Genomic DNA, 111,629 nt, shown 5'->3' on the forward strand with positions numbered 1-111,629 from the left:
TGTCCAATCTGGTCCGTTTTTCAAAACTATGCTTAATAGTAGTTCATACACCATCAAAGTTTGCCTTCATCCAATTTTAAGAGGCAAGGTTTTTAACCCATCGTTGACCCAGACGGTCGAACCGTTCGAAACGTTACGTGGTCAACTTTTTGGGTCCGATTCTCATAAAACCCGAGATTTGTTAAAAAACCATTGATAAGTCAGTGAACCGAACGATCCGGATGGTTGAACCATCAAACCGGTGACCCAATAAGCGGGAAACGGTTCAACTGTCAACCTATACTTTTTAGTCCATTTTTTAGGTTTAAAAATTTGAAAACTTCCCCAAAAGTCCCAACTCTAGCCCCCTTCTCTTTAATTTTTACATTTTTTCAGTTTTTCTCACATTTTTTTGCATTTTCTTTTGTATTTTTGGATATATATTTTTCATAAACATTAGGAATTTTATAAGATTTAAGATTTTTCGGACATTTATTTAGCTATTCATAATTTTATATCATTTTCTAATTATTTATACAGGTTATATATATATATATATATATATATATATATATGCATATATGTGTATATTATATATAATTTTTTACTATTTTAATTATGACGTCACTAGACAGAACCGTTCAATTCGCTCGGTCGAACCGGTGACCTGTGACCTGTTGGGAAAACTGGGCCGACCTTTCAATGAGAATGTTGATTCAGTCCTGGGAGAATGTCAACAGAATTAGTTGGAGTCATAGCAATCTATGAGAACAAACCTTGCATAGAAGAATTGATCAAAGAAACGAGATAGGATTAGTTGACGCTTTAACTGTTTAGTACGCTGTGGAACCAATGATAAGAATCCACACCAGTCTTAAAATATACGGGGCCACAATCATTCAACCTCTCAGTCTGGGCCCAATGTATTTTGTCACTAGTGTAGAATCTTATCATTGGTTCCATAGTCAGCTAATGTGTTCAGCTAATCCGAATTCCAAAAAACCACCCATTAAGGATCAATCATAAAACCTTCCATTATCACTTTATACCGTGCGTTTCATATCTATCAAGGCCCTGTTCGTTTTTCAGGAACTTACTTACCCAGATAAATTCACTTACCTGGGTAAGTGTTTCTTGAAAAATATTTATCCAGGTAAGTGCAATTTTGTCCTATCCAAGTATTGGAAACTTTCCCCCCAGGTGAGAAAGTTATTTGTCCACCTGATACCCAAGGCAAATAAATTTTCTAGACCCCATATAAATCTGAAAAAAGAACATAGATATTTTGGTTAATGAGAACCAAAATCTCATTTTCTCAAACCGAAACAAGAATGGCCCTCAAATGGTAAGTGGTAACAACACATTTATCAGAAGTAGATAGGGAATCCTTGGCCATAGATTTGTCCATTTGGACCCAAGAAATAAACCAGTCCGTGAGATGGCAAGGACGGCCATCAACATTTAGACCAAGAGCAGCAGACCAAATATGCTTAATGACAAGACAATGAAAAAGAAAATGAACAAGTGATTTTTCTTCATGATGGAAAATACTACATTGAGCATCAAAAATGCTTAAATTTCCAGAATGATAGTCATGCTAGTAGACACTTCTCCAAAGTACGGGTGTAAATGGATCGATTTCGAATCGAATCAAACAATATCCGAATTCGACCAATTATAAAATCTGATATCTGAAATTGATTCAATATCTGACGGATATTGAAAATTAATATTTAAATATGAATTTGATTAAATATTCAAATATTTGATTTGATTTGAATTCCACTAATTAATTAAATTATTTATATAATTTAATTATTATATATAAATTACATAAAACATTTAAATATTTTATATATTATATAAAATAATTAAATAATTGGTCAAATTCTGATATTTATCAAATCAAATAAGGACATATCTGAATTCGAATCCAATTAGCTATTCAATTTGAATAGAATATCTGAATTCGACCGATTAAATATTCGAATTATCCGAATTCGATTTAATTACGTCAAATCTCGAATTTAAAATCAGATTTTTGAATACCGTTAACACCCCTACTCCAAAGTTCAAAATAGCTCGAGTTCATTGTGGATTGGATGTCGTTAATAACTTTATTGTTGAGGGAAGAGTGAGCATACCGTGAGATGTGGATTTTCACACTACTACATTACTTTGTGAATATTGATGAGGAGGAATTGAGGTACATTGAATTGCATCCGCAATGTCCATAGGAAAATGATTATTCAGTAAGTCCACATTCTAGGCCTTAGAATGCTGATCAATCAAGAAGACAACCTTTAACCCTTAGGCTCCATTTGGAAGGAGTATAAATACAAATATGTAGAGTGAAAAACCTTGTGTTTTATATTATTTTATATCTATTTGTATTTATACTACTTCCAAACTGAGTTTTAATGTTACTCTTGGATCGCGTAAAGCATTAAGGCACCATCCTTCTATCAATGGATCTAAAAGGATATCCATATTCCATTCTGTTCCAATATTCCATTTAAGTCCTTGCAACATATATTTACAAACTCCAGATTTATCACCCCATGATGATAAAGTCCAGAAAGATTGAACAAATTTCGTAAGTTTAGTAGCAAGTATCTGGGTCCACGATGTCAAAAACCACTAAACCAATTTCATTAACAATTAAGCACCTTGAAGTCTGTGAAACCCAAGCCACCATCTTTTTTACGTTGAAGACAAGAGCTCCATCTCTTTAAATAAATTAAATTCGCCTTATCAAGGCAACCCCACCAAAAGTCCCTATATAGGGCATTCAAAGTATTTGCGAACTATTCAGAGATATGATATGAAAATAAAGTATAGGAAGGAATAGTCTCAACTCATCTCAATGAGCACACCATAGCTTTCTTGAGAAAGTAATTGATGATGCACAATTCGGTCGGTCTTAGTTGTCAACGATCTTGTCTTTGAACTGAGTGGCAGGGGACCTGAAACGTAGGGGGTGAAGAAGCTCCGGGGAGAACCCGGCGTAAGGGCTCTGAAGCTCAAGTTAGAATCTTTCAAACGCAAGATAAGCCAGATAGCGCAAAGTTAGCATACCTCGTTCTTGGGGGTAGGGAGCCTTTTATAACCACCTCGCGCACTCACTTCCAGGCTTCTATCAGATCGGGTATGATTATCTCTGAGCTCCTGCCAGTTTGGATGTCATCCCCTCTGGCCGGACAGAACCGCCACTGCTCCTTTTTTCGGAGCCGTCTCTGCAGCTGGTGACGACGGTGGCAGGTGGCAGTGGCAGGAGGCCGTTTGAAGTGCGGCTGTCAGGCGTCAGATCCCAAATCAGTCAGGTGCGCCGCCCTTGGATACGGACGTCCTCGGTGTCAGGTACGTTTGGTCAGTCTAGTGTTTTGGAAGCGAAGTGCTGGAGTGGCGAGCGAGATGAGTCTTGAGTTCGGTTTGGGGAGTGTTCCGAGCTGCCATGGGCTAGCTCGGGTCACGGCCTTGTGAGGCTTAGGACCCGAGATAGTTCGGGCTCCTTGCAAGGAGATCGGGTTCTTAGTAGGGAGCTCGGGTTCTTAGTAGGGAGCTCGGGTTCTTGGTAGGGAGTTTGGACTCCTAGTAGGGAGCTCGGGTTCTTAGCAGGGAACTCGGGCTCCTAGTAGGGAATCCGGTCTGGTAGAGTTCGGGCTCAGTAGTGAGCTTGGACTGTTGGTTACTTTCAGTGCTCGTTTTGGGTGCTCTACTGCCCCGAGCTGCTTGCTTTTGCCACGTGTCGGGTGATTGCGAGGTCAGGCCAAATTTCCCTTCATCAATTGCCCCCCACTCCCTGCGACAAGGGTCCTGTCTTGGCGCGGGGAGTTCGTAAGGTAGCAGGAGGATTTTGGTCCGTACTGAGGGCGCTCGCTTTAATTTGATTTTCAAAAAAGGCGCGCGTTTGGGAGACGTGACGGTAGCCGTTCGGGAGTCGTGCTGCAGATGCTTTTATTGCGAGGAGACGTGCGCTGACACCCTATCAGTTTCGAGAAGATGCGTGCTGACGCCCCGTCATCTTTGACAGGACGTGCGCGATGCCTCGTCAGTTTCGGAAAGACGTGCACTGGTCGGCTTCGGAAGACGTGCGGTCAGCACGGCTGTGGGCCGTTGGATTGGCTTCGATCTGCACTGTCACTTTCTGGCCGTTGTGGATATAAATTGCGGGGGGGGGCCCAGTCCTTGCCACTGTACCTCTTGAGCTCGCACCTAAGTTTCAGTCCGCGTCCAGGCTCTTCAACTCGCGTCCCAGGTTCCTTTTGCTTGTTCGAGCTTTAGTGGTCTACTTCAGTCTTCTTCTCGGGTGAGTGCTCTTCTTGGAATCTTGTTCCATTCCCTAATGTCTAGTTTGGAGGGTTCAGAAAGTTCAAGCTGGTCTGATGCAGGTTCTACGAACCAATTTGCGTCCCCCGGTAGTTCAAGTGAGCCCGATGTAGGTCCTGAGGAAGAGGTTGAACCTACAGGCCGAGGTGCCTCGGGTAAGTCGGTGTCCACCTCCCATCGTGGTCGGGCTTTTGATCAGTTCGGCCCTTCGACTATGACGCCTGAGGGACTTCGATCCCTCATAAACTACTACAACTTGCCTGGGGAGTACGCCTACTTCATCCCTACGGGTAGCTTCCCTTGGGAACACGGTCCTGATGAGATCGTGATTTTCCGGGAGCAGCTCGCTGCGGGGCTGCGACTGCCTTTCCATCCTCTTCTCGTCGAGGTTCTAAACCACTTCGGTGTGATGGTCGGCCAGCTTCACCCGAACTCCATTAGGAATTTAGTGGGGACGATCTCCTTATTCTGTGACAAGAACTTTCCTTTGGATTTGGAGATTTTTTCCTCTATTTTAATGCTGAAAAAGCAAGCGGGTCCCCTTCTTGGGCGTAGGTGGGCATACTACCTGTCTCCTCGCCCAGGCTTCAAGCTCTTACACGAACTCCCTAATAAGGTCCCAGCGTGGAAGCGGGACTATTTCGGGGTGCGAAGTGCGCTGGGGTGGCCGTTTCAGACCGGCTGGGGGATGGCCGCTCCCGACTCCAGCGTCACACTCGATAAAGAGACGGCGAAGGACCTCCGGCAATGGGCGCAGCTTGAGCTAGAGTGTCAACGGTATCTGACGGAGGCCAAGCTTATTGCTGCTGGCCTGAATTCGGGTAGGTTCTTCCCCTAGCGATCCTGTCTTGCTCTTCTTTTACTTGTTTTACTGATGCCGAACTCCTTTTCGCAGGTACGATGGACTCTCGAGGGACCCGAGGTGGGCACTTGTTCCAGGGCATGAAGAGGAGAAAACAGGTGGCTAAGCGAGCTCGCGTCGAGCCACCCCAGGGTGCGGAGCCCGAGGTGCCGGACTACCCGGCGGAGGATCAGCCTATGGAGCCCGAGATGGTTCCTCCTATGCAGGAGCCGGCGGGGGCTCCTTGTGCCGAAACTACTCACACAGGGGCTCCCGCTTACTCCGAGTCTGCCCATACGCGAGCTGGGCCGTCGAGCTCGAAGGCCCCGGGGGACTTCAGGAGTGTGCTGTCGCCTATTCACGCTCTTCAAAGGAGTAAGGAGGCCATGTTTCCCGAGGAAGTCGCGGCATGGACCGAACTCCCTCTGCACCAAGTGGCCTGCCGTGCCGTTACCCATGCCATGGTGGTAAGTGATCTCCCTTCTTTAGAGTTCTTCGGCCTTTATTCTTCTATTCGTTCCTTTGATCCCTTGTTTCCCTTTGGTAGGTGAACTCTTCTATTCACACCTTGGCGAACCAGGTGGAGAGGTGCTCGAGGCAGGCGTGAGCTGCCGAGGAGGCTGCTCGCCTCGCGCGGTCTAGGCAGGCGAGGTCTCAGAGAGATGCTGAGGCCATGGGAGTGGTGGTGAAGCATATGGCGGAATTGAAGCTGGACCTACAACATTAGGTCGAGTATCTTCAGGAGGATATCAGGGAGAGGACTCAGATCTTCTCTCAAGGCATCGAAGACGCGAAGAAAAAAGTTGTCAGTGATTATATTGCTTCGCCGGATTTCGGTGATCTGATGGTGGATTCCTACAGGAGGGGTTTCAAGCTAAGCCAGTGGATGATTCGGAATACGTACCCCGAGCTCGATACTAGTGCCATATCCACTTCACGCATTACTCAAGAGATGGCTAATGCTGTGGATGCCGAATCGGACTCCGAGGGGGAGGCAGGTCCTTCGGGTGTTGTCGAAGTGGCTTCTGATAATGATGAAGTAGCCCCTGACTTTATCTGAAATGAAATGGCTTTTTTGTTTAAGTGCTGGTTGTCCTGTCTTCGAGATGCGTTTTTTGCCGAACTGACCATTTTGGTCCTTTAGTTCATTTTTTACCTCGGCTTCGGGGTACTTGCCTTGGTGGTTTATAGGTAGTATCTTCTTAAGTTGACGACGTTCCATGCTCGGGGTATTTGTTTTCCTTCTAGGGTTTCGAGCTCGTATCCCCCCCCCCGAGTGCTTTCTTTACGCTGTAGGGTTCTTCCCAATTTGGTCCAAGTTTTCCTATGCCGGGTTCGGGCACCATGACCTTACGGAGAACCAGGTCGCCGACGCGGAAGTTCCTCTTCTTTACTCTGGCGTTATAGTACCGAGCCACCTTTTGCTGGTAGGCCGCAGTTCGGATGTGCGCGAGGTCACTCACTTCGTCCAATAGGTCGAGGTTGGTGCGTAACTCGCACTCGTTTGTCTGTTCGTCGTATGCTTCTAGTCGCAGCGTAGGTACTTCGATTTCCGTCGGGATCACCGCCTCGGTGTCGTAGGTGAGGTTAAAGGGGGTCTCTCCTGTGGCGGTTTTTTCCGTGGTTCGATGAGACCATAGAGCACTTGGTAGTTCGTCTGCCCACAAACCTTTGGCTCGGTCTAATCGTGCTTTCAGTCCGCAGAGGATGACTCTGTTCATTACTTCTGTTTGGCCATTTGCCTGCGGGTGTGCGACCGACGTGAAGTTCTGACTAATTTCCATACTTTGGCACCATTCTTGGAACTTGATATCCTTGAACTGTTTGCCGTTGTCGGAGATCAGTACCCGAGGTAGCCCGAAGCGACATACAATGTTCTTCCAAAAGAAGTTCTGTATGTTTCGGGTTGTAACTATTGCCAAGGGTTCAGCTTCTATCCACTTTGTGAAGTAATCTACTGCCACCACTAGGAATTTTCTCCCGCCTGTCGCTGGTGGGAATGGCCCCAGGAGGTCGATGCCCCATTGGGCGAAGGGCCATGGACTGGTGAGGTATTTGAGGTCGGCAGGGGGCTGATGGTGGATATTGGCATGCTTCTGACACTTGTCGCATTTTCTTACAAACTCGATTGCCTCTGTCTTCATCGTTGGCCAGTAGTATCCAGGTCGAAGTGTTTTTTGGGCGAGGGCTCTGCCCCCCAGGTGTCCGCCGCACAAGCCTTCATGAGTGTCGTGGAGTACCAGCCCGGCTTCGGCTGGCTGCCTGGCGCTGCACCCTCTTGGCTGCGTTGCGGTCCGCGGGGATGGTTCCTTCTAACAGGAAGCTTGCGAGTGGGTCAATCCAGCTCGGCTCTGCTTTAGGGACGAGAGCGACCCCTTCTGCCCCACTGAGAATGCTGGGCCGAGGTAAGTCCTCTACGTACACGGTTCTCATGGCATTGTGGCTCGTGCTAGCTAGTCGGGACAGGGCGTCAGCCTCAGCGTTCTCTGACCTCGGGATTTGCTTGATGAAGTGTGACTGGAAGTTGAGCAGAGCCTCCTTTACCTTTGCCTAGTATGCAATCATTGCGAGCTCGTGCACTTCGTATTCGCCTATAACTTGGTTGACCACGAGCTGGGAATCATTGCAGATAACTATGTGCTTTGCTCCAACCTTGTGCGCTAGGTTTAGCCCGGCTATCAGTGCCTCGTACTCCGCCTCGTTGTTGGATGCCGCGAACTCAAAGCTTAGTGTGTATTCCAACTTTGTTCCGCTCGGGCCGTGTAGCACTATTCCAGCCCCGTTGCCTTGCTGTTCGAGGAGCCATCTACGTCAAGGATCCAGGGCTCCTCATCCCAGTTCGCGCTTGGTCTAACCAGGAGGGATGCTACACTGGCTGCTACTTCACGGGGTTCGGAATCGTTTGGCTTGGGAGCTCCGAGCTCGCCCGAACTGGGGATCTCGGGCTCGACCGGCTCAGGGGCTTCGAGGCTAAACGTGCATTCTGCGATAAAATCTGCCAAGGCTTGGGCATTAATGGCAGTTCTTGGCTTGTACTGGAGATTGTACTCGCTGAGTTCGATGGCCCACTTCGTCAGTCGACCAAAAACCTTGGGTTTGAGTAAAATTTGTCTCAGAGGTTTGTCAGTCAGGACGATGACGGTGTGAGCCTAGAAGTACGGGTGGAGTTTCCGTGCTGCTATCACCAGTGCATATGCTAGCTTTTCTATCTGCAGGTACCTTGTCTCTGCTCCCTGCAAGATTTTACTAACATAATATATGGGCCGTTGGACCCGGTCTGCTTCCTTTACTAGTACCGAACTGACCACCTCGTCGCTAGCCGAGAGGTACAGTTCTAAGACATCGCCTTCCTCGGGTCGAGCTAAGGTTGGCACACTGGCGAGGTAACCTTTTAGCTCGTCAAACGCGAGCTGGCAGTCTTGGGTCCACTCGAACCCTTTGCCTTTGATTGCTTTGAAGAAGGGTAGGCAGCGATCTGCTGACTTGGACATAAAGCGGCTTAGAGCGGCTATGCGGCCGTTTAGTCTCTGAACTTCTTTTACTTTTCGAGGTGGTCTCATATCTAGGATGGCTTTTATCTTGTCTGGGTTGGCCTCGATACCGCGCCGATTGACAACGTAGCCTAGGAATTTGCCCGAGGTGACGCCAAAGACACATTTGTTGGGGTTAAATTTCATGCTAAACTGACGCAAGATTTGGAAGACAGAATCCAAGTCTTTTATTAGTTCTTGTGAAAACCGTGTCTTGACGACCATGTCGTCTACATAACACTCTATCTTCGTGCCAATCAGGGGCCGGAACAGCCTATTTACATGTCATTGGAAGGTCGCCCCGACATTTTTTAATCCGAAGGGCATGACCTTGTAACAGTAGAGACCGAACTCGGTTATGAAGCTGGTTTTTTCCTCGTCAGACTGGTCCATCCGGATTTGGTTGTAGCCTGAGTAGGCATCCAGGAAGCTTAGCAATTCATGTCCCGAGGTCGCGTCCACTAGGCGGTCGATCCTGGGGAGGGGGAAGCAGTCTTTCGGGCAAGCTCGGTTCAGGCCGGTGTAGTCGACGCACATGCGCCACTTGCCGTTCGCCTTTTTCACCAGCACAGGGTTGGCCACCCAGCTCGGGTAATGGACTTCCCTTATGAAGTCTGCTGCGAGGAGCTTCTCGACTTCCTCGTTGACCGCCTTCCAGCGTTCTGGGGCTAAGTTCCGTTTTTTCTATCTAACGGGTCTAACTAAAGGGTTAGTGTTAAGTTTGTGAGTTATAAGGCCAGGGTCAATACCGGGCATATCGGCCGCGGACCATGCAAAAATATCTAAATTTCGAAGTAAAAAACTCACCAGTTCGGTCAGTAGGGGTTCTTTGACGGAAGAACCGATCTGGAGTGTGCGAGCTGGGTCCGTAGGCGAGGTTGGAATCACGACTGTTTCCTCTGTGGGCGAGCCTCGTTCCTCGCCTTGTTCCGCGGGCCACTCCAGATCGAGGTCGCCGGCTGCCTTGGTCTTTCCCTTTAGGGCAGCAACGTAACACTTGCAGGACTCGAGTTGGTCGCCCCGCACTACCCCCACACCGAAGTCCGTAGGGAACTTCATGGCCAAATAGTAGGTGGAGACCACCGCTAGTAGGATATGCGTGATTGGCCGCCCTATTATGGCATTGTATGGGGAGGGGGTCGCGACCACCAGGAAGTCGTGGTTGAGTCTGACCACACAAGGCCACATGGCGACTTCCACAGGTACCGTTATTTTTTCGAGGGGCCTGACTTCCTCTCCGCTGTAGCCCACCAGGGGAGTGTTTGCGGGCTTCAGTTCGCTCCTCCGCAGCTGTAGCTGATCAAACGCTGATTTGAAGAGGATGTCCGCCGAGCTGTCCGAATCAACGAGTACGCGTCTGACCTCGAAGTCGCTGATCCTTATTTTAATGACAAGCGCGTCATCGTGGAGGTAGCGAACTCCTCGCGCGTCATCTTTCGTGAAGAGGATTGGTTCTTCGGTCTTTGGCCTTTTTCGGAGGGTTCTACTCCTCGAGGACCGCTTCGCGAACTGAAGTCCGGGCTGCTGCCGAGGTACACCCTGCTACCACCGAACCTCCCACAATTACATGGATGGTTCCCCGAATTGGCCTCTCTACCGGAGGCTGTCGTTGCAACGGTTCGGCAGGCCTGTTGCTAGATTCGGGGGCGTCCTTTTCGTGCTCGCTCGGCCGATCTGCCTTATTATTATTGTTGTGCTGTACAAAGTTTCTCAAGTATCCGTGACGGATGAACCCCTCCATTTCGTCTCGGATATTATTGCACTACTCGGTTCTGTGACCATGGTCCCTATGGAAACTACAATACAAATTCCTGTTTCTTTCGTTCGGATTTCCCTTTAGGTGAGGTGGCCATTTCACGTACGGGGCGTCCTTGATCATCATTAAGATCTCGGTCCGCCTTGTGTTCAGTGGCGTGTAATCCGTCCGAACTGGTAGGGGAGCTCGGAACGACTGGTTCGGTTTTGGGTCTCGGGCCGGATTTTTCCAGTCGACTGAGTTAGAGGGCTCGCCATCCCTCTTTCTTTTCTCGTTTCCGCCCTCGGTTCGTTGGTTGATTTCTTCCTCCGTCCTCATGAACTTGTCCGCGAGCTTGAGAAATTCGACCATGGTCGCGGGCTGGTTAGCTACCATGTGCCATTTGAACTCTTTGTGCGTCACCCCTCTTTTTGCTGCCGCGAGCTGCACTTCGGGGTCTAACCGCGGTATCTGTAAGCATGCTTCATTCAATCATTTGATGTAGCCCCGTATGGGTTCTCCTTCCCTTTGGACTACCCCGAAGATGCTTTCCTCGGCTCTGGGGCACCGTTTGCTGGTGACAAAGTGTGCAATGAAGACCTGCACGAACTGAGCCCACCACTTTATCGACCCGGGGGCCAGGTTCCTGTACCAAGTGCGGGCTACCCCCCTGAGGGTGGTGGTGAAAGCCACGCACATGCATGATTCGCTGGCTCTGGCGATGTGCATTTGGGACTGGAAAGCGTCAACGTGGTCGTTGGGGTCGAAGGACCCGTCATACTTGTCCAGAGGTGGGAGATAGAAATCTCTGGGCAAGGGGACTACCAGGAGTTCTGACGCGAGGGGGGAAGGAACTGAGAGAATCGGGGCAACTCCTACCTCGTCCGAGCTCGTCTCGCCTTTGCCTCTGAGCTCTGACAGGACGCGGGCGGCGGTTCATCGACTTCGTCGGCGCCTTCGCTATTGAGTGGGCCTTGTACTGGCGCTGCTGGCCTCCGTGTTGCTGAGCTCGATGGGCCCGGAATGCGGGAAGTCCGCTGCTACCAGTGCGCCGAATCGGTTTTCCATGAGTGGGAACTCCGGTTTGGAACCCCGAGGTGCCGATCTCGTGGGCGAGGTTCCCAACCCGCCTGCGAGCTGCGAGGCGGGGATGACTTTTCTCTCTCTTCGGCCTGGGGACGAGGCCTGGCTGTTTGGGGGGTTCTGGGGCCTGGAGGCCTTTCCTTGGTGGGGGCGCCCATCCTGCGGAGCGGCCTTGACCGGCTTCAGAGAAGGGTGGCGAGGTGGAAGTAGTGGTTGGTTCGGTGGCAATTGGGGGAACTGCTGTTGATAGTGATACTGGGAGAGGTTGTGCAACACTTGGTGCTGGTGAAGCTGATGTTGCTGGAACTGTTGCATCTGGGCTTGCATTGCCCGCATGCACTGCATCAGGTCGTCCAACCGGTTTTGGCTAGCTGCCAGGGGGACGGCGGTTGGTTCAGCGAAGGTAGTCTCGATGGGGGGAGGAAAGGGGATGTTTGTGGCAGGAAGGTTTACAGGCGCCACTGCTTGTGGCGTATTCAGATTGGGAATTCCGTCCACCAAGAGGGGGATGGTGAACTGCCCAACGCACACCACGGGAACTTGAGGCTGTTCCCCGGTGGTGTTTGTCTCTGTGCCGCGTCCGGCGTTGCTGGAAGAGGCCATGAGTGTTGAGTTTTTCAAAGATGAAGAAAGGGGTATGAGAGTTTGGAGGGAGGCCTTTTGAAGAGTTCCCACAGACGGCACCAATTGATGATGCACAATCCCGCCGGTCTTAGCTGTCAACGATCTTGCCTCAGAACTGGGTTACAGGGGACCTGAAACGGAGGAGGTGAAGAAGCTCCGGGGAGAACCCGGCGTAAGGGCTCCGAAGCTCAAGTTAGAATCTTTCAAAGGCAAGATAAGCCAGATAGCACAAAGGTTAGCTTACCTCGTTCTTAGGGGGTAGGGAGCCTTTTATAACCACCTCGTGCACTCACTTCCAGGCTTCTGTCAGATCGGGCATGATTATCTCTGAGCTCCTGCCAGTTCGGATGTCATCCCCTCTGGCCGGACAGAACTCGTCACTGCACTTTTTGTCGGAGCCATCTCTGCGGCTGGTAACGACGGTGGCAGGTGACGGTAGCAGGAGGCCGTTTGAAGTGCGGCTGTCAGGCGTTAGATCCCAAATCAGTCAGGTGCGCCGCCCTTGGATACGGACGTCCTTAGTGTCAGGTACGTTTGGTCAGTCTGGTGCTTCGGAAGCGAAGTGCTGGAGTGGCGAGCGAGATGAGTTTTGAGTTCGTTTTTGGAGAGTGTTCCGAGCTGCCATGGGCCAGCTTGGGTCACAGCCTTGTGAGGCTTAGGACCCGAGATAGTTCGGGCTCCTTGCAGGGAGCTCGGGTTCTTAGTAGGGAGCTCGGGTTCTTAGTAGGGAGCTCGGACTCCCAGTAGGGAGCTCGGGTTCTTGGTAGGGAGTTCGGACTCCTAGTAGGGAGCTCGGGTTCTTAGCAGGGAGCTCGGGCTCCTAGTAGGGAATCCGGTCTGGTAGAGTTCGGGCTCAGTAGTGAGCTTGGACTGTTGGTTACTTTCGGTGCTCGTTTTGGGCGCTCTGCTGCCCCAAGCTGCTTGCTTTTGCCACGTGTCGGGTGATTGCAAGGTCGGGCCAAATTTCCCTTCATCAGTAATGTAGATTTCCAATCCTCTAATTTAGGCCCCCTTCACTTTTCGGTATGTAAATTATTTATCCAGGTATTACACATGTTCTTTTATTTTCCAGGTAATAAGACAATGACCATTTTAGTCATAAAAATCAATTATTAAAAGGAGAATTTTTGTCCCATCCAAGTGCTGGCAACTTTCCCCTAGGAAAATTATTTACCCACTTAGGAGATGAGTATCATTTACCTAGGAAAATAAATTTTCCTGATCCTCACATAAATTTGAGAAAAGAATATGGGTTTCTTGGTCAATGGAAACCAAAACCCCATTGACCAACTTCCCCTCCTCTCAAAATCCAAAAAACCAATGACCCCTTAGTGGTAAGCTTGTTAAGAATATCTCTCCAATTATCTTTGTTCAAAGGCACATCATCAAAGTAGGCACCAAATATTTGCCCCTACGAGTAGATTCTCAGATATCAATAAAAGAAGAGATGCCTTCATATTCGATGAACATTGGGGCTAACACATTAGTATATTTATGGAAATTAATTTGTTGTACCGACCAATCAAACAAGTGTTGCATGCAATTGTGAATATATGGCATTTCACTCATGGTATCTCTCCCACATATAATAATATCATCTTCAAACTTACAACCTCTAATATCACCATAAAAAATGCCCATGAATAAGGTTCAAAAAGAAAAAACATCCATGCAAAGGATAAGCAAGTAAGGTGATAATGGGTATCCTTTGTCGAAGACCCCATTGTGGTTGAATGGAAGGTTAAAGAAGCACCGAGTGCAAGTATGAACAAGCAATGCAATTATAAATCAATTCACAAGGGGATGGAGAGAAGACTCATTTGCAACACTAGAAGTATAAACCCCTATTCCATTCTATCACATGCCTTTGATAAATCAAGTTGGATGAGAAAATCACCCAACCCACCTTCTTTTCTTTCTCATTGAATAAATAAATTCAGAGGCTATCACTCTATTTTCAATTATGTTTCTCACAGGTGTAAATTGACGAACTGGAAGATGTAGAGATGGGCGGCTAATGCTTGGGCGATCCAAACTTGCACATAAAGAGAAAAGATCATCTGCCACACAAGATGGGATATGAGACACCTATCCCTCAAACAAAAACGGAAGAGAGAACTACTAAATCTAGATGGGGCCGAAAATTGGAGGTTGCTTGACCGTCCAAGATTTCTTGTTTTCACACAAATGCTACCATTATAAGATAGCAATATATATAGGTCTCAACCCAACATTCCCTTATTTTGAGGAGGGAACTTAACCAACTTGAACATTTTGGGGGAAGACCAAGTCAAGGCCTCTCCAGATTGAGACAAGTATCTCATATTAACCAAGGATCTAACCACTTGGTCTTTTAGTCTAAACTGGGTCAAATGGATAGAACCAGGATCCGGAAAAAAAATCCAGTAGTATTGGCATCTCTATGTATAAAACATTTTCAAATAAATTTTCTTTTTATAGAAAATAAATAAATAAATAATAATTTAAGAAAAGGAAGTGAATGATTGTGTGTGAAAGTGTTACATAGAGATAACCATGAAAAAACATCTTCCATCAACATGTGGCTTATCACATGGCCGTTATATATTCCAACATGTTGAGGATCAAACAAGGGCTTATGGCCACACTCTACCATCATCTCTCACTTGGCTAGTTAGGCCCGAGTTGAATAAGTGCCAACCAACCCCATTGCTTTGATGTGCCTTACATAATCTGTAATTGCAACAGGTTCAGTCAATGGGTTGTTAATCATTTTTTTTGTAGGCACATATTCTATCAGGATCTCATTCCGTTGGTAGACATCATACAAATACCGGTATTGGAGATTTATGTGTTTTTCTTTAAGACCGATCTCACCATTTTTAATTATCTTGATAGCAGCTTGGTTATCATTGAAGATCTTTACAACTCTTATTGGCACATCAGGAATTCGGAGTTCTTCCAAAAATCTCTTAATCCAAACTGCTTTACATGTCGCAGAGTTACAAGTTATAAACTCGGCTTCCATAGTGAGTTTAGCTACACGGTTTTGTTTCTTGCTTGTCCATGAGATAGCACCTCCTCCTAAGAGGAATAAGTACACAGTTGTGGATTTTCTATCATCTGGGTCACTTGCAAAATCAGCATCACAAAAACCTAGTAACTCTAAATCATTTGCATAATAGGTTAATTTTAAGTGTTTTGTTAACTACAAATACCTAAATATTCTTTTAACAGTTTTTCAATGTGTTTTACTTGGGTGACTTTGATATCTACTTACAAGACCTACAACATATGAGATATCTAGTCTTGTGCAAAGAATTTACATACATCAAGTTACCAATAGCTTGAGCATAGGATCTATACCACATTTTCTCCATTTCTTCATCATTAGTGAGAGTCATATGCTTATTTAATTTGGTTCCTTTATAAATTAGAGTTCCAACTGCATTACAATCTTTCATATTAAATTTCCTTAGGGTTTTCTCCAGGTAATGCTCTTGTGAAAGAGTTCAGGTTTTATTTTTTCTATCTCTTTCTATTTTAATTCCAAGCACATAGCTACCATCGCCCATGTCTTTCATTTCAAAGTTGGTTTTTAGCCAATCTTTAATTTCATTAATCATACACACATCATTTACAGCAATAAAAATATTGTCTAAATATAATGAAAGAACAACAAAGCTACTCCCACTATTCAAAGAGTAAACACAATGATCAAACAAATTAGGAATAAATCCAATTTTAGAGGTTGCTTCATCAAAAGTATGGTACCACATCCTAGAGGGCTGTTTTAAACCATACAATGATTTCTTTAATTTATACACTTATTTTCTTGTCCCTCTAGTTATTACAAAACCTTCAGGTTGAGTCATGTATATTTCTTCATTTAGCTTTCCATTAAGGAAAGCAGTTTTAACTTTTAACATCTAATTGGCATAACTCTAAGTCCAAAAAAGCAACTAAGGACATTAGGATTCTAATGGATGTAAACTTGGCAATTGGAGAATAAGTCTCCTTTTAATCAATTCCTTCTACTTGGGTGTATCCCTTTACTATTAATCTTGCCTTATATTTTTCTATAGACCCATCAGCATTGAGTTTTCTTTTCAATATCCATTTACACCCTATAGGCTTCCTATTTTTGGGTAAATCAATTAATTCTTAAACTTGGTTCTTATTTATTGAGTCTAACTCTTCTTCTATGGTTTCAAACCACTTTTCTTTATCAAGTGCTTCCATAGCATCTTCAAAATCAATTGGATCATCAAGAGATTCTTCACTCAAATAAGTATAATAATCTTTTAATCTTGATGAGGGGATTCTCTCTCTCTGAATTCTACCTAGGGTGTCATTAGTAGATGAGGCATGTCTTTCAATTACAGTATCAACTTCTATAATTTCTAGAAATACAACATTTCTGTTTTCTATTAATTCAACCGTTGCATTAGATTTGTGATTAACAAATCTATACCCTTTGCTATTTTCATTGTACCCTATAAATGTACACATTAGACTCTTTTTATCTAACTTCCTTCTTTGCTGACTTGGCTCTCTTACATACCGAACTAGCCCCCCAAATTTTGATATCAGTCAGATCTGGCTTTCTACTAGCCCACATTTCATGGGGTGTTAAGCTATTAACTTTAGTTAGAACCTTGTTTAGAATATATACTATAGTATCTAAGGCTTCTCCCCGAAAAAGTGTTCCTAGATTTGAGTGATATAACATTGATCTCACCATAGCCAACAAAGTCCTATTTTTCTGTTCAGTCACTTCATTCTATTGTGGCATGAAGGACATGGTAAGTTGGTGTATAATTCTATTTTGTGTACAAAATTCATTAAATAGGTTGGAGATATATTCTCTAGCTCAACCACTCCTAAGTGTTTTTATTTTTCTTCCTAATTGATTCTCTACAAGTGTTTTATATTCTTTAAATTTCTCTAATACTTCCGATTTTCTTTTAATCAAATATACAAAGCCAAATCTGGAAAAATCATTTATAAAAGTCACAAAGTAATCCATACCCCTACGTGTTTTTACATTCAAAGATCCACAGACATCAAAGTGTATTTGATGAAGGGAAATTTGGCCCGACCTCGCAATCACCCGACACGTGGCAAAAGCAAGCAACTCGGGGCAGCAGAGCGCCCAAAACGAGCACCAAAAGTAACGAAGTCCAAGCTTACTACCGAGCCCGAACTCCACCAGACCGGATTCTCTACTAGGAGCCCGAGCTCCCTACCGAGAACTCGAGCTCCCCACTGGGAGTCCGAGCTCCTTATTAAGAACCCGAGCTCCCTACTGAGAACCCGAGCTCCCTGCAAGGAGCCCGAACTATCTCGGGTCCTAAGCCTCACAAAGTCGTGACCCGAGCTAGCCCATGACAGCTCGGAACACTCCCCAAACCGAATTCAAGACACCTCGTCCGCCACTCCAGCACTTCGCTTCCGAAGCACCAGACTGACCAAATGTACCTGACACTGAGGACGGCCTCCTGCTACCGCCACCTACCAGCCGGCGTTACCAGCCGCAGAGATGGCTCCGACAAAAAGAGCAGTGACAGTTCTGTCCGGCCAGAGGGGATGACATCCGAACTGGCAGGAGCTCAGAGATAATCATGCCCGATCTGACAGAAGCCTGGAAGTGAGTGTGCGAGGTGGTTATAAAAGGCTCCCTACCCCCTAAGAACGAGGTAAGCTAACCTTTGCGCTATCTGGCTTATCTTGCCTTTGAAAGATTCAAACTTGAGCTTCGGAGCCCTTACGCCGGGTTCTCCCCGGAGCTTCTTCACCTCCACCGTTTTAGGTCCCCTGTAACCCAATTCTGAGGCAAGATCGTTGACAGCTAAGACCGGCCGGATTGTGCATCATCAATTAGCGCCGTCTATGGGAACGCTTCAAAAGGCCTCCCTCCAAACTCTCATACCCCTTTCTTCTTCTGTGAAAAACTCAACACTCATGGCCTCTTCCAGCAACGCCAGACGCGGCACAGAGACAAACACCACCGGGGAATAGCCTCAAGTTCCCGAGGTGTGCGCTGGGCAATTCACCATCCCCCTCTCGGTGGACGGAATTCCAAATCTGAATACGCCACAAGCAGTGGCGCCTGTAAACCTTCCTGCCACAAACATCCCCTTTCCTCCCCCCATCGAGACTACCTTCGCTGAACCAACCGACGTCCCCCTGGCAGCTAGCCAAAACCGGTTGGACGACCTGATGCAGTGCATGCGGGCAATGCAAGCACAGATGCAACAGTTCCAGCAACATCAGCTTCACCAGCACCAAGTGTTGCACAACCTCTCCCAGTATCACTATCAACAGCAGTTCCCCCAACTGCCACCGAACCAACCACTACTTCCACCTCGCCACCCTACTCCGAAGCCGGTCAAGGCCTCTCCGCAGGATGGGCACCCCCACCAAGGAAAGGCCTCCAGGCCCCAGAACCCCCCAAACAGCCAGGCCTCATCCCCAGGCCGAAGAGAGAGAAAAGTCATCCCCGCCTCACAGCTCGCAAGCGGGTCGGGAACCTCACCCGCGAGATCGGCACCTCGGGGCTCCAAACCGGAGTTCCCACTCATGGAAAACCGATTCGGCGCACTGGCAGCAGCGGACTACCCGCATTCCGGGCCCATCGAGCTCGGCAACACGGAGGCCAGCAGCGCCAGTACAAGGCCCACTCAACAGCGAAGGCGCCGGCGAAGTCGATGAACCGCCGCCCACGTCCTGTCAGAGCTTAGAGGCAAAGGCGAGACGAGCTCGGACGAGGTAGGAGTTGCCCCGATTCTCTCAGTTCCTTCCCCCCTCGCGTTAGAACTCCTAGCAGTCCCCTTGCCCAGAGATTTCAAGCTCTCACCTCTGGACAAGTATGACGGGTCCTTCGACCCCAACGACCACGTTGACGCTTTCCAGTCCCAAATGCACCTCGCCAGAGCCAGCGAATCATGTATGTGCGTGGCTTTCACCACCACCCTCAGGGGGGGAACCCGCACTTGGTACAGGAACCTGGCCCCCGGGTCAATAAAGTGCTGGGCTCAGTTCGTGCAGGTCTTCACTGCACACTTTGTCACCAGCAAACGGTGCCCCAGAGCAGAGGAAAGCATCTTCGGGGTAGTCCAAAGGGAAGGAGAACCCATACGAGGCTACATCAAACGATTCAATGAAGCATGCTTACAGATACCGCAGTTAGACCCCGCAGTGCAGCTCGCGGCAGCAAAAACTGGGGTGATGCACAAAGAGTTCAAATGGCACATGGTAGCTAACCAGCCCGCGGCCGTGGCCGAATTTCTCAAGCTCGCGGACAAGTTCATGAGGACGGAGGAAGAAATCAACCAACGAACCGAGGGTGGAAACGAGAAAAGAAAGAGGGATGGCGAGCCCTCTAACTCAATCGACCGAAAAAACTCGGCCCAGGACCCAAAACCGAACCAGTCGTTCCGAGCTCCCCTACCAGTTCGGACGGATTACACGCCACTGAACACAAGGAGAACCGAGATCTTAATGACGATCAAGGATGCCCCGTACGTGAAATGGCCACCTCGCCTAAAGGGAAATCCGAACGAAAGAAACAGCAATTTGTATTGTAGTTTCCATAGGGACCATGGTCACAGTACCGAGCAGTGCAATAATCTCCGAGACGAAAAAGAGGGGCTCATCCGTCGTGGATACTTGAGAAACTTCGTACAACACAACAATAATAACAATAAAGCAGATCGGCCGGGCGAGCACGAAAAGAATGCCCCCGAATCTAGCAGTAGGCCTGCCGAACCGTTGGAGCGACAGCCTCCGGTAGAGAGGCCAATTCGGGGAACCATCCATGTAATTGTGGGAGGTTCGGTGGTAGTAGGGTGTACCTCGGCAGCAGCCTGGACTTCAGTTCGCGAAGTGGCCCTCGAGGAGCAGAACCCACCGAAAAGGCCAAAGACCGAAGAACCAATCCTCTTCACGGAAGATGACGCGCGAGGAGTTCGCTACCCCCACGATGACGCGCTTGTCATTAAACTAAGGATCGATGACTTCGAGGTCAGACGCATGCTCGTGGTTTCGGGCAGCTCGGCGGACAACCTCTTCAAATCGGCGTTTGATCAGCTACAGCTGTCGAGGAGCGAACTGAAGCCCGCAAACACTCCCCTGGTGGGCTTCAGCAGAGAGGAAGTCAGGCCCCTAGGAAAAATAATGGTACCTGTGGAAGTCGGCACGTGGCCTTGTGCGGTCAGACTCCACCACGACTTCCTGGTGGTCGCGACCCCCTCCCCATACAATGCCATAATAGAGTGGCCAATCACGCATATCCTACGAGCGGTGGTCTCCACCTACTATTTGGCCATGAAGTTCCCTACGGACTTCGGTGTGGGGGTAGCGCGGGGCGACCAGCTCGAGTCCCGCAAGTGCTACGTTGCCGCCCTAAAGGGAAAGACCAAGGCAGCCGGCGACCTCGATCTGGAGCGGCCCGCGGAACAAGGCGTGGAACGAGCCTCGCCCACAGAGGAAACAATCGCGATTCCAACCTCGCCTATGGACCCAGCTTGCACACTCCAGATCGGTGCTTCTGTCCAAAAACCCCTACGGGCCGAACTGGTAAGTTTTTTACTTCGAAATTTAGATATTTTTTCATGGTCTGCGGCCGATATGACCGGTATTGACCCTGGCCTTATAACTCACAAACTTAACACTGACCCTTTAGTCAGACCCGTTAGACAGAAGAAACAGAACTTAGCCCCAGAACGCTGGAAGGCGGTCGACGAGGAAGTCGAGAAGCTCCTCGCAGCAGACTTCATAAGTGAAGTCCATTACCTGAGCTGGGTGGCGAACCCTGTCCTGGTGAAAAAGGCGAACAGCAAGTGGCGCATGTGCGTCGACTACACCGACCTGAACCAAGCTTGCCCGAAAGACTGCTTCCCCCACCCTAGGATCGACCGCCTAGTGCAGCTCGCGGCAGCAAAAAGAGGGGTGACGCACAAAGAGTTCAAATGGCACATGGTAGCTAACCAGCCCGCGACCATGGTCGAATTTCTCAAGCTCGCGGACAAGTTCATGAGGACGGAGGAAGAAATCAACCAACGAACCGAGGGCGGAAACGAGAAAAGAAAGAGGGATGGCGAGCCCTCTAACTCAGTCGACTGGAAAAACCCGGCCCGAGACCCAAAACCGAACCAGTCGTTCCGAGCTCCCCTACCAGTTCGGACGGATTACACGCCACTGAACACAAGGCGGACCGAGATCTTAATGACGATCAAGGACGCCCCGTACGTGAAATGGCCACCTCACCTAAAGGGAAATCCGAACGAAAGAAACAGGAATTTGTATTGTAGTTTCCATAGGGACCATGGTCACAGAACCGAGTAGTGCAATAATATCCGAGACGAAATGGAGGGGTTCATCCGTCACGGATACTTGAGAAACTTTGTACAGCACAACAATAATAATAAGGCAGATCGGCCGAGCGAGCACGAAAAGGACGCCCCCGAATCTAGCAACAGGCCTGCCGAACCGTTGCAGCGACAGCCTCCGGTAGAGAGGCCAATTCGGGGAACCATCCATGTAATTGTGGGAGGTTCGGTGGTAGCAGGGTGTACCTCGGCAGCAGCCCGGACTTCAGTTCGCGAAGCGGTCCTCGAGGAGTAGAACCCTCCGAAAAAGGCCAAAGACCGAAGAACCAATCCTCTTCATGAAAGATGACGCGCGAGGAGTTCGCTACCCCCACGATGACGCGCTTGTCATTAAACTAAGGATCAGCGACTTCGAGGTCAGACGCGTACTCGTTGATTCGGACAGCTCGGCGGACATCCTCTTCAAATCAGCGTTTGATCAGCTACAGCTGCGGAGGAGCGAACTGAAGCCCGCAAACACTCCCCTGGTGGGCTACAGCGGAGTGGAAGTCAGGCCCCTCGAAAAAATAACGGTACCTGTGGAAGTCGCCACGTGGCCTTGTGTGGTCAGACTCAACCACGACTTCCTGGTGGTCGCGACCCCCTCCCCATACAATGCCATAATAGGGCGGCCAATCACGCATATCCTACGAGCGGTGGTCTCCACCTACTATTTGGCCATGAAGTTCCCTACGGACTTCGGTGTGGGGGTAGTGCGGGGCGACCAACTCGAGTCCTGCAAGTGTTACGTTGCTGCCCTAAAGGGAAAGACCAAGGCAGCCGGCGACCTCGATCTGGAGCGGCCCGCGGAACAAGGCGAGGAACGAGGCTCGCCCACAGAGGAAATAGTCGTGATTCCAACCTCGCCTACGGACCCAGCTCGCACACTCCAGATCGGTTCTTCCGTCAAAGAACCCCTACGGACCGAACTGGTGAGTTTTTTACTTCGAAATTTAGATATTTTTGCATGGTCCGCGGCCGATATGCCCGGTATTGACCCTGGCCTTATAACTCACAAACTTAACACTGACCCTTTAGTCAGACCTGTTAGATAGAAGAAACGGAACTTAGCCCCAGAACGCTGGAAGGCGGTCAACGAGGAAGTCGAGAAGCTCCTCGCAGCAGACTTCATATGGGAAGTCCATTACCCGAGCTGGGTGGCCAACCCTGTGCTGGTGAAAAAGGCGAACGGCAAGTGGCGCATGTGCGTCGACTACACCGGCCTGAACCGAGCTTGCCCGAAAGACTGCTTCCCCCTCCCCAGGATCGACCGCCTAGTGGACGCGACCTCGGGACATGAATTGCTAAGCTTCCTGGATGCCTACTCAGGCTACAACCAAATCCGGATGGACCAGTCTGACGAGGAAAAAACCAGCTTCATAACCGAGTTCGGTCTCTACTGTTACAAGGTCATGCCCTTCGGATTAAAAAATGTCGGAGCGACCTTCCAAAGACATGTAAATAGGCTGTTCCGGCCCCTGATTGGCACGAAGATAGAGTGTTATGTAGACGACATGGTCGTCAAGACACGGTTTTCACAAGAACTAATAAAAGACTTGGATTCTGTCTTCCAAATCCTGCGTCAGTTTAGCATGAAATTGAACCCCAACAAATGTGTCTTTGGCGTCACCTCGGGCAAATTCCTAGGCTACGTTGTCAATCGGCGCGGTATCGAGGCCAACCCAGACAAGATAAAAGCCATCCTAGATATGAGACCACCTCGGAAGGTAAAAGAAGTCCAGAGGCTAAACGGCCGCATAGCCGCTCTAAGCCGCTTCATGTCCAAGTCAGCAGATCGCTGCCTACCCTTCTTCAAAGCAATCAAAGGCAAAGGGTTCGAGTGGACCCAAGACTGCCAGCTCGCGTTTGACGAGCTAAAAGGTTACCTCGCCAGTGTGCCGACCTTAGCTCGGCCCGAGGAAGGCGAAGTCTTAGAACTGTACCACTCGGCTAGCGACGAGGTGGTCAATTCGGTACTAGTAAAGGAAGCAGACCGGGTCCAACGGCTCATAAATTATGTTAGTAAAATCTTGCAGGGAGCAGAGACAAGGTACCCGCAGATAGAAAAGCTAGCGTATGCACTGGTGATAGCAGCATGGAAACTCCACCCGTACTTCCAGGCTCACACCGTCATCGTCTTGACCGACAAACCTCTGAGACAAGTTTTACTCAAACTCGAGGTTTCCAGCCGACTGACGAAGTGGGCCATCGAACTCAGCGAGTACGATCTCCAGTACAAGCCAAGAACTGCCATTAAGGCCCAAGCCTTGGCAGATTTTATCGCAGAATGCACGTTTTGCCTCGAAGCCCCTGAGTCGGTCGAGCTCGAGATCCCCAGTTCGGGCAAGCTCGGAGCTCCCAAGCCAAACGAGTCCGAACCCTGTGAAGTAGCAGCCAATGTAGCATCCCTCCTGGTTAGACCAAGCGCGAACTGGGTGGAGGAGCCCTGGATCCTTCACGTAGATGGCTCCTCGAACCAGCAAGGCAGCGGGGCTGGAATAGTGCTACGCGGCCCGAGCGGAACGAAGCTGGAATACGCACTACGCTTTGAGTTCGCAGCATCCAACAACGAGGCGGAGTACGAGGCACTGATATCCGGGCTAAACCTAGCGTACAAGGTTGGAGCAAAGCACATAGTTATCTGCAGTGATTCCCAGCTCGTGGTCAACCAAGTTACAGGCGAATACGAAGCGCGCGAGCTCACAATGATTGCATATTTGGCAAAGGTAAAGGAGGCTCTGCTCAACTTCCAGTCACACTTCATCAAGCAAATCCCAGGTCAGAGAACGCTGAGGCCGACGCCCTGTCCCGACTAGCTAGCACGAGCCACAACGCCAGGAGAACCGTGTACATAGAGGACTTACCTCGGCCCAGCATTCTCAGTGGGGCAGAAGGGGTCGCTCCCGTCACTAAAGCGGAGCCAAGCTGGATCGACCCACTCATGAGCTTCCTGCTAGACGGAACCCTCCCCGCGGACCGCAACGCAGCCAAAAGGGTGCAGCGCCAGGCAGCCAAATACGTCATGATAGACGAACGGTTGTACCGACGATCTACACGCTCCCCTACCTGCGATGCTTGCGCCCAGCCGAAGCCGGGTTGGTACTCCGCGATACTCATGAAGGCTTGTGCGGCGGACACCTGGGTAACGGCACGGCAGGCCACTTGGTGCCGAGGGAGCTCGGTCCACACCGTGACTTCCTCGGGAAACATGGCCTCCTTACTCCGTTGAAGAGCGTGAATAGGCGACAGCACACTCCTGTAGTCCCCCGGGGCCTCCGAGCACGACGGCCCAGCTCGCATATGGGCAGACTCGGAGTAAGCGTGAGCCCCTGTGTGAGTAGTTTCGGCATAAGGAGCCCCCGCCGGTTCCTGCATAGGAGGAACCATCTCGGGCTCCATAGGCTGATCCTCCGCCGGGTAGTCCGGTACCTCGGGCTCCGCACCCTGGGGTGGCTCAGCGCGAGCTCGCTTAGCCACCCGTTTTCTCCTCTTCATGCCCTGGAACAAGTGCCCACCTCGAGTCCCTCGAGAGTCCATCGTACTTGCGAAAAGGAGTTCGGCATCAGTAAAACAAGTAAAAAAAAGAGCAAGACAGGATCGCTAGGGGAAGAACCTACCCGAACTCAGGCCAGCAGCAATAAGCTTGGCCTCCATCAGATACCGTTGACACTCCAGCCCAAGCCGCGCCCATGGTCGGAGGCCCTTCGCCGTCTCTTTATCGAGTGTGACACCGGAGTCGGGAGCGGCCATCCCCCAGCCGGTCTGAAACGGCCACCCCAACGCACTTCGCACCCCGAAATAGTCCCGCTTCCACGCGGGAACTTTATTAGGGAGTCCGTGTAAGAGCTTGAATCCTGGGTGAGGAGACAGGTAGTATACCCACCTACGCCCAAGAAGGGGACCCGCTTGTTTTTTCCGCATTAAAATAGAGGAAAAAATCTCCAAATCCAAAGGAAAGTTCTCGTCACAGAATAAGGAGATCGTCCCCACTAAATTTCTAATGGAGTGCAGGTGAAGCTGGCCGACCGTCACACCGAAGTGGTTTAGAACCTCGATGAGAAGAGGATGAAAAGGCAGTCGCAGCCCCGCAGCGAGCTGCTCCCAGAAAATCACGATCTCGTCAGGACCGTGTTCCCAAGGGAAGCTGCCCGTAGGGATGAAGTAGGCGTGCTCCCCGGGCAAGTTGTAGTAGAATATGAGGGATTGAAGTCCCTCAGGCGTCATGGTCGAAGGGCCGAACTGATCTAAAGCCCGGCCACGATGAGAGGTGGACGCCGATCTACCCTAGGCACCTCGGCCTGTAGGTTCAACCTCTTCCTCATGACCTACATCGGGCTAACTTGAACTACCGGGGGACGCAAATTGGTTCCTAGAACCTGCATCAGACCCGCTTGAATTGTCTGAACCCTCCGAACTAGACATCGGGGAATAGAACGGGATTCCAAGAGCACTCACCCGGGAAGAAGACTGAAGTAGACCACGAAAGCTCGAACAAGCAAGGAACCTGGAACGCGAGCTGAAGAGCCTGGACGCGAACTGAAATTTAAGCGCGAGCTCAAGAGGTACAGTAGCAAGGACTGCCCCCCCCCCCCCCCCGCGCTATTTATATCCACAGCGGCCGGAAAGCGACGGCCCAGATCGAAGCCAATCCAACGGCCCACAACCGCGCTAAACCGCATGTCTTCCGAAGCCGACCAGCGCACGTCTTCCCGAAACTGACAAGGCGTCGCGCACGTCCTGTCAGAGGACGGGGCGTCAGCACGCATCTTCTCGAAACTGACAGGGTGTCAACGCACGTCTCCTCGCAAAAAAAGCATCTGCAGCACGACTCCCGAACGACTACCGTCACGTCTCCCAAACGCGCGCCTTTTTTGAAAATCAAATTAAAGCAAGCGCCCTCAGTACGGACCAAAATCCTCCTGCTACCTTACGAACTCCCCGCGCCAAGACAGGACCCGTCGTAGGGAGTGGGGGGCAATTGATAAAGGGAAATTTGGCCCGACCTCGCAATCACCCGACACGTGGCAAAAGCAAGCAACTCGGGGCAGCAGAGCGCCCAAAACGAGCACCGAAAGTAACGAAGTCCAAGCTTACTACCGAGCCCGAACTCCACCAGACCGGATTCTCTACTAGGAGCCCGAGCTCCCTACCGAGAACTCGAGCTCCCCACTGGGAGTCCGAGCTCCCTATTAAGAACCCGAGCTCCCTACTGAGAACCCGAGCTCCCTGCAAGGAGCCCGAACTATCTCGGGTCCTAAGCCTCACAAAGCCATGACCCGAGTTGGCCCATGACAGCTCGGAACACTCCCCAAACCGAACTCAAGACACCTCGCCCGCCACTCCAGCACTTCGCTTCCAAAGCACTAGACTGACCAAAAGTACCTGACACTGAGGACGTCCGTATCCAAGGGCGGCGCACCTGACTGATTTGGGATCTGATGCCTGACAGCCGCACTTCAAACGGCCTCCTACTACCGCCACCTGCCACCATCGTTACTAGCCGTAGAGACGGCTCCGACAAAAAGAGCAGTGACGGTTCTGTCCGGCCAGAGGAGATGACATCCGAACTGGCAGGAGCTCAGAGATAATCCTGCCCGATCTGACAGAAGCCTGGAAGTGAGTGCGCGAGGTGGTTATAAAAAGCTCCCTACCCACTAAGAACGAGGTATGCTAACCTTTGCGCTATCTGGCTTATCTTGCCTTTGAAAGATTCTAACTTGAGCTTCGGAGCCCTTACGCCGGGTTCTCCCCGGAGCTTCTTCACCTCCTCCGTTTCAGGTCCCCTGTAACCCAGTTCTGAGGCAAGATCGTTGACAGCTAAGACCGGCGGGATTGTGCATCATCAGTATTATTGCTAATAATTCCTCTTATTTCTTTCCTTTATTGAAAGGGAGTCTCATGTGCCATATTTCTTTCCTCTATTTTGAGAATTGATCCATTGGAGCTCATTCTCTTCATTTTATCCTTATTTATGTGGCAAAGTCTCATGTGTCATATGTACGCATTCTCATCCACATGATAAACACAATCAACATGACTGGAATGAACATTAACTTTATTAATAGTCAAACAATACAATCCATCAAACTTATCCCCAAACATTAACACTCTACCATACTTCCCAATGGTCACTTTTCCTATCCAAAAGTGTACATCAAAACCCTTCTCATCTAATAGAGTTATAGACAATAAATTTCTCCTAAAATTAGGTGCATACAATACACCAATAAAGATTAAATTCATGTTCTCATTTATGGGGTTCTTCACTTTCTGGTTCAAAGTACATCAATGTAGGTGTTGTTTCCTATAAAAAATCTATGTTCTCTTGTCTTCATTTCCTTCAATTCCAAGAGCATCTCTTTAATTTTGCAAATGTGTTTAGGGGAGCCAAAGTCTATGCACCAATCAGAAAAATCAAAATTAGTAAAGTAGGATTCAGAGACTACACAAACTAAGTCCTTTCCAGTTTTACCTTTTTCATTATTTGACTTATTCTTCTTGCATTCAGGGCAACTATGTTTTGTATAGCCTTGTTTTCCACAGTTAAAGCAATGTTTGCCTTTGGTTTTCTTGTACCCCTTTGAGAATTTGAACTTTTTATTGAAATTATACCATTATTATTTTTGAAATTTTTTCCCTTAGGCTTTTCAGCCATTTGAAAAAGTTCAGCTGGTTTTGGAGTAACCATGAAGGATGAAGGTTGGGATTTCTTCCTCTTCCTCTCAACCTCTAATCCTAGCAAAGTAAATAAGTTTTTTATACTAACTTCTCTTTTAGATAGGTTCAAAGTTGTTATTACACAATTCCAGGAAGATAGGAGGCTATTAAGAATGGTGGAAACATGAAATTTCTCAGGAATGGGATTTCTAGTGGGAGCCAACTCTTTGGAAATCACATTCATTTTACTAGCATGGTCTATTATAGAATCTTCCTCTCTCATTTCATAGCATAATATTTCTCAATTAACAGTTGAACATATGTTTCAGTTATTTTTCCATATGTTTCTTTAATGACTTCAAACATGTCTTTAGAACTAACATATTCATCAAAAACAACTTCTACATCAGGTTCTATAAAAGTTAACAACAAGTTCTAGCCCTCCTATTGTCCTTTTCCCATTTTTTATATTCATGAATTATGGTTAATGAATCATCATCAGTAGGTTTAGTAGGAACAAGTTTATCTAACATGCAAACAGCATTCTCTTCATCTAATATCCTTCTAATCCTATATATGTTTCCAAAGAGAATAATTAGTTTCATTCAGTTTCTCAGTTTTACTAAGCTCTTGGGACAAGGCAGTGGCAAATATGGTTCAGAATAGCAAGAGTATTGCAAAAACTAAATAAAACAAATGAAGATAGCAATTGGCTGTATTTAGAGATTGTTGTTCAAGTTCAAAGGTCAATAATAATAATAATAATAATAATAATAATAATAATAATAATAATAATAATAAATTCAGAGGCTATCATTCTATTGTCAATTATGTTTCTCACAGGTGTAAATGACCCTTGATCTGGACATGGTGGGGTGCTTTTTTGAAGACCAATAAATAAGGTTAGGCCCATAGTAAACACAATATCCTCCATGAGAGCATCAGTCATCTAAGCACCCGGCCCAATCTGAGTCACTATAATCATGAAGTTGAGTGGAGCTAGATTGTTGAACAAACTTATTCATGGGCTGGGCCGGGCTTTCGCTCTGCATTAACAAATTTTTCTAAGGCCCGAGCCTGAGCCCGGCCCGACCATCAGGCCTACAACTTGGGCTCGAGCTCAGACCTCATAAAAAGACAAAAGCCCGGGCCTGGGCCCGAGCCCGAAGTCTAGCTCATGCCACTGCTATTACTGAAGCGGCTGAATATATATATATATATATAGAGAGAGAGAGAGAGAGAGAGAGAAATTATAAAGAAAAAATAAAAAATGTATATATTAAATTATTAATATATATATTCTAACAAATATTATATACTTTATATAATATATAAAATACATATTATATATTTTATAAAATATCTAATGTTGAGTCAGACCAAGCCGGACTTTTTGACAAATCTCGAGCCTGGCCCAAAACACAATCGGGCTTGTTGTTTTGTGCCCGAGGTCAGGCATGCGGGCCTACATGTCCAAGACCAATCGAGGTGCAGGCCGGGCCGGGCCGTCAAGCTACCTGGCCCATGAATAGGTCCAATGGCTAACAGTGGACTTGGACATGTACTGAGCAACCTTGTTCATCGAGAAGGCAAAGTCTAGACAAGTCACCATTAGATATGGTAAGGCACCCACAGTGTTGCGGTATCGTGTAAGATCATTAAAGGCTTCAGAAGAGTCAACAGAGAGTTTGGTGTTAGCTGCCATAGGGGTGGTACAGGGCTTAGCATCTGCCATTTTGGTGCGATGAAGGAGGTCTAAAGCATATTTGGATTAAGATAAAATGATGCCAACAAAGGTGGGTCATGACTAAGTCCAAGAAAAAAGTGTAAGGGACCAAGATCCCATATGGAAAATTCAGAAGAGAGAACACCTATGGATTTGTCAATGTGAGTAGAATTGGACCTAGTGATGATAATATCATCAGCGTAAATAAGTATCAACGTGACGTCACGGGTTGTGTGATGAATGAATAGTGTGAACCATGCACGTAGAGCTTGTCATAAGCCATAGAGTGAATGGTGTAATTTGCATAGATGATTGGGAAAAGACAGATGCTGGAATCCAAGTAGTTGACACAAATAAGCCTCTTCAGATAAGTGACGATGGAGGAACGCATTGTTAAATTCTAATTGACAAGTGGGCCAAGAACTCGATATAACAATGGAAAGAACCAACTGAATGATAACCCTTTGCAACTAAATGCGCTTTATAGCATTCAATCGTGCCACCAGCACGACACTTAAACTTGAATACCCATCGACAACCCATAACATTTTTGTCAAGAGGCAGTGGTACAAGAGACCAATTATGATTTTGAACAAGAGAAGTAAACTTAGTGTTCATGGCATCACGCCATTTAGAATCACATATTGCCTGTGTAAAACATGTGGGCTTCACCTCAACTACGACAGAAGTTGATGCATATCTTGGATTGGGTCTGAACACACCAATTTGGATCTTGTCTGATGCTATGGGTAGATACAAGAGTTGAACCAGAAGTGAGAGGAGCAACTGGGCCTGATGTAGAGGGTGGCACACTGTCAGACACAATAGGAGCCGAAGTTTTGGGTTGTGTAGGAGATGAGCCCAAAGAAGTTTCATGAGAATGGCCCAGTGGATTTGGAGATGGTGTAGTCGTGCCAATGGACTGAGGTGCAGGCTAATGTGTGGTGTGAGCTAAAAATGAGTCTATAGTGTGTCATAGAAATATGACAGGTGGCAGGCCCAAGTTAGATAGTTCATCCTTATGCCGAATGGGCTGAAGAGGCCTAGCACTGTAAGAGAATGAATTCTCATCAAAGATCTCGTCACTAGAGATATAGAGGCAATTAGTAGGCTCACGCAAGCAACGATATCCCTTATGGCAAGAACTATAGCCAATAAATGTGCAGCAAAGAGTGTGATAATCAAACTTTTCTTTGTGCAAATTGGGATAGCAATCATACCCAAAGACTTTGAAGTGACTATAATCCGGGGGACGTCCAAACAGTATCTCAAAGGGAGACTTGTGGCAAAATTTAGGAACTGGAAGGCAATTAATTAAATAGGCTGAAGTAGCAAATGCTTCGTGCCATAAATGTCGAGGAATATGTGCATTATCAAGAAGCGTCAAGCCCGTATCGACAATATGTCAATGTTTATGCTCCGCAACCCCATTTTGAGCATGGGTATGAGGGCAACTGAAGCGATGTAACATACCATGTTCTTGTAAATATGATTTGAATTTACGGTATTCACCCATTCATCAGTGTTAAAAATCTTGATGGGCTGATTCAGCTGCTTTTCATTCATAGTACGAAATTGTATAAAAGTGGACAAAGCTTCAAATTTAGCAAAAAGAGGAAATATCCATGTAAAACGGCTAAATGCACCAATAAATTCAATATAATAAAGATGTCCATTGTTGGAGGGCATAGGAGAGGGGCCCCATAAATCAGAATAAATAACTTCTAATAGAGAAGACACACTAGATAACTAAGGAGGGTGAGGTAAACGATGAGACTTCCCATGGGCACATGAAGAGCAAAAAGTAGAACTAGACTTGGAGTTGACAGGTAAGTTGTGTTGTTGTAGAATTCGCATTTGCATGTGTCCAAGGCGCTTATGCCAGCCATCAACAATAGTATGCACCCCATCAAGGCCACAAGTTCCTTATTTGAATCATTAGTGAGAGAAAGAGAAAGCTGATAGAGGCCATCCTTAGTCAGCCCGGAAAGTAGTGGAGTCCCTCACAGTTTGTCCTTTACAATGAAACCAGAATCATTAAACTCAAAAATAACACCATTATCATGACAAAATTGATGAACTAACAACAAATTTTTAGTGATATTAGGTATATGAAGAACATTATTCAAATGTAACACATGGGAAGGAGTATGAAGGGAAGTGTGGCCAATATGTTCAATATCCAAACCTGTCCCATTACCCACAATTATTTGGTTTGTGCCATTGTACTCAGAACAAATAACAATATGATTAAAAGTAAACTTAAATGCATGCTTGTAGAAAATAAAAATTATTATTATTATTATTATTGTTGTTGTTGTTGTTGTTGTTGTTGTTGTTGTTGTTGTTGTTGTTTTTCGACAAAATTTTGTACATTTTCATTTTTGGTGTTTTATATATATCCCTTTTTAAATATTTAATATTCAATTATGACATCACGGGTTTCTTTGAAAAGTTGGATCATTGATCCACCATCTAGATAAGAAATTAACTTTGCTTTCAGACTAGTTTTAAATTAAGTAAAATTATAGTCAAAATAAGTTGTACATTTAAAATTAGACTACAGGTTGGTCCAAAAACTAATAGAACTCTAACAACCGACTCTACATTTAAAATTATAAAAACTCTTGCCATATCATCAAAGGCTTATGTGGTTATTGCTAACATGGGACTCTTAATCCATATTGGACACAACAAAAAGCTTATACCAAAATTACCCTTTAATGTTGGGTGATTGGAAATAAAAAAAAAGGGTTTTTAGTTTATCTCTCTCTCTCTCTCTCATTCTCACAGTCGTCTCTCTACTCAATGACTGTGTGATTTGAAAATAAATAAGAATGGTTTTTGGTTTTTGAATTTACGTTCTTTCTATCAATTTCTTTTATTCTCTCTCTACCTATTGGATCTTCCTCAATATCTTTCTCTCCTGCTCCCTCTCTCATTCTTTTTTTTTTTCTTATACACTTATATGGTATTAATCAGATCGTATAAAAGAACATGAGACCAACTTGGTATAATTCAAAAATCATTACACCAATTTGGTAAAAGTTCACAACAAACTCTTGGCTATAAATTCTTTCTATCAAGTTCTCTTAGTCTCTCTCTACCTATTGTTCTCCCTCAATATCTTTCTCTCCCGCTCCCACTCTCGTTCTTTTTTTTTATTTTTCTTCTACACTTATATGGTATTAGTTAGATCGATAAAAGAACATGAGACCAACTTGGTATAGTTCAAAAATCATTACACCAATTTGGTAAAAATTCACAAGAAACTCTTGGCTATAAATTCTTTCGATCAATTTCTCTTATTCTCTCTACCTATTTTTCTCCCTCAATCTCTTTCTCTCCCACTCCCTCTCTCGTTCTTTTTTTTTATTTTTCTTATACAAGTATATGGTATTAATCAGATTGTATAAAAGAACATGAGACCAACTTGGTATAATTCAAAAATCATTACACCAATTTGGTAAAAATTCAAAAGAAAAAATAATAAAAAAAGAACAAAAGAGGGAACAGGAAAAAGACTAAAGGAGAAAAAGAGAGAGAGAGAGAGAGAGAGAGAGAGAGAGAAAGAGAAAGAGAGAGAGAGGTTTCGATTTGGCTACAGACCAAAGCTAAGAGAGTGGGAGAGATAAAAGGAGCGGGAGATCAAGAGATGACTATGAGAGTGAGAGAAAAGGGAGGGAGATCAAGAGACAAAGGGAGTGGGAGAGAAACTGAAAACCTATTTTCAGTATAGGCTTTTTGTTGTGTCCAACATGGATTAAGAGTCCCATATTAGCAATAGCCACATAAGCATTCGATGACATGGCGAGGGTTTTTATAATTTGAAAAGTAGAACTGGTTGTCAAAGTTTTGTTGGTCTTTAGACCAACTTGCAACCTAATTTTAAATGTACAACTAGCTTTGACTATAATTTTCCCTTTAAATTGTATATTTCATTTATATTGTAGAAAATAAATTTTACGTATCACACTTAATTTTTGTTTGTTTATGATGTCATTTGACATAAGCCATTAACCCACCGCCCAAAAAGAAAAATATTTGATTTCTAGGTTGACATTACATTTTTATTACATTTCTATCAATGATAAAATTATTTCTTATGTAAAATACTTATTTTTGTTCAATATAATGAATGCATAGTATTAGAGATGTACCCAATATTTAATGTTTTATAAATATATGACATTAGATATGTGCCCAAATTTTTCTCTATCTTTTTTTTTTGTGATTCTTTCATATTCTATTTTAAAAAAAAATATTATTTGACTATGGCACCACCCTCGTATCGTATCTTTTAAAAAACGATATAGGATACGCATGAAAATTGGATGTTTCGTCTTTTTTCATGTGTATCGGACCCATATTGGGGCGTATCAGTAGCGTATCGATGAAAAAGATACATCCAAAAACTAAAAATAAAAAAAAATAAAGGGGGAAAGCAAGCTTCTTTCCCCAAAATAAGCACTATTTCACCCCCAAATGACTCTAAAACTCTAAACTTCATTTCTAGAGTGCTAGATTTGTAAAATTTTGCAAGAAACAAGTGTGAATCGTTATTTTTTTGTAAGATTTTTCAAATTTTGAAAAAATATGGCAAAAATAGGTAACTTGTTTCAATCTTTTATAATATCTTGTGATTTCTTTTTTATTTCTTGAATGTTTAAATTTATGTTGATCTACATTTCTTACATTCAAAATCACCAATTTTTTCTACTATTTATAGATTTATGGAAATTTCATGAAAATATTTGGGGAAAATATAAATTAACAAAAAATTTGAAAATGTAAGTTTTTTCTCTGCCTATATAGACTAAATATGTTTTAGATCTATGGATTTATCTATCATATCCATAGAGCAATTGAAATTTCGTCTTTAATTTTTTTTTACATTTTTAGAATTAAAATAAATAAATAATAACTAATTATGTTTTATCATTTGATCATAACAATTGAATATATTATAATTCTATGGATGATCTATCATATCCATAGACCAATTGAAATTTCTTCTTTAATAAATATTTTTTTTTATTTTTTAGAATTAAAAATTAATTAATTATATTTTATCATTTGATCACAATGACTGAATATATTATAATTCTATGGATGATCTATCATATCCACAATTGAAATTTCTTATTTAATAACTATTTTTTGAATATACTTAATATAAAAAATAATTTATAGTTGGGCTAGCCCAATGGGCCAGCCCAACCTGTTTTAAGTCAGGCTTGAAGCCTTGAACATAAATTTAGACCCATGGGTTTCTGCTTGTGCCTGACTTTTTTGGGCCAGGCTTGGGCTTTCTCAGAAAAACTAGCCAAAGCGTGAGCCCAAGTTTATAAGATATTATATAATAAAACATGTATTTTATATGATAAAAATATACATATAATATGTTCTTTTCTTTATTCCTCTTCTCTTATTTCAAGCCACGAAATCTTTCATTATTTTTGGATTTTGAGATATTTGATATAAATAAATCAGTTTTTTATTGAGCAGAACCTAGGCCCGATGGTCGAGCTGGGCTCAGCTCGGGCCTGAATGTCTTCCGTTAATATAGAGACAAAAGCCTGGCCCAGACCAGCCCTTGAACAGGTCTAATTGTACGTCATTGTATGATATGTATTATTTTCAGATGGGTACCTGCAAGTTTAAAAATATGAAGATGTTCAAAGATTAATGTTCTTTACGTAGAATGTAGATTTCAAAAATCATTATAAATTTTTGCCTATTGTCCATATGGATAATTCGATACTTTACCTGTTTCTTCCAAATCAGAGATATGGTTATTCACCAATAGAACATCTTCCAATGTTATGCGGTAGAAAATGATTCGATTTTTTGGTAATTTGTAGAAATAGAAATAATAAAGACAGAGTAGTTACTTTATTAATATAAATTTATAAATTTGAATAAGATATTATCTTAGAAATTAATGAATTTGATATATTTTTAAATACAAAATAAATAACAACTTTTTTGTTCTTTACATAAATAAAGTATTGTTTATGAAATATTTAAGAATTTAAGATTATGTTGGATTATTTTTTGTTAATATATAAAAATAAAAATAAAAAAAAATTAGTATTCAAATATAATAGTTGCATATGATTTATGTCTAGCATATTCTACAATTTCATGTGTAATATATTTTTATATTAATTATATATATATATATATATATATATTTGTAATTATTAAGTAACAATTTAGCATAAAGAAGTAACTGAGTAAGAACATGTTAATGGCTTTATACATGTGGTGATCTGTAAAAATATATACATTGTCTCAAACTCTTGATAAATGTCTATCCATAAAGCTTTAATGATAATACATTTATTCATATAAGCTATTAGAATATGCATTTATTATGTATTTATATCTTATTCATAGTTATTAGGTAAGGCCGTAAACGGTATACATTTGTCCGAATTAAAGCTTGGGTTGAATATGAATAATTTTCAATTTATTTTGTTCATTGAAATACAATATCGAATTTGATGCATTTATTATTATCATTTTTAATTTAATTTATTTATACTATTCAATATCCCATTGCAATTGGAATCGGAATTCAATTACAATCTGATATAAATACATACCCATATATCCAAAATATATCTGTGATACATACCCATTTCTGACGACATGCAATACAAATAGGTAAGAGTAAAACCTTACATAGTATAGGATTTTACAAGGTCAGATGCAAGAGTCGAGATTCTAAAATTCAGGGAGATTTCAAAATGACCCAAACAATTGGCAGAAAAAAAAGGAAAACAAGGTCCAAAGCTTTGTAGGCCAGGGACCATCCAACATAGCTAGTGATATCAACTGAAAAGGAAAAAGAAAAGGGAACAGGGGTGATTGTTGAATGCTGGCATACTTCCACAACTACCAACTTTTATCTTCGTAAATAGACAATCAGACAACTACATGGACGTACCCTCACTGATGCAGAGGGCATACGAGTGACAGTGCAGGGCGCAGCTGAAGCGGTTGTCATACTTGACACAGAAAGCAAAAGCATCCCTTCTCTCGTGACTCGGAATGAATTGGATAGCAGCTGCCTTTAAAAGATTTTACAAGCACGATCAAGCCACATCAAAGAAAGTACAAGGAGATGGATACAATGTCTCTGCATAGAGTCATTTTGTTTAACAGAGGAAGGGCAAACCAACCCAGATCAGAAGTCCTCCCTGTTGCCATTCATTTTCTTCGTAGAAGATAAAGAATAACGCAGGTTAGTTATTTCAGTACATGCCAAACAAGCCAAATTGAAAATTCCACATCTTGCAACTAATTTTACAGAACCAAGGAACTTCCGAAAGAGTTTTTCCTTGATTGCAATCAAATCTACAAAGTGTTATACATACAAATACATACATACAGTTTACAGAAATAATAAATACATATATTTACTAGCTTTACAGTATTATACTAGCTGCTCAAAGCAGGTGACCCAATCTTGTGTTGGCTTCAATATCCTCGTTCTAAGAACAATTGCTCAGGACCAGCTGTATTGTGCATTTCCTCTTCCCATTGTTAGGGAAGGACAAGGGATGTTTGTTACCTTGTTTTACTCATGGTTATGGCATTAACAGGAGACTTCAAAATGCTCTTTAAATGAACCACATGTCTCCAAAGCATGAAGCTCTGCACAACATAAAAAAAAAATTAAAAAAAAAAAAAACTAAAGATGCAACAATTATTAGTTGGTTATTGTATGTCATTGGTGGCTTAGCCCATCAACAGAAAGAAGACTATTCCGAGTGGGAAGTTTAATTCTCTATTACAGCATTTACTTGCAACCCACTCATATAGCTTGTTGTATTAGCATTAAAACGAGAACATCTTTAACAATCATTTCAACTTAGTGATCTAAAAATGGAGGGAAAACTGTACCAGAAAAAGGCCAGGTGACGGTTCAAACAGTCAACAGGCCGGTTGTGCCATCTTTGCTCTTAAGAGACAAGTTTTCTGTCATGTTTTAAGGCCATGTTTGGGAGGTGCTTATTCACAATAAGAGTTTATTTGGGCCATTAAGCACTTTTTGGTATTTGGGAAATAAGCCTGAAATAAGTGCTTATTTTAAAAATAAGGACTTATTTTTTAAGCCCAAATTTCCAACTTTTTTTAAGTGCTAATACAATAAGCACTTATTCAATTTTTTTCTTCCAAAATTATCCCTAATTGAATTTTAAAATACCACTTATAAAATTATCCCTAGTTGAACTTTATAAAAGTACTTTTATGAAAGCACTTTTATGAAAGCACTTTTATAAAAGTACTTTTACAAAAGCACTTTTATAAAAGTACTTTTACACGAGTACTTTTAAGAAAGTACTTTTATGAAAGCACTTTAATGAAAGCGCTTCTATGCAATTATTTTTATGAAAGCACTTTTACAAAAGCACTTTTTTGAAAGCACTTTCACAGTACTACTTTTACGAAAGCACTTTTATGAAAGCATTTTTACGAAAGCTCTTTTATGAAAGCACTTTTATGAAAGCACTTTTACCATAGTGCTTTTATAAAAGTACTTTCATAAAAGTGCTTTAATAAAAGTATTTTCATAAAAGTGCTTTAATAAAAGTACTTTCATAAAAGTGCTTTCACAAGGGTACTTTCTTAAAAGTGCTTTCGTAAAAATACTTTTATAGAAGTGCTTTTGTAAAAGTGCTTTCAGAAAAGTGTTTCTATAAAGTACTTCGATAAGTGTTTTTATAAAAGTAATTTAATAAAAATGCTTTCAAAGGGTATATTTTGAAAATCTGAGAAAATGAAGGACAAAATAGTCACAAATGCTCTAATCATTTTGCCTAACTGTAATCTTATAATCAAATCCAAGGCCTTCCCCTTCAGCAAAAACCAAAGGGATGAAATACTCTAATCTTTTTGCCCAAGTGTGTTGTAATAGATAGCAAACCTAGAAGCATGTGCAACTTCAATGTGAATGCTTGGATACCTTTTTCCCCCGGAGTCTAGACAACCACAGTAAACATCAAAACAATAAATAGATAAATGACAGACACTCAAATGCTTCAGGATGTACACATTATAAGAACAAATTTTACAATAAATTAGAGTAACGCACCTTCACCAGACAACTGTTCAAATCGAGCAACGATGTGCTTCCCGTAAGTGTACTTCTTCAGAGCATGAAGATGAACTTTTATACGGCTAAGCAATATTTCTCGTTGCTTATCAGTACAAATTTCAAGAACCTTTTGGACAACATAATTCGCAAATTGGTCCTTCATCATAACCTGCAGAGCACAAAAGTCAAAAAAGTTACAACTAACTCAGACGAATGAAGGTTTCAAATTTGCAAGATAGAGAAGTATTGCAAACTCTTGTATGAGTTCTATAATATCCAGATAATTATACATTAAGAGTATTAAATGTCAAAGTCAAGGGTTCACAATCAAGATCACGCACAACGCCAAAGTGTGGGCAGACCACAATAAAGGAAGTACAAGCAGATAATTGTTTGACCAAGCAAAAGCATCATTTTTTTAGTATGAATATCCTGTTACCGCTTCCACCAACACTTAAATCCTTTATATGGTTGCTGTCATTAAACAGTATTTTACAGAGGATCCATTCTTTTTCCTCTTGATAATTAAGAGGTTTTCTTGAAAAGAAAGGCATACTGCTAAAGAACAAGGACTGATTTACACAGAACACAACCTTAAACAATAGACACCCCATAAGATAGAATGTCATTTGTTCCAAAAGCCCGAGAAAGATAAGCCTTTGAAGTCCCCCAAAAATACTAAATTTTCTTCAGGTTCCCTACTATATGCCTTTCAAAATCTCGTAGTAGATCATTTAAAAAAGAAGTTTATATTTTGCAAGCCAATGTGTTTTGTATGGGGAGTTCACGGAATTTGCAATTCGTTTATTCAAGTTTAGACCAGCAGAATTATGTGGAAGTTCCTTGCCAGGTTGTTCAGCGAATCCAAACATGAATCCTTATCTGCCATTTCATTCTGTTCAGTGCCATATCATTGTCAAACTATGGACCCCTAAATTTCTCTATCATTACAAGACAAAAATAAAAATATTCTCAAATCTGTTGCTGATAAAAAAAAAAGAACTTCTAAATTTCCACCTTTATCATTCAGTCCCATCTGAGTTGAGGAGTACATTACCAATTTTAGACACAACAAAGCCAATTTTCCTTTCCCCAAGGTACATTCAACGTTTTAAAAGTACAAGGCGCAAAAAAGGCACAGAGGTCAATTTTGCCTGAGGCACAAGGCGAAGTGCATGCCTTTTTGAAGCAAGGAACAAAAATACAAAAAAAAAATGCTAAATATTCAAAAAAATGTCAGAAAATTCAAAAACAAAAAAGCCAAAAAAATTCAAAAAAATATTAAACATAATATTAATAAAAAATATAAACTTAAATTTAAAATAAATGTTTTAAAAAACCTATTATCTAAGATTAAAATACATAAACATAAAATGAAAGCATATTCAAATGAGAATTTAAAAATAAAATCAAACATATAAAACATTTTCAAGCATGTAAAACCTCTAATCTCTTTTATCACTCAATTGCATTACTTCAAGTAGCTAAAGTAATGTAAAACATATTACATTCCTGATTCTGAGAACCCCCTATTTGCTAATGTTGTTCATTCATTCATCCTAATAAAATATTTTCTTAAAAAGCAATTAAAATTATAAATTCGTTATTTTTTGTGAGAGAACTAAGAATTAAACACCTAGCATGGACTTGTTTGGTCTTGCCTCGAAGGGCATGGCACGGGGGTCCCCCAGGCCCAGCTGCTATGTTCAAAAAAAGCAAAAAAACATCAAATTTTCAAAAGGCGCACACCTGGGCTGAGGTGCAAGGCACATCAAGCGCACCAGGCGTGCACCTTTCGAAAGGGCCGCACCTAGGACCTAGGCGAGGCACATACCCTAAAATGTACCTCACCTGTGCGCCTAGGCACACCTTTTAAATCATTGGGTAAATTCAGGGGGGTTTCTAGGTTTATATCATGCCTTACCTAGTGTTTTAAAAGGCATACCTAGACACAAAAGCAAGGTACATTTTAAGGCACCTTGCTTGAACCCAGGCAACACCCCTTTTTTTATCAATCAGGCAACACCCCTTTCAAATGATGTACGCCTTTTATTATTTTTTTTGGTATCCTTTTTATACATTATGAAGTGTGTGTAACCTTTATAGTGGTCTATTAACTTCCAACTAACATTTTATTGGTGCATGTTCACTAATAAATTTTTTTGGTAAGTAAATAACAAGAATTTTATTAAAAGAAAAGAAGTTGTAAAAAGAGGATGATAAGACAGCACCCAGGAACAAAGAAAACCAAACAAAACAAAAGAGCCATCTATCAAACTAGATAACAGGCTCTGCATTACATATTTGATATCCCAGGACCTCTCCTAACCCACTCGCAAAATCCTCCTTTCTTAATTGACTGAATTCAGGAAGAACCAACACCCGTTCTACCACTGATATGCCCACAGCAGCAACCATCTTCTCCATGCTACAAGCCTTGTCTTCAAATGTCCTGTTTCTTTCCTTCCATATGTTCCAGCATATTGCAAATGGGATACAACTCCATAGCATCCTCACCTTCTTGCTCCCAGACAGCCTGGGCCATGTAGAAAATCTCGGCTGTTGAGGTTGGATGAAATCCAGACACGCTGAACATGGAAGTAAAAACATTCCACAGGAATCTTGGAAAATTGCATGAGATGAATAGGTGAAACATGTTCTCCTCCTGCTCATCACAAAGGCAGCACCTGGAAGCCATATTAAAACCTCTGGATTTCAAGTGATCGGCTGTCAAAATGATGTCCATTGCTATCAGCCAGGCCAGGGCCTCCACTCTTGGAGGGACTGGATTTCCCCAGATGCCCTTAATGTGATTTACATCTGAGATAGCCCTGCTTGCAGCCTCCAGTTTCTCTAAGAGAGAGATGCATTCTTCAACTTCTCTGTTCAATAAAGGCCTCCTGAATTTCGGACTCCAAATCAACTGCTCTCCCGTCCTATCATAACAGCCACTGATGGTATTTTCAGCCTCTGATAACCTATACAATCTTGGACATAATTCACACAGCCTTCCCACCCCACACCACTCATCCTCCCAGAACATGATTTTAGATCCATCCCCTACTACAAAGCTGGTTAGGTCTCTGAATTTCTTGTTAAAGGTCATGATCCCCTTTCAAACACCCACCCCAGTGGAAGCCCTCACCCTCTTTGATTCCCAACCAAATATCACAACTCCATATTTCCCCACCTCATAGTGCTTGTGCACTAATAATGGACCATTAACTTTTAAAAGCAACAAACACCCAAGTGTATCTCTGATCCCTAACCCAATGTTTTAAAAGCACAAGGGCCAATTTGCACCTGAGGCGCAAGGCGCAAGGCGAGGCACGAGCCTTTTTTAGAAAGGTACAAAATTACAAAGTAAAAGCTAAAAAATCAAAAAAAAAAGTCAGAAGATTCAAAAAACAAAATGCCGAAAAAAATTTATAAAAATGTAAAAAATTCAAAAAAATATATTAAACATAATGTTAATATAAAACATAAACTTAAATTTTAACATGAATGCTTAAAAAAACCTATTATCTAAAATTAAAATACATAAAATAACATGTCAAGCGTATTCAAATGAAAATTTAAAAATAAAAGCAAACATATAAAGCATTTTCAAGCATGTAAAACCCACAATCTCTTTTTCTCCTTAATTTCATTGCTTCAAGTAGCTAATGTGATGTAAAACATATTGCATTCTTGATTCTCTGAGTCACCTTTGTACCACACCCCTCGAGGCAAGCCCAAACAAGTCTATGTTAGGGTCTGAAATTCTTTTTTCTCATATATAAAATAATGATTGTATAACTTTCGTTGCCTCATGCACCTATTGAAAGGGGTTGCCTAGGACCTGGGCGAGGCGCATACCCCAAAATGCACCTCACCTATGCTCATAGGCACGCCTATATCACTACCCTAACCTTAAAATAGAGTTAACTGCAACCAAAAATCACACTAGCTACTTGAAATAACGTTTCAACCTCATAGGATTAGGAAAGCAAGATGCTTAACATCAAACTAGCTACTTGAAGTAATGTAACTAGGAGAAGAACATAGACATTGAGAGTTTCACATGCTTGAATTGTGAGTGCTTGAAGCACTTTGTTACAACCCACATCCGTTTACTTTCATTTTCACTCAAATTTGGTTTACATATTATGCTTATGTATTTTGAATTGAAATAATAAGCTTTAAAAAAAAATCTTTTGGAATTGATGTTCACATATTGTTTATGTATTAATGATTTCTATTTTAACTACTTTTCGAAGTTTTACACCTCGCTTCACCCACATGCATGCCTCGCCTTGCACCTTGAGCACTATAAGGTGCTTGTCCCTTTCTTTGGCCTCTAATTTTTACAATAAATACTGTACCTATGTCACCTGGATACCTTTACATGCCTAACATACCATCACCATATCAGAGATGATACTAGGATATTGCATTGAATTTGGCAAAGCCACAAGTCTTGAGAAAAACTTAGCTTCAAAAACTAGACATAAAATGCATGACATAAGCATATTATATGGAATACACATACACATACCCATGTCCAGAATTTTAAAAAATGGAATCACACCCATGTTTCCCATTATCTGGGCAAGTGGCATTAGATGACTTTACCTCCTTTTCAATTGAAGTTTATCCATCAGTCAGCCTTGTATGTGTGCTCTATGAATCCCTACATTTTTTTTTTATCAATAACACCAGCTTCATTAAATTAAAAGAAAAGAGGGAATATGGATACAAGAGGGGAGATAAAATATCTTAGCTCCCCAAAAACAGAAAACAAAGGGAGTACAAAGAGAAAAGATTAAAAACTAGCCCAAAATACAGACTCGCTATTCACTCCTTGCTTGGCCAACCCATCCGCAAATGAGTTGGCACTCCTCTTCACCCAGTTGTACTGAATCTCAATGTCCCTACCCATCCATAAGAACTGTTTTTTTTCATTGTTAAAGTTCCACAAACCACTGTCCTCTGTCTTCAACCAACTAACCACCACCTTCGGATCACCTTCCAGGATCAAATGGCTAATATTTAATTCCTTTGCTCTTCGAATTCCTTCAAGCATTGCAAGGATCTCAGCCCTAAGAGAGTCACCTTCTCCAATAGGGCCAGAGAATAAAGCAATAACAATCCCTTCCTCATTCCTGAAAACTCCTCCAATCCCACAAGGCCCTGGATTCCTTACACGGCTGCCATCAGAATTCAGCTTTATAAAGCCCGAGGGGGGAGGGGACCAAAACGGAGAAAGAGTACTCTTGCATCCAGCAATGGAAGCAATCTCTTTCCAGTTTCTTAGCAAGTCATCAACAGGAAAATCTGAAAACAACTCCAAAGATTTTAGCCAGTGGACAGCCCTTAAAAGGATTCGATCTAACAATTCTTCCAATGTTCTTTCCTTGTCGAAAAAAATACGTGAGTTTCTTTCTTCCCACAATGACCAGCATACCGTTGCCCTAATACACCTTCACATAGTCTTCCCTCGCTTCTTAAGCCAACTAAAAAAAAAAAGGAGAAAACAAACCTTGGACCGTCTCTGGAGGATACCAAGAACACCCAAAGCGGGAGAAAACCCACTCCCATACAGTTTTACCAACCTTACAAGAGACCATGAGGTGGTAGCCAGATTCCCCATCAGCTTTACAAAGAGCACATCTATTAGGAAATAGACAATAGTTGGGTCTCTTTCTCTGAAGTAAGTCAAAAGTGTTGATCCTTTCCAGGAAAATTTCCCAACAAAAAAAACAACCCGAGGAATAGACCTGCTCCAAATTTCCTTAACCAAAAAGGACAACCCAAAGGGAATAGGAGGTTGAGTTAAGGTTTCAAAGAATGAAACACAAGAAAAGGTACCAGAGCTAGAAGGGGTCCAAAATCTGGTGTCTTCCTTAGTAGGGTTTAGGAAGACAATCTCAAGGGAGGCAAACAAAGTTACCAAGCTATCCATGTTTGTATCCCTAATTGCCCTATGCAGGCCTAGGTTCCACCCAAAGCCAAAAGTGGAAGCTGAAGGGACCAAGAAAGAAGATATGGATTCATTTTTCAAGTCTGATAGAGCATACAAGGAAGGAAACTGGTCCTTCAGAGGAGAATCCCCGACCCGAAGTTGTTCCAAGAATTTTATTCGGTTACCGGAGTTTAGGCCATACCTGATCCAAGGGGAGAAAACTAGAAGCAGATTGTGAATGGATTTCCAAGGAGAAGCAACTGAGGCCCTTGCCAAGATTCCAGGATCCCAGCCATTGTCTTCCAGCCAATGTATGCTAGCCACAATCTTAGTCCACAATTTATCCCTTTCCAATGAAAACCTCCACAACCATTTCCCCAACAGAGCCATATTCCTTTTCTTGAAATTACCAATCCCAAGACCTCCTAGTTTTTTACACCTAGTGACCACCTCCCAACTCACCCTATGATCTCTCTTCTCCTCTCTAGGCTCCCAGAGAAAGTTCCTTATTAATTTTTCCAAAAGATTGGAAGCCTTTGAGGGGATCTTAAACATTGACAAATAGTAGACAGGAAGGTTAGCTAGGGCAAACCTAATGAGAGTGACTCTCCCACCTAAAGAAAGATAATTTCTCTTCCAGGCCGCCAGCCTCTTCTCAAACCTCTCCACTACCGGAGTCCAAAAGCTAACACTCCTAGGATTATCTCCTAAAGGGAGGCCCAAGTATGTCAAGGGTCTGTCCGAAATTACACAACCTAGCTCACCTGCAAATTCCATTAGGTCCCTTTCATTCACATTCACTCCCGCCACACAACTCTTATCAAAGTTCACCTCGAGGTTAGATATCTACTCAAAGAGTTGTATTGTCAACTTTAGATTCCATATCCAATTGAAGTTCCCTCCTTCACAGAATAGGATAGTATCATCTGCAAACTATAGAAGTGTTAAGGGAACCTCCTCCCTTCCTACTCCCCACCTTCTTATCAAATTCCTCGAGTCTGCTCTATGGATCAATCTCCCAAGCACATCAACAATCAAGGTGAAAAGAAAGGGGGAAAGAGGATCTCCTTGTCTTAGACCTCTCAACGCAAGAAACAAGTCAACCACAATGTTGTTCACCAGGATAGAATAATGACAAGTCCTAACACAGCCCCAAATCCACTTACACCACCTGTCTCCAAAACCAAAACTCCTCAACACTTCCATCAAGAAAAACCAATCAACCAAGTCATAAGCCTCCTCTAAATCCAATTTGCAAACCACTCCCTTCTTTGACTTCCTAAAGCTCTCCAAGCTCTCATTTAAAATGAGAATCTGATCGGTGATTTGTCTTCCCTCCACAAAAGCACCTTGGTTGGGTGCAATAATAGAGGGAAGCACCTTCTTTATCCTGAGAGACAGCACCTTTGCAATGATTTTGTACAATCTAGTCACCAGACTGATAGGTCTAAAATCTTTCGATTGTGATGCATCTTTCTTCTTTGGGACCAAAGCAATGAAAGTTGAGTTCAAGCACGGATTTATTACTCCCCTTCTGTGGAACTCCTCAAAAACTGATCTAAGATCATTCTCCAAAATATCTCAGCAGTCCTGGTAGAAGGCCATTGTGAAACCATCTAGATCCAGAGCTTTTGTCCTATCCATTGAGAATATTACTTCCTTTATCTCTTCCATATCAAAACTTTTTTCTAACCTCTCTCTCTTCTCTGCACATAGAGTCGGCCAATCCAATCCCTCCAACCACACTCTCTCATTCATAGGCCTTCTAAAAATAGATTTGAAGTGGTTTACTAGAGCCTCTGCAATTTCTGCCAGGTGGGACAACACTGCTCCATCAACTTCCAAATTAGAGATGAAATTCTTCTTTCTCCTCCCATTTGTCACTGAATGGAAAAACCATATGTTTCTGTCTCTCACCTTTAGCCACTTACACCTGGATTTTTGCCTCCAACTGATTTCCTCCTTAACCAAAATGTCCTCCATCTGCCTCCTCAAAACCCATCTCAACTTCCTTTCTTCCTCTCCAAAGGAACATCTCTCTTCCTTCAGGTCCAAATCCTCAATGTGCTCCACCAGAACTTGTTTTCTCTCTTCTAATCATCCAAACTCCAGCCTATTCCACTCCTTTAATTGTGATTTTAAGTATTGGAGTTTCTTGTGGAACCTCATTCCCTCCCAATCAACTACCGGATTAACTTGCTCCCACCACTCTCTGATCTTCTCAATGAAAACTAGATGAGTCAACCACATGTTTTCAAACCTGAAACAGGTAGGCCCAAATCCTCTTATTTCCTCCTTGACCAACACTATAGGCCAGTGGTCTAAAGTAAGTCTTGGGAGAGCCCTAGAAGTAATATTGCCCCAATGTTCCTCCCAATCTATTGAGAATAAAAATCTGTCCAACTTAGAGCAAATTGGCCTTGATTGAAGGTTGGACCAAGTGAAGTTATTATTTAGGAAAGGAAGTTCTTTAAGTTCAAAAGAGTCCACAAATTGGTTGAACTTCCTCATACTTGTTGTCACTCTTTGTCTGGGGTTGTTGGTTTCCTTTGTAAATCTCACTACATTAAAATCCCCTCCCACACACCAAGGTCCATCCTAGAGGCCTCTAATGTCACTCATTTCTTCCCATAATTTCTCCCTCTGCCTATAGTCATTGGGGTCATACACATTTGTTAGTACCCATTCATACCCATCGTCCACCTATCTGAACTTTAGGGAGACAGAATGATCTCCAATTAGCTCCTCCACACCTATGAGTAAATCTTCTTTCCACAAGGTCACAATCCCTCCTGAGGAACCCCACGAGGGAGCAGCCACCCACCTTATACACCTAGAACTCCACACACTCCTTGCCCATCTGCAATCAAAATACATTCTTTCAAACTCCTAAAGCATTACCACATCCGGATTAAACTTCTTAATTACCTCTTTAAATGCCGCTCTCTTCCTAATGCTGCCCAACCCCCTCACATTTCAACTCAGGATTCTCATTGAAAACTCTTAGCCTTAACCCTAACTCCTCCAAGAACTAGTTAGACCCTTTTCTTCTATCCCCTTTCACCTCAAACTTCTTGTCCCCCTCAATATCTCTTTTCAATCTCTCCACTTCACTCAGCTTTCTCTTCTTCATCTTGCTGCCCTCTTTTTTTTGCATGTAAGCTTTTAGATCATTCGGGTTCTCCAGCTTGCACCCCAACTTTTTCACAAACTCTGCAACTGACTCCTCCCCACTAGTTTCCTCTTTTTTTGAAGTTGCACTCTCCTCACTCCTAGGAAACTTCTCATTCCTTCTCACATTACCTCCAACAACAGCCCTTTCTGTCCCCTCCATGCTCCCTCTCTACATTTCCTTCCTCTCCACTTCACCCAAAAGGCTCTCTATGATTTCCCATATTTTTGTCTCTCTGCAAGTTTTCTCACCCACTCCCCCCCCCTTGTGGACGCATTGTGGCTTTCAGACCAAGGGCTTCCAACTCTTGGTTGGGAGGAGAATCTGGAAAAAGGGACACAAAGTGCTCATCAGTAGCCAAAACAGAATTGACAGAGTTGAAGGATTTACTTGAGGCAGAGATGCGAGGAGAGAGCATAGGCGAGGGAGTGGTAGTCACTTCCTTTTTTGAGAAATTAGAGCACTCTGTCTCCCCGAGTTGGGGGAAGAAAATCCTTGTCATTGTATCAACACAAAGACCCCTTTATGTACCCAAGTATGTACCTCTCTGTGAGGTACCCTTGTTCAGCTTTGAGATGACCCGAACTACCTCCTTTTCGGCCTCTTGTAAAGCGCTAGAACTAGGGAAGGGCTCAGCCAAATTTGGGTTAAGATCATTCACCCACTCCTCCCCCTCCTCCTTTCCCACCCCCACCGAATCCCCTATGAACAAACAATCCAGGCTGAAAGAATCCCTGTTTTGTTCTTCAGATAGAGCTTCGTCTGCCGCACTGCCTAAACGCCCACAGGCTTCCGCTCTTTCATCATAGTTAGAATCTGAGCCGCAGCTTATCCAACCTTGTTCAGCCTCTTCCTTCTCTTCTATTAAAAATAAAAAACCACCTAATGCCTTCCCCGCCCCACGTGAAGGCTCACCCACTGACCCGTCCGGCCTAGCCTTCCTTAAAGTCGGTTCAGACAATGACTTTGAGCTCATCCGAACCTTACCCCTTTTAGCCACGTTAGCATAGGACGGGCCACCATCTTTAAGCAACCCAACTTCAAAAAAATTTGAATTAGAAGCCTTAATAGGAAAGCTTCGAGATTTGGGGCACCCCTACGACTGTTCCCCTTCCTCTGTAGTCCGCCCACATGCACCAGGCTTTCCTGCCAGCCCCTGAAGGCCACGTGTACACCAACCTGCAAACTCGTCAGCTCCTTCAACCTCTGCTCGTCTTCCCAGAGCGACACTTCATCTTCTAAAGCTAACCAGACCTTGTACCAGGCATCTTTTGAGAGAACTTCGAAGGCGCGAGGCAAGTACTCCGGCTTGATCCCAACAACCTTAAGTTCCACTGCTCTCAAGTTTCTTAAGTTAACCTCCAACAGAACTCCACCCAACGCCCTGACAATTTTCCTTAGTATTTGATCCTTCCAAAGGTTGAAAGGAAGATCGAGAAGTTTGATCAAGAAGCTGCCGACACTAGATTCAACTTCGTTACAAACTGGAGCCCAGTTCTGGACTTGAATCAAACTTCCCCCTACAAGGAATGTATTGAAATTTAGTTTCTTATCGCCAGTATCTAGCAAAGCTTTCTTTTTAGCAAAAGGCAACAACACTTCATCTTCATCTAAGCGCAACCTCTTTGCATCTACTTCTAAAACCTTCGTCCAATCTTCCATCACCCTATTTGCCACTAGGACCATCCTCTTCTCCCAACTCCAATTCCCTTCTTCCAAAGCTACTCATCGGAGGACAGTCGAGCTAGACACCAAAACTTCAGGGTAATGCTTAAAGCAGGGCACCTGATTATAGAGGACGGAAGGATTACAATCCTTCAAGCCAGGGACTTCTTCCACTCTCCCTTCGACCTCCAGAAGAAAAGCCTGAAGATTAAAAGCAAAGGAAGCCCACCCTCTCCGCTTTTGGCCTTCCTGAATACACAACACTTGCCTTTTGTTATTACCAAAGAGTTCGGTAACCATTATAAACCACCCGTTTCCATTCCTCTTTAGCACAGTTTCGAACCTCTTATTCCCATAGGTCAACGAGTTTCTCCAACCTTCTTCCCGTAAAGAAATAACAGTTCCATCTACAAAACCTTTCAACCACACACACGCCTCCTCTGATAGGAGAATCGTCGCCCTGCACCCTTCTCAGATTTTCAAGTGAACCTTCCCCTTGTCCTTCCCTACCAGCTTGAACCTCCTCTCCTCTCCCATGGTATAAGTGAGATTAGAATACCAATGTCAACCCTGCAAAACTCGTTTCTGCCGAGTCTCCTTGTTCTCTCTATGAAGTCTCAAGATTGTTTTTTCCTTAAGGTGGGACATTTCCTTTTTTTTGACCAATAATCTGTTTTGACACATTAATAAAACCTGATCTAATGTTTCTATCAGGTTAGATAGAAGAGTTTGTCCTCATAAAGAAACCTCAGTAATTCTTGGGTAGAAAAGTTACTCGTACCAAGATATTTGGGGGCAGGGGTCTTTTTTCTTGGGATAATGCCAGATGCAAGGGGTACTTTGGACTGCTCAAGGAACAGGACACCATAGAAAATAAATGCAAGCGGCAATGTGGCAGTTGGAAAGGATATCTACTTTTATCATAATGGGATAAAAAAATTGGAAAATTCAGTTGCCAAGGGTAAGTACCATAAGAAGACAGGCAGAGGAAGGTGAAGGCTAAAAGAGAAGTCATTAATATTCAGGGTAAAATTATAGTGCCAAAAGGGTATGATACCGGAAGGGTTTTGACCAATCAAACCACCTCCCCCCTGGATTTTTATGATACAAACTACCAACTGATTGATTACCACTTTTATGATACCACTTGATTGGTTATAAGCTTTTTAGAAGTTGTGCCTTTACAGTATCACAGTTAATCCCTGATATTAATTGCAAATTGGTGTCTCATGAGAGGGATGTAATGGTGGATCAGCTTGCAGAAGAATGGATAAGGGTTGTTGCTACTTGCTAGGCAGTTTTCTTCCAAACATTGGAGTTTCTTGGATATTAGTGCAGTTTCCTTGATGGATTGATATTCAATTCATTGGATGATCCTAATCTATAGTTGTTTCTTTCAGGACTTGTAATTATCTATGTTCATAGTTGTCTGTTTTTTTTTTTTATCAATAACCACAGAATTCATTGAAATAGGAAAAGAGTTACAGGGAAGTGGAGATAAAGATACTTACTCCCCAAAAAAGAAGTACAACTGATTTAAACACTCAGACCCTTACAATTGAGCCCAAAACCCAGAATTTCTAAAAACTCCTTGCCTAGCCAATCCATCAGCAAAAGAGTTAGCATTTCTTTTAACCCAAGTACATAGGACTTCCATATCCTTAATCAGCCACTAGAATTTTCTTTTCTCATTGTTGTAGCTCCACATCTTGGAAGTGTCTTCTTTCAGCCAATCCACAACAATCGCAGAATCTCCTTCTATAAGCAGTTTCTTGACTTGAATTTCTTTGGCCCTTTGTACCCCTTCCAACACAGCTAACACCTCAGCCCTCAAGGAGTCTCCCACTCCAATTGGACATGAGAACATAGCTATTACATTACCTCTCTCATCCCTTAGGACCCCTCCCCAATACCCAAAGGCCATGGATTCCCCATGCTACTGCCATCAAAATTTAGTTTGATAAAACCAGGAGGTGGAGGGTCCCACATGAGATTCAAAGTCTTCTTCCTTGAAACTGAGCTAGCACTTCTTTCCACTTTCTTAGCATATCATTTGTTGAAAAATCTGTAAACTCCTTCATTGTCTTCAGCCAGTGTATTACTCTTATACGAATCAACTCCACCAAAGTTTCCAAGCCTCTCTCCTTTTCTGAGAAGATTCTTCCATTTCTTTCCTCCCATAGTGTCCAACAAATAGCAGCTCACGCATCTCCACATAATTATTGATGTTTTCGTTGAAAATTCAATACGTGAAGTGGAAAACAAGCTTTACAGACTATTTGGAGGTGTCCACCTACACCCAAATAAAGAAGCAAACCAATCCCAAATATTTTTTTGCCAAAACACAAGATATTAGTAAGTGGTACCCAGACTCACCAACAGCTTTGCATAAAACACACCAGTGTAGAGATAAACACCCATTGGGTCTTTTCCTTTGAAGTAGGTCACATGTGTTGATTCTTTCAAGGAAAACTTCCCAACCCTCGGAGGTATAGGTTTACACCACACTTCCTTGACATGGAATGACAAACCAAAAGAAATTTCTGGTTGTATCAGGACTTTAAAGAAGGATGCACAAGTGAAGGATCCAGAGGGAGACAAAGAAGATCCCCTCAAGAATGGACAAAAGAGATGAAACATTAACCAGTTCTGTGTCCCTGAGTGCTCTTCTCAAACCCAAGTTCCAAGCAAATCCAGAATTTGAGTTTGAGGAAACGAGGAAACTGGAAATTGGTTCATTTTTTAGGGTGGAGATTGCAAATAGAGTTGGAAATTGTTCTTTCAAAGAGGTCTCCCCAACCCAAACATGTTCCCAAAACTTTATGAGATTACCCGAGTGTAAATCATGTCTGATCCAAGGAGAGAAGAGAGGCAAAACATCTTGGATGGATTTCCATGGTGATGCTCTTGTAGCTATAGCCAAAATCCCAGAGTCCCAACCATTCTCTACAAGCCCGTGAAACAAATTATCTTCATCCACAGTTTTTCCCTCTCCATAGAAAACCTCCACAGCCATTTCCCTAGCAAAGACAAATTCCTCTTCCTAATATTCCCAATGCCTAGCCTTCCATCCAGCCTATTCCTACACACCATCTCCCATCTAACCCTATGATCCTTTTTTTCCTCCCCCGGTTCCCACAAGAAGTCCCTCATTAATTTTTCTAACTTACTAGCTACCCCTGCAGGTACCTTAAAGACTGAGAGATAATAGATGGGCAAATTAGCTAGGGTAGACCTCATCAAGGTAATTCTTCCCCCAAGAGATAGGTAGTTTTTCTTCCAAGAAGCAAGTCTCTTTTCAAACCTCTCCACTACATGAGTCCAAAAACTTCCTTTTTGAGGATTAACTCCAAGAGGAAGACCAAGGTAAATCAAAGGCCAATTCGATACTCCACAACCCAAAATATTTGCACACTCAAAGATCTCGCTTTCCCCCATATTCACACCTACAACACAACTTTTATCAAAGTTAACTTTCAGATTGGACATTTGCTCAAATAGTTGTACTATAAGTTTCACATTTCTAATACAATTCATGTCACCCCACCCCTCACAAAACAAAATCATATCATCTGCAAACTGCAAGTGTGTTAGTGGTATATTCTCCCTGCCAACTCTCCATCCCTTAATTAGCCCTCTAGAATCTGCCTTAGAGATTAAACTCCCTAATACTTCCGCAATCAAGGTGAACAAGAAAGGAGAAAGGGGGTCTCAATGTCTTATTCCCCTCAATGATGGAAAGAATCTACCACTGTTCCATTCACCAAAATAGAGTAGTGGCAAGACCTAATACACCCCAACACCCATCTGCACCATCTATCACCGAACCCAAAATTAGTCATCACCTCCAACAAAAAGGACCAGTCTACAAGGTCATAAGCTTTTTCCAAATCTAGCTTAAAAACTACCCCCTTCTTCTTAGATCTCTTGAAGTCCTCCACACTCTCATTTGCTATAAGAACTTGATCAGTGATTTGCCTGCCCCTCACAAAAGCTCCTTGATTATTTGAGATGATGGTATTGAGCACCTGTTTAATCCTAAGGGACAACACCTTCGCAATGATCTTATATAGACTGTTCACTAAGCTAATAGGTCTATAATCCCTTGGATGTGTTGCCTCTCTCTTCTTGGGAACCAAAACAATAAATGTGGAAGTAAATCCCGGGTCAATCACTCCTCTTCTGTGGAACTCTTCAAAGACTAGCATTAGCTCTTCCCTCAAGGCCTCCCAACAATCCTAGTAAAATGCCATTGTAAAGCCATCTGGGCCCGAAGTCTTTGATCTATCCATGGAGAATATTGCCTACTTGAACTCCTCCACCTCAAATTTTCTCTCCAACCACTCCCTATCTTCTGATCTCAACCTTGGCCATTCCATCCCCTCAATCCAAACCCTATCACTTAAGGGTTTTTTGTATATAGACTTAAAGTGGTTAGCAAACTCCCTAGCAATCTCCTCCTGATCAGATAAGGTTATCCCCTCTATTTCCAAGTTTGAAATAAAATTCTTCCTTCTCCCACTTGCCAAACAATGAAAAAATTGTGTATTCCTATCTCCCTCCTTCAACCATCTACACCTTGACTTTTGTTTCCAACTGGCTTCCTCCTTGAACAATTCATCCTCCAGTTGTTTCTGCAAATTCCACCTTTGTTCTTTGTCCTCCTATGTTAGCTCTCCCCTCCCCTCCTTCCCATCCAGCTCTTCCAATTGATCAATTACTGTTTGCTTTCTCTCTTCCAACCGCCCAAATTCTAAGTTGTTCCATTCCTTGATTTTACTCTTAAATAGTTGTAATTCCTTATGGAACTTCATTCCTTTCCATTCGACTACAGGGTCACTCTCTAACCACCACTCCTTGATTTTATTAATAAAACCCGGGTGAAGAAGCCACATATTCTCAAATCTGAAAGGTGTAGACCCTATGCTTCCCATCTCTTCCACACCAATCATGATGGGCCAATGGTCTGAAGTTACTCTTGGAAGTGCTCTAGAGGCCAAGCTACCCCAATGTTCCTCCCAATCCACCGAAAAAAGAAACCTATCCAACTTAGAGCAAATGGGATTCACTTGTAAGTTGGACCAAGTGTAACCACTGCGGGCTAATGGGATTTCTTTAAGTCCAAAGCTTTCCACAAATTGATTAAACTTCCCCATGCTCGAGGTCACCCTCTGTCTAGGATTATTTGTTTCTTCCGAAAACCTAATTACATTAAAAGCGCCTCCTAAACACCAAGGACACCCCACAATCACCTTACATCTTCCAATTCTTCCCAAAAATTCCTCCTCTCTCTATAATCATTAGGTCCATAGACATTTTGTTAACACCCATTCATAGCCATCCTCCACTAGCTTAAATTTCAAAGAAACTGAGAATTGGCCTATTAATTTCTCCATTGCTATACACACCTCACTCTTCCATAAAGTTATTATTCCCCCAACGGATCCCCATGAAGGTGCCATAACCCAACTAGCCCCCCTAGTTCTCCATATACTCCTAGCCCACCTAGCATCAAACTCTGCTCTCTTGGACTCATGAATCATAATTATATCTAGGTTAACCTTTTCTATTGCCTCTTTAATTACTTCCCTCTTCCTAGCACTACCCAGCCCTCTAACATTCCAACTGACAATTTTCATTTTACTGAGTTATTATTATCCCTTCAAACCCAAAGCCTCAATACTTTACCCCTTTCCTCCTATCCCCCTTGATACCAACATTCTTGTCTCCTCCAAAATCTCTCATCAATTTTTCAACCTCATTCAATTTTTTTCTTCCCCACCTTGCCCCCCTCCTTTATTTCTAGAAAAAATTTGAGATCATTTGGATCTTTTAATTGTCACCCCAGTTTCCGTACAAAATCTGCCACAGTATCCTCGCTATTCACCTTCATAACCTCTCGCCCTTCAGAGCCCCCATCCTCATTTATTTCTTCACCTCCTCCTACTCCGAAAATTAAATCTTCTGCCCTTTCCTTTTGTGTGTTATTTTCCCTAGGCTCATCCACCAACCTCCTAAAAATTTCCCAAAGTCTTGTATCTCTATCTCTACCTTCTTCTACCCCTTCACCTTGCCCCCCTCCTTTTTTTTCTAGAATAAATTTGAGATCATTTGGATCTTTTAGTTGGCACCCCAGTTTTCGTACAAAATCTGCCACAGTATCCTCGCTATTCACCTTCGTAACCTCTCGCCCTTCAGAGCCCCCATCCTCATTTATTTCTTCACCTCCTCCTACCCCGAAAATTAAATCTCCTACCCTCTCCTTTTGTGTGTTATTTTCCCCAGGCTCATCCACCAACCTCCTAAAAATTTCCCAAAGTCTTGTATCTCTAACTCTACCTTCCTCTACCCCTTCACCTTTACCCCTACCCTCACCACTTCTACTCCTCTCCTTTGTTTCCTCTACTCCACCACGAGCTTCATCCTCTACTCCAGCAGACAAGAGACAGTCACTAGTAACACAAAACGAATGAACACAAATACCTGACTTTTGCCGAAGTCGAGGAGGGTTACAGGGTCTGATAGTGGAATCCGGCACTCCCTGTATTGGTTTGTGAGTGTGTCCTAAACCCTCGAGATGGAACTGGGCTGGTAAATTTCCTCTCTGTTGTAAATCACAGGGACTACTCTCTATACCCAACTGTTTATTCCTTGCTGAAGCGTTCTTGTTTTGCCACTAGGAAGCCTCATTCCTTCCTTACATACATCCTGCCTAGCAAACTGATTCGGCAAAGGCGCTTCTGTCTTTGAGAGCAGATTTCCTTCCCCACGCATTTGTTTGCAATCTGCTAACTTGACCTCCTCTTCTCCAACGGTTAGGGGCTTCTCACCAAGGACTTCATTTCCAACTTCATCTGAAAAGAGGCGCCCTAGCTATAGTGTGTCTTCCACTTCTTCTAGATGCCAGATCTCTTCCCTTAAACTATCTAGACCGGCAGAGCCATCCGATTCATCTTCTTCAACAACCCCCTCCACACTACAAGCCACCTGATCAAAAAACGCTTCCTTCCCAACAATCGCACCAGCTTGAGCACTCCTTGGAGTTCGCCAGCCTGAGACGGAATGCTCCGCACCTTGCAAAACTTCCTTTGAGCGTGCAGACCACTGCAACTGGCATTTGGAGCCAATCTTCAACGTTTGATCGAAACCAGCCCTAACAGGCTTCGGTGGAGAAGAAGCTAGACCATTCTTTCGGTCTAGTGTCACACGAAACAAGCCCCTACCCACGTGATCACTTAAACAGTCACGTGGGCCAGCTAAAACCTTCAATAACGAACCGGGTCTAACCTGGTTTGGTTCGGAGTCACCCATGCGCCCCTTATAATTCACCGACCCACCCCTTCTTTTGGTCGTGTCAGAAAAGGAAAACCTGCCCACCTACTCACCACTTAATTTGAAATTTTTTGCAAGTTTTTCCTTAATAAGATTACTTGACGTTTGGTTTTCCTTAGCTAACTTTTCAGCTTCCCCATGGGGACTTCTCAGTGTGCCCCTATTATTCACCACCGAGTGTACGCCACGTGTGTACCAGCCCGCCATGTCAGCATCTTCAACCTTGGAACCTCTTCCCCAAAGAGATGCTTCCACTTCTGAAACTAGCCACACATGATACCAGCAACCTTCTGAAAACACTTCAACAGATCTGGGTATCATTTCTGCTTTCACTCCCGCAACATTGACCTCGGCAGCTACAAGATCTTGAAGGTTAAACTCCACCACAGTTCCTCCCAGCAACGTAACCAGTTTCTCCAAGTTTAGCTCACTCCACAAGTGAAATGGAAGGCCAAATAACTTAAGTGAAAGGCTTCCCGAGTGCTGTTCTATTTCATTACAGAACGGTTTCCACTTCTGGAACTGAAGCAAACCCAGTTCGGATTCAAAGGTAGTGAAGTCCCAATCTTCTTCACCAACATCGATTACAGCTTTACTGTCAGAGAATGGCTTCAAAGCTAAATTAGCCGAAGTGCCTAAGTTACAGGCCACTGTGTCCAGCAGTTTCCTCCAGTTCTTCACCTCTTTTGTAGCTGATATTACCATTCTCCTCTCCCAAATAGTTTACTCCGCCTCAAACAGGAATCTTTTAACCTCCATTGAACTGCCGAATATCTCTCCACCAGAGGATGACCTCTGTTTTGGAACTTCTAGCACTCGCTCATTTCTGTCCACTGTTATCTGAGTCTTGGGCTTATGCTCACTGGACACCTCCAAATTTGCATCCTGCACCTTTATCAGTGCATCAGCAGTATGTAACAAAAATTCCTGTAACTTATTAGCAACCTCCAACCAGCCCTGTCCCTCCTTCCCTTCCGGAAAGCACACCAACTGTCTCCTTTTATCAAAGAGTTCAGTGACACTAATGAACCAGCCTTTTCCATTCCTTCTAAGTTCTACTTCAAATCTCTTCCTATGGATTTCTATGGAGTTCCTCCAACCTTCCTTACAGAATAAGTAACTCCATCGACAAAACCTTTCAACAACAGAACTGCTGCATCATTTAGAATAACTGTCGCCCTTCTGTCTTCTCTAATTTTCAACTGGTTTATACCTCCAGCCCTTCCAAGATCAAATAAAAATCGCTTGGCCTCTACCTTCAACTCAGATTTCCACCTGTTCACCTTCTGAAACAATCCTACACTTCGGCCTCTCTCCATCATTACTCTTTCTACCCCCTTCAGAGTTCAACACATTCTAAACTCCAAAGTCCAACACATTCACCAATTATGTTCATAGTTGTCAAGGCAACACCCAGATGGCTGAGAGTCCATGCAAGGATGCCTACCCAAGCGCACACCTTGTTTTGGTACAAGGTGTTTTATAATATTTTTATATTTTATTTTGTAAGTATATATAACATTATAATAGACATTATTGCACTAATTCATATTTGTGGATTTAATAAGAAGTTTGTATTTAGCTAGTGAAGATCACCACTAATTATTGGTAAAGATGATTGCTGACTGCTATGAAACAATCAGCAAAAGGATTTTATTAATAACACAGATATTGAAATACAATAGATATTGGTTGCAGAAAGCATTAACCCAACCTGCAAATACTACAAAGCATTTACAGTTCTGCCCTGTACAAGGTAGATCTATTTGCCCCCTGTTTTGCTAGAGTGTCCGCCAACCCATGTGCAGTCCTTTTGATCCAGCCAAACTGAGTGTTGAACTTCCTTGCAATTATGTTAATTTCTCTGTATATAAATTTGAGCTTCCAAGGTGCTGATGTAATGTTTTTAGCCCAAGAAATGACCAGCAGTGAGTCTCCTTCTATTTCTAAGTCTGTTGTACCAATCTGCTCAGCCATCTTTAAGCCTCGAAGTAGAGCCAATGATTCTGCCTGTATTGAATCACCAATACCTATTGGTCCCGAGAAGAGTGCCACAACTTCACCTAGATGATTTCTAATAACACCTCCTATACCTGCCCTTCCCGAGTTTTGTTACAATAACTAATAAAACTTAGCCTACTTCACCTTGGCACCTTGACAACTGTCTATGTCTCTTTTGTACATTTGAGTCTCACAGGACTTTTATAAGGTCAGGGGAACAAGGGTATTATTTTTTCCCTAGCCCTTCCCTTTTGGTGTATACCCTGAATACCTTATCACTTTCTTTATTTTTTTAATATATAGTGTGTTATTGATCAAAAAACCAAGAATCATTAAATATGCTTAGAATATGAAACTTTACATTCTTGGGCTAAGCTATTGCAAGGACATGCTTTAAATGACTAACTCAAATACGGTTTTGAGGCTTTTTAATCAACTCACCAATAAATTATCGTTTCCCTCTGTCTGCCCAACAATCTCCTCAATCATTAATTGCCGCTCAGTAGTATCACCGTGTTCCAAACACTTCTCAATGACATTTGATGCAAATTTATGCTGACTCATTTGCAAAATTTGCCCTGACAACTTGCCAATAATTTGGCTCCTTTCATGGGGCTTTCCCCTCTCCAAAACATGCTGCAAAAAGTGAAAACACGTAAGAAATTATGTGGAGGAAAATGGAGAAATGGTAGGGGGGAAGAAAGACAACTAAAGAGTCAAGTATAATTCATTAGAAGAAGATAACCTGAAAAATATCGATATAAAATAACCATTAGATTAGAAACATTTATACTTTGTGAAAACAAAAGCAGATGTTTCTACCAGATAAGCAGTAATAAGAAATAAATATTAAAACAACTCTATCATTGTAATTTGATGAATTGGTAAAGGACTCGTTTACAAGCTATAATACCAAGATACCCGAACAAGGGTGCCATATCATGTTGGATACTTCAATTATCAGTGTAACTTCATATCTGATACCATATCCATGACTTTTCCATATCCGGGTAATAGTTTATAAGATCAAAATGGCAAGATCATATACACATATTACTAGTGTGCATATTTTCAGGGAAAATTGAGGGTCAGCGCAACATGTCAAAAGAGGAAATACAAAACAACATAAAAAAGTTAAGCTTAAAAGCACCACCAATAAACTGATGTCTCCACCTGCTCAAATAGTATAGTGATGCATACATCAAATATTAACTTTTATAGATACAGCTCGACAATCTCTAAGACAGGTTACAAGGAGTCAAGCTACAAATGGATTGTATTCATAATCAACAGTAAATCAAGGATTTAATAATAAAAAGGGGAGAATCTCGAGTATAGAATGATTCCATGAAAAGAAATCAGCACAAAGATAAGCACACCCTTTGGTTCCTTAACCACTAATTTTGTTACATAGATCCACTCACTGGGAACTCAACTTTCCTGCTCTTGCTAGAGTATCTGCCAATGTACATGCTCATCTGGGAACCAAACTGAACTAGCAATTCCAGCTATTCCCCAAAACTCTAGCCATCTTACCAAAAACCATACTGTCCATGGCACATCTTCCCCTCAATTTCAGAAAATTTTCTACTTGACAATTTTCTTCCACTTATATTTATGTCCAATTTGTTGATGCAGCATATTTTTAGCTCCTGACTTTTAGCCAGCAGCTACATTTTCAAAGAGTTTTCAAAACCAGCAAGTCATTGATAATTTAGAACGGTTTATCCATCAGTATTCATTTTTTACAGTAAAAAGAAAATTTTCATTGAAAAGGAAAAGATACATGTAGAAAAACCCACAACATAACCTCCTGAAGACACCACATCACCATGACCTAATAGAAAAGACCAAAAATCAAGTACTACTCCATATTATCAAACCTACTAGCCACCTGGTCCCAAGAAAAATCAACAGCCAATTTAGACTTGTCGTAATTCATGCCCAATCATCTAATAAGCCAACCCTCATCATCTAATATAGCCAAAACTTTTTCTGTGAATAATTATTGCCTTGTTCTGCAAATCCTCCTCACAAAACTAGGGAAAACTGCAAAAGTACACATTCAAACATTCCTTTCAAGTCTCAGTATAATCCATCTTTTCAAGGAAAAAAAAATTCAACTTTCTCCACATTATCCATCCTTCTGAAACATCTCACCCTGCTTCTGAAAGTATATTGAAGATGCAGGCTTAAGAATTTATTGGCCTTATTTGGTAATACTTTGTGCTTTGTACTTTCGATAGTATGAAAGTACAAAGCACCCCTAATTTAGGCACTGTTTGGATAGACTTCTTTTGTACTTTCAAAAATACCAAAGTATAAAGTACATAAAATACTTTGGCCCCGTTTGGCAGTACTGTGTGCTTTGTACTTTCAACAGCACCAAAGTACAAAGCACATGGTATACTTTGGGTTTCGTACTTTTACACCAAAAACATGTTTTTCAAAAGTAAAAGTAAATGGTCGTGTTTGGATACAACAAAATGTTTTATGTGTATGCATGCCACATGGCATCATATATGGATGTCATGTGGCATTTGAATGGAAGTCAATAATATGGGGATGTCACATGGTATCATATATGAATGCCACATGACATTTGAATATGGGTCATTGACATGTAGATGCCATGTGGTGGCATATATGGATGCCATGTGGCATCTAAATGTTGGATCAATGACAATGTGGATGCCACATGGCAGCATAAATGAATGTCATGTGGCACCTGAAAGTAAGTCAACAATATTGCATGCCACATGTCAATGAATACATTAATGTGCCTATGCTTCCATGTGGCATTCATATATGCTACCACATGGTGGAGTGTATAAGTATCACAAGTCTGGTCAAGCCACATGTCTTAGAAAGTATCAAGTATATCAGAGGCCAAAAAGCACGAAGTACCAAAAGTTGACTTTGTGCTTTTCATGGTTTTTGCACTTTTACTTCATGTTTATTAAAAGTAAAAAACACCCCAAGCAAACGTGTTCCAGTACTTTTGGTACTTTCATACTTTTAAAGTGAAAAATACTTTTAAAAGTACCACCAAACAGGGCCTTATTCTCTCTTACTCTTCTAATTCCAGAAAATTTATCCTAGAGTTCCTTACCTCCTAAAAAGAACACCCCTAATTTCTTCCCTACCTCTATTTCTTTATCTATCACTTCTTTAATATCCACATGTTTATTTACCTTAAACTTTTGATCAACTACTACACCAGCATCTTCAGCTTCCTCTCCACCATCCTTCCTAACCATAGTTTCATCAGCATCCAAACAATCCTTTATCAATACATCCAATTTATAGAAAACAAGTAAATTTCTGCAATTCGATATTCAGGTTCATATCACCTACTGGTTCAACTGGATACAGTTCTTCCACCCTCTCTGTGAGACTCTGACTAATGGTGATGGATAGAAATAACAACCTGCTCTTGGTTCATGCCACCTCCATCCTCAGACATGTTTCCCAGAACAAAACTATCCCCATCACCATTATTATGTCTAGAAGCCACTCTTAATGACACAAATATGGACTTTGTTTATCTTCTAAACACTATCAGACAAAAGAGAAGTCTCCTTCAATGCTTCCCTCTCATAAACCTTCTTAAACTTCTTATAAGTTCAAAAATCCATCGCCACTGCTCCTAAAACAAGAGAAAACTTTTGCAATATAATAAGATCAAAACAGCATGCAAGTAGCTGAATTATCGAAACAAAAACACAGCGTGTAGCTTGATATAATCCGATCCAACCTGATTACAACCATACTGGCATTGCCTAAAGACAACTGACAAAGTTAAACTACCAAACAGAATAAGTAGAAGTCCTTTGTCAAAGCTAGCTACTCATTAGCCATTAGCATCCAGGCAATAATCTGAAGGAATAGGTCTGAACTCCTGAAGGGTAGAAATTCAATGTGCCACCCTTACTGCAAAAAGATCGATTAAAATAACAGCCTTTTGGAATTGATTTCTGAAAATTCTTAAATTATTTCCATCTTATACACTCCACTGAAAAACTGTTCTACAGTAGAAAACCCACCGACCAACACCATGCAGGAGACTTGATTTTCCCCGAGTCCATGAAGTGCTTGGAACCATAGCAAAGATTAAACTTTAAAAAATCTGTAATACTTCATAAATATAATACTGCCACTTCAAAGTATTTTAATAGTTTACTTCCTTTGAACTTTGAATTGGTTAATAATTTCACCTTTAGTATCTTCTCTTTTCTATCAGTTATTTCATCAATTTTTTTTTTCATCAAAAACAATGAAAGATATTTTATTGATAGCAGTAAGATGAAGAAAAAAAGTATAACTTCCACATCCAGAAGAATCTTGAATAAGGGGGAAAAGTGCAAATACTAACACACTATAGCATCAAAACAGATATAACAAGGAAAACTACTCCCCTAGGCCAGCAGTCTCAAAACACAAATAATCCCTTCTCGGCTATCCGAAGGAACATTGCCTAATCTAGGGATGCATCTGAACAATTTATTCATTTGTATAAGAAAAACGAGAACAATGTATACCTTTGAAAGATAAACCTAAAAAATAGAACATTTTTTCAGCGTTGCCCAATCTGACACCCCCTACCATGTCCTTTCAATGCCACTATCCACATGCACATAACAAAAACACAAAGAAAAGGGAAAAAGAGGAAACATGTAAAACAAAACACTTCCAACATCAAGACTTCAGCACTCCTCTTTTTATGAATCAATGTTCTAAAATATATTATTGAACATATAGTATCTCATCAAATCCAAGTTATTATATGAGATTCACTCTAAGAGGAATAATATAATAGCTATAGCAGGAAAGCAACCAAGGCCAACCTGAGTAACATAGTTTCCATACTGATCTTGGGCAAGAGTGCAAACAGATTCCAGGATCTCATCCACTATACACTGAGTTTGCAGCTCATCCGTGCAATGCTCCAGGACTCTCTACTCCAAAAAACACCAAAAATATAAACAAATAAACAAAGCAGCTCCATAAGAATATGATGACAGAAATAGGAAATAGAGAATTCACAAAAAAAAGAAGTGCTTTATTACCTGTATAACACGGCATCCATATGGATGTGTAGACAGTGTTGCAACTTGACCACGAAAAGCTGAAATTATGAATCCAATTTTCTCTGTAGGGACACACTCAATGCATTTCTGTATTACATGATTCCCATTTTGATCACGTACACATCTCATAACATGTCCATCCAGCTCATGGACAAGCTTAGTTTTTTGATCCAGTTCAATAACCTCAAGTGCCTAAACCAACATACAGAATAGGATTAGAATCTTGGACTCGTGTTCTGAATAAGGAGCACGGAAGATAGAACTATTCATGTAGAATGACCTAGGCACCCAAAGATCACCTTTTTAAGCATTCCTAGAGATCACTTCAATAATTTAATTTCACACTTCCAACATGAATAAGGCATAATGATATATGTAAAACCCCTAATTATGATTAACAGAGCTTTCAATGGACTCCTAAAAGTACAAACAACATAGCCAGTGCCTTGTCTCAACAAGGAGTGGAAACAATACATCTGTTTTGGGGTCAGTTCTATGGGAAACATAACGTTAAAAAAAAAAAAAAAAAGTGGTGTAGATAGTGCATGCTATCCTACAAGAAAATACTTCTAACTGTACTACTGTAACTCATTTTATGTAACAAATTAATAAAAAGTGTTCATTGTCATTGATAAAAAAATGAACAGAGCTTTCCTCAAATACTAATCAAAAAGAAAAATAAGAGAGAGAAGAGAAGTTTCCTCAACATCTCTAAAACTATGACACCCAAACAACTGTCCATATTGCCAAATCATGTTGGATACAACTGCTCTAGTATACCACATTTTAATGTCAATATGGCATAGAATAATATCAAATGCTCTGTTGCAATTTTGGCATGAAGAGAGATCCAGATGCTTGCAACTAAGGGCCAAGGAAAACAATGTGAGAGCAAAGATCACATCTACCTTTTCTCCATGTGTAAAAGTGCTAATGCTTCAGTTTCACCAACTGTGAAGCACAAAAACTCCAATACATCCACATACAAACACTGCAATCAGAGGTTGGTTGGAGACTTTTGTACTCTTTTAAAACTTTCATTGAAACAAAATAAGGAAAGGGATGTAGATGTACATTAGAAGATGTACAAATAAGATAATCAAAACTGCAAAAAAGACCCTCCCAATCCTATTAATAGGCAAAGATGAATCACCATACAAGGAATCCCTGCCCACCCCAAATTTGGCTAAAGAATCCACCACACTATTAAGCTCTCTAGTAATCCACATATGAAGTAATTTCCTTGATGTCATTGAATAGGCAGTTGAATCTCCATGGACCATCCTCAAATGAGTCATCCAGCTGATGACAATCCATAGTCTCCTTCCACCACCACCAAAGAGAGATTAAAAACCACCACAGTCCTCAAACCCACCAACAAGGCATGGCTTTCAGCTTCTACAGTTTCTGTCTACCCAATCAGCTCACTGAAGGCCCAAACCAGATCATTAAATTTTAGAATTCTACCCCTAATACCAGCCTGGCCTCTGTAACTCATCAAGTTTCTACAGCTGCCATCAAACTGCAGAATATTCTCCACAAGAGGTCTGGGATATAGGCTGATTCTTTTAGAGAAATTCGTGCATGAAGAATTCAGAAACTACATCATGTTTCCCACTAAATCCCAATGAGTGGTACATCTAAACAGCTTATTAGCTCTCATCCAAGAATTATATAAAAATAGGATTCTCCCTTTTAGATCTTATAGGGGCCATGCTTTAGCATACATTCCTCCCAAATACACCACAGTAGAGCATGATTTTTTTTGGATACATTACAGCTTGAATAACTGCCATCCCATACAAAATATCTCTTTTACCCAATCTGCAACCCAGACATTGCTTAAGAAAATCTTAGAACTAGGAGCCCACTATCTCACAGTTGATGAGAAGGTGGTTGCAAGATGTTAAACCCCCAATCTTAACCCTAATACAATCGAATTTTTTTGGGTCAGGCTAGGTTCAGGTTGGCCTGGCTTCATTTTATTTTGCTAGATTGCTCTTTTTTTCTTCATCAGCAACAAAGAAAATTTTACTAAAACTAATTAAGAAAAAGGTTACAACAAGAAATTGTTAAATCTGAACACCCTTTACATCAAAAGAACGCCCACCATCCATTACAATTGAGCCCAATACAAGTGATTTCTATGCACTCTTTTCTTAGCTATCCATCAGCCAAACCATTAGCAGACCTTCTTCACCATATAACTTGAATGTTCATAGCTCTTGACAACATCTTGAACTGCCTGAGGCATTCCTGTATTGCCAAATCACCCCCTCCCTTTTCTTCATCCACCCGACTATTATTTTTGCACCCCAAAAACAGCAGCCATTAGGTCTGCCCTAATTAAATCACCTAGACCAATTGGCCGAAAACAATCCACATATGTTCCCTCCTCTCATCCCAAATCACTCCTCCAATTGCAAAAGGCCCTGGCTTTCCCAAACTACTTCCATCAAAGTATAGTTTCGTCCATCCTCCATCTGGGGGTGACAAACCCCAAGGACTCTTGGCTTCCTAGACGATGAGCCAGCAATTGAACCCCAATTTCTGAAGAAGTCTTCTACTGTAAAATCTGAAAAAAGTTTCATGGTCTTCACCTAGTGCGCTACCCTGTGTAACAGTCAATAATTGCCTCCTTGTTCTTCTCTTTCTCCTCAAAGATTCTTGAGTTCCCCTCCTCCCAAATTGTCCAAACTACCACTGTCCTGCCCTTGTCCAAATTACCATGGACTCTGTGCTTCCCAGATGATGAGCCATCAATTGAACCCCATTTTCTGTACAAGTCCTCTACTGTAAAATCTGAAAAAAGCTTCATGGTCTTTACATAGTGTGCTTACCCCTTCAGTAACAGTCTCTGCTTCCTTATTCTTCCCTTTCTCCACGAAGATTCTTGAGTTCCACTCCTCCCAAATTGTCCAAACTACCACTGCCCTTGTGCATCTCTACAATATTCTGCTTCTTCCCTCAGTGCTCCTTAGGAAAGATGGACTAAAGCGCCTATCCAAACTAACAAGAGGGATCCACCTGCAACCAAAAAAAGAGCAAAACCATTCCCAAATACAGCAAACACAAGGGTAGGAGATCATTTCTTTTGCAACAAGTTGCACATATTGATGCAACCATGGTAAACTTCCCAACAAAAATACTATATTTTAGGGGGATAGGGACACTCCAAACTTCTTTCACAAAAAAAGGAAGCTAGATTGTTCTTATTTCTTAGACTTAAAATTAGTCATCTAAGTTTCCCTGATTTTAGCATTGTCATTTGTACAAGGACAAAACTATGGTACTTCAGGAGTTATACACTCATATCAAACTATAAATTTTTTTCAACTCTTTTTTTATCTTTCTAGAAAATTTTTATCTTTAACTTACAATTGTTGATACATACATATAAATGCATTTGTTCATGGACACATAGTTATATACACATACACAGGCACTTTTTCCAATATATACATGCAAATTTATATAATATGTATTCATACAAACATGAAGACATGTCAGGTTGTTAGTTTCAACCCTAAACCAAATATAAACTCCACCCCACCCAAGGTTCAAAATATCGATACGCCCAATATGCCGGTAGGGGCGTATCGAGCGTTTCGATACTCGTTCTTTTACCCTTTTTTTTATTTTTTTTTCAAAACTGGTTCAGGGGAGCCGGTCTAGGACCCCTCCATCCCCTGAACCAGTCAGGCCCCCGATACATCCACTGTAGGGGCGTATTGAAAGGGTCCCAGAACGATACGTATCGGCCGATGCATAACGATACTTTGAACCTTGACCCCACCCCACCCAACCCAACCCAAGTTGCAACCATAAGGTCCCAACCAGATATTTACCATGATGTTAATGCATACGTAACGATACTTTGAACCTTGACCCCACCCAACCCAACCCAAGTTGCAACCATAAGGTCCCAACCAGATATTTACCATGATGTTAATGCAGCCAGTCTATGTATATGCAACCAATGTGTTAAAAGCGCAAGGCACAGGGGTCAATTTGCGCCTGAGGTGCAAGGCACAAGGCGAGGCGCACAACTTTTTAAGCAAGGCACAAAAATAAAAAATAAAATAAAAAATAAGCTAAAAAATAAAAAAAAATGCCAAAAATTTCAAAAAATCAAAAATTTATTAAGCATAATATTAACAAAAATATAAACTTTAATTTTTAAATAAATGTTTTAAAACACATATTATCTAATACTAAAATACATAAATATAACATGTAAAGCATATTCAAATGAGAATTTAAAAATAAAATCAAATACATAAAACATTTTCAAGCATATAAAACCCACTCTTTTTTTCTCAACTGCATTACTTCAAGTAGCTAATGGGATGTAAAACATATTACATTCCTGATTCTACGAGCCACCTTTGTGCCACACCCCTCGAGGCAAGCCCAAACAAGTCCACGTTAGGTCTTAAATTCTTAGTTCTTACACAACAAATAATGATTTTATAGTTTTAATTGCTTTTTAAGAAGACATTTTATTAGGATGAATGAATGAACAACATTACCAAATAGGGGGTTCTACTCCACTTTGATAGGAATTTAAGACCTAGCATGGACTTGTTTTGCTTGCCTCGAGGGATGTGGCACAGGGGTCCAGGGGCGAAGCCGGTAGCCGGTAGCCGCTAGACACAAAAAAAAAAGCAAAAAAGTGTCAAATTTCCAAAAGGCGCATACCTGGGCTGAGGCGCAAGGCGCACTAGGCGCACGCCAAGCTTGTGCCTTTTGAAAAGGCTGCGCCTAGGACCTGGGCGAGGCGCCTACCCTGAAATGTGCCCCACCTGTGCGCCTAGGCGCACCTAAGGCGTGCCTTTAAAATCACTGTATGCAACAGCCTCAAATACATCATATGGCAACAATTGAACAGATATTGCATTACTTGAAGGAACACTTGAAAGATAGATTCTTTATTCTAATCTTTTTTTTTTGAGACAAGGCTATTATGAAGTATTGTATTAATAAGAAAGCATATACAAATGCTGATTGGAATGATTCTTTTAATGACAAGCATTCTGCCTCCAATTATAGTTGCATTTGCTGATGGTAGTCTAGTATCATGGAAAAGTGAGTCAAAGTGGCAGATCAATTGTCCAAGACTCAAAGTTGAATATAGGGCAACGGCATTGGCATGGTGTCTATGAACTGTTGTGGCTAAGAAATCTCTTCAGATAGTCAAAAAATAATTTTAATTACCCAAGGAAGCTCTACTATTAAGGTTCAAAGAATCGATTTACCCAATACACACAAACTTGCATATTGGGTGAAACAAAGGCACACAGCTTTTTTTTTTTTTTGCAAAATCTTACAAGGGGTCAACCTTGGGCCTGACTACACCCTGAAAATAGTAAAAACCCAAAACCTTGAGTATTCAGTCTATCAAGGTGTTACACCCACCACACCCCGATATGTTGCAAAATTTTTATCCTTGCCACTATGACAATCAAGCAATAATAAAATTTCCACATAATCTAGCACACCAGGATAGGACCAAGCATATTGAGGTAAACAGCCATTTTATCTGAGAGAAAGTTATGACTAGAAAAGTATGCCTACCCTAAAGTTAAAAACACGTTATCTAATATGTTTACTAAAGGTGCATTAAATCTAAACTGCAAAATAGCTTGGACAAGCTGGGAATGATCAATATCCATGCAGCTTGAGAAGAAATTAGAGATGCAGCTTGGGTGAGCTCGAATTAAGCATTTATTAAAATTTGAAGGGAAAATCCTTCAGACTAGACACCTAACTTGCACCCCTAAAGGAAATGTTTAGTATTTTAACCTGTGGTTACAGTGTTACTTTTGTCTCTTGACTGTTTAATAAACAACATACAGAGCTCCAAAGATCCCAATTCTTTTAGTACATAAAAAAAGCACCAAAATACATTATTGCCCCAAAAAAGGAACTAAAATACATTAATGCTGCCAAACCAAAATAGCACACAAATTAGGAATTACCATCAGCATGCAATGCAAATTTATTAATCACAAAAATTAACATACTAAACGAAGTTAAAATACCTTCTGGATAACACGGCACCCATACATCTGAAGACTTAGAGCCAAAATATGACCACTAAGTTGATTTGCAAGCTCTTTCCTCTGGTCAGGGCTTCCATGCTCAAAAAACTGTGGTAAAAACAAGGAATCCAGAATTACAATCCAAATTGATCCTATATGCTTATTATTGTACAGATTGCACAATTTGAGAATGCGCATCAACATTTAGAAAACCAGAATGAAAAGGACAATAAAACCTTTTAGACATTGAGACCATTATGTACTCAAGAACCATTTCAATAAAAGAATGCTTCAGTGTTTAATATGAGCACTGTTTTCCCATAATTTCATTCCCTTTTTCGGGAAAAAAAAAAACTTAACATTTATTACTAAAAAAGAGGGCACTGGTAGGCATTAGGAGAGTGCAAAAGGCAAAGGATATAAGCTGATTTTTTTTGATAAATGAGTGATATTTTATTCAAAAAAAAAACAATATGATATTACAATACAGACTGCCCAAGGAGAGGCACAAGCTGGTACCTCTCCTAAACAACAACAATGTATTACATCAGACTAGGAAATGAAAGGTTACAGAGATGCCCAGGATAAATGTTCTCTTGATACTCCTTGCTTAGCTAATCCATCCGCAATGGTATTAGCTGTTCTACCCACCCACTGAGAATTAGCAGTCATGTTCCTTGAAAACCAATTAGCTTTCCTCAGAATGTCCCTGTAGCACCAAATAACTGAATCTGGATTTTTTAACCAACCCACAACAACTTTGGAGTCTCCTTCAATAAGCAGATTCTGAACTTCTAACTGGTCTGCAATCTGAATACCTTGTACCGCCGCTAGAAGCTCAGCTCTAATAAGTCTCCTATACCCACGAAGCCTGAGAATAAAGCTAAGACATTGCTGTCTTTATCTCTCAGCACCCCTCCTATCCCTGAGGGACCTGGATTGCCTTGGCTGCTACCAGGATATGAGCTGATTATAGAAGATGATTCAAAGCTGGTAGTGGAATGGCTGCAATAGGAAGAAGCTGGACGAACTACAATAGTGAAAAAGAAATTCAAGTGGGTGACATGAGATAATGGATGTTAGACTTAACTGGGTTAAAAGAACTGCTAATGCCTTTCAGAGAAAAAAAACTATCAGATAAGATGGAGGAAAGGTTCGTAGAAGCTGCAAGATGGAGGAAAGCGATGAAGATTAAGCAAAAGATTTCATTTTCGAAGAGATAAGGATCAGAGGCCAGCGGAGCTTGAAGATTAGGGAGGCAAAGAAAGCCACAATACTGCTGGAAAGTTTTCAAGTAATCGATGGATGCAGAAGTTTTCTTTGGGAGCAAGTTCTAAAGGTAAAGAAGTGATCTTTATGGAGTTTAACTTAGATGGAAGAAATAGATATGAGCTATGAGCTGGAATATAAAAAGAATGCAGAAGGATGCTACATAACTCTGCAGAAATTCTTTGGAGGAAGAAAGAAGCAGTTAGTTTGCTTCCCAGAAGGTGGAAGGGGTCGTGGATGGAAGGTAGTGGCAGAGTTACTGAGTGATTTTACACAATAGCTGAAAACGGAACAAATAGAGGTTGTAGCAAAGGAAAAGAAAGTGGTTAAACAAAAGAAAGAGGCAGAATCCATTGACAGGATGGATGACTGCAGAAAAAGGAAGAAGAATCTGTAAATTGGTAGCAACAGCAAGAAAGGAGATTGAGGGAAGAAATTTGTGGTGGAATCTTCAAGCCCACCAAAGGATTGGAGGGGTATTGCGCAGGTGATACTCAGAGAATTGAACCTGCCAAAGCCAATGGTGATTACATCTTATGAATCTTGTAAAGCTCTGATTGATCTGGGTGAAGTTGAAGTAGAGATTTCAGCTTAAAAGATTAACTCAAAGGCTGGTGCTGTCACAGTCTCAAAATGGTGTCCTCTCTCTGGAAGGAGGAAGTATTACAGTCAATAGCAATAACCTGTGATGCAAGATTAGATGGTGTCTTTGATTTTTTGATAATCACTCAGCTGCACTGAATCTAGGTGGAGTTAAACCCAGTAACATTCCAAGGAAGATAGAGGTTGTTTCAGATGGTTTAGCTCCCTGTTTGGCTTGCTAATTCCATTGAAGCTCAACTATGGAAGGAGGGACGAAGGGAGGAAGAAGAAGGGACAGAACAGGCCTGTTTACATGGGTTGCAAGGCAGAGCAGTTACTACAAAAGAGGCTAAGGCAACTGAGGAAACCAAGAAAAAAAGAGAAAAAAGAGAATAACTTTAAGACTTGGGGAAAGTCTGCAGGGCAGGGTGGTAATCATCACCCTGGTTGGTAATCACCTCCTCTTCTATCTCTAGCTTGGTCACAAAATTCTTTCTTCGTCTCTCATTGGCCAAGTCATGGAAAAATCTAGTGTTTCCATCGCCTTCCTTAATCCACTTGTGTCTAAGATTTTTGTCTCCAAATGTTTTCTTCCCTCAATAACACCTCGTCCAAATCCTTTTTTCAATTGTCTCCTTAACACTCTATCATCCTCGGTCAAACCATTTTGAGATTCCTTTACATTCAAGTTTTCTATTCAAGAGATTATGCTAATTTTTTGCTCCTTAATTCTACCAAAGTGATCACTATTCCACTCTTTTGTTTTGGATCTCAACCTCTTTAACTTCTTATGAAACTTGACCCCCTCACCCCACCACTCCTTCACTTTTTTCACAAAATCTGGATGGGTAAGCCACATATTTTCAAATCTAAAGGTTTGGGTCTAGTAGAAAAAGACTCGGTGCCTATCTAGATAGGACAACGATCAAAGATGACCCTAGGTAATACTCTAGCAACCAAGTTTACCCATCTATTTTCCCAAGCTAGGTTAAATAAAAAGCTGTCCAACTTTGAAGACAAAGGGGTTTCCTAAAAGTTGGACCAAGTATAACTGGTTTGTAGCAGAGTTATTTCCTTCAACTCACACTCTTCAATAAAACCATTAAATTTCCACATGCTTGTTGTGATTACCTGTTGGGGATTAGTGGTTTCTACAGAGAATCTAATGACGTTAAAATCCCCAGCTAGGCACCAAGGGCCGCCCTTTATTGCATATAATTCCTCCCACATTTCATTTCTCTCTCTATAGGAGTCAGGGCCATAAGCATTGGTTAGAACCCATACACACCGATCCTCTACATTCTTAACCTTGATGGAAATTGAGAATTTGCCTATCAATTCTTCCACTACTTCCACCACGTCCTCCCTCCACAGTGTTACAATCCCCCCCGAGGCTCCCCAAGAAGGAGACGAAGTCCAACCTACACCTCTAGACCTCCAGAAACTCCTAACCCATCTCCCATCTAATTCCATCAATTTGGATTCTTGTAACAGCACAATGTCGGGTTTTTCCCTTCAGAGTAGATCTTTGGTCACCCTTCTCTTTTTTGCACTCCCTAGACCTCTTACATTCGAGCTAATAATTTTCATCGAGACAAAAATAGCAAAACACCCATGAAGAAGCCTTTTTGTCCCCTTATTTTAGACCCTTCCTCCTATCCCCTCTACCACTAAATTCTAAATCTCCCTCAATGTCTGAGATTAGCCTTCCAACTTCAGATCTTTTTTTCTTCTTTATTCCTCTTTCCCCCTTCCTAATACAATAAGCATCTTCTTCCTTCTCTACATCCTTTCCATCTAATATTTGAAAATAGATCATTACCATTCTCGCACTCATTTTGGCTACAACAGCTCTATGACTCCTTCCTTTTTTTAGTTCCCCCAACCCTGTACAAATCAATTTCCAGATTTTGTTCGCCTCCTCACTTGTCCCCTTACCACTTCCTTCCACCACCCTCTCTCCTCCTTCCACTATCACCCTCGCTCTTACATCAAATCCTCCTGGATGGGAAGCTAGAGTATCTATTACAGGCATAGCACACAAGTCACCCAAAAAAGAAATGACACCCATACCTAGTAGGACAGGGGGAGGACTAGGATCACTGAATTTGAGTTGCTAACAGGCTTCGTTTGGTTTTAAGGCCAATGTACAACTTTAATGGCTACACAGTCAATGACTTGTTCTATCAATCTTTATACCCCTTGGAAAATTTTGTTATTCCTTTCCTTCCATAAAGACCAAAGAACAACTGCTCTTGTTGCCCTCTACATCACTTTACCCCTAATCTTTGGTAGTAGGAAGAAGCTTGGGTTAAAGAGGCTTGCCACATCCGAGGGAGGGGTCCACCCATAGTTGTCAAGGCGACGCCTAGGCAACAAGGCGCCCTTGGAGGCTTGCATCGCCCAATCACCTAGCATTTTTGCATACTGTGTAATAAAATACTTTTATATTGTTTTTTTTTTGAGATTATAATTATAAAATAGACATTAAAGAAAAATATTCATATTTTATGTTTATAAACTAATTTCTCTTTATTATTTTCTTATTTGTTAGGGTTTAATCAACACAAACATTGGCAACTATTTTATTGAACCATCAATGACTTCAAAATCTGAACCAATAAGTAAGGGAAGAACTTAAAATTTTGTCTAATCAACACATTTTTCTTTTCTTCTTTTCCTATAACAAAAATAGGGATTCTGCCCCTATATTTTTTTTTATTTTCTTTCCTTTCTTCTTTTTCTTCTCATAAATATGTTGATTTTCTATACTTAAACATGCAGTTTATAATTTTCTTATGAAAACTATGGATAGCTATTAAAGAAAGTTGGTTATGGAACCTAGGGAACTACCTTAGGATATGTGATTTTTACTTAAAAAATCCATCACCTAGGCAACGCCAACTAGGCAACAAGGCGCCCCCCTGTTGCCTAACCTCACCTTGGCACCTTGAAAACTATGGGTCCACCCACAGCCAAATAAGGAAGAAAACCAATTCCTCAAAAAGAAGCAAAGGGACAAGATAGTAAAATATGTGTAATTGTCTCACCATTTCCCAAGCAAAGGCAACAAGCATGAGGAGAGAGGCAATGATTCAGCCTCCTTTTTTGTAAATTATCTAAAGTATTGATTTTCTAGAGCACCACCTCCCAGCAAAAGGCTCTTATTTTTGTGGGTACAAGATTACACCAAACTTCCTTTGTAAGAAAAGAACCTACCAGGTGTGAGGATTGGAGGAGGGAGGAGAAAAACTAAGCACAAGGAGCCAGAAGGGGACACCGACCAAACTCGACTATCCTGACAAGAAGGATCCAGGAAAGCAAATACTAAGAAAGGAGATAAGATCATCTACTATGCCTATTTCAGATTCCCTTAGCCCTAGATCCAGGAGTTTTCTTTAACATGCACGGAGGATATCACTCTCCCTTTGTTAAAGGACAAGGAATAGATAGGTGGAAATCTATCTTTAAAAGGAGTGTCCCCAAGCCAGACATCCTCCCAAAAACGTACTTCGTTACCAACACAAGCATCATACCTGAGCATCGGAAGGAAAGAAGGTAGCAAGCTGTGAATTGCTTTCCAAGGAGAAGCCCGTATTGCCCTAGGATCAAGACCAACATCCCATCTATTGTTTGCCATGCCATGAATGCTTGCAATTACATTGTGCCACAAATTCTCTTGTTCGAAATGAAACCTCCACAACCATTTACCCAGCAGTGCCAATTTCCTAAGCTTGGTGTTTCCTATCCCTACTCCTTGACACCACCTCCTACTTTACCAAATGATCATTTTGTATCCCCAGGCTCCCACAAGAAATTTCTCATCAGTTTCTCCAACTTATTGGCCACTTTTGTGGGGATCTTAAAGCTTGAGAGGTAATAGACTGACAAATTAGTCAAGGTTGACTTTACTAGGGTTATTCTACACCCTAGAGAGATGTAGTTTCTCTTCCAACCTGCAAGCCTTTTTGTGAACCTTTCCACTACCGGATCCCAACAGCTATCAGAATTCGGATTCCCCCCAAAGGAAGTCCCTAGTGCTGTAAAGGTCAATCTCCTACCTCACAACCCAACAATCTAGCTAAGCTTTCTAGGCTTTCTACCTCCCCTCTCTCTCTTTATCTAATCCTGCTATATTTTCAGCTTCTAGCTCCAAACCCTCATCCACCAACTCAATGAGTGCTTTTCTTTTTTTCAAACAGTGCAAGTATCATTGTCCTCATCATGTTCAAACCCTTGACTATTGCATTTGTGCTACTTTTCTCCAGTCTAAAACTTTTTTCAATTCTGCTATTAACATCTTCTCCCAATTTTTCTTTCCACCTTGTACCTCCACCCATAGTTGTCAAGGCGACGCCTAGGCAACTAGGCAGTTTTCCATGGTTGCCTTGCCCAAACGCCCCGGAGTTTGTATACTAGGCGCCCGCCCAAAGACTTAAGCGGGCGCCTAGGCAAGCGCCTACATACATCTAAGAAATTTTTTTAATTTATTATTTTGATATTTTAATAGATGTTTTATTCTTTTTTTTATAAATGAACAAGATTTATTAATCAGCAGAGGAGAATAGTACAATGTCCCAAGGAGAGGCACGAGATGCAACCTCTCTCCTGGTTAGTTAAGTACAGCTTCCACTATATTATAACAACTTACAAAGTAGCACAAAAAAGGACTTCCCTGGATACCCCTTGTTTAGCTAGAGAATCAGCCATAGTATTAGTTGACCTACTTACCCATTTTACCTCAAATCTCATGTTCCTAGTTAACCACCTTACTTTTTTGATGAGTTCTTTGTAGCCCTAAATGGTAGCATCCAGGCTAAGCAACCACCTTGTTACCACCTGAGAGTCCCCTTCAACTAGGAGATGCTCTACCCCAAGCTGGTTAGCAATCTGAATTCCTTGTACTGCAACTAGTATTTCCGCCCTCGTAGAGTCCCCCACTCCCACCGGTCCTGAGAATAAGGAGATGATGTTGTTGTCCTTGTTCCTCAGGACACCCCCAATACCTGATGGCCCAGGGTTACCTTGGTTGCTTCCATCAAATTTAACTTGATTATATCTTCTGACGGAGGATCCCATTCTGATAAGCGTTTGTTCTTCTTTGTAGAAGTATTAGCTATTACTAACCAATTCCTCCACAAATCATCGAATATCTCCAAGGCTTTCAGCCAATGTATTGCTCTTGTTAGAATGCAATCCTTCACTTCTTCTAATCTTCTTTCCTTCTCTAAGAAAACTCTTGCATTCCTTTCCTCCCATAGTTTCCAAGGTTGCTGCCCTGACACATTTCCACATGAACTTGCCTCTTCAGTTGACGGAGACCCCCTCCCTCCAAATAAACTAAGGCTCCAACTCCATAAGTCTGTAGCAAGGGAGCAGAAAATCAGCAAATGGAAGCAGTCTTCATTCTGGGCCTTGCACAAGAAACACCAATTCAGGGAGAGACATAGGGAGGGTCTCTTTTTCTGCAAATTTTCCAAGGTATTGATTTTCCCGTAGTAGACTTCCCAATAGAATACAGCAATTTTTGCAGGGATAGGTCGGGCCCAAATCTCTTTGAAGGGGAACCCTTGGGAGATGGAGTTGGAACTGAGGGGTTTTTGAAAAGAAGAACAAGTGAAAACACCTTTAGGAAGGGGAGTCCAGACTCTTTGATCAGAAGAAGTGGGGTCCAAACAGACAGACTCTAGTAAATGAAGAAGCCCAGTGTTACAAATCAACTCACCATCATTTTATTATTAAGACAACAATACAAAGCCTTTTTTCTTTTATTTATGCATAACATAAGGGTTTTTTCAGTTTGATTGGTGAGGGAGGAGAACCAAAGACTTCATGCCCCAACCCAACTCCATCGCACCTCAGCTTCAGCAAGTAAGTTCTTCTTCTCAGCTTCAGTCATTTTTTGCTTTTTTTCCGAAAAAACAAGGGCTCCGCCCCTATACTCCTCTCTTCCTCCACAGCTCCACTCATTCTTCTTCTTCTTCTGCCCCTGATGGTTCTCAATCGCTAGTCCTAGTCTTAGTCCCTTTTTTTTTGAAAAAAACAGGGGCTCCGCCCCTATACTCCTCTCCGCCCCTGACTGTTATCAGTCGATAGTCTCAGTCCCTTTTTTATTGAAAAAACAGGGGCCTATACTCCTCCCTGCCCCTAATCCCCTATACTTCTTCTTCTTCCTCTTCTTCTTCCGCCCATATACTCCTCTCCTCCCTTCCTAGTTTCTGCACTTATTTTTTTTCAGTTAATAGTTAGTGTACATGCTTGCTAGTTAGTGTATAGTTAGTGTACATGCTTCCTAGTTAGTGTATAGTTAGTGTACATGCTTCCTAGTTAGTGTACATGCTTTCTAGTTATATGAAATTTATACTCGTTTGAATGATTTATAGAGTTAATAGTTAGTGCAATGCTTGCTAGTTAGCACACAAAACCAATAAAATATCTTAGAAAAGCATAGATAAAGTAAAAACTCAAGAAAATTAACATTTTAAAATTCCAACACCTAGGCGCCTGGGCACCCTGTGGTCGCCTAGCCTCACCTTGGCGCCTTGAAAACTATGCCTCCACCTTGCTTTTACCAACCCCTTTCATTACAGTAAAGACTTTTGCAGCCACCTCCTTTTTTGAACTTAAAAGTTCTTTGCTTAAAGTCTCAGCTGCATTGTGTTTACACACCTTTTCCAATCTCACAGTAAACTCTTGTAGCAGATTAGATATTAATATCCCCAAATGAAGCTTCATCAACAAACTCTTAAACCAAGCGACCATTTCTCCACCCACTAGAAGTAGTAACACCACCGCCCTCCACAACTCCCTTATCTTCAGGGATGCCTTTCCCCCTACTCTAAACTCTTCAAGTGTGAAATTTTTTTGCTTCAATCTTCACCAATCTGTTCCACTTATCACCTGTCATTTTTTGCTTCAATCTTTTTTTTCTTGATCAGCAGAAAAAAAAATGCTTCAATCTTCACCAATATTTCATTGTTGTTATTTTTTTTATCAGCAACACAAAATTGATTCATCAAATTAAAAAGTAGAGATATAACAAAAAGTTGTGGACACAAAACAAAGCCCAAACAGAAACTATTCACTATTTGCCCACAACATAGATTTGTTTGAGTTCCTTGCTTTGCAAGACCATCAGCCAAACTGTTTACAGATATCCAAACCCACCTTATTTGGATCGTCATGTCTTCAGAAATCCGCTTGAATCTCCTGAATTCATTCCTTAGCTTCCATATGATTCCTTCCCCCTTTTTCAGCCAGCCCACAACTACATTTGAATCACCTTCAATAATCAGCTTATTAATCCCTATTTCTTTTTCTCTATTCCATAGACTGCTGCCAATAATTCTGATCTCACAAATGTTTAGTTGATGTTACATCGTTATCACCTGTCATTTACCCTCTATTTGTTGTTCCCTAGAGACTCCAGCCTTTAGGGAAAAACAACTCATTGAATGCTGAACATCAGCTCTTATTGAAGGCTCAAAACTGGTAACAATGCAAGGATGGGCGGATTTAACCCTAGAAAGTAAGTGTCAGATTGTTATCTCTAATTGGATGAGACAAGAAATTGAAATACCCTGGTTCTACAGGCCCTCAGTTAGACAGGCAAATCCTCTAAGATGCAACCTAAATAGCACATTCAGGTGCGCCTCTGGGATTGATAATGTATGGCTAGATGCTATAGCAAAGGAAGAGGCAGCAAGGATAGCTTTGTATTTTTGCCCTACCATGCAATTTCTCAGGTAGTATGAATTTTTTTTATTTAAAACCTCATTTCTTTTATCTATCTATCAAAAAAAGCCCAGCTCCAATGAATTGAGGTCTGGTTCAATTTTAAAAGCATTAGAATGATGAATAAATAAGATAAAATCAAATGAAAGCATTTAATTCCTTTAAGACTGTACCTTTTGAATAACATAATTGCCAAAAACATCAGTCATTAATTTTGAAGAATGTGGAAGGACTTCTTTAAAAACAGATGCCTTCTCTTCTGTACTACAATGTTCTAACTTCTGCTGAATAAATCGACTCCCATGTTGATCAGCACTGCAATTAAAAACATCCCACAATTTATTGGTTTCTTTTGTTAGAAACTATATAGGAAATAGATGATCCCAAATAGTTGGGGTAAAGGCTGAGCTGAGTTGAGTTGCGAATTAGAAATCGTATAGGAACTAATAGCATGCAACTTAGGTGAGAAACTAAGCTAAAATTTTTACCTGAATTCAACAATACGTCCAGCAATGTCAGATAGCTCAAACCTCCGAGCTTTACTTGATTTCAGCTCCTCAAGAAAAGAATATGCCTTGGGATCATCAAACTTATCAGTTCCTCTTGGTCCTTGCCACCCAGAATATAACCCAGCATTCCTACTAGAACCTGGTGGAAATCTCATTTCGTTTCTCCTTCCTGGAAGTGTTGCTCCACCCACTGGGGACCCTGGCAGTACTGGACTAGAAAGAGGTGAGGTTGGAAATTGCATCAAGACACCCATATTTGGGGTGCTTCCATAATAACTGGGGCTAGTGATTCCCCCTTTTCTTGGGGACGGGATACTTGGACCTCCACTTCTTTGATACTGAGATTTTGGGTCAGCTGCATAAGCAGAAACAGGAGACCCTTTCTGTGGATCAAAAGCATCTACGTGGCTTCCAACAACCCCTACTGGAGATGTAAGGGGATTATATTGGCCAGAAGAACCATATGCATCATCAGTAGGATGCTGAAAGTATTGCATATAAAGAGGATCAGTAAATGAAGGCTGCACTGTTAGTCCCATCTGTCCATAAAATTTGTATAGATGTTGCAGATCAACTCCAGGTGCAATATTTCCCCCATTTGAAACACCTGCATTTCGCGCATTAAGACTTGGACCAGCAGTGCTATCAATTGCCATAGGAATAGCACCAGGAGGAGGGTAACCAGCCATAAATGGAGGCATAAGAGCAGTATTCAGAGCATATCCACCTAAACCAAACTGTGGAGCAAATAAGCCTGAAGGTTGCAAGTTAGGATAAAATGGATTCCCAGAAGCCATATATGCTGCTGCTGTTGCATACAGGGGAGGTGTAACTCCGGACGATTGTATCACTGGTTGTACCTCAACTGAAGAGAACTTGGACTGAACATGAGAAAATTGGTCCATACCACTATAAGGATGGTTCATTCCTTGAGGAATCATATGAGATGGAGGCCCCCAAACTGCATTCAAAGAGCCCCGTTGTGGGCGGACATGGTTCTGCTGTGAATTATTATGTTGAGAATGCCGCCATTCTCGATGGTTTTTGTGATCCTCTTCATTTGGTAGGCTAGAAATAGTAAGACCTTTAATATCAGATGCAATACTAGTTATATTTGGAACAGTTACACCACTAGTTAAGACATCTTCCTCTAAATGGATGTCTACACTGCTTGACTCTCCTTTTTGGACAAGCCCTGGGCTTCCCATCCCATCAGGAGATGAGTTCTGATCAGGAGCAGTTGAAGAATCACTATTTGATTTTGAACCAACCATCTGTGCACATAGAGTAGGCGTACCACCACATACGCCCACACAGCCAGAATTCAGCTCAGGTAGCTTTGTGGCATTAGTTGAAGAATCATGCAAGGAATTGCCATGGATATCCTGGTCGACTGCTTCCCCTGTTGCTGCATGGCTTGAAGAACGGGACTGATTATATACAGGAGAGGGAGTGCGGGGGAAGTCTTCCTACAATTATGATACAAAATATAAACCAGGCATTTAAAATCAAACAAATACACAGAGGAAAGAAGAAATTATGCATATAAAAGAATAGAATCTACCAAGGTGGTATATTTTCCTGGAACCAAGCAAAACAAATTCCTATATCTGGCAGTTACATTCAACATTTGTAATTCTGTACTGCAGTATCAAACTACACCATACATCTATCAACAGTCAACAAGATATGGTGAAGCAATAGGAGCCAGAGATCCCAACAACGACATATACATGTCAAACATGAACATTGACAAATGAAGGAATGCAGTGAATCCAGAGTAACCTTATTCAATCCATAACATGCAGAGAACATGACAAGCTCATACAGCATACAAAAACATATAGTACAGACAGGCTCAACTTTAAGTTCCATACCTGTATTAGATCTACCAAACTCTTATGGCGAGCAGCCAAAGAAGTTGCACATTGTCCAGGTAAATGACCACCACTACTTCCGGTCCAATCAGCAGAAGCCTGCCGAGGTGACTTATCATCCTCTGGCTCCTCCGTATGAGTAGAAAGGACACCTCGAGAGAAATGCACAGATCCATTTACACTGTCATCAAAAGAAGTCAATCTCCAGTTATTGCCAAAGACACCCAAATGGCGTACTATATGCCTGTTCTCCCGTGAGATAAGAGGTGGAGGAAGCCTCGGATTCAAGTTTACATTGGAGCAGTAGTATTTCAAGTATGCTGGATCAGCACGGAGTTGATCCTCGGAATCACAGTCTTCAACATGACTATTTAAACTTGACAAGTTCACATCACGAGGGGAGCTTTGAGATATAAGGTTCCCAATAGCTGCAAATGATCCTTCCATGCTTGGTGGTGCACTTCCACTTCGATTAGGAACTGAATCCCTCACATTTCCAAGATAACAATGATCTTTCAGAAGCCACCCCAACTCCTCAGCTCCCATGTTTTTTGATGATGATGCAACTGCTACAGTATCCTTAGACGAGGACCACTTTCTACTTCCACCACTTTCAATAAATCTCATAGGATTCTCAGTCGCCATCCTAGAAGAATGATGACTGACCTTTCAAAGTAAAGAAAGATTTCACATATTCTCCTGAAAATTGCCTTGGCTATTTCAAACTTAACATATGACGTGCAAAGCCACAGCCAGTTTCAACACAAGAAACTAACTAAAAAAAATTAAGACCACCAAAACACCAAGAACAGGCTGCACATTCAAAAACCAGTTTTGTCAACGGCATGTCAAATCAACTGGTTATTCAAGCCACCACCTAGGCAATCAGTGGTCACCTAGAGATCCTCTTTATGAAAAATCTTCTACTTTTATTTAGTTTAATATCACAGGCATAAAAAATTTGTGTAATAGGTATATACGTGGGTATAAACACATAGAGACTTCATTCAAACAGATATCTGAAGACATGATGATCCAAATAAGTGGATTAGGAGATCTGCAAACAGTATGGGTGATGGTTTAGCTAAACAAGGAATTCAGAGGCAATCCATGTTCTAGGCCATTTTGTAGATAGTGGGATAGTTCTTCTTGGGGTTCTTGTTTCTGCCCACAACTTCTTGTTGTATATGTTCTTTTTAATTAATGAATCAATTTTCATGTTGCTGATCAAGTGAAAAAAAAAAAAAAACACATACAGACATCATACAAGCACGTTAGCTAAAGTAAATGTACTCGTAAAAAACCCCATACATCTCATCTTTGTATGCATGGAGGTGATAGCATTAACAATAAAAAACAAAAAAGAGGAGATATTTGCATTTTCAGTGAAAGCTATAATTTTTTTGGTGTATGCCTCTGAATTATGGATGATTATGATGCTTTTCCTCTTGATTTTAGTAGTACACAGAAAAATTCACCAGAGGTCCCAATCTTAGATTTAAAAACTAGTAAAAAAACCTTTGACACTGCATACACTGAGCACTGCCACAGAAAACAAAAGCATGAAAGTACATGCCTTCAGCAAATTAAACCAGAAAACCAAACTCTAATCTAGAGTTTAGACCCTTTATATGCATGCATGGAAATGTAAATCCCCATGGAAGGACAAGGAACTGAAGACTGAAAATGAGTAAAAGCAGAAATACATATGAAGTCTGTGAAAAAATGAAACTAAATCAAACCGTCTGGCTAATGACAGGCAGATCATGGCATACATACCAAACCCCGGCGAACTAATTAACCAAAATCACCACTGAAGATCTTCTAAATAATTCAATTAAACACACACACACACAGATGAGAACCAGAAATACTAAAAATAACTTTGGGACATTCACTAATCGCAGATGCAACCAAATTCATCCACACAATATGGAAAATATTTTAACCAAGTTTTTAATATGAACCCCAAACCTTAGCTGAATAATCAGTATCCAAACTGAGAACAGGAGACAGCAATAGCATCCTTCCTCGTCACTGACCTACCTCTGCACCTAAAAACAGAATAGCATACCACTAGGCAATGAAACAGATTAACTAAAAGACATAAGCTGCTTGTTAGCAGCCGAGCTCTCCCAACTCTAGAACAAACTTCTGCCAAAGTATAACTGCATATTCCAAGTAAATAAGATGGTATCATCATAGACATGGAACTAGAAACAGAGCCTCATACACTAATTTTAATTTTTAGCAAAGAAACTGCCTACAGGCTGCCAATATCAGCAGTCTAACTCTCTGACATACTACAACCACTTCTAACAAACATTGAATCTGAAAACCATAGATAAATGTGTCAAAAAGACAGAAACCATCATAGACTCCCATTGAAGAACCACAAAGTTCAAAATATTATTCAAGTCGGGCTTAATCCAATATATAAATTACTGCCACTAAGTCTATATTTTCCATTGTCACAAGCTCGTGACGTGAGTATCTTTTATAGGTCTTTTTATTACCCTAGAACCTTAAAGTGATTAGCATTTTCTCATTACCGGATTCATACATTACATGAACCTTCTCAAGGTTTAAAAAAAACTTTTCAAACAAAGATTCCTTACACAATATACTTCAACTTGAGCTACATTTCATATATCAGTCAAAATCATCGATGTTAAAATAACAAAATCTCCAATTCCCCATGGATAGAAAGCACTAACAGCTGTCGTTTTCCTCAAAACTTCAATCAAACTCAGAAAGCCCGTTGTAACCAATGAACCAACTACCAAGTCCTCACTCCAAAGAAATGAATGAATCAAACACCAATCCGGGCGAGCCTAAACAACAAAAATACTGAAAAAAACACTACAGCAAATAAAAAGACAAAGAACCCACAACTTCAAACTCAATCAATAACCCTAAAGGACTCCAGGAAATTCCAACAACACAAATACAAAAAGAACTCCACTTGTGAAACCCTAAGTCAACTTGCTACAGTAAAGTATGAAGAAAAGAGGAAGATTATTACCAGGTATTGCAGTAACAGAGGAAGAAACCCTAATCTTCCGAAACCCTAATTTGTTCTCATATGGAGACGAAGCTTGAAGGACTCTGGGATTTTGTTGCAGAGAAAAAGAGAGCTGTTTCGCTCGAAACCCGGAATGTCGCCTTGTACAACCTTCTCAGCTTCTCAGCGCAGCTTAAGAGCGTAGAATTGAAAATTAAAGAATAGCATTAATAATATTGTGAAATGACTAGAACACCCTTATCACATTAAAAATATGAAAGAAGATTCTTATTTTTGTTATCTATACCGTTTGTAGTAGGGTAAAATCGTAAAAACGAGCCTATGCTTGACGTATTAATAAAGCTTCAGATTGATTTGGAGTGTAACCATACACTACTTCTACCGCACGTTAGTGGCGACTTCGTTTCAATAAGAGAGCATCACAAGGTAGCTATTTATATGCCGTCAGATTGGAATCTACTTAACAGCATGCCCCACCAGACCATCTGACATCACCCCTCTCGACCCTTTGCGGCAGAGACAAGTTGTCCCCATTAAGGCTAAAAGATTAATTTATGCAACAATAAAGATTTATTCATCAAATGTAGGACTCGTTGCATGCCTATTATTTTGGCCATCCACATACCCGGGACCCTTCAAATAACAGGAAACTTGCCACGTGGGAGATGGTGATGTGGAATGATGTGGGTCCATGATATATCGTGGCTATTTTAATCTGATAGCTAACATTTTAGCAAGTCCTCTCTCTAAAGTCAATGTTCAAAAAGCCGGAGAATCTTTTGGTTCGTTATCATTGCTTTTACTGTCGGGAATGACAAAAACACCCTCACAGTCAATATTCTTCAGCAAACCGAACGGCCGAACCAAGCATCGAACCATGGTCAAACAAGACCGGGCCTCGAGTACTTGGATGGAGGGGTAAGTTCGTAATTTGGATTTTAAATATCCCCAGAGGAGGTGTACGTGGCAAAAAGGGCATTAGACAAAGCTAAAGGCTAAAGCGGGCTTGCGGGGGAGAGAGAGATTGTGTCTGGACCGTCGGATAAGGCGTTTTCCCGGCTTTTACTCAACGGTTGCGATTAGGGGGCCCCAAAAGGAATAACGAGCATGGAGCTATGTGGGGACCACAGGTGACACGTGGATAGATTACGTTGTGAAAGGTTGTTAGGGGACAAGACGCCTTGTCCCTTGGAGTTTCCTACTGCGGACGGATGGCTGGCGGCTCCGACGTTCGGAGCTCGGGAGCTGCATTTGTCGCATTCACGGGATTATCGCATGTGATCCGTACGTGCATCCAAGCTTCCACACGACTCATTGGTGGGCCCCGTAAAGATCATACATACATGCCAAAAATGGACCATTCGGTCCAGATAGTCAGATACCTATCGCTCTGGGCTTGCATGTATTTTGGTGTCGTGGAACAATATTTGTCCTCTGTTGTCTTCTTTTTTATTTTTCGGGCGATATTTGTCCTCTGTGCCATGGACCCTTACCCCTTTTGACCGTTTATTTTTAGAGCTCAGTTTGCAACTACTACAAATATAAATATATGGAGAGTACAAAACCTTATGTTTAGTGTTATTTTGAATGTATAATGTATTTGTATTCTTATATTTATTATTTTATATGTATTTACGCCGTTCATATTTATATTTACATTTACAGTCTTCCCAAACTAGGCCTAAAGAGAGGTCATAAGGCATTGAATTGGATGAATATGACAGATGACAGCTACATTGTAAGAAATGTCAGGCGAATCATGGCGAAGGCTTCGGAGATGTTAATGGGTTGGCTTAACCATAAATCCACTTTGGCTTAGGGTCAGGTTAATTCTTGTGCAAGGTGGGGTTAAGGTTTTGATTTTTTAACTCAAGTCAGGTTTGGCGTTGGGTTTTGGTTGATCGGTTAGGTATTCTTGTAATTTATTATGATTTCTAATTAGTGACTCCAAAACCCAAGGCACTGGTCCAACGAGTCCAGGTAAAACTTGGTTGGGAGAGGGAAGGGGTTAGGCACCCTTTCCCAGGTATGATAGGTGAGCCCCACATGGGGTTTTGAAAGGAACATAATCACAATTATTTAATCTAACGAAAGCATAAAAGTAATATTGAAAGTAAAAGAAAACAACATAAGCTATCTTGCCAATTTAATCCATTACTAGCTAAATAGATCAAACTCTAAATAAGCATTAACATTCAATACAACCAAAAAACATATCAGCTAAAGAAAGAAAGAAAAAACAAAAGAAATAATAATCAATCGAATAAAAGGAGTATCAATATTCATAATAGCAACGAAAAGATTAATCTAACAATGAGAAAACTTCGAAAAGGAACTCAGGTTGTGAGCAGGCAATAGAGATCAGGTTGGATTGGGTTGGGGATAAGATCTACAGGAGTAAGCCCAATGGAACCTCCTCCATCGTTCTACTCCCCAACCTCAAATCCTCACTGCAAAAAATAAATAAATAGAGTTTAGCTCATCCTTACATAAGTTGGCCTCACCGATGTTGTACATTGATGAATAAAAGAAGGTTTCAAATGGAATTTTGGCCTGAATTCTGCTGATGCTGCAACTGGGAGATTCAATCGAACTTAAGTGGACTGCTCTGGAAAGATTTGATAAAGGAAAACAGGCTTCGAATTTCAGTACGCTGAGAATGGGAGTCGAACTTCAAACATGTTCGGCGTTTGTTTCACTTCGTGAACGATAAACACGGAGGGTAGCATACTCGGTTTTAGTCTCAAATCATAACTCGAGGATATTGGCGAATATGGTGGCACTTCAAAAGTGTGGTGTCATGGTTACTGAGAATCTTGTGCTCGTCGTCCTCCACAGGTCAGAGACAATTAACAGTAAGCTCCAATAAATTCTGAAAGAAGAAGAAGAAGAAGAAGACGAAGAAGAAACAAAGAATAGAGAAGAGGAAGAAAAGAGAATGAGATTAAGAGAAAGAGAGAACGAGATCAGAGGTTGTCGCCACTCTGTCACTCGAAGGGAGGAGATGGCGAATGGTCGATTTCGGGGGGTTTCCAAAAAGAAGATGAAGTAGCAGAAGAAGAAGAGAAAAAAAAAAAGAATATAAAGAGAGAGCGAGAGATCGGCGGAAGAGGTGGAGCCGGGTTCAAATCTACCGCCGCTGCAATTTACAGCGGCGACGAAACAGAGGGAGAGAGAGAGAGAGAGATGAGAGAAGGGGGAAGAAGAAGGATAAGAGAGTGGGTGAGGGAGGCCGGTGATGGAAATCGATTTGGGATCACCGTCGCTTGGGTTAGGTTCGAACGAAGGGGGAGATGAATAATCTCTCCTTTGGATCTTTCTCCTTGATTAGGGCAAATAAAGAGTTGATGTTGACTTTATATGGAAGGGGCATTTTCATGATTTTGGAAAATCTGATAGGCATTTTGGTAAATTTTTGCAAGTTAGGCTAAACCGGGTCATAGGGTGGTCAAACTGGGGTTTTAGATGGGTGCATGAGATTTTTGGTCAAAGATGGAGGGTTGAGATGGGTCTGACTACAGAGGGGTTTTGTGTCTATGGGTTAGTGAGATTGGCCAAAACAGAATCGTTTTAGATGGACGGGTAAATATGTGTATTTTTGGCTAAAATTTGGCAAGGTGGGGTATTTGGAGGTGTCTAGGATCTGATGATGAGGTATAATCAATCTTAAAGGGTAAGGATCATAGGAATTTGGGTCAATGGGATGTTTCGGAGTGGAATCTTGGTTTGACAGAGGGATAAATGAGGGAATCTAGGGTTGAAACTTCATGGGTGTTTTGGTGTGTCTGAAGTCTAAAGGTGTGTTAGATCTAGTGGTTGAGGTGTAAGTAGGGGCCAATTGGGGCCATCGGGTTGGTATTGGACAGGTTTAACAGTGGATCTGAGGGTTCTCGGGGTGAAACTTAGGTTTTTCTGGGTTTTTGGGTGTTTCGGAGAGGTTGGAAGGGTGTTTGGGGTGAATTTAAGGCTCGGGCAGTGGACCGAGCAAAAATACAGGTGCTGACAACTGCTCCTCTTTATTGTGAGGTAGGAAATTATGAAACAACAAAGACCAAAAGAAGCACACAAATATTTTTGCAAAGGGTAGGCTTGGAAGAGGGGCGAGACAAGGAAGGAGGATTGAAACGAAAAGGAGTTCCCATGCAACATCATTTCATCATGTTCAGGCCATTTTATTATTAACAAAGTGACCCTTCCTAGGTATTAAGAACCTTCATAATTAGGGTATAATTGTCGTAAAAAAAAACAATAAAAACAATCGATAATATAAAAACTATTCATTTTGAAAAAGGACCCCTCCTAGGTATTAGAAACCTTACGGAATCAAGGTAAAACTGCAAAAATTGGATATGGGATAAAACTGCAAAAATTTCTAACGTGGGTTAAAACATAAAGGCTTGCATGACCAATAGAATTTTTTGATGCATGTCAAAGTGTAGAGTCTGACATAACCAACGGAATTTTCTGATGCGGGTCAATGAAAACTAGTTCTGAGGTAAAACTACTAAAAGTGGGTATGGGATAAAACTGCGAAAAACTGGACCAAAGTAAATCTATCACTAAGAAAAACATGTCAGAGATGAACAAATCATTCATTAAGACAAAGGTTCAAAATTCTTGCAAAGCACACCAATAACCATTCCTTTTTTTTAGTTTTTAGTTTAGTTAGTTTTTTTTTAACATTTTGAAAGATTTTAATAATTGTTTCTTGATATAGCACAATGTAAAATAAGAGTTTCAGATATTATTTATCATTCATTTCATTCATTCTTTTCTCTTTTCTCCTTTTTCTTTTATTTTTTCTATTTTTTCTTTTCTTTCTCTTTTCTTTAATTTTTTATTATCATTTATATCATCTCCATTTATTCAATTAAAACTAAAGTTGGTCAAAGAAAGGAGATTTACAAACGGGATTTCTAACATAAGTCAAGGCATAGAGGTCGACATAACCAACGGGATTTTTTGACGTGGGTCAAAGCATAGAGCTTGACATGACCAACAAAATTTCTGACGTAGGTCAAAGCATAGAGACTAACATGACCAACGGAAGATAGACGCAGGTCAAAGTATAAAGGTTGACATGACCAATAGAGTTTTTTTACATGGGTCAAAGCATATAGGCTGACATGACCAACGGAATTTCTGACGTGGGCCAAAGAATATAGGCTAATATAACCAACGAAATTTTTAACGTGGGTTAAAGCATAGAAGTTGACATGACCAATGGAATTTCTAACGCAGGCCAAATCATAGAGGCTGACATGGCCAACAGAATTTCTGGCGCGGGTCAAAGCATAAAGGCTGACATGACCAATGGAATTTCTAACGGGCCAAATCACAAAGGCTGACATGACCAATGGGAATTTCTAACGTAGGCCAAAGCATGGAGGCTGACATGACCAACGAAATTTTTGACGCGGGTCAAAGCATAGAGACTGGCATGACCAACGGAAGATAGACGTAGGTTAAGGCATAGAGGTTGACATGACCAGCGGGATTTCTGACGTGGGTCAAAACATATAGGCTAACATGACCAATGGAATTTTTGACATGGGCCAAAGCATAGAGGCTTACATAACCAATAGAATTTCTAATGCGGGTTAAAGCGTAGAGGCTAACATAACCAATGGAATTTCTGACGTGAGTTAAAGCATAAAGGCTGACATGATCAATGGAATTTCTGACGTGAGCCAAAGCATAGTGGTGGCATAACCAATGAAATTTCTGACGCAGGTCAAAGCATAGAGGCTGATATGACCAACGGAAGACAGACGCGAGTCAAAGCATAGAGGCTGACATGACCAATGAAAACCATCATGAATATCATCAATGAGATTGAGATTTAGATACTTTAACTAATAAATCTTCAATCAGATTATGACCGAAGTGTGAGATAAACACTTGGAGGGATCTTTGGAAGATAGGGTAATGGTTTGCATGAAAGAGCAAAATAATCAACATTGTAAGCAAAATGATATGATGTGATGGTAAAGCCAATATAAAAACTGGGTATGTACTAAAAAGGTTAAAACATCTCCTCAAGCTGTGGTACAAGAAGTATTCAAATATTAACCAATGCACAAGAACATGAAATATGGGAATGGTAAGAAGGAAAAAACTTCAAAATCCAAAGGCAAAAGTGGCTTCAACCTCAACTCATATGAAAGTGATTATGTCCAAATGGGATACTTCTGGTTCACATCAGATGAGAGTGTGTACCATCTCTTTAGGATCGTCCCTTAAAACTCATTGAGTTCGACAGCATGCACGATAGATTTTTAAGTTGTTGAACAAGGAATTCATTATAACAACAACCTTTTTTTTCTCTCACTCTCTTTTTCTTTGTTTTTAGATTTTTTTTTTAATCGAGACTCTATTCATAGCCATATGGATGGAGATTGCTCTTTATATTCTTCATCAACATGAATCGTGTCTTCTTATTAATTAGGGATGACTTTATTTTGGGATGAAATGTAAATGAGTTGGGAAAATCAAAACTAGCATGTGGGTGTCATCATAAGAGCTCCCGTATTGATAAAATCATATTAACTGCCCCAGTTTCTTCTAACTGTTTCTTGATTCTTCGTTTGTCAATTCAGGTTTTGCTTGATCTTCCTTAATAACTGCCCCACTTTATTTGAGTATTTCATTATCAACAAAACTACCAAAAGTTCCTTTTTTTTTTTGCTTTTCTCTCTCTTTTTTTTTTACTCTTGCTCGATTGCTCCAATCACGTTCTGTCTATTTTGACACCCACTCATTGGAAAGTGTTTATTGTGAAGAAAAAGCTTATAGGAAGGCTTAAAGGGCCAAGTAGGGGGTTTTATTACATATCATCAAGACTGAATGCACAAGGTTAAACAAGCCGCCAAGGATGGCCTCCATTCATTTCATTATTGACTACACGTCACATATTAAAGAAGCATATATTGAGCATAGTATATGTTGAGCAAAGCACCCTTTGGCATTCTTCTTCTTCTTTCTCTCCTCTTTCTTTTTTTTGTTTATTTCTCTTCTCTTTTTGTTTTTGTTTTTTTTTTTATTTATTTTTTTAGCCCTTTGGTGATCCCTGAGGTGCATTTTGTGGGTTTGGCTAGTTTTCTGAAAAAAAGGTCTAATGCATAAGCACAACTAGTTAAATAGCTACTTTTGTGAATTCAATGGATTATTATGGAAAGAGAAATGACCGAGGATGGCCTCCAGTCCTTTCTTTGGTTAATCAACAGAGCACTAGGTTAGGATGGTACCTTTGTTCTATGTTGGCTCAAGCATTATTAAAAAGGGAAAGTGTTATGCTTTGCCAGTTGCAATTCTGCCCCAATTTGGACAAAGATGATGGTTTTATTACGGGTTGAGAGGTCAAAAGAAGTTCAACTATAGAGCTATTGATCAACAACTAACTTTCCTCAGGCATGCTTTTGGGAAATTGGGTGTTTGAGAAGAGGCAAACATTGCCTTCTTCTGCAGGTAGACAGCCTTGAACGAACTAATCACTCTCTCATAAGTAAGCATCTCAAGTAAGGAAAAGAGGAATGGGGGAAATGATATTCTATTTATGGAAGTGGTTGGACCCATGAGACGAGCTGCTCTATGTACCCCTTTGAAAGGGATCATGTCAGACGTAGTTAAAAAATGAAACTAAGATTGACACCCTTGACTCTATTAAGGAGAAAGTAGTCAGATTTGCTAGTTGAGAAATGATTGCAAGATTTTGACAAGGATTTTGTGCACAACTCGATAACTGATTTGGTCATTATCTAATGAGGAATTGGCCGAGGATTATTGGTGTTGCTTTCCTGTCAACATAACCCAATTAGCGACTACTTCTTTCTTTATTTTGCTATCACTGACTGTCTCTCTCTCTCTCTCTCTGTCTTTGAAATATCCTTTTTTTTTTACTTTTGATTTGATTTGATTTTTTAAAATTTTTATTTTGTGTTTTTTTTTGAGCTTTTGCACCTTTTAACTTCAACTTTCTTTGTTATTATTATTTGTCCTTTATCCTATTTTATTTATTATTATTTTTAACTCTCTGTTATTATTATGTTTTTATTTTTTGCTCCTTTTTTATTTTTTATTTCCTTCCTTTTATTTCTTTTTTTGTGTTTGAACTTTTGTCTTACTTTTTTGTTGTTTGTTTTGTTTTTTTATTATTTTGTTTTTTGAAAATTTGATCATTTTTTACATTTTTATGTATTCTATTATTTTTTATTGCATGTTAGCACTCTATACAAGTCCCACATTTTACAACTTAGTTATTAACTTATCTATTATCTCTTTTTTTTTATATATATATTTTTTACTCGTTGATTGATCTGAATTGATGTTTTTTTTTTTAATTTTTATTATTTTGAATTTTGAATTTTTTGTTACCTTTTTATTTTTATTTTAATATTTTTTTTATTTTTCATTTGTCCTATAATTTTTGAATTTTGATTAATTTTTCCTTTTCTTTTATTTTCTTGTTGATTTTTTTTATTGTGACTTAATGATTTTTTGTTTTTTTCTTTTGTTTGTGATATACATGAGAATAATTAACCCTCAATGTGTCTTGACCGCCTGGTTAGTTTCATATGCAACATTCATGTCTTTGATGATTGGGTGCTCCAAATTGATCTCAAAGGCCTTCTAGCTTCTCATAAGCTCGAAGATAGGAATGTCCCCCACTATAGAATGTGCCATCTTCATCTGCAGGGGTGTTCTACGGATCCACAACTTGATGATGCTTGCCAAGATCCGAAGGATCAAGATCAATAGATGCCTATGTTTTTTAACGAGTAGACTTTGCTAGTGTGCCTGACACCTTTAACTACAGTATCGGAATTCACATCCACTGAAACGTGAGTCATGTCTTGACATTCAGTTCGTCAACATAATTATACTGTGCAGAAGCAAATCTTGCTGGCACAATGCGAGGGTGATCTTCAATACTATCATCCTTTTAAGGACAGGGTTCAATTCTATAAGTAAGCCCCCCATGAAACACATTGGGATTTGCATTGACATTATGGCTAGTTAATGCCACATCAAGAATATCTTCGCTTTGGCCAGCAACGGTGGGATTTGCAAGATCTTCAAAACTTCAATATCGACTTGAGTACTATTCAGAGCATTGTCAACCAATTTGTCATCAGCTGACTGCATGCGAGGCAACAATACTTGCACAATGTGGAACCATGTGCTGAAATTACTGTCCCCTCTTACCATGAGCAATACCGGTCCCAATTCATAATTTTCTGATCTAGTTGAGGAACCTGGGAAGACAAGGATGCAACATTTGCACTTTTGTAATATTAGGTAGACCTGGTGATTCACTTTGACCAAGTATGCTAGTTACGCTAGGGACTCTCTGAATCAATGAGAAGTGCACTACTAGGACCAATATCATGAACTTGTGGATAGGTGTTATGCTCACCCATATCATTGACCAAGTGGTTTAGTTGTCATGTTCCTTCAAATTATCCCTTTTCCAGCAGGCCCCAAAACCAAAATTTGACATATTACATGAATTTGGGGCTTGATCAATAACCGGTAACGAACTTGGGGGGCTACTGCATCTTGAACACTTTCTGCATTACACCCAGACAGTTCTATGCATGCTTCTGCATTTGGTGGTGTACAATTTGGGCTCCATGCCTGCAGATGCAAACAATGAACACAGTGAGAAGCACGTCTTGAAACTATGCCATGCCATGTATCTTACTCCTGTGATAGATATAGTGAACAACCATCTTTTGCCAATAGCTTCTGCCAGTGCCTTATTTGTTTTAACCAAAGGTTTTGGATTTGGTCCCATCCCCAAGCAACCATCATAGGGGCAAGCGTGAGTTTTTTGCTTACTACATAAGTTAAGCAGGGTATACAATATAGATGATGACCCAAAAATGCCTTGGTCAATAACTGGAAACAGTTGGATTAAATGGCTGTGGCCACTGGAGTAGCACCCAAAGTCGGTGTTGTTGAATCAATTACAATGACCAAGGTAGTTGTGCAATAGATGGTTGAGGATTAACACCCACAGTTGGGTAAAAAACAGGTAAAACTATCGAAGTTGACATGTGTAATTCTCACTTATCCAGCATCCGGTCCAGCCTTGTCTCTCTCCCCCAAGTATGTAGGGATATGATGCACCAGGTTTTCTCATGACAGCCACTAGAAAATTTGTTCTATGACAGTTCCAGAGTAATCAATGACAACCTCTACTGAATGCCCTGGAGTTTCATCAAAGAGATTCCTCCCAAATAGTACCAAATTAATGGCTCACACATCCCCAATAGCAGTGCAATAAAGGAGTTGGTACTGCATATCTCATATGGGATTCCTCTCAAAACCAGTTTGTACAAACACTGAGGAAGGTATGTAGCAGACAGATCTCTGTAGAATAGGGGAATTCCCCTCAGGGATTGGACTTCACAAACAGTTTGTCTCAAGTGGGGGTAAAGAAGCTGATTCCAACCCCATAAGTGAGGCTGATCGTGGATCTTTTAAGCATAGCAATTCCCAGCACTTCAAGTTGTCAAGCTCTAGTGGAAGAGATCTAAGAAGAATTTCCCAGAACTACTAGTTCAATCAAAGTTAAGTTCTCGATAAAGCTACCATCATCAAGTAGGAATTCCTTTACATTTCGGGTTGAAACTAGAAGAAGATATGGCTCCAAGAAAAAATGTTACTACTCGCATCCAGATGCCCTAGCTTACTCCAACTCCATGAATTTCCAGTAATAGGGCCCTTGAACAACCAGCTCTTGTAACCTTCTGAACCTTCACCTTCAAGAGTAAGGGGAAGATGCCTCATAACCCAGCTAGGCATGCAGAACATGATCTGATAATAGGGACTAGCAGCCTTGTTCAGCTTCAGTAATTCAAGACTTGTAGAATTGCTACAAAACTTTAGTCTAGCTCCACACACTAAGGTCAAGCTTTCTTCCTCAATTCCCTTTCTCTCACTCCTAAACCTCTTATTTTTCTTTCTTTCCCAATTTTTTGTTCTCTTTTCTTTCTTTTTTTTTTACTTTTTTTTTTTTTTACTTTTGATTTGATAATGTGATCTTAGTGCAATTCAAAACTCTAGTTGATTTAAATGAATTTCAAGAAATTTAAGTCATAACAATGGATTTTCTCATCCTCTTTTATTTTCAATTTATTTTTATATTATTTTTTATCATTTTTTGCTTTGAAAATTTCTTGTCCCTTTTTCTTTTTATCATCATACCTTTTCTCCTTTTTGTTTGTTTTGCTTCTTTTGCTTTTTTTGATTTATTTTTTGACTTTTTAATTTTTTGGAATTTTGATTAATATATTTTTTGTTTTGGAATTTTGATTTATTTTTTATCTTTTTATTTGTTTTTTTTATGATTTGTGATTATATGTTGTTTTTTTTGACCTTTCATTTGATTTATAATTAAAATTTCTTTGGGATTTTGATTATTTTCATTTTTTATTTTTATTTTCTTTGATAGTCTTCTAGGCATATTTGTACCTAAGCTTCCTATCCCTCTTTTGAATTTTTTTTTCATTTTATTTTTATTTTTCTTCTTTTTTATGTCCCTTTTTATTTTATCATTTTTTATTTTCTATATATTATATCCTATTGTTCGACTTCTATTTTAGTTTTATTAGACCATTGACATTTTATCTTTTTTTATTTTTTTATTTTTTATATTTTTATGTAGGCCCCCCAAGGGGTAAGAAAGCAAACCAAGATGAGGTGGCTAACATCCTAAATGACTAGATTGACATATGGACAGTGATGTATGAGGGAAGAGTTTGACACCTAAACTCTAGGCTCCAACAAGGTTGCCGATCTTCAAAGCTCTACCCATCGAACAAATGGGCTTCTTTGGTTGGTGATTGGTTTGGGCATTTGGTGCAACTATTGGGACCAAGGCCCCAATGATCTACCACTTAGGACCCCTTCCTAATAGGACATGGGATGATAAAACTAATGCAAAATGGTGTGTGCAAAATGTGAATAGGCAGGCAAGCAATAATAGATATAAAGCAATAAACAAATATCTAATCATCAGAAAAAGAAGAATTATTATTCTAACAGACGAAAGCAAAAAAGAAACCTGCATATAAACAAGAAGAGGCAATCAAGTCAAATGGGACCCATGTGGTCCCCACCTATGGTCCGGGAAATTCCCTAATGTTGTCGCCAATCTGTGAGCATCGGAAAATGGCTCACTTGTCACTTGGGACGGAAATGGAGTTGCCACCCATCAGTTAAAAAACGAAGGTGATGGGACCTTCTAGAATGGCATCAAAATCGTTTTTACTAAATAGTGACTCCAAAGACCAAGGCACTGGTCAAATGAGTCCGAGTAAGACTCTGTTGGGAGAGGGAAGGGGTTAGGCACTCCTCTCCCGGGTCTGATAGGTGGGCCCCGCATGGGGTTTTGAAAGGAACATAATCACAATTATTAATATTGAAAGTAAAGGAAAACAACATAAGCTATCTTGCCAATTTAATCCATTACTAGCTAAATAGATCAAACTCTAAATAAGTATTAACATTCAATACAGCCGAAAAACATATCAGCTAAAGAAAGAAAGAAAAAACAAAAGAAATAATAATCAATTGAATAAAAGGAGTATCAATATTCATAATAGCAACGAAAAGATTGATCTATCAATGAGAAAATTTCGAAAAGGAACTCAGGCTGCGAGCAGGCAACAGAGATAAGGTTGGATTGGGTTGGGGATAAGATCTACGGGAGTAAGCCCAATGGAACCTCCTCCATCGGTCTACTCCCCAACCTCAAATCCTCACTGTAAAAAAAAAAAAAAAAAACAGAGAGAGTTTAACTCATCCTTACCTAAGTTGTCCTTGCCGATGTTGAATGTTGATGGAAGGTTCCGGATGAGACTTTGGTCTGAATTCTATCGATGCTGTAACTGGGAGGTTCAGTCGAACTTGAGTGGACTACTCTGGAAAGATTTGCTAAAGGAAAACGGGCTTCGAATTTCAGTATAGAATGGGAGTCGAACATCAAACGTGTTAGGCGTTCAATTTGACTTCGTGAACGACGAACACAGAGGGTAGCATACTCGGTTTCAGTCCCAGATCATAACCCGAGGAAATTAGCAAAGATGGTGGCACTTTAAAAGTGTGCTGTCATTGTTACCGAGAATCTTGTGCTCGTCGTCCTCCATAGGTCAAAGACGATTAGCAGTGAGCTTCGATAAATTCTGAAAGAAGAAGAAGAAGAAGTAGTAGACAAAGAATAGAGAAGAGGAAGAAAAGAGAATGAGAGCGAGAGAAAGAGAGAACCAGATTAGAGGTTGTCGCCGCTCTCTGTTACTCGAAGGGAGGAGATGGTGAATGGTCAATTTTGGGGGGTTTCCGAGAAGAAGAAGAGAAAAAAAAAAAGAACATATAGAGAAAACGAGAGATCGGCGAAAGAGGCGGAGTCGGGTTCAGATCTATTGCCGCCTTAATTTACAGTGGCGATGACAAAACAGAGGGAGAGAGAGAAAAATGGGGGATGGGGGAAGAAGAAGGAGAAGAAAGTGGGTGAGGGAAGCCGGAGATGGAAATCGATCTGGGTTCACTACCGCCTGGGTTGGGTTCGAACGAAGGGGGAGATGAATAGTCTCTCCTTCGGATCTTTCTCCTTGATTAGGGCGAATAAAGAGTTGATGTCGAATCTATATGGGAGGTAGGGGTATTTTCATGATTTTGGAATACCGGGGTTCTGATGGGAGGCTGAGATTTTGGGTGAAAGGTGGAGGGTTGAGATGGGTCTGACTAAGAGGGGGTTTATGTTTATGGGCTAGCGAGATCGGTAGAAATGAAAATTTTTTATATGGACGAGTAAATGTAGGTATTTTTGGCTAAAATTTGGAAAGGTGGGGTTTTTGGGGATTTTGGGTTGATTAGTGATTTCAAATCGGTCATATTGGACCCGGATCAGGAAGATTTGGAAAGGGTTTAATTCGGTTAATTTGAAGCCTTAAAATAGAATCTTGGTGCGATGGAGGGATAAATAATGGTGTTTTGGGATGAAATTTCGCAGGTGAGTATTTGGAGGTGTTTGGGATCTGATGATGAGGTCTAATCAGTCTTAGAGGGACAAGATCGAGGGAATTTAGGTCAATAGGATGTTTCAGAGTGGAATCTTGGTTTGACGGAGAAATAAATGAGGGAATCTAGGGTTAAAACTTCATGGGCAGGTGTTTTGGTGTGTTCGGAGTCTAAAGGTGTGTCAGATCTAGTGGTTGAGGTGTAAGTAGGGGTCGATTGGGGCCATCGGCTTGGTATCAGACAGGTTTAACAGTGGATTTGAAGGCTCTCAGGGTGAAACTTGGGTTTTCTGGGTTTTTTGGGTGTTTCAGAGAGGTTGAAAGGGTCAGATCGGGTGTTTGGAGTGAATTGGAGGCTCAGGCAATGGACCAAGCAAAAATTGGGTGCTGACAAGGTGTAAACAAGGTTCAAAGTATCGAAAACGCCAAGTGTATTAGAAAGTCAATTTTAAGATACATATTGGGATGCGCCTTGGATATGCATGCATATTGGAGAAAAACTAAGATACACATACATACACTTGGAAACACTATAAATACTTTAGTAAATCATAAAAATACTTCAATAAGACTAAATATAAAACCTCAATGAGGTGTATATACCTTAAATTAATATATTTTAATGGTTTTACAAATAAATATATTGTAGTGAATTATAATTTCATTAAAAGTCTTATGCTTAACTATAATTTATAAATTATAATTCTTAAGTTTTAATGTTTTATGGGATGGGAAAAAACCTAACTCTCCTATCCAACCATAAAACATGATAGATCATCCAAGGAATTTATTAAAGAAGAAAATTTAATTGCTTTGTGGATATGATAGATCATCCAAGGAATTATAATATATTCAATCATTGTGATTAAATGATAAAATATACTTAATTATTATTTATTTTTAATTCTAAAAATATAAAAAAAATTAAATAAGAATTTTTAATTGGTTTGTGGATGTGATATATCATCCATAGAATTATAATATATTCAATTGTTTTGATCAAATGATAAAATATAATTAATTATTATTTATATTTAATTCTAAAAATATGAAAAATAAAAAAATATTAAAGAAGAAATTTCAATTTCTCTATGGATATGATAGATAAATTCATAGATCTAAAACATATTAAGTCTTTATAGGTTGATAAAAAATTACATTTTCAATTTTTTTGTTAATTTATATTTTCCCCAAATATCTTCATGAAATTTCCATAGATCTACTGATGACAAAAAAAATTGTGATTTTGAATGTAAGAAATGTAGATGAACATAAATTTAAACATTCAGGAAAAAAAGAATCACAAGATATTATAAAAAAATATTAAAAACTTACCTATTGTTGCCATAAAAAATTAACGAATGACACTTGTTTCTTATAAATTTTTGCAAATCTAGCACTCTAGGAATGAGGTTTGGAGTTTTAGAGTCATTTAGGGGGCTTATTTCAGGGAAAAATAGCTTGATTTCCCCTTTTTATTTTTTATTTTATTTTTTTTCAGTTTTTGGCCATATCTTTTTCGTAGTGTATCGGTTGATATGCATGAAAAAAGACGAGACACCTAGTTTTCATGTGTATCTCGTATATTTTTTTCAAAGATACGATACAATATGCCCCATATCGAGCGTATTATATCGAAATTTTAAACCTTGGATGTGAACATAAGAAGGTTGGGTTAGGGTGAAGGCAAACTCGTGTCAAACCAAACTCATTTAGATCCCTAAGTGGGATTGAATCCCACCTTCACAATGTTTTGGGGATATTAGGATTTTTTGTCTTTTTTCCAAGTTTTTGGCCTTCGGGATGTAGTTATCTCCATCTGACCAACCTGAATTACCTATTAAAAAAGCAATAAAACTAGAAATCTATTATCATTGATGCTTTTATAGATGTGTGGTGTGGATGTCAACACATCTTATGTGAAAAGACAAAAACATCATTGCATGAACTAAAAATATAAACTTATTTTGGTAAAAGAAATAAATACAATGATGAGATCTCTTTGGTGAGAATGTAAATAACATCATCAATGAGGAAAATTACTTCATTCACAAATTGGTGCAAAAAAGAATGTTATGTCAATATAGGGTGGGGCATGGATTTCCAATTCAATGTGAAAGGGAGATAAAGAAGTTCAATTAACCTCAAAGAAAAGAAGTTAAGTATTAGATCAACTAAAGGTTAGCCATGTGGCCTACCTACATGATTTATTGTGTTGTCTTCTAGTGGGAGAAATAATGAAACATTTAGGCTCAATTTAGAAAGAGTACAAATACAAATAAGTATAATAATCAATCCAACTTAAACTTCAATTTTTGAGGATCTCACAACCTCCTTAATCCCTAATAGCTTTTCACTAAGGTTGTGCTTGGTTTGAAAGAAAAGGTAGGAAACTTGCCTTACCTTTTTCTTTTAAATAGAACACAACCAAAAAGACAATGTAATAAGTCATCCAATTCAACTCTCTTAGTAAAGAAAAAAAAAACATTTATTCAACCACTTCGGTTGGTATCAAATGGCCCTTGAGACTTGTATGGTTGGAATTTAAAAAATTTCACCCTTAAATCATGATGAATTTCCACTCCTCCCATGGATCATGGTTTACTAGTCAAATTCCAAAGGGTATATAATGTGGTTTTTCCTATTCACTAAGGCTGCATTTGTTTCTGGTGTAAATGCACTTTTACACTGATGAAGTTAAGACACAATGGTTCGGTGAGAGTGTAAAATATGGACCAGCCATTGTGCCCATTTACACTCGTCCTGTTTGGTTACATCTTGTTGTAGCGGGAGATTTATGAGAGAGAGAGAGAGAGAGAGAAGGGCGGAAGGGAGTCAAGGGACAACCTTATCCATTTACACCATTTATAAAAGCAGAGCAAATTAGCAAAACCAAGAGCATAGAGAAAAGGGAGAAATTGTCAGAGGCTTAGAAGAGAGAAAGGGCAAAAAGACAGAGCCACCATATTAGCTCTTGCAAAATTTTCACTATGGCAGCTAGGAAGAGCTACCTCACCAATGATTAGTTCCGGTACCATGTTTGAATTCGACAAACCGACCTGTGGAATTTGAATCACGCTGCCTCACCTGAGTTGAAAATTGATGACCAATGTGCATGATGCTGCAGTCACGGAGGGAGATCTACGCGAAGGCATTCAATTCCAGGACAATGTAGAACACATATGAAGAAAGTAGATTTTATAGATTAGGAATAGGGAAGAACAACTGAGGAAAAGACCATGAAGACGTATACCAGGATCAAGAATCCGATATGCATGGTCCAGTTCCTCTTGAGCTTACCAAAATAGCTCAGGGGAGGCTGTTGGAATTGAATCTCGAAGTTGTCTGTCTCATCTGCCAGCCCGTTGTTCCTCCTCATCTTGATCTGTTTCAACCTCTCTGTCGCTAGCCGTAGCGTTAGCTTGTGGCACCTCCGCTGGTACTTGAGTCCATTGATGCAGCGGAGAGTCTGAGCCACCAAGATGTAGAAGATGAGATGGGCCATGGTGAGTTGATGGGGACCCAACAGTGGGGACACTATAGCCCGGGCGACTGGACCAGGGCAATGAAGACCAGGCCTAGGAAGAGGAAGAAGAACTAGAAGAGCTTCCAAAGTTTCTTCTTTTCGAGATCGACAACCCGCTTCTCCTCCAAGGTTTTCTCGAAGTGGAGCTTAATTGTAGTGCTTTGGGCTTGTAGGCCTGTTTCCTTTGGAATTGCTGGATGTTCATAGCCCACCATTGCTGACTACATGTCGAGTCTTGGTCCCTGACCTCCTCCTTCCTAGTTCCTACCCAACAAATGCGGTGGAATGATGCAGGGCATAGACAAGGTGGAGCAGAGATGGCTGGAAAAGACAAGGTGGAATGATGCAGGGAAGAGAGAGAGAGAGAGAGCGAGCGATAGAGAAGGAGAAGAAGAAGAAGAAGAGAGAAGGAGAAGAGAGAGAGAGAGAGCGAGAAAGAGAGAGAGAAGGAGAAGAAGAAGAGAGAAGGAGAAGAGAGAGAGAGAGAGAGAGATAAGTAAACGGTAAACATGTAATTTTACACTGAAATTATCAAATGTCTACAAAATCGAACCGGGGTGTAAAGTTCACCCCGGTTTGATTTTACACCTCTACCAAACGCAGCCTAATGGATATGTTGGTGGTTCTTGATGTAAAAAAAAACGGAAGAGCATGGGCAAATACTAATGGAGGCATTTTGAACATAGAAAAATGCCTCTTTTTCATAAATCATGAAGGTAATTTTGTAACAAGAAAATGATGAGCATGCAATGTAATTGTAATCTCAGCTCATCATGCTTGTAAAAGGAACCATTGTCAAAGAAATGTCTTGAACTTGCTGTTAACAAGGGTTTGGATCATTTTGTTTTTGAGAGCCACTGCAAATTCTTGATCGATTCCCTTGATTCAAAGTCTATTAAATGCAATTATTGGTAAAACCATGATGTCTCTTTCCAATTTGTTAGCAAAAATGGCAACCATATTGTCCACATGGCTGCAATACAAGGTTATGATCAAGTTTCAAATATTGTGGATACCCCATTGGGATGGTAAGTTGATGTTCTAAAGGTGTCGTTCAGTTGCACTAACTTTTAAAAAGCAAAATTCCTCTAACAAAGGTATTATAGAAAATTGTGGTTTTTTTGCCTTTTCTAACATCAAATGTAGAGAATGTTATTTTGAAACCTGAATATTAAATTCCGAGAAATGGCAACAATTTTACCTCTGGTAGTACAATGATTAGTAATAATTACCACGAGAAAGGTGAAGTGATAGGAAATGAACAAAAAATGTTATAACCTATAAAATAATTATCAAAATAATGAAATAATAGTAAAAATGATTAAACAATTAATAAATAACAACTAATTAGTTATAAATAATAAATAATTAATAAGCAATAACAATTGATAAAAAATATTAATTAATTAATTAATAATTTAATTGTTTGAACGATTGGTCGATTGACATGAAATAACCATTCATACAATTAATTGAGAGTAGGTTGAAGGTATAGTGGCATATTCTATAATTTGAAAAAACAATAAATGATTAGGATAGTAATTGAAGTTGCATAGAATAGAAGTCAAAGTAGATGTTGGGACAATTGAGACATTGAGCAAGTAGACCTATCAAATGGCCCAAACATGTAAAACATTTTTGTTTTAATTTTTCAAATATAAATTATCCTTTTCAACACAAATGAATGACCCCAAGTTGGATAGGGTAGATGTTGTTGCTTTGGCAAGGTTTAGGCTCTCATCTTAAGTGGTGCAGTCGGTACTCTCTAAAGGAGAGAAAACTTACAAAGATGGTTGGCAGCAACAACATTGACCCTCCAATTTTACAACCGGACAAGGACTAGTGACCTCAACCTCTACACAGGTAGGAGCCAAGGGTTTGGAACTCTATGGCTCTAGAATAAGACCAACAAGAGGAGTCAGACATAGAAAGGATGACAACTCTTTTATGTTTTCCAATTTCAAACTAAAAGATGATTTACTGTGATACAAAACTTTACTTATATAATGCTAAGAAGGAGCAAAAGTGAAACATTGCATGTATTGGCGCCAAAATCATAACCCAAAATAACTAAACAACAGAAGTGGTTGGCACAAAAAATTTGTTACGAGCTAAAAATGGAAATGGCAATTGATGGTATTAGGGGGGGAAATCTGGACGTCAGAGGGCTCAATGTGATATCCATTGGGTGATCAATTTTGCTGCTATTGTACCACTAGGAGTTAGAGATCATTGATAAGTATCCCCTTCACTCCCAAGATAGGTATCGTGGTGTTGAGTGCTAATGCATTGATAGAGCCTCATATGATGACTCCTGGAACTTGGCTTCAAATTATGTTTGTCCCGGGAGTTCATTGCATCACAATTCCCTTTGCCTTGCAATGATGTATCATTTGGACCTCGCCTAATTACGATGAAATTTCATTGTGGATCTTATTTTCATTGTAATTACTTTCAACATTGCTGCGTTGGAGGCTTGCAATGCTATGTTATGAGCTTTCATCATTGTTTTACTGGGTGTTAGAGAATAAAACCTATTTAAGGACCTCACTTAACAGCTTAAACTTTTAGGTTGAATGGTTCTTTGAGATGGTATCAGAGCCACTTTGACCAAGTGGTCTAGTGTTTGATTTTCGTCACCCCCATTATAATTAATTAAGTTTTAGCACAAGGTATGGGTGGGCCTGTATTGTCCACATTTCAAGCCCAATGGGCTTTTGTATGAGGGGACATGTTAGAGAATAAAACCTATTCAATGACCTCACTTAAGAACTTAAGCTTTTAGGTTGAATGGTTCTTTGAGACTGAGGATCTGTGATGTTGCACTAAGAACCTTGGGTTGCATCATCATCCCTAGGTTAGGAAGAGCTCAACCATGAGCTAGGAACATCAAAGTCCCAATTCTTGCCATGATAAGGTTAAAAATGATTGACATTAAACACATATGAGGTCTTAAAAGGATAAGGTAGTTCAATGCAGTAAGCATTGTTGTTGATCTTCTTTAGAATGCGGCGAGAGTCGATCTTCCGATTTTGTAGCTTGCATGGACCTTTGGCCAAAAAATGTTCTGGGATATCATGACCCATACCAAACCTCTAACATCAAATGTCAATATTCTCCACCTCTTGTCGGCTTAAGCCTTGTACTACTTGTTACATTAGAGGCCTCAAGTTGTTCCTTGACTCTCTCGCCAATGTGCTTATGGTGCTTCAACATTTCATTGACTTTAATAATGGTTTTCTCTAAGATAGGTAACATTGTGAGCTTGAGGGGTCCCAAGGGGATAAACCCATATACAATTGACAAGGGCTGAGGTGGGTGCTGCGATGGGGACTCCTGTTGTAGTATAACTTGGTGAGGGGAAGCGTTGGATCCCAAGATTGAAGACAATACTTTTTGTATATTCAACAATTGAACAATATTTTTAGAATTATTATAAATTTTGTTTTTTTTTTTAATTTTATTTAAAAGTTATTTATGATTTTTCAATTTATTTTTATTACTTCATATATGATCAATTGTATGCATTAAATTGAAAAGAAAAATATTTTTTTGGACTTTTTCCAATTTTTTGTCTATTTTCTATCTTGTTAAGTTTTTTATTATTTTTTATTTTTCTAAAATATTTTCCATTTTTACTTATCAAAAGAAAAAAGTGGAAAATATACTTAAAAAAAGTAAAAAAAATGGATCAGGCCCATGGTTTGGCCTGATATTGGCTCGCTGCACAGGTCCATTTGGCCTCATGTTATGTGCCATGCTAGGCTTCCCACTTGAGGGATTCTAGGCCAAGTAGGCATGACCCACCCTAGCCCACATGTCAGCACGACATGACTTGCTACATGTAATCGAAAAACTAGAATAACATACTTGAAGGGTCGTCCATGCTCCTGTGAACCACTTGTGGAGCAATAGGGGGTAATCTTGATTAACCAAGGTTCATGCTCCATCGTTGGTTCAAACTCGATCCTTTTCTGTTTGAAAGGTGATCAAAAGAACATCTCCTTGGAGTCTCTTCACTACTTCATTCGTCTACGAGTTTTTGATCCGTTGTATTGCTCCAAAAACGTTGAGCGATTGGTCCGAATTCTGAAACATGGTTCAAAGTATTGATACGCCCCCGTGTATATAGGCAGGGGCGCATTGATACTAAAAAAATATCCGGTTCTTTTTACTTTTTTTTTTTTAAATTTGATTTTTAAAAATGATTTTAATGATTTATTTTTATTAAAATAGACAAGGGTCCTGAAATACCTATAAATAGATGTATCAAAACTAAAAGATATAATACGATACACCCGATATAGAGCATATCCCTCTTCTGTTTCTATCCAGCCAGGGACATAGGGCGCCAACGAAGTTTTGGGTTGAGAATGGATGAGCTAGGAGAGGTCAGAACAAGAAAAGAAACGAGCTCTTACGAGCAAAGAACTGAGATTTTTTAAGCTACAATTTTGTTGACTACAATTTTCCTAGTTAGTTCATATTACTGTAAAATAGTTAGTTGGTTGAATCTCAATTTCAGCTACAATATATAGTTGTATAAGCAATGTGGATTGTTAGATGAACTTGCATTGATGACACTTTGACATAGCGTAACAATATCACACAAGATCTTATCTGGGACGTTGCTTGAAATGCCCCCACCAATCAATAAAACATTAAAAATCATTTATTATGATCATAGGTGAAATACACAACCAAACAAATCAATAAATTTAAAGTTACATTTTTCAGATAAAACGCTCAAATGCCTAACCAAACATATACCTAATTTATCTTTGTACTAGCGGGACCCATGTGATATATGGGAAAATCTGAAAGATTTAATAATTTTATTTACTATTAATTAATATTAAATTAATAATCAAAATTTGTTGTTACTTAATTAAAGTATTTAAAATTATTGTTAATATCTAAAGTTTTAATAATTATATTATTCATTTAATGTTGATTTAAATAAGATAATTATTGTTAATTTAATATGAACAAATATTTTTAATAAATTTAGTTTTATTAATAATTTGTAATAATTTTAATAATTGTTATTATTTTTATTATTTTAAATAAAATTTTCATTAACTTTAAATAAATAAAAATAATTACAAAAGCTAACATTTTTATAAATTTTACTAAAAATTAACAATTATATAGGAATGACAACGGGGTGGGTTCATAGTGGGGCACCCCATCCCTATCCCTGTCCCTGTCCCTACCCCATACTCAGGACACTCTACCCCATCCTCGCCTTGTCCTTGTGTCAAGCGGGTTTAGGGCAAGGCAACCACTCATCAATGTCGGACGAGTTCAGGGGCAAGAGACCTCACCCCTCATCAAGGATAGGTGTGCTCACGGTTCAGTTAACCGAACCGTGGGGCATTTTTTGGAACCAAACCAGTACTACCGGTTTTTGGAAAACCAGTAACCGGAACCGAACCGAAGCTAATCGGTTAACCGATTTGAATAATCGTCGGTTCGGTTCATTGATTTTTCAGTTTTTTAGTTTTTACAATATTATAAATATATAATAAAGAATTATAAATATATACAAAATATTATATTTTAAATAATAAATAATATATTATAAATATATACATTTGTATATATAATGCATATTTATTAATTTATAATATATAAAATATAATATATATTTACACAAGTATATATAAAATATATAGAAATATATGTATAACGGTCGGTTTGGTTAATCGTCGGTTTTCTATATTGGTTAACCGAAACCGAACCGAACAGTTTGGTTAACCGATTTTTCAGTTTGGTTTCAGTTGGTTTTTTTGGTTGGTTCGGTTTTTCATTTTTTTTACTCACTCCTAATCAAGGATGGGGAATCCTTGAATTTTCTTGCCCCGTCCCCATTATTCGGTGGGTTTAAGTAGAGGTGTAAATCGAGTCATGTTGGGCCGACACGACACGTTCCACACAAAGTGCGGGTCGTGCCTCCTTTCCCTGGGATAATTTGGTGGTCGGTTTGGCACAACCCACGACCCGAGCTTGTACGGCCTTGAGCCGTGCTGTGGGCCGGGCTGGTCCATGGCCTTGGGCCAGGCTGGTCCATGGCCTTGGGCCAGGCCAGGTCATGGAATGGGCCAAGCTATGAGTGGGCCATTTAAAAAAAAATAAAAAGTTCATATGATATTTGATGTACACAATTGTTTATATATAAAATTAGACCTATTCATGGACTGGATAGCCCAACGGCCTAACATGTCTTAACCCGTTATTTTTCAGGCTTAGACAAAATTTCAAGCCCGTGGGCTCGAGCTCGGGCTTTCTCAAATAAGCTCGGCCCTATACTATTACATATATATATATATATATAACCCATCATCTTTAGACACATCTCCAATTCATGAGACACATCTCTGGAAATGGGTCTAGGTTTTGATGTTTAATTCAAGATCCAATTCAAGAAACATGATCTGAAAATAAAGAAACTGATACATGACAATCAAGAATCAGTAAACAATAGCAAGAGGGTTGTTCGTAAGGCTGCAACCCTACAAAACAAAAGTTAGTTCGTAGTTTGCAGTTTCCAAAACTGCAAATTGCAGATTGTCGAACCCAAATCTGCAAAATTTTATCCTTCACACTTCCAACTTCGTCTTCAATGAAATAAAATAGAAAACCTAATTTTTCTATTAATATCACATCAGAATCAAATTCCTATACATTCTGTCTAAAATTAAATAAAATTAATTATAGACCTAGAATGAATAGAAAACGCAAATGCGTAGATTTCTTGCGCCGTAGAAAGATTTCGATCTCCTCAATACGAACAACCCAAAATTCAAGAAATATAAATAGAACAATTCTAAATATTTAAAAAAATAATAAAGATTTATTTTCAAATCATTTTCCCGAAACTGGGAACTGATTTCCCAAAAAAACGATAATTGCGCAAATTGGGTAGAACTCCTTCTACCCATTTGTGCAGATCCATATCTGATCTAATTCGGTTCAAGACTTTAACCTGGATCTGATACCATTGAAGGGATGGGAGATCCATCATATGGATGGCCGAACCCTTCAGGAAGGAATTTCTTCTCTCATCCGGGAATCATATTCCCTAATTTAGAAAACCACATTTTCAAGGTTTGTTCTTGAGTCTAAACCGGACAAGATCTGAAACCAAAAGGGAGGAGAGGGATATACCTGGTACGATGTAGCAGTAACTCCCAATGAAGGTGTTCACGCCCAAGGAGAAGACCAAAACCCGCTTCTTTGAAGATGACACAGTGTGTGATGAATTAGGATCTGTAGGATGACCCTTTAGCAAGAACCAGGATTCTTCAACAAGAATCAAACAGGGGCTGGTGAGCACGATTTCAGATTATTTCTTCAACCAAGAAACAATATCAAGAACCTTTGTTTCTTCAACCAATAAACAATATTAAGAACTTTTCTTGATCCGTTCCGCAAGGGGAGATCGAACTGGGTAGGGATTGCTGTGTGTTAAAACTGAGGAATTCGCCCCCTATTTTCTCTGGATCAGCCTCCTAATCTAATTAGGAGAGAGTTTATTAATCCAAATATGATATTTGGATCTAGACTCTTAAATGGATAAGACTTATCTTATCATTCAGCTAATCCTAATCAGACTATAAGTCATATCTTGCCCCTTTTAATTAACTAACTTAAGACCAATTCGAATTGGGCTTTAGGCCCATTAATCTTATGTGCTCACTTATCCCTTAACCTGTTGCCCAATTGGTTCTCTTTGTATGGCGTGGGACCCTTACATCGATCTAGACATCAACCACATGGGTTCAGCCCAACCTTTGTTACAAGGCTTGGCCAAATTCACTATAGGAGACTGTGAACTCCTGAGTCCATCACCATGGGCTCTTAATGGGCCCAACATTTACACTAAATGGTTCTTAGATCCAGCCACTTTATGAAAACCCAAGAACTGTGGGCAGATGCAAGATTAACCCATCAGGTATTATCCTCAATGGTCTTACACTTAACGTCTCAGCCCATAATGATAAAAAACTGCCTGACAAGAGAGGACCTCTCCTTCGGTTGCAAGGTACAGTGCCACACTCTCTACTCAAATGGATCAAAGGAATTAAAACCTTTTGCAAACGTTTTGAAACCATACTATATTTATGTATATCTATATATAAAAATATATTTTGCAAAAAACAAATTTCAATGTTTGAAATCAACTGCCAGTAGTTTAGGTTTCCATCAGAGAGAGTGCATTCCCCGATCTTTCACTTTGTTCGACAAAGGGGCTGATCCTGTCACTTTGATCACCCACTCAGGTGAATTCTCAGACTGTTCCAACATGCCTAGGTTTTGACCCCCTCTAAGGATCTCACTGATTGACATACCGAAGATAGCCCGATCCGATACCTAGTGTAGTACCATAATCGAGTCTAGGTGTTAGGTGTAATATTCCAGTTTTGCCCATCTATCTCTAAGGTTCAGGGCAATACTAGAATATGGTCCGGTTCAGGGTTTCAAGAAAACCCACACTACATGTACCTCATGTTTCACCTTGGCAGTTTCGACGAGCCACTCCAACCAACTTGGCGGCACATCAGTGTCAGCCTTGGTAGGATAAATCTCCTCAGATCTATCCAATGGCTGTGAAGATTCTAAACTAACATGGGTCTCATAAGTGTCTAGTTTAAGGGTATTACATAAAAACACACCACAATGACATGTATCCATTATGTATTTTATTCATTTATAATAAATGTTAAAAGATGCATCAATCTGATTAGAGTTAAGGGCATAACTATCTAACATCAACTAGATCTAACTCAAAAGAAAATAGTTGCTTGAGCCTGCAAATTTATATATTTAATTGGGTTAGGTTAAGTTATAAACGATCTGTTACTTTTTA

General features: G+C 40.7%; 1 protein-coding gene, 1 long non-coding RNA gene and 1 pseudogene across 16 annotated transcripts; all 3 read right to left on the reverse strand.

Moving 5' to 3' along the window:
• Positions 1–37,140: 37,140 nt before the first annotated feature.
• On the reverse strand, positions 37,141–88,532 carry PUM5 (pumilio 5). Of its 15 annotated transcripts, none has more exons than XM_088892804.1 (12): positions 87,712–88,532; positions 85,208–85,378; positions 82,183–82,848; positions 80,285–81,774; positions 79,970–80,111; positions 70,212–70,319; positions 64,147–64,359; positions 63,925–64,035; positions 59,519–59,713; positions 38,961–39,132; positions 38,793–38,847; positions 37,141–37,519 (listed from the first exon to the last, which is right to left on the reverse strand). In XM_088892804.1, the coding sequence occupies exons 3-12, from the start codon at positions 82,825–82,827 to the stop codon at positions 37,486–37,488; spliced, it is 3,165 nt and encodes a 1,054-aa protein (XP_088748930.1). In that variant the 5' UTR covers positions 82,828–82,848; positions 85,208–85,378; positions 87,712–88,532; the 3' UTR covers positions 37,141–37,485. The 15 variants fall into 15 exon arrangements, with proteins under 15 accessions (XP_088748930.1, XP_010263223.1, XP_019054023.1 ...); XM_010264921.3 differs by lacking the exon at positions 87,712–88,532 and adding an exon at positions 84,157–84,236 and having other exon boundaries at positions 85,208–85,374; XM_019198478.2 differs by lacking the exon at positions 87,712–88,532 and adding an exon at positions 84,157–84,236 and having other exon boundaries at positions 82,183–82,995; positions 85,208–85,349.
• A 5,484-nt stretch (positions 88,533–94,016) lies between these two features.
• LOC104601554 (uncharacterized) lies at positions 94,017–98,829 on the reverse strand. The gene is made up of 2 exons (XR_735908.3): positions 98,025–98,829; positions 94,017–94,843 (listed from the first exon to the last, which is right to left on the reverse strand). It is a non-coding gene; the product is annotated as an uncharacterized LOC104601554 (long non-coding RNA).
• Positions 98,830–102,436: 3,607 nt separating this feature from the next.
• LOC104601675 (uncharacterized) lies at positions 102,437–103,057 on the reverse strand (annotated as a pseudogene).
• Between the last annotated feature and the right edge of the window lie 8,572 nt (positions 103,058–111,629).

Source organism: Nelumbo nucifera, chromosome 8, assembly GCF_055504915.1.
Source record: "Nelumbo nucifera cultivar China Antique chromosome 8, China Antique-T2T, whole genome shotgun sequence".
In the NCBI taxonomy this organism is placed as follows: domain Eukaryota; kingdom Viridiplantae; phylum Streptophyta; class Magnoliopsida; order Proteales; family Nelumbonaceae; genus Nelumbo; species Nelumbo nucifera.

What these genes read in the sequence shown, in the direction of transcription:
- PUM5 (XM_010264921.3), bottom strand. Translation starts at nt 84,207, where the DNA reads ATGCTATTGCTGTCTCCTGTTCTCAGTTTGGATACTGATTATTCAGCT. An exon ending in GGACGTATTGTTGAATTCAG is followed by an intron (nt 80,112 to 80,284) that starts GTAAAAATTTTA and finishes TTTTAATTGCAG; the next exon opens with TGCTGATCAACATGGGAGTC. An exon ending in AGGGAAACGATAATTTATTG is followed by an intron (nt 39,133 to 59,518) that starts GTGAGTTGATTA and finishes TGTGCTCTGCAG; the next exon opens with GTTATGATGAAGGACCAATT.